General features: G+C 40.2%; 3 protein-coding genes across 9 annotated transcripts in view; 2 read left to right on the forward strand and 1 right to left on the reverse strand.

Annotated features, from left to right (window-relative positions):
* Positions 1-12925: 12925 nt before the first annotated feature.
* Positions 12926-41969, reverse strand: MYL4 (myosin light chain 4). Of its 3 annotated transcripts, none has more exons than XM_059380790.1 (8): positions 41734-41969; positions 25230-25380; positions 22374-22401; positions 16188-16337; positions 14671-14844; positions 14137-14214; positions 13578-13622; positions 12926-13082 (listed from the first exon to the last, which is right to left on the reverse strand). In XM_059380790.1, exons 2-7 carry the CDS (start codon positions 25344-25346, stop codon positions 13594-13596), a joined length of 576 nt encoding a protein of 191 aa, XP_059236773.1. In that variant the 5' UTR covers positions 25347-25380; positions 41734-41969; the 3' UTR covers positions 12926-13082; positions 13578-13593. The 3 variants fall into 3 exon arrangements, with proteins under 3 accessions (XP_059236773.1, XP_059236772.1, XP_059236774.1); XM_059380789.1 differs by lacking the exon at positions 41734-41969 and adding an exon at positions 41039-41510; XM_059380791.1 differs by lacking the exon at positions 41734-41969 and adding an exon at positions 36106-36135.
* On the forward strand, positions 41466-112629 carry CDC27 (cell division cycle 27). Of its 5 annotated transcripts, none has more exons than XM_059380783.1 (19): positions 41466-41555; positions 56703-56778; positions 66315-66462; positions 68059-68184; positions 71192-71289; positions 72034-72188; positions 72288-72499; positions 73470-73584; positions 76452-76585; positions 83784-83883; positions 84866-85073; positions 85277-85449; positions 88606-88758; positions 90322-90530; positions 92684-92801; positions 101990-102118; positions 107874-107948; positions 108754-108910; positions 110766-112629. In XM_059380783.1, the coding sequence occupies exons 1-19, from the start codon at positions 41529-41531 to the stop codon at positions 110846-110848; spliced, it is 2496 nt and encodes an 831-aa protein (XP_059236766.1). In that variant the 5' UTR covers positions 41466-41528; the 3' UTR covers positions 110849-112629. The 5 variants fall into 5 exon arrangements, with proteins under 5 accessions (XP_059236766.1, XP_059236767.1, XP_059236769.1 ...); XM_059380784.1 differs by having other exon boundaries at positions 85280-85449; XM_059380786.1 differs by having other exon boundaries at positions 76470-76585.
* Positions 112630-135515: 22886 nt separating this feature from the next.
* Positions 135516-144179, forward strand: part of KANSL1 (KAT8 regulatory NSL complex subunit 1) — a 178520-nt gene continuing 169856 nt past the window's right edge. Inside the window, exons 1-2 of the mRNA XM_059380824.1 lie at positions 135516-135719; positions 136772-136909. The gene's annotated coding sequence lies outside the window, so the exon portion shown is untranslated. The remainder of the gene's footprint in view (positions 135720-136771; positions 136910-144179) is intronic.

The raw sequence follows: 144179 nt of genomic DNA on the forward strand, positions 1-144179 counted from the left end.
AACTTATTTAACGTCACTAAGCCTCCATTTCTCCATCTGTAAAATGGGTGTGGGATGTGAAAAAGCTCATGTACGTCACTTAGCACAGTCATTGGCATGTAAGTAAGTATTCACTAAATGTGAGCTCATCTTTCCACCTTAGGATCAACTCACTTCTGTCGGTTCCTCCGTCAATCCTCAGATTCTGCCTACAAGTCAAGACACCCATGGCTTCTTTGTCACTGCCTGTCACAAGAGCCCTGAGCCCAAATTGAGGCGGGAGGGCAGTATAGGCTCTGGGCGGGTCCTTGCTGGTCTGACCAGCTTCTGCAACTCCTGAGTGAAGTTCTCTGCCCTATTCTAATCCATGCAGACCTTGGGCATATATATAATGTATAGTATAAAACATATATACCCTCCTCTTTTATATAGCTCCTTCTTTAATTGATCATCTTCCTTAATCTCATAATAACTCCTTTTACAGAGGCAGACACTAAGGTTTGGAGGGGTAAAGAGGCAGTTATTATTACTATTATTATTATTACTATTATTATTTCAGCTGCCATTTATTTTGTGGTTGTTATAAGTAAAATACTATGCTAAGAATTTTTTGTACTTTATTTAGTCAGCAGGAGATAGGCATGGAAAACCTGATTTTACCAGTTAAAAAATGGAGGCTCAGAGAGAAGGAGGAATTTATCCAAAAGCACCCAGTTAAGTGGCAAAGCTGGATTGAAAAACAGGTTGATCTTATTCTACAACCCGTTGTCTGCCTTCCTTAAGTGTGGGTATAGAATGGCAAACACGCCCAAAATGTTTCAAGTGGGCATTGTTATGTTAATGGAATAAATTCCTATTGGAATAAAACATATTGCCCATTTCTGAAATAAAATTGGGAAGTCCACAAAGAAAAAGTTATCCATAGGGTCCCTGCAGTCCAGATCAAGTTCAGGAAGTCTATGCAAATGAATTAGGGCCCAAGAAGGCACACAAAGCCTTCCCCTACCCCCAAGAAAAAGCCCTTTTCCTACCCTCCAGGGCCTAGAGCTGCTCTATTTCCAGGTCCTGACCACTTCCTGTCTTGACTATTATAAGAAGTCCCCAGCCATGCCCGGCTGACTTCTGAGATACGGCAGCCACACCGGAAAAACCTGGGCACTAGACCAAGGTCTGGGCCTAACAGAGGGCCCCTGGGAGTCAAGTTTTCCCTGAAAGGATGACAAAGAGCGGGATGACTGTGAGCTGATCAGCAGTACAGCTCACTTCCCCGTGGCTCTGGCTATTTTCAGCTCAGTAAGACCTGCAGTCTTCAGCCCTGGCCTGGAAGCCAGGAGGCCTAAGGAAGGTGGAAAAGAGGAGACCCACGCCTCCTTCACTCACACGGAGGACCCCGGGGCAGGAGCTCTCCAGGACCACTCTGGCCCTCTCTCCCTGCACCCACCTCACCGCCACTCTTGCTGCATTTTCTCCCCTCTCGGGCCCGCACCTGTGACCACCCCATGGGTTGTGTTTCCCTATCCCTGCCTAGTTTCTTCCAACCACCATTCACCTGTCCTCCTGATCCTGTTTCTTTGGTCTTTCCCGGGGGACTCTGCACCCTCCCCCCACCCTCTAAATGCTCTGGGGATTTTGTATGTGGTGACACCTTCACCTGGGACCATCCTACTGAATGAATGCCCTGTGTCTCTGGAGCCTTCCATTTCCCAGATCACAAAATGCAATGTGTTTCCTATTGCCTTTGAGTTCTTACTGGTCAATCCACTGAAGAAGTGGAGATGACGGAGTGCCGACGACTTCGTAGCTGAGATGGTGGAGTGGTGACAACTTCGTAGCTTACAGTAACTGACGGGTTCTTATGGGACAGCCACCGCGCTAAATGCTGCATGCTTATGACCTTGTAAAATCCTCACAGAACCCCGTAAGAGATGGGGATTGTTTTGAATCCCCATTTTTCAGATGAGGACACTGAGATACAGAAAGGGACAGTCACTTGCCTGAGGCCACTCACGGATAAACCGTAATCCTCAACTCCAAAACCTGCCATTCTGACTTTAGTGCCCAAACGTCCCATTAACAAACCATCCCCAGAACCATTCAATGTCTACCCCCATAGAAAGGTGATTGCTAATGGACATTTGGGACACTCTGGCCAGGGACCCTGGATGTCCTTTGAGGCAAGGGGACAGAACTCTCAAAGTCCCTCAGAAACTAACTGTAGCATGGCAGAAAATAAGAGAGGAGCTTGTGATGAAATTGTCAAAGGCACGTGAACTAAGCTACACAGGTTGTAAGACATTTAGCCCAGTTAATCTGTGGCAATTTTTTAATTGTATTTTTGAATCAGTATAGGAAAAAAAAAGCAAATAAAAAATGCTGGAGTGATTATGTATCGAGACGACTCCAAAAATACCAAATCTGGGGGTGCCTGGGTGGCTCAGTGGTTTGGGCTGCTGCCTTCGGCTCGGGTCATGATCTCAGGGTCCTGGGATCGAGCCTCACATCAGGCTCTCTGCTCCGCAGGAAGCCTGCTTCCCTCTCTCTCTCTCTCTCTCTCTCTCTCTCTCTGCCTGCCTCTGTGCCTACTTGTGATCTCTGTCTGTCAAATAAATAAATAAAATCTTTAAAAAGAAAAACCAAATCTGCAGGAAAAAAGAAATTTAGTAACCTATCCACCGAAGCAGCAAATCACATCACATAGTGACTCCCTGCCTCCCCCATCTCCCCTGGAATGCTCTTCTCATGTTCCGCCTCTCCCCCAGCAGCCTTCAAGACTCAACCAGATGTCCCAGATGCCACAGAGGAAGGACCAGAGGGACAGGGTCACAAGGGAGGCGTCCCCTGATTCCACTTTCCCCAATGGAGCCTCAAGTAGCATGCCCCATTTCTCCTGAGGTCTGCTCCCTGGAATGGGTCTCCAGTCACTTCTATACTCCAAATCCCCTTGGTATTTTGGATTTTGTCGCATGCTGGTTTGTTGTTGTTTTTTTTTTTAACCGCCTGGCAGAAAATAAATAAATAATTAATTAATTAATTAAAAAAAAATTTAAACGTCTGGCAGGTTTGTATATATGTCAGGGGTGGGAAGGAGGGATCCAAGGAAGGGGAGGCGGGGGAGGGGGGGCGGCTAGGGCTGGAAACTCAACCCAGGCTTCACCCAGGTTTAACAAGTGGATGTGGGTCCAATTCCTTAAGCTTCTGGTGGTTCACTATGTGCCCTTATGGGAGTTGGTCTCTGCCAGTCTCCGTCTCCTTGTTTGTAAAGTGGGGATCATCACACCTGCCCCCGGAAGAGTGCTGGAGAGAGTAAGTGAGCATGGCATGCAAAGCACAGAAGAGCGTTAGCACAAGGTAGGTGTGCAACAAAGGCAGTTGCGATTATAATGGGCAGTGTCTCCTCTCCATTCGTTTGCCGAGTATTTTTATTCCTCGGGGGTTTCCCGTAAGAATAATAGTTTCTGAGTACACTTGTGATGAGTACTGGGTGCTGTATGGAGGTGAAGCATTACATCACTACATCAGACACCAGAACCTAATATGACACCGTATGTTAACTATGCTGGAATTAAAGTTTTAAAGAAGAAAAATAGTTCTTTCATTTTCCTTCTTTTGCTAGAGCTATTCCCTCTGCCTAGACTATCCTTCTCCCCTACAGAATTAATAGTTACTGAGTCCTTAGTATGTGACAGATACTGTTTTAAGGGCTTTATACGTATTCATTCATTAATTCATCTCCTAATAAACATTCATTAATTCATCTCCTAATAAAACAAACATGTCCATTAATTCATCTCCAAATAAACAAATGAGGTCAGCACTACTATTATCTCCATTTTGTAAATTGGGAAATTGAGGCTCAGAGAGGATGAGAAACTTGCCAGAGGTCACACAGCTCCTGAGACCCTGAGACCCTGAGACAATATTACAACCACTGCTCTACTGCTTCCAAGTATGAATCAAAATCACCCCCAGCCTCTATGCTTTCCATGCCAGCTCCCCCTCCCAAGAGCCTTCTCTGATCTCCTAAACGGAAATCAGCCTGTGTCTCCTTTTCAAATTCCCCCACCTCTTTGCTAGTATCTCTTTCTCTTATAAGCCTTTGACTTCTGCTTGATATTTTTTTATTTGTGCACAACACATGTCTTAGTTTACCTATCAGTCTTGATATTCCTCGAGGGCAAGGACCAGATTCTATTCCATTTCTTTTTTTTGTTTTTTTTTAAGATTTTATTTATTTATTTGACAGAGAGGGAGAGCACAAGCAAGGGGAGCAGCAGAGGGAGAAGCAGGCTCTCCAATGAGCAGGGAATCTGACGCGGGGCTCCATCCCAGAACCCTGGGATCATGACCTGAGCTGAAGGCAGGTGTTTCCCCAACTGAGCCACCCAGGTGCCCCTATTCTATTTCATTTCATAAACCCCAAAGGCCTAGCAAAATGCCAGCTGCCATTATAAGAAAGGAGATGCTGGCAAACCATCACAAAGACAAGATCCTAAGTCAAATGGAAAGTGGCAGTACCAGCAATAAAATGCATTAAGTAAATGTTTGTGAAACTCTTCACATTCCAACTGGTACCAGGCTTTTAACACTGGGTATTTGACCCTGGCTTCTTCACAACATGTCAGGCACAGCGGAGCTGAGTGCAGAGCAGAGTGTGGGTGGGGAGGGAATGGGAGAAGGGGCAGGGCCCAGGGGGTCCTCCTTCTAATCTCCTTTGAAGCCCTGAGGGCTGGAAGACTGAGGCAGCCCTGAGCCCAGCCCAGCCCAGCCACAGATGCTGTTTCCATCCTCAGGTGCTAGGACCCAAGTCTCCAGTGCCACCAAGAAAACTAGACACCGACAGCCCCAACCCCCTTTGCCTACACTGACTGTGGCCCTGGGTTGCCAGACGCACCATATAAGATTTATATAAATGCAAAAGGACTATGTTTTTGTAGAAAGTGCACACCACGCTCTTGGGGAGGACCAGAAATTGATGAGCTGGGTGGGATTCACCGTCCTTTGTCAACAGAAGCTGTGATACAGGAAGGGAGAGGTGACTGCAGAAATTCAATGAGCTCCAGCTGGGGGTGGGGTGGGGAGTGGGGGGTGGGCACACTCATGCAGATCCAGCTTAGAATGTTAGGAACATTTATTCAGCTACAAGTGGGGCTGCAGAGGAAGTAAAAGGTGGAATGGGCTCTCTAAATCCAAGATGGCTCAGGGTTGTCAGGGAGAGAGGCGGACGTGAAGAGAGTCCTGTGAGAAGGGGATGAGCTATCCTGCGGGGTCATGGTAGCCCCAGAGGAACTGTGGCCACACCAGAAGCAATGTCAAAACATTCAGGAGACAGATAAACAAAATCCCACGAAGGCTCTGAAACAGCGGTCCTTAACCTCTGGTGGGTCTCTGACCCCTTTGACCATGTGATGTAAAGCACAAATCTTCTTCCTGGAAAAAGAACATGAGTGTGCCCACAGGGGTCCTTATGGTTAAGAATCTCTGTTCCGGTGAGCCTGGGTGGCTCAGTGGGTTAAGCCACTGCCTTCGGCTCAGGTCATGATCTCGGGGTCCTGGGATCGAGTCCCACAGCAGGCTCTCTGCTCAGCAGGGTGCCTGCTTCCTCCTCTCTCTCTGCCTGCCTCTCTGCCTACTTGTGATCTCTCTCTGTCAAATAAATAAATAAAATCTTTAAAAAAAAAAAAAAAGAATCTCTCTTCCTATCGCCAGAGGAAGGGAAGGTGTTCCAAAGCAAATCGCAAACAACTAACTAAGGAAACAGATGGGGAAGGGGCTCCGGAGAGACTGTTGGAGATGAGGAAAGGTTAATTCTGCAAGGTTCTTATCCAGAAAGGTGGAAAGGGGGACAGCCAGGGGTTGGTTGTGAATGTCAAGTTGTGGCGTGGGGCTGTGAGAGCAAAGCCAAGAAGATGTAAGTCCAAAAAGAAGTGAAATTGTTTGAATGTTAGAATTAATGAAAATATGCTGTTTATGTTCCGAGCAAGAAGAACAGGAAGCGCACAGTCCTTTGTGCTGTCAATTTTGACCTCGGTTCCATCTTTTCTGGGAGATTAACTTTCAGACTCTAAAGTGTGAAAGTACATTGCTAAGAGAGAGCTGAGCCCTCAGTAGAACAAGTCAGACATCTACTGGTCACGTTAAACAGATCTAAGAATCTGGACCTGGAACAAAGCACCTGCTGGCAGGTATTCAGTTGAGGAAAGAAGAAATGGCAAATTGTATCAAGAGGAATGTTCTTACATATTTTCTGGGTTACTTTGGAAGACGAATCCAGGACCACTCGATGGAAATCTCAGGAATGTAAATACCAGATTCCTATTATGAAGAATATCAGCTAGAGTTTATCTCATATGGAGTGAGTTACTCTGGGAGGTGGTGAGTCTCATTTCATGGCAGGTATTCAAGTGAACAATGGGCAATCATTTCATTTTTAAATTCTTTTTATTTTTACTTTTTTAGAGGGGGCTGGGGCAGAGGCAGAGAGAGAATTTGTAAGTAGGCTCCAGGCCTAGTGAGGACCCTCCCTTGGGGCTCGATCTCACAACTCTGAAATCATGACTTGAGCCAAAATCAAGAGTCAGATACTTCAACAACTAAGCCATCCAGGAGCTCCTGGGCAATCATTTTATAAGGGTTTTATGAAGAGTTTGGACTAGAGTTCCCTTCCAACCCTAAACATACATAATTCTGTGCTTCTACCAGAAAAAAAGTACATTCCCAGCTTACCTTAGGTTGTTTTAATGTCTCTTCTCTACCTCTGAAATGGTGTGCTTTGCTCCGGAGTGTGGTCACTGTTCACCCTTCCATCCTCTGTCTGTCTTCCCTTCTCCTTGCCTCTCATCCCGCTCTCTCCAGTTCTTTTTCTCACTCTCCTCTTATCCTTTTTTTTTTCCTTAATATGCCAAATCCTAAAAGACAAGAGACTGTAGTTCTAGTTGGTGCAGGAGACATCTGGCACCTCTTGTCTAGCATCTTTCTCTGGGTTCTTACCTATTTCTATCCCATCCAAGCTTGCCACACCTCTTCTATGAAACCCTCCCTGACTATTTCTCCCCGCGAACTCCCGAGCGCTCTGGTCCCAGGTCTCTCCCTGATAGACTTACACTGCCTGGTGTCCTTTCTTCTAGTTTGTCTTTTGACATGGTTTAACTTTTTCACACGTAGTTCGTTTGTCCTCCAGGAGAGTGTAAACTTATGGAGTGGAAGACCATGGTAACTTTATTCCTTTTTTTTTTTTTTTTTTTTTTTAATCTCCCAAGCACCTACTACTGTGCACTCCATAGGTTTTCTGAGTGAATCCTTTCTACCAGCAAGGGTTCTAAAAGTGTATGCACAATAGCAGTGAAAAACAGAGCAAGTGGACAAAAGCTGAAAATAGCAAGAAAGCGGTCGAGTTCTAGACGACCGGAAGCAGAGAACTGGAGGGGATTAAAGATGAGCTCATCGTCCTCATTTTGCAGCCTGTGGAGCTGAAGGCGCTGAGCATGGAGGTGACTTGGGAGCTTGCTGAACGGGTCCAGAACAGTGCCCTCTCTTTGATCCCTCATTGCAAAACTTTGTGGGGTTACTAAAGCAAGCTAATAGTTGGGGGCCTTTGAAAGTGAATAAAACCTTCGTTTTCCTGAAGGCACGGATGGACCAAGTGACCTCGGCAGGTTCCTTCCAGCCCAGGCTGGGAATCCCTCTCCGTCCAGAGGCATGCCGCTGCAATTCTGCCATCTAGCGGTGGGAGGCGGGTATTGCACCGCCGGCGATCTCCACCAATGCACATTGTACCTTAAAACCCTAGCAACCAAAGAGGTTTTAGAGGATGCCAACCTAACACGGGATGGCTCTATGCCCAAGACTGCTCTCAGGTGATTACACTCCACTAGAAGTCTCTACGGTCTCCTCTAGCTCTGATAGCTTCGGCTCCAATTTGGCAGTTGTGTTAAGGAGACTAAATTGTGGCCGTGGATAATTAGCACAGAGACTTCTCGCTGCCAGTGGAGAAAGCTTGCGGGGGTGGGAGTGGGTCAGGGGCAGCCTGACCTTTGTCTTGAAGGGTGAGAATCATTTAGGCAGAAAGAAGAGCACACACCAGAAGGAAGGAATGAAATGGATCAGGAGGTCGTGGGGGCAGGGTGGGAGAGGAGGAGGAAGCAAAAGGAGCTAGGGAGCCAACAGGGAAAGAGATCAGTGGGCTACAGCGAGTCTTAGGAGTGGGGGGCCAAAGAGAGGAAGGCCTTAGACACTGGCAGAAAGGTTTGGGAATGACCAGTAGCTTCTGGGAGGCTTTTTAAGCCCTAATTGAGGAAGCAATTTGATGAAAATGACAACCTATGAATAATATCATATCATGCTACAGACTTCGACCAGAGGGGGGAATTAAGAGTCAAGTTTGTTGTTGTTATTCTATGTCATGTTTTAAAATTTTTAAATGGGGATATTATCTCTTATCTCCTAGGTTGCTATGAGAAAATGTGATGTGGGGGCACCTGGGTGGCTCCGTGGGTTAAGCCTCTGCCTTCGGCTCAGGTCATGATATCAGGGTCCTGGGATAGAGCCCCGAGTGGGGCTCCCTGCTCAGCGGGGAGCCTGCTTTCCCCTTCTCTCTCTGCCTACTGCTCTGCCTACTTGTGATCTCTCTCTGTCAAACAAATAAATAATTTTTTTAAAATGTGAGGTGAAGTGCTTAGCACAATGCCCAGCACATAGCAGGTGTTCGTTAAGTTGATAATGCTCATTAGTATCATCTCTCTAAAATTTGCCTTTGACAACAACAGATCCCATTCCATAATCACCTTCGATCTCGTGCCTAGTCGCCTTACCCATTTTCTCCCCAGGGAGGTAGGACAGGCTCCCTGTACCTTTAGATGAGAAGTAGGAATGGGGCAGAGCAGGGAGGGTGTAAGCAAGAGCTTTCCCTACATCTCCTCCCTGTTCCCTGCCTCGGTTCACCCCCTTTCAGTGAGGCCACTCATCCTCTCTGATGTCCTCTGCAGCACTCTCCACAGCCTTGGGGTGGTGAGGACCCTGCACCGGGATCTGTGTTTACCCTTCCGGTCTCCAGGACACAGGAAGCCTGGCCTGTGGGCACATACAGTCATCTTCTCCCTTCCGCAAAAGCAGCTGTCCCGTGTCCCAGCACTGGCCATCACCCCATCAGGATGGCACCATTGCTGACTCCAAGTGGCACCGCTCTTTCCATGTGCTCAGGATCTGGGACACACACCCCTTCCTCTCTTCCCGCCAATCCTCATTCGACCTCCTGAGGGGCCACCCTCCACAGCCGGCCACCCCTCAGGGTGGTGGAAGCAACTTCAGTGGGCTCAGTTCTATTCCCATTGAGTCTGTTAAGGGGTAGAATTGTGACCCCCCCACCCCCAAATTCATAAGTTGAAGTCCCAGCCTCCCACCCTCAAAGTGAAGGCATTTGGAGGTGGGGCCTTTGATAATTATCTTTTGGTAAAGTCGTGACTGTGGAGCACTCTGTGTCTCTTTCTCGCCCTGCTTTTTCTCCTCTGTGAGGGTACAGCAGGAAGACAGGAAGAGAGTTCTCACCAGAACCCAGTCATGCTGGCACCCTGATCTCAGACTTCCATCCTACGAGACATTGATAAATAAATATCTATCATTGAAGTCACTGGCCTATGGTATTTTGTCATAGCAACCCAAACAGACAAATACATGGGCCAAGTCCTGGTTTGAAATACTGGAAGTCAGTCCAGTCAAAGAAAAATGTGGAAATAGGTTACCTTTTGCCCATACTTCTACCCAGGAGGGGCAAGGACTTAGCCTGACTGAAGGCCCCCACAGGCATGAGGCAGAGTAGGGAAAGAGTCACCAAGAGGACAGGCGTTCCTTGTCTCTTCAGATAGACAAGCCCAACACCACAGAGGCCATGCAGGCTCCTGAGAACGCTCAGAAGTGCTTCCAAAACTATTCCTTCAGAAGTGGTGGCAGAGACAGAGCAGCCATCTTAGACCATGAGCAGAGGTCACGTGCTGCAATCCCACCAGATAAACGGAAGCTGGGGTCCTGGGCACTTGGTGCAGAATGGCTGTCACACAAGCCCTGGACTGTGGCCTCCGAAACTCTGTGGGAGGGAAAATGTACTTCTGTTTCCTTTAAGCCACTGTCTTTTAGCCTTTGTAACTCACAGCCCAATAGCACTATAACTGATACTAGTTTCAGAAAAAGTTGGAGGTTATCTGTCACATGATTACCACAATCTAATGTCTCTGTCTTCCCACTAAATTGTAAGCTCCATGAGGACAGGGACCATGGCTGTCTGGTCAGTAAATCCCCAAGGCCCAAGCCAGGCCATACACAAAGCAGGCACACAGTCAGTGTCTGTTGAATGAGTTGGTGATCCCGGTTCACGACCTTCCTCTCCCGGGGCCTGAGCATCAGACCTGGGTCTCACTTAAAGCCCATCTCCCGAGGAAAATCTTCCCTGTCACACCTCATTTCCTTCTAGTTCCTCTTCCTGCAGGTCCCTGGGAACTCAATACTTTGTGAGTCACCAACTTAGGCTCTTTGACAGTCGTTCTCTGCTTAGTCCTTGGATGCCTGTTTTGTTGTTTAACTGGACCATGAGCTCCTTGGGCAAGCAAAACACTTTTTCAGGTTTTTTGTAGGTTTTTTTTTAGATTTATTTATTTATTTGACAGAGAGAGATCACAAGTAGGGAGAGAGGCAGGCAGAGAGAAGGAGGAAGCAGGCTCCCTGCTGAGCAGAGAGCCCGATGCGGGATTCGATCCCAGGACCCTGAGATCATGACCTGAGCCGAAGGCAGTGGCTTAACCCACTGAACCACCCAGGCGCCCACTTTTTCAGTTTTTTAATCATTGGGAGCCTTAATCCCAAATCCTCATAAATGCATATAGTAGACAATAAACATTTCATGAAGAAAGGAAGAGAGGGAGGAAAACTTGACAAAGGCTCCAACACTGAAGAACACTAGATTTCAAGTTGGGAAGGTTGATTTTCAAAAAGGAGAAAAAAGTAAGGTCAAAAAAGAACAGAAAGAAGCCTAAGCAGAAAGAAGCAAAAAAGAGCCTAACTTGGAAAAAATTTCAAAGGCAGGTTATTGTGTTAAAAATGGGAAAAATATGGGATGCTGGGTTTCCTTTAGCTGTGACCTTGGATAAGTCACTTCATTGCTAACAATCCATTTCTTCATTTTGACAGTTAGGTCTGGCTCCATCATGGGTCCTCTGGTTGTGTTCCAAGCAACACAAGTTAGAGACCCTGAGAAGCTGGAATCCAGCCCACGGCCCCCACCAGAGCTCTGCTCCCTTCGGCTCCGTGCATTGGCTCCCCCATAAGAGCCAAAGACTTTGGAGCTAAAACAGTTTCAAAACCACTAGAGGCAATGACCCCCTTCCACAACTACATAAAGATCTCTGGTTTTATGATTCAATCAGTTGATTCCCAAAGCTGGAACCCTCTTCAAAGAAGAAAGGCTACACAAGGGCCTTGGTCTCATCTTCCCAGCCAGACTGTAAATTTCTGAGAAGGGTGAATTTGGGTTCGTGGGTTCTCAGCCTCCCATGACAAGCTTCCCTTCTGGGTTCGTGGAATCTCAGCGATGGCTGGATTTATAGATGTTCCACAGAGTTCTGTGGCTGGATACCCCGACAGGGCAGCAGACCAGTGATGAGAAGGAGAATCTGCTCCACCCTGCCAAGTTCCCAGGGATAGAGGGACCCCCATACGGGGGTAACCGGGCCTCTGAACTCCAATATAAATGTGTCTGCTCAAGGGAGTGGGTCTTGAACTTCACCACATTTCTGGGCCACCTGGGTGCCTCAGTCCATAAGCATCTGCTTTCTGCTCAAGACATGATCCCAGAGTCTTGGGATGGAGACTGCTTTTCCCTCTGCCCCGCGCCCCCCATTCGTGCTCGCTTTCTCTCAAATAAATAAAATCTTAAAACAAAAAACCTGCATCACATTTCTATTTTCTTCTTCCCAATCCTGGTCTTCTCATCCCTCCCATTTTCCCACTTGCCTTTCCTGGCTCCCCTGCCCTCCCAGTTCTGAGGTCTGTGCTCTCTCTGACCCTGACACTTTCTAGAGCCCTGAGTTGGAGTCCTGGGTGTGGACCTGGGGTTTGAGCAGTGAGTCAGTGAGATGTCCAGGACGAGCAGGACTGAACCAGGCACCAGGGAATTTGTACTCAGGGTAAGAGGTGCCTAAATGGGCCCACATCAAGAAACAAGGACCAAAACCAAAATGTGATACCTACATACAGTGGAATACTATTCATCGCTAAGAAACAAGGAGATTCTGATCCAGGCTGCAACGTGGATGAAACTTGAGGACAATATACTAAGTGAAAAAAACCAGACCCAAAAAAACAAATACTGTATGATTCCACTTATATGAGATATCTACAGGAGTCAAATTCAAAGACAGAAAGTAGAATGGTGGTTGCTGGGGGCTGGCGAGTTAGTATGTAATGGATATGGGGTTTCAGTTTTGTAAAACGAAAAGGTTGGAGATGGGGTGCCCAACAATGTGAATATACCGAACACTATAGTCCTGTCCCCTAAAAATGGTTAAGATGGAAATTTTATGTTATATTTATTTTGCCACAATTTTTTACAAACAAAGAAGAACCATTTGAGGGGACCCTGGCAGCCTCAGTATTCCTTTACCCCCTTCCTGTTCACCACCTGGAGGTGAGACAAGGTGGGGAGTGAGCCTTGGAAGGAAACGAAACTCTGGATTACAGCTCCACGAACTGCAGCCCCCTACCCCGTGGCGCTTTCCACTCATGGGTCTAACCTCATTATTTCCAGATCCCTGGGCTTCAGCCCTTGTCTCCCAGCTCCCAGATACCACTCATTTCCCTGAGGAATATGTGTGGACCCTCACATCACACACACAAACACACACACACACACTCTCAATTAATTCATTTTTAAAAAATAATTCAAAGACTGGCTGGACTCAGAGTATTTAGCCCAGGCTTGCCAGAACCATTTATTTACAGGGAGGGCTCGGGGCCCAAGGAGTCATGTTGTGTCGGGTAAGTCCAGGACCCCAGCTCCAGCTCAGTCTCTCTGGGCCTCTGGCTTAATTCACTCCAGAAAGGCTAAGGCCCAGAACAGGCACCTGAAAGAAAGTGCTAGATGGACCCCAGCCCCTTATTACAAACCCCATACCCCAGCTGGGATGGCCCTCAGCCCAAGGGGAGTCCAGGGAAGGGAGTGAGGAACAGAGTCAAGGGCACAGGCCAGGGCGCTCTTCCCCCCAGGACCCAGCTTTTGCACATGCAGGAGCCAGTACAGGAGGCTCCAGTCCAGAGGGAATGGTCTCGCCTTGAGAGACCTTAATAGAAAGGCTATCAGGTGTCATTGATGAGGGTCAAGACAGGGTACAAAGAGCAGGGAGAAAGCAAGGCCAGGCTGGAAGGGACCGAGGGCAGGAGGCAGGAGCGCAGAGAGAGCAGGGAATGGTGGGCAGGCCAGGCTGCTCGCCCATGATGGCCCTTCTGGTTTCCCCTTACGGGGTCTGAATAGGACTGAAAAGCTCTAGGGCATGTGTTGGTGTTTGGGAGCCCCCTGGCAGGCCCCAGAAGGGACTAGGGGTGGGGGACGCTGCACTCACCGGCGAGGGGTCTGCTTTATCCAGACATGATGTGTTTGACAAAGGCTGGGAAGGGAGACAGAAATCAGTTACCACACTTGGCCCCTCTCAGCCCCTGACTTCTAAACTTCCCACCACCCTTTCTACTGGCGGTGATTCTTTCTCTCCTTTGGGGTTGATGGGGGAGAAGCAGGAAGAAGAGACCCAACCTCTGCTCTGTGTCTTCTCAGCTGACACCGGACAGAGATGAAAGGAGCTACATTTTCTCTGCTAATCCCCCCAACCTTGAGAAAGGAGCCAGCATCACCCCATTGCTCAGATGAGAAGACGGACACTAAGAGAAGGTAAGTGATTTGATCCAGGTCACAGAGCTGGTCTATCACAGAGCTATCTCCAGAAGCCATGCTCTTTCCATCACACTATGCTGTTCAGTCCAAGGATGGAAGAGAACATCCATCGGGAGCTCGCCAACATCCATCTAGCCTCTAATTCCTGGATCTGTCCTGTTCTGCAGACCGGTCCGGCCCAAACTGTGCCCGCCCTCTCCAGAGGTCCATGGAAGTGAGGCATGATGGGATACCTTCGTAATTGATACAGCCATTGGCATCCTCTTGCCCCGCCAACAGCTGCTCCACCTCAGCCTCGGTCATCTTCTCTCCTGGGGTGGGGGCAGGAGGCTCTGAATTACACACGGCAAAGGAGGGACAGGCCAAACCCAAGCACCCCCTTAAGTCTCAAGTCCCAAGTCTCCCCGGATCTGGGACCTGGACATCCAAGCTCTGCAGGGAGAGCCAAGGTTTTAGATCTTTCCTACTCCCCAAGGCCTCTTCCTCTGCCCTACAGCCAGCACTGAGGGGAGTGGGGGACCAGGGCCCCCGTGATTGAGGCAATGATAAGGATGGGAGCCCTGGGTCCCACCAACCAGGTCTCCTCCTTCCAGCCCAGCTGAGCAGACCCAGTTGGGGGAAGGTTGTTCCTGCAGAGCCTGGGGAGACAGGGCCTGAATCAGGACATGATCCTCAGGAAGCAGGGACCCCCGTCTACCCCCTACCTACGCCACCTGGGCACTCCCACCCCTCCGTTCCACCCCCTCGGGCACCACAAGCCTGCGTACCCAGGGTGGCGAGGACATGGCGGAGCTCAGCACCCATGACCGTGCCATTGCTCTCCTTGTCGAAAACACGCAGCCCCTCCACGAAGTCCTCATAGGTGCCCTGCTCCTTGTTGCGGGAGATGTGCTGCAGGATGGGCAGGAACGTCTCGAAGTCCAGCATCTTGGCATTCATCTCTTCAGGCGGTTAGGAGAGAGGATGTGATGTGACAAGGGGCTCAAGGGGAGCAGCAGGTCCTCAGGGGGCCTCGCCCCGGCTCTGCCAGGCCAGACCAGGGCGGAAGGGGAAAGCCACGGCGACTCCACCCAGACCTCTAAGCCCCACGTGGCCAGCCAGGTGCCGGGAGCCGGGGCAGCCGTGGCAGGATTTGAGGGGCCCGAAGGCTCACAGAACCAGGCCTCACATTCATAGTTTAGACTTTTGACATGGGATGGACACGTCCCAGAGGTAAACTGATAGGATTGCAAAAAGGGAATTTTGCATCATTTCTCCTTTGGGTATCATCCCTAGACCACATTAAATGGAACAAGGCTGAATCAATCATTTTTACAAATTTGCAATTCTTTCCTGATGAGCCAGCCCATCTCTCCCACACGATAGTGTGTTGAAAGCTTTCATTTTTAAATACCACAGATGTTGGCAATTCTGTCTTCTCTAACAGCACAAGGACTTTCAAATATGGAAGCACCCAGACACCTTTGACCTCTAACAAGCCCTGCTGGTCCTCTGGCCCTTTCCTCCCCACATCCTTCCCCCACCCTGGGGTTTTCACCAGCAAGAGGAGGAGGGGAGGGGCCAGAACCAAGGAAAGGGGAAGGGAGCTATATGGGGCCCAGGAAGCCTGTAGAGAAGCCTGGGGGGCTCCCCCCCAGGTCTGCCTGTCCCCACCGGGTGTGACACCTCTTAGAAGGACATATGTGTCGGAGCAGCTGTTAACTCTACTACTATGCATGACAGATGACATTCACAAATGGGACACATTCCCCTGCATTCCTTTTGAAACTCATTCACCAAAACCTAGTGAAGGCAAATGAGCAAAAGAGGCATCGTTACGAAGCTCATCTTGAGTCTGCTTTGACTTAAATGAATCATTTGCCATCTTCAGTGCTCTCACCATCATAGGAAACAAAGTCACAAAGTCTTCGTGATACAATTCATAGTGGCCACAGGACATTTCAGTGCATTAACACTGCAACTAGCATACTGGGCGTGGGGGCGGGGGCAGGTGGTGAGTGGTGAGACCCCCAGCTCACCTCCCTGTACCCTGGGGTGTCAGAGGAACACCCTGAAGCAGGTCCTTCCTGCTCTCCAGGAGCTCCAACCTCGCAGGGAAAACAAGATCAAGCCCTGGCCACATTCTTCAAGAATCCACTGTCGGAGACTTCCATAACTCTAGCAAGGGGAGAAGGGTCACCTGGAGAGGGGGGTCTGGTCTTGAAGGGCTAATACGGGAGAAGAAAAGGAGCCCCAGGGACCTTTGGGCAGACACCAGGAGGTGGAGGCCCAGGCCCACGCTGACCTTCAGGCTTGGGTTTGCCCAGGACACGCAGCACCTCGGCGTTGGTGGGGTTCTGGCCCAGGGCCCGCAGCACGTCCCCGCACTGCCCGTAGGTGATCTTCATCTCTCCAGTCGGCGTCCGGTCAAACAACGAGAAAGCCTCTTTGAACTCTGCAGAGAGAAGATCTGACTGCAGCCTCCCCGGGGCAGAGGGAGGACCGTGGCCAAGGGCCATCAGCCTCCACCCAGGCTGAGAGCCGGTCAGTGCGGCTGATAAAACATTTCAGTGTTTGCCCTTGGCCGTCATTCCAGCCCCTCCCTGGAAGCCACACCACGCCATCTTCTGACAACCAAAGGGGCATCCGGGAGCCTCCACGATCTGTTCCAGCTGGGACCTGGGATGCCTTCTCTCAGTTCTGTCATGTCACCTGAATATTGCCCCAGCGGGGCTCCTACCTCCCACGCTCCCAGCCCTGCTGCAGGGGAGGGGCCTGACTGTCAAAATGGCAGGGAAGTGAAAACAGCCCCTGCTCAGAAGTCTGGATTGCCAGCTTCTCAGCGAAGTGCAAACATAGAGAGTAAGGCTTCACCCTCCCCTCCCTTCCCCGTTAACCGGGTCAAAGGAGGTGGTTGTGCACAGAGGCCCTTTCCAAAATGTTAAGACCTGTTCAAGAGTCGGCTATCGGTGCTGCCTGTTCCAGGCCAGTCGGACCACCCCAGCTCTGCCACTGACCTGGATGCGGCCTTGAGCAAACTGCTCACCTCGGCAAGGGCCCCCCTTTGTTTTAGCTCTAAGTGCGGACATCATGTCCACCAGAGTGGGTTGCCGGGGGGATTATGAAATGTGCAAGCGGCTGTCTAGCACATGGTAAGGAAATCAACAAAGGGTGGCTATTATTGTTTCCCTAGTTCTGAAGCCGGCTGGGAGCTCTAGGGGCTACAATGCCCCGAAGTTACCAGGGCAGGTCTCCAAGCAGCAAGGTCAAATTAAGGCACCTCTGGGCCCTTTGGAAAGAACCTTAATTCTCATGAATGTGGATTCAACCAGTTCATTACTGGGGATAATTTGGACTGGGACTGGCAGAGAAATGGTTTGACTAAATGGATTAACAGTATAAACCAAAGACTGTATGAACCACTTAGGAAAAAAGCTGCTTTTAATCCTCACCAAGTACTCTAGAAACACTTATCCCTTAGAGGCTGCCTACGGATTATTTACAAATCATTCCACATATCAAAGCCATTCCCCAAGATGTTTATTTGCAAGCCTTTATTAGCCTTTGTAAGAATTTAAAAGCTACAAAACCACATGTCTTTCAATTACTGAATAATTAAGTTCAAATTCCATTTCCATTGCTTACTAGCTGTGAGACGTTGGGCAAGTGAATATTTAACCTCCATAAACCTCTTCTCCTCTATAAATGGCACCTACCTCATAGGATTCTTGTATTACATTCAAATCAGATACAATAATGTATATTTAAAAATCTTAACAAAATGTCCTGTGTATAGTCAATGTTCAGACAATGCTGCTAGTCTTATCTTATTGCATTAATCTCGATTTTACCACTTAACTATGTGATTCTGGCCAGGTTAAACCTCACTTAACCTTTAAACCTTAAACCTCACTGACCTTCATTTCCTCCTTTGTCAAAAGGAAATAATCCCTTCCTCACAGTTTTGTTAGAAGAATCTAATTTTTTTCTTAACGTTTAAAGAAATGAGCATGGCTTCTGGCACAAATTCATTGCTCAATAAATATGTGAGTTGAAACTAACTCAGAACTTTTCTTTAAAAAAAAATTTACTTATTAAACAAAGAGAGAGAGCATGAGTGGCAGGGAGGAGCAGAGGGAGAGGGAGAAGCAGGTCTCCCACTGAGCAAGGAGCCCAATGCAGGGCTCCATCCCAGGACCCTGGGATCATGACCTGAGCCAAAGGCAGACACTTAACCAACTGAGCCACACCGGTACCCCTGAACTCAGACTTTTTGATCTCCTAGTTCATGCGGAAGAATGAGGTCAGATTTAATAGGAGAAGAAGCGTCCTCATAGAAGAATATAATGATCTTTTTTTTTTTTTAAAGATTTATTTATTTGACAGAGAGAAATCACAAGTAGACAGAGAGGCAGCCAGAGAGAGAGAGAGAGAGGGAAGCAGGCTCCCTGCTGAGCAGAGAGCCCAGTGCGGGACTCGATCCCAGGACCCCGAGATCATGACCTGAGCCGAAGGCAGCGGCTTAACCCACTGAGCCACCCAGGCGCCCCAAGAATATAATGATCTTTAACAGGACAGTGGAACATGAGAAGGAAAGCAGAAGAACTGTGACCTATGATTTGACCAAGCTCTGAGCTGATAACATCTAAATCTTTTTTCTTTTTATTTTATTTTGTGTTTTTTAATTAACATATAATGTATTATCCGTTTCGGGGGTTCAGGTCTGTGATTCATCAGTCTTACACAATTCACAGCACTCACCATAGTACATACCCTCCCCAGTGTCCACCACCCAGTCACCGCATCCCTCCCACCCGCGAAACGTAGTCTAATCTTTCAAAAACCTTATGCTATAGGTATAATTATCATCATTTCTAGACCAATGCACACGTGACTTCTGGTCAACTATTCAGAACACCAAGAAAATAGTGAGGAGGGAGTAGGTGGAGGGAGGGATCTCCTGTACCCGCTAATGCTCCAGCCCTCTGCAAAACCTGGTATACACATAAACCCCAAACACTCAAGCTTAGGGCTGCTACTAGATTGAAGACAAAGCCAGTGTGATCTTGGGGTATATGAGAGGCGATATTCATGGGCTCAGAAGAAACCTCTTCTCAACAGTCTGTAGTAGTCGGGTCCTTGCTAGAGCAATGACCAAAGGTGATAATCCCTGCCTATAAGAATATGGAAATAGGGGCGCCTGGGTGGCTCAGCTATTTGAGCATCCAGCTCCTGGTTTCCATGAAGGTCATGATCTCACTGTCATGATATCAAGCCCTGCCTCCTAGCTCTGTGTTCAGCGGGGAGTCTGCTTCTCTCCTTCTCCCTTTCCCTCTCTCCCCCCGCTCCCCTCAGATGTTCCCTCATTCTCAAGAGAATAAATAAATCTTTAAAAGAGAGAGAGAGAGAGAATATGGAAATCTGGAGAGGAACCAGTAAGTCAGTCAAGAGTTAAAAACGAGTTTCTATAAGGAAAAAAAAAAGCATTGAAATAAAATGGGGCCATAAAGCTAAGACTGGATTTGATAACTACAAATAAATAGAGGATATTCTAAAGGAAGCTGAATAGAGTCACAGAATTTCTGAATTGAAACGAACCAAATATTCTTACTTTGCAGATAAGAAAATTAAGGTTCAAAAAAGTGACTTGCCAAAGTCTCGTGGCCAATAGTGGCAGAATTAGGGGCCAATAATAAAATCTCCTGATTCCAAGTAACATTCTTTCTAGCATAAAATGAGAATAACATCTTCAGCTTCATCAAAGAGCAAATGAAGAGACAGCAGGAGTAAAATACAAATAGAAACTACTCCGATCCAAAAAAAGGGACATCTTCCAGATCAGAGGAATAATGACAGACTGAAATGAGTTAGACCACAGCCCTGAAAATCTTCATGGAGAAAGGAGGCAACCAGCTGCCCCAGTTGGCTTTGACCATGATTCCCATTTGGGAAACGAAAAATTTTTTATCATTAGTTGACTCTCTAGTCCTCACGGGTACCACCATGCTTGTATCTACAAACAAGTGTATATTTAACTAAAATGCATTTAAATCAACTTTAAGTATTTTACAGCACACCAAACTATTGACTGAAAGTGAATGTCCACAGGGCATTGCAAAAGCCAGATTAAATTCACTAGTTTCAAAATGCATCTGCTAGTTCTCATGCCCTATTTATGAATAAACTGGTATCACTTTTGGGGAAGGCAATTTCACAATAACTATTACAATTTAAAGTTTAAGTATCCTTTGACCCACTTCTAGAAAGTTCCCCTGGGGAAGGCATGCTGGTAGCTCCCAACTGGAAACAATCTGAATGAAGGTCTATCATTATCAGCCTGATTCAATCAAAAGGTACATCTGCCTGTGAGAAGCTATGTAATTCTTTAAAAAATAAAGTAGAACTGTTTGTTAACTATAAAAAAACACCAAGGTATATTGGGATGCATGGGTGGCTCAGTAGATTAAGCCTTTGGCTCAGGTCATGATCCCGGAGTCCCAGAATCAAATCCCACATCGGGCTCCCTGCTCAGTGGGGAGTCTGCTTCTCCCTCAGCCCCTCAGCCCACTCATACTCTCGCTCTCTCTCTTTCTCTAAGAAAATCTTTAAAATAAATAAATACATAAATACATAAATAAATGATACCAAGGTATCTTGTTAAATAATATATACTAAATACAATAATTCCTACTATGTATTAAATAAAAGATACAGGAAAGTCTCTATCACATGACTCAGTTTGTGTAAATTTTCTACATACATACTTGCATACCACTATATATTTAGGAACACATAGGCCTATTAACAGTGGTTATCTTCGGAAGCGGGATCAACATGACAGGAAAGCGAGAGGAAAATATTTTTATTTTTTATTTACTTTTAAATAGTATATGAGTTTTTGCTTTTGTTTTACCACACACTGGTATTGGCTTACTTTTTTTTTTTTTAAGATTTTATTTATTTATTTGACAGAGAGAGACAGAGTGAGAGAGGGAACACAAACAGGGGGAGTAGGAGAGGGAGAAGCAGGCTTCCCACGGAGCAGGGAGCCCAACGTGGGGCTTGATCCCAGCATCCTGGGATCAGGACCTGAGCTGAAGGCAGATGCTTAACAACTGAGCCACCCAGGCATCCCATACTTTTTAAAATACAGTAAGTGCTGGGTGTCTGGGTGGCTCAGTTGGTTAAGCATTTGCTTTCAGCGAATATCATGATCCCAGGGATCAAGCCCCAATTAAGCCCCACATCCAGCTCAGCAGGGAGTCTCCTTCTCCCTCTCCCTCTGCTCCTCCCTGCTTGTGCTCTCTCTCTCTCATGCTCTCTCTCTTTCTCTTTCAAATAAACTAATTAAAAAAATAAAAAGTAAGAGTGCCTGGGTGGTTCATGGCTGGGTCTTTGGCTCAGCTCATGATTCCAGGGTCCTGGGATTGTCAAACCTGCTTCTCCCTCTCCCCCTGTCGTGCTCCCCTCTGCCACTTTCTCTGTCAAATGAATAAATAATACCTTTTTATAAAAAACATAAGGCTAAAGGAAAGCCATTATTATTAATAAATAAATAATAAAATTGCACATCTTTAAAAAAAGAACTAAACAAACAAATATACAGTTATGTGCTTAAAATCAAGGGGTTGGAGCAGATGACCTTTCAAGGTCCCTTCTAACTCCTATGATTTTATGCCCTAGAGGCATGTGGTGGAGAAAAGAGAGGGGGAAGTTGCAATGGTAAGGAGCCCCAGCTATAAAGCACACAGAACACGATGAAACGTTCTATTCTCAAAACACCAGACTCCTGCTGGAAAAGGGGCAGCAATCAGGTGGGAGATCTGGAGGCTTGTCTTGAAGCTGCACGTAACAGCACTTCATAGAACATTGCGAAAACAAATTGTCTTCCTCAAAGATGGGGATGGGTTGGTGATGGGGATTACAGGTGAACTAGACACCCGAAAGTCACCACTAGCCCTGTCGCCATGAGCAGGTGATAGTCTCAGCAGGCTACAGGATGACGGGAGAGGATGCCAGTGACCTGAGGAGGGCTTTCCTATCACAGGAACAGACATGAAGGTTCTAATTATCTTGAAGAGCGGGTTTTGCTGGTGGCGGGGAATAAAGACCTGTTTGCTGTGCATCTACTAGGTGCCAGGCAGTCTGGCAGAATAGTTGAGAACCACCAGGTCTGCAACCAGCTTGCCTGAGTTTGAGTCCTGGCTGTACCACCAGCTGGCTGTGTGAGAAGGGCAAGCTACCAAACTTGTCTGTGCCTCCGGTTTTCGCAGTAAAATGGGCGCAACAATAGTTCCTACCTCCTGGGAGTGTGGTGACAATGAAGTGAGTTAATCCACATAAAGGGCTTAAGTCATCACATATCCTGGGTGAAAATGAGCAAGTATGGGTGCGTGATGATGAGAACGGGGTTGACTATGACCCCGTCCTCCTCCTCCAGGGAAGGGCGACAGAGGGTGTCCTGGGGGAAGGCGCAGCTGTTAGTACTCACCTTCAATCTGGTCGGCCGTGAAGTCTATCTGTGGGGAAGGAAACACAGGAATGAGGCCTGAGAGTGCCAAAGGCTTCCAGAGGGAAGCAGAAGTGGCTTCTACCACGGTGGGGGGGAGGGACCTCCTGCAGGTCACCAGTGTGGGGGGCGGGGGAGGCAAAGGGCAGAACCCCAGTCTCCTGACGAATGAACTACAATCAGCCAGCAAATAATGCAGCCATCGGAGCTCCCTACCACGCATGAATGATGGCTCTGAACGAGAGGGAAAGAGAGAGAAATACTCCAGAGAACTCTAGAACCTACGCTGACTCCCCATGGTGATCTCTTGCGGTCAGATGGAAATTGCTCATGCTAACTGGCCAGAAACTGCCCTCACATTCAATCCAACTCCACCATCTGCCCACCCTTTTCCTCGGGACATGTCCCTCTTGGGCATCCAGACAGCAAGCCTCACTTGGGGGCACCCTCAAAGTTTCCTAACTATTCCTCAGTCCTGCCTCTAGGGGTGCCCAGGCCTCCCAAATCCAGGGTTCCCCCGAACCGGGGCGGGGATTTTGTTACTGTTCACAGGGATGCCTGGCACAGAGCACTCAAAAAATATTGGTTGAGCGAAGGAATAAATTTTGGATTCGCCCCCACAAGACATAATAATTCACTGCTGAGTACAGAAGAGGCAGGTGGGAAGTTCTGAAAATGAATGACAATGAACAAGCATGAGTCATCATTGTAATGTGGGATTTTGTGTATTATTTCATTGTCCTTAATCGGCCACCACCCACCTTCCCCCCCCATCCCGCATCCCCTCTTGGGGGGTTGGTAAACCAGCCCTGGTGCCTCTTTTTCACAAAGGGGCATTTCTAGTCCTAACTCTGCAGCTTGTGCTCTGCCCCCTCAGGCAAACACACCCCCCCCCCCTTAATGAGGACCTCCAGGGTGGCTGGAATGAGCTAGAAGGAGCTAGGAGAGTGGAGGGGTTACACAGGGTTGAGAAGGAAACTAGCTGTGACCAGGACCAGGCTTGGCCATAAAGATACCCCTGAAATAGGGTAAAGCATGCTTTGCACGAACTCTCTGAGGGAACGGTGCGGTTGCCTTGCCTTGTAACGCAGTAAGCCCCAGGAGTAAATGTGTAAGAGAAATGAATATAAAAACATAAAATCAGAATCCTGATCGTAACCACCCATATTGAGCTTAAGTTTACTTTTTTTGTTCTTTTTGAGCAGAGTTTTCAAAGCAAAGGAACCAGAGAAGCACAATAATAAGAAATCATATCCTTCCAATCATGAAGGACACCTCTTTTTTTTTTTCATTAGTTTAGTTTAAAGCAATTTCAACAACCCTCAGGATTGGGAGATCCAGATGTGAGAAAGAAGACTGCAGCCAGGAGAGAGAGGGAAGTGATGGGTCAAAGAGAAAGCTCTGATCTGAGACCACTAGGCAGCTGTCCCCTGGGCCAGGCTGCCCCATAGGAGGAATGCATTATCAGACCAAATCAGAATAAGGGCATCCTGATGGAGGCAGGGGAGAGTCAGTTTTTCTTGGGAGGCTCCACCCACAGTGGGAATAATAAGTGAACCGGTACTTTCAAGGTCTTACACGATTGCCTCCACGTGTACCATAATCAAGCCCAGGGACGTGCAACTGCCTCCATCTCTTGGCCAAGCCAGTGATGCTTGACCCTGGCCTTTGTTGGGATTACTATAGATCAACCCCAGGGTCCTCGGCACAAGGGCAGAGTCTCCTGGGTCTGTGGGTGCAGGGAGGAATCCTGAGAGGGCTACAGAGGGTCACCCAAAAATTGGAGCCCAGAGGTTCGGTTTCCCTAACTTCTTGTCACAGAACCGGGTCCTGAGCTCTTACTTTGATCTGATCCCTCACCACCCCCAGCCCTGCCCTCATGGCTATCCCCAGGGGCCCACCACTCCCAACCTGTTATTAATAGCTCCTCATACCAGTAGCACTTGACCTCTTACATTCTGGTGCCAAGGCTTAGAACTGCTTCACTCTCCAGAGGCTTCTGACCCCTCCTTCCCGGCCCCTCCCAGTTCCATTCCTTCAGCAGCTGGGCCAGAGAGCTGGGAGGCCTGAAGTGACTGAGTCAGCTGGCAGGCAGGGCTCCTAGACCAGCCGCAGGAAGAGGAACCTTCCAGGGTGAGGGGAGCAGGGTCGGCAGAGAGAACCAGACCCCATTCCCTCCCCGGGTTAGAGGCAGGGTCTCAGCCTGGGATGGGCCTATCCACTGCATACCCCAGGCAGGAGCCCTGGCTGAGGCCACAGAAGGAGGGAACCACTTTGGTAGGGGAGAAAGGGAAGCAGGCTCCTCTCGCCTTATCCAGAGCCTCTCTGCCCCCAAGACCTACCCACTGCAAGGGTCTTCTCGAACAAAGCCTCGCCCAGACCTCCCGCTCCCTCGCTGCCTTACATCACTTACTCCAAGTTGCACTGGTGACTATCGTTATGTGTCTTTTCTCCAGAAAGACAGCGTACTACCTCTGAGGAAAGGGTCAGTCACTTTCTCTTCACTATGATGGCTCCCACAGCGCCTTAAAATTTAAGGCTGAGTAATTGGTTGGTTGTACCTCCCTGCCATCCCCGACTCTGCTGGGTCAATCTGGGGTGACAGAGCAGAGCTTCCTCAGAGCAGAAACCCGTTCCTGAGGGGAAAGGCCTACAACCCCCAAAACCCCTCACCAGCCCCAACGCCAGCTCCACCACCTCCGGCACCATGATGGGGGGCATGGACCACCACAGCCGTCAGCCCAGTCCAGCCTCCAGGAAACAGAGCTCTACGGTCCAGGACAGTCAGAATCCTGAACGTCATCCCCACCTCCATCCCAGTGTCTAAGCTTCACTCACCTTGACACTCTTGGGGTCAAAGGCAGGTTCCTTGGGGGGCTCAGGAGCTGGGGCCGGGGCAGGGGCTGGGGCGGCCTTGGCCGCTTCCTTCTTAGGCTCAGGCTTCTTGGGAGGCATGTCGTCTCGTTGGGATCTTCGGTGGAGATGGGAGCTAGGAAGGAATCGAGATGTGGCGCCTGGGAGATGAGACAGGAGACTGGGCTGCCTCCCTCCCCTTTTATCCTGGGCAGCAGCCCCCACAGAGGGGCTGGGTGAGAGCAACAGCAACTGGTCTGACTATAAAAGGAAGAAACACCAGCAGGGTACAGCTGACAACTGTGTATTGTCACCAGGTTTGGGACGACGAGCCTCCCCTCCCTCCACACCTCACACTTCTCCTGGCCTCCACCTCTGGGACCGGCTGACCTCTTCCTGCCAACGGCTGGAAACCCAGAGGGGCCAGGAAAACAGACCCTCTCAAAAAATGCCAGAGAGTCCAGCCAGAGAGATGAGCTGACTTGAGCAGTTGATAACCCTCACACAAAGCCCAGGGGAGGGTAAGGCTTTTTTTAGCCCCTCCTGAGCAGAGGCAACCCACTGCACATTCCTTTTAAGCCAGGCTCCTCTAAGCTGAGAGCCACTCTGGGGCCTCCGCTCTGCCCTGAGGCTCAGCTCTCGGGCCTGGAGCCCCAAAGCAACAGCTGGTCCGGCCAACCCACACCATCCCCACACCCTCCCAATCCACAGGGGGAAGCCCTCCATCCTCCAGAGCCGGCATCCCAGGAGCGCCACAGACCTCAGATTCCTGCGCTGACCCCCTGCCACCAGCAACCTCAATCATCCATTCAACAAGTACTGGGCACTGAACCTGTGCCTGGGGGGCTGGGGTGAGAGGCAGGGAGAGGTGGCTAAGAGTCGGTGTGACTGGAGGTCAGAAAACTTGGGTCTTGTCGTCGCTATACCTCTAACTCACTCTGTGCCCCCTGGACTCTGTGTGTGGGCGTGGGCGTGCATGTATATAAGTGCGTGTGTGTACGTGTAGGGCCCACTGTGTACCAGGCACTGTTAAGTGCTAGAATATAAAGTCTCATTACACCTTCACCACAATCCTATGAAGTAGATATCATTATTACTCCCATTTTACACTTGGAGAGATTGAAACTAAAAGTGGTCAGGTAACAAGGTCACTCAGTTAATTAGCTATCAGCTGGATCAAAACCCAGGTGTGTCTGATTTTAAAGTTTTTGCTTAAATCGTTGAGATCAGAATTCCATTGACGGGGGTGGGGGGGAGGGTAGTGCGTACATGGTATGTTTGTGTGTTCATCCAAAAGGTCAGGACGAATACATACTAAAGGGCTAGAAAGAAACACCCCTGGGACCTGGGGGCGGTAAGGAAGGGGCGATCACGGCAATTTGTAATTTTGTACTTTTTTTCACTTCCTCTATTAATGGAAATTTTAAAAACAAGCATATATTGTTTTTACGAGACCAGTGCTCTAACCCCTGAGTTACGGAGCCAAGCATATACTGTTTTTAAACAGTAAAAACTGTAACTTTTAAACAGTAAAACTTTTAAACAGTAAAAACTGCTGAAAGCCTATAAAATGTTCAGAAAACAACAACAAAAAAGCTTATCCACTGCACAGAATTGCTTGGAGCTGAACTTTAAGACTCTCCAGTTCAGAGGAAAAAAGTCTAAGCTGAGAGAAGCCGAAAAGTCATTCTGCCTCTCTGGGCCCAGTTTCCTTCCTGTGAAACAAGATGGCTGTGCGATGGACACCTGATCCCCGCTAGTGCCTAAGTCCAGTTCCAGGTGCCTGGGGCCCACATCTGCTCTTCCCCAGGCTCCATTTCCCACATCTTTCCGAGCTAAAAGGGCCTTTAGAGTTGGTCTCATTCTACCTGCTTTTTTAGGTGAGGAATCTAATGTCCAGAGAGAGACTTTACAGTGGCCTGGAGACATTCAGCCATTTAGAGGCAGAGCTGAGCTGGCTAATTCTGGCTCCCTGTGCGGTGTGTGGAGCTCTGCCCCCGCCCTGCCGCTCCTAGAGCCTAGGTGTGCTCTCACCACTGGTAAGCAGAGAGGCCTTCAAAGGAAACTGAGGCAGGAAAAGAAGCCAGGACTTGACCGAGGAGATACTAGAGAGAGCAAGACCCGAACCCCAGACAGCACTGGCCCTGGCTGGGACAGCAGCCATTGGCCCCTTCACCTCACCCCACTTCACCCCTCTTCTTCCTCACCTTCTCTGTGCCTTCTGACTTGGTGTCCCCTGCTTCTAGAGGCCTCGGCTTGCACCCTTCCAGTTTCCCTATCTTTCCCTTCCCTGACTTCTTCATTCCCCCCAGGGGTTGGGAACTCAAGTTACTGCTGGTGGTGAGGAAGGAGGAAAAAGGAAGCCCAGCCTCTCCTCTCCTCTCCCCCACCACACCCCCTTCCCAGACTAGGTGTGCTGTGGGGTTTGCAAAGATACACAAACTGGTGTTTGGTGGAAAGCTGCAAGCCGGAAGCTGGAAGATCCAAACACCAGTCATGACCTTGCCAGCCACTCCCCCTCTCTGGACCTCAGCTTGTTTATCTCTAAAATGAAAGATCATGAGGAGCTTTCAGGGTTCAGCAGACACCCTAGGCTCCCTTAACTTGCTTGTGGCTATAACGGACGCACAGAGGCCAGGTTGGGAGCTCCCCTTTCCATTTCAATCAGCACCACTCCTGTGTTTTCCTACACCTGCATCCCACAATCATCAAAGAAATGAGTCTGCGATTTCGCGAGATGCTCTTGTATATCCCCTTCCAGTTAAGAAACAAATTATTCTAACCATTCTAGTAAGAAGTTCGATCCTCAAAAGGCAGAGTCAGGAGTTCCCTTTTCCTTCATTTATCTTTCTCTTTTTTCCTTTTTTCTTTCTTTCTGTTTTAATTCTCAGGAGGATCAAAATACCCAGTCTGCTCAGGAACAGAGCTCTGAGGTTAGAGAGCTGGTTGAGCATTTGCAGACATGATAGGGTGTGGGCGTCAGGGACAGGGGGGCATAGGGCTGATTCCTGCATTTGCCATTTCCTAATCTCAGGCCCAGTACCTTAAGGACCCTCAACAGTAAACATTTCCTTATTGTGAGATCTGTATGAAACGATGACGTAAGCAGAGCCCCACAAGCCATCCCTGGCACATTAGAAACACTTAGAGCTGTTAATTTCATTCGCTTTCCTAGATGAAGCCAGTTGTGTGCTGGGGTGTCTCGAACTTCCTGGAAGGAACTCCAGGAGAAGGGAGCCCATGGGGTAGGGACAGGTAAGGTGGCAGCAGCTACTGGGATTGTGAGCTGTGGCTTCAGGAGTGAGGATGAGGTGGAGAGGGGTGGGGGAGGAGAGGCGGCGGCTGGGGACCCATGGTGTGACATATTTGTGGCTCAGAAAGCATGTAGCAGGTCCCTGGGGCCAGGCAGCCTGTCCATCAGCCACACTCACACAAGGAGCCAGCCTGCCTGAAACCTTAGGTGACAAGCACCCCGGCAGGGGAGGAGACACTACTCAAATCGGTTTCTGATTCTCTTTCATCAATATCAGCTAAAAGATTCTGGCACTTCAGAAGCAACTAGAGGGGGGTGTGGTTTTCCAGAAAGATCCATGCCTCAAGAGTCAAGCTCCCTGTCTCTGGCCTTGCTCTTGCCACAAGTCAGGATGCTCACAGGTCAGAAGAGCCCAGGAACTGAAGTCAGAGTTCTCACTCCCACGACCCCATTGTGCTTCAAGGGCACTGACTTTTACCTTCTTGTCCCTTTAGAGTAGCTGGTGCCAGGTCTTTGTCATAGGCCTCCTCCTCCAACATTTGCTGACCAAGCAGAGTAAAGGAAAGAAAGGGAAGGACCGAAGCACAGTGTGAAAGGGCAAGTACAGTAGCGAGTACTGGCAGCCTAACCCTTGTCTCTGAGGCCTCTCATGGTTCCCGAGCCAGAGGGGCTCCAGCCCACTGCAACACTCCGGCTGGAAGGACTTCAGACCCAGCAGATGGAAAATGCAGGACGAAATTTTACACAACCCATTTACAGCCCACGTCAAACCCAGGGACAGACACACAGAGAACTGACATCAGCCCTCGTTTGGGCTGGGCTGACACTCGCTCACTCTTCTCCCTTCCCCTCCAACCACGCGCATCCTGTGTCCTGTCCTGAAAGAGATCCATCAGAGTCTCCTGCCTGGGATCAAATGCTGCTGACAGCAGGCCTGGCTCTTAATGCCTTGTCTCTGTCACCCTCCCTCCTCTCCTCTGGCCAGCGTCTCATAAGCTAGACACCACGGGGCAATGCCCTGGCCAACATGAAGCTGTCCCCAGAGAGGGCACTGGGTAAATCGGGCTCTACTGCAAGTCAGGGGGTAAGAAGGCCCACTTAGGAGCCAGACCGTCCCGGTTGGAGCCCTGACTCAGTGGGCTAGGCAAGCTAGTTCACTTTTTTTTTTAAAGATTTATTTATTTGAGAGATAAAGCACACATGTGCGTTGGGGCTGTGGGGGGAGGCGGGGTGCAGAAGGAAAAAATCCCAAGCAGACCATTCCCCGCTGAGTTCACAGCCTCGATCTCATGACCCTGAGTTGAAATCAAGAGTCAGACAATTAAATGACTGAGCAACTCAGGCACCCCTCAAGTTAACTTTTTTTTTTTTTAATTTTATTTATTTATTTGAGAGAAGGAGGGAGAGCAGAGAGAGAGAGAAAGAAGGAGAAGCCAACTCCCTCCTGAGCAGAGTCTTGACGTGGGGCACGATACCAGGACCCTGAGATCATGACCTGAGCCAAAGGCAGATGCTTAATGACTGAGCCACCCAGGCACCCCTTGAGATAACTTCTTTACGTCTCACTTTTCTTATCTGTAAAATGGGACTGCTAATATAACCTCATAGATTCGTCATGAGGATTATGTGAATTGGAGGAGAGAGAAAGTAGGGGCCAGGAGTACAGCAAAGATGCTGCTAGGAAGTCGAGGCAAATCTAAATTTCCATTGTTCTTGGATCCTAGCTGATTGGGATACAGGATTGTTGAGCCCAAGAGTCCAGAAAGAATTCTTGAGACATTTTATGGTGCAAAAAGGTGTTGGGTGACATGCCTAGAACAGTGCCTTGGACAGAGAAAGTACCAAAATAGCTGAACCTGGGTCCTGATTGAAATAGTGTGGTGGCTACTACCTCTCCCAAGATCAACAGTGGAGGAATTATACAGAGAAAACACCAAGAAATTAAAAGAACTGTGAGAAACCCCTTGAATGAAGGGTAGCCCTGTTTTGAACTGGTGTGTGTGTGTGTGTGTGTGTGTGTGTGTGTGTGTGTGTGTTGGAAGAGTGGCTTTGGTTTGGGGCAAGATGTAGCCAGGCGTGGCTGTGGAATGACCCCCCCCCCCCAAAAAAAGGAGTGCTGGGGTTCTGATTTTTTCTCCACTACTGCCCTTGAACATACAGCGATGTCCCATCGCCTGTGATTCAGGTGCTGGTTAGGGTAACATCAGGGCCCCTGAAGACGCACTGTGCTTGTGAAGAGCTAGTAAAAAATTAGGTAGGGAGCAACTGAACATCGGACAGTGTTTTCTCCCTCCTACCCTAACCTCTCAGGGCTGGTGAATTGCAATAAATCTCCCCTATTAAATATTAATATTTAGTATTAATAAGTACTAATAAAAGCATTTATACTAAAATTTATACTAAAAGTATTCAGTATTAATAAATACTAATAAAAACATCTCCCCTACTAAAGCTGCTCCACTCTGATGGGGGTAAAGGGGACTGTTCTCAGTACCAGGGCTCATTCACCTCCAACCCTTACCCCATGAGCTCAGAGGCACTGGCTTGCTCTGTTGGACAACCAACCTATGTACCCTTAGGTAAAATGACAAGACAGATGAGGAGCACAACTAATCCAAAAGGATACAGCCCACTTGATTACAGATGGTACCTGAAATAGAAATATGACAACAGACAGGCCAAGATTTTAAACGAAGATTAGTAAACATGGCCAAAAGAGATGGAAGGAAATATTACCAAAATGATTCAGAACAAGAAGACATAAAGAAGAACCAAACGGAAATATCAGATATGAGAAGTATAATAGTCGAAATAAGAAAAAAAAAAACTTTCATAAAACAAATGATATGTTAGTTCTAAAAAAATTAATCATTAAAATAGAAAACACAATAGATTTGAAAAGTAGCCATGATGGACACAGCTGGGAAAAATAGTAGGGTATTGAAAGGCAAAAGAAAGAATATCTTCCAGGGGCGCCTTGGGTGGCTCAGTGCATTAAAAGCCTCTGCCTTTGGCTTGGGTCATGATCCCAGGGGCCTAGGATCGAGCCCCGCATCGGTCTCTCTGCTCCGCAGGGAGCCTGCTTCCTCCTCTCTCTGCCTGCTTCTCTGCCTACTTGTGATATCTCTGTCAAATAAATAAATAAAATATTAAAAAAAAAAAAAAAGAATATCTTCCAGAAGAAAAAAAAAAAAAAGAAAGGTAAAGGAATAGAAGAGCTAAGAAATAGGGGGGATAGAAGTTGAAGGGCTTTGTGACTTAGAAGCGCAATCAGGCTAAGTATACATCAGACAGAAATCCCACTCAAGTTCAGAAGAGGCGTGAATAAGGACGTTCTTGCTGCAGCATGACTTGTAGCTGGACGCAGAAGCAATGTGGGTCTCCATCACTATATCCAGAAGACATAGTGATGAGTAAGAAGCTGAATAAGATATAAACCACAATTACAGTTCTATAAATTTAAAATACCTGCATATAATCTCACTGATATCATATTGCATATGAATGAGCTCAAATGGAAGGTCCAAGGAAAGAAAATGCTTATTCGCCACTTAGCTAGAGAGGTACAAGAATTTATGCTAAAATTGAAGCCCCTCACAATGCAAATTAGAACACACTTTTCTAATTTCAATCAACAGCCTTATGTAAACCGGCTGCAAAAATGACAAGAAAAGTTAACATGTTTTGTGGATATTAATACATTTAGTTGCTTTTCCATTTATGCAGTATCTCCTTGAATTTCGTGTTAGCAATACTGAGTTGACACAGAGTTAGTGAGTTTACTTGACTTGGACATACTTTTTTTTTTTTTTTAAGTTTTTTTTTTTTTATTTACAGAAAGAGATAGGAGGTGGGGAGGGGGGGGGGGGGGGGGGGGGGGGGGGGGTGCGGTGTGGCGTGGAAGCAGGCTCCCCGCTGAGCAGAGAGCTGGATATGGGACTCGATTCCAGGACCCTGAGATCATGACCTGAACCAGAGGCAGAGGGTTTAACCCACTGAGCCACCCAGACACCCCAGACATACTTTTGATACTGAAATAATTCTTTTAAAATAGAGGAAGCGGGGGCGCCTGGGTGGCTCAGTGGGTTAAGACGCTGCCTTCGGCTCAGGTCATGATCTCAGGGTCCTGGGATCGAGTCCCACATCAGGCTCTCTGCTCAGCAGGGAGCCTGCTTCCCTCTCTCTCTCTGCCTGCCTCTCTGTGTACTGTGATCTCTCTCTGTCAAATAAATAAATAAAATCTTTAAAAAAATAAAATAAAATAAAATAGAGTAAGCAATTTTGTCCATTTGGATGCAAATGTTAAAGGAAAATGGGGGGTTTTTGATACTTGATTTGGTCACTGGAAAATTTTCAAGTATGCCTGGAAAACTTAGGTATGTGAATCTTCTTCTTCAACTGTGCAATTATGAAATCTAAATACAGATCAAGTATTTGTGATGGAAGTATAGCATCCAAATTGAGACATGCTATAAGAAAAAACACATACTGGGTTTTGAAGACTTAGGACAAAAAAAAAAGAATAATACATATCTCAATAATTTTTATATTATTTACATGTTGAAATAACACATTGGCTATATTGGGAAAATAAGATATATCATTAAATTTTATTAAGTACACACATACTAGAAGCCTCACTCATTATTCAAGAACACATACACCAAAAAAAATACACACTGAAAATATCTGAAGGTCACTTATGGTGAATATTGTTTGGATGGGATGGAGCAATGAGTTAAAAAGGAATAAATAACTAATTAAACAAGAAGCTTGGTATGGTCCAGTGATGAAAGAAGGCTATATAACTCAAGGAGAATGATTAATTCAGTCTCCTGTAGCGAAGATTCCTTATGACCAAAGATAAAAGAAAAAAGCAATGAAAACCTAAAATCTTAGTGACCCTGAAAACTCAGAGAACCAAAGGTAAAGGCAGAGAAGGAGTGGAAGGGTCTAAAATCAAAATTTTAAGGGCCATGATAGCACTGGCCCTCTGAGCACTTTAAATCATCCCATCCAACTTCATTTCCTCAGCTGTTTAGCATAAGTGGTGAATGCTACACGTTTGGCCCAATCACTCAACAGTCCATCTAAATGGCTGAAACTCATGTCTGTGCTGTGATCAAGGCAGTGCAGCCTAGTGATGGATCTGAGAGCTGACCCGTGGGAGGAAGACATTGGGAGCGCCCCAATAGCAGGTGGGTCTTGGAGCCCGCCAGAGAATCCAAAGCAGAGGGCAGGACAGCTGGTGTCTGGCAAAGTGATTTATAGTTGAAAAGCAACAGAGAGCAAGTCAGAATCCTCACCAGTCATCCCAACTGCATTCCCCCAGACATCCTGTCAGCTGCAAGGGACTTTAGAGGCACAAACAGAAGGGGACGACTTGCCCAAGGTCACACTATGAGTCATGGCAGATCTGAGACTAGAACCCAGGACACTAAGGGGACAGTGGGAGCTGGTAGAGCCAATGCAATTCCCTCATGGAGAGTCCTGGCCCCAAAGAGGACAAGGAAACAAGAAAGCATCCATGACAGCTAGCCTTGTCACCCACAGCGTGGATGGCTCTTAGTAAGGAAAAAGAGACAACACCTTAGCAAGCACTTTTTCTCAGCATCTGGGGACATGTTTTTAGAGCTAAAAATAATTCTCTTTTCTTGGTTTCCCTTTCCACCAACTTCTTCTTTTACTTTTCAAATTCTGACTTCCTCCCTAGCACCCCCACCAGTGACTTCTCTGGCTAGATCTAATGCTCTTGTCTCTGGGCCTTCTCTGCTGTACTTATCACACCAGAATTCTGTCACTCACCCTGCTCTCCTGTATCTCCTTTACCCAGATTACTCTCATCATTCATTCATTCATTCATCCATTCAGCTAACGCTTATGACACCTACAGTATGCACATGCTTTTACTAAAATGAGTTAGAGCCCATCCTACCCCCAAGAAGCTTACTGTCTGGTCTGGAGGATGCGGATAAATAAATAGTTTGAAGGTAATGATAAATACTCTCACAAAGGTTTTATAGGGCATCACATAACCAAAATAGAATGCATTTCGTTCTACCTGGAAAATCTCGATTTTTTTTTTAAGATTTTATTTATTTATGAGAGAGAGAGAGCACGAGCAAGGGGGAGGGACAGAGGAAGAAGCAGACCCCTGCTGAGCAAGGAGCCTGACTCGGGGCTCGATCCCATGACCATAAGATCATGACCTGAGCTGAAGACAGACATTTAACTGACTGAGCCACCCAGGAGCCCCTGGAAAATCTCTACCTCCAGCCCCAACTTCTTTCTTAAATTGTTCAAGCTTCACATTTTCTTTTTTTTTAAGATTTTATTTATTTATTTCACAGAAAGAGAGAGAGATCACAAGTAGGCAGAGAGGCAGGCTCAGAGAGAGAGGAGGAAACAGGCTACCTGCTGAGCAGAGAGCCTGATGCAGGGCTCGATCCCAGGACCCTGGGATCATGACCTGAGCTGAAGGCAGAGGCTAAACCCACTGAGCCACCCAGGTGCCCCAAGCTTCATATTTTCAATTAACATTCGTTCTCTTCTCACCAGAGGCCACTTCAAACTCAGTATATTTTGAACCTAGTTCATCACCTACCTCTCAAATCATACACGTGTGACACACAAAACAAAGTAACAGCAACAACAGGGTCTACTCGAGACAGCTATAGTGTAGACTCAAGACTGGCACATAATCACATCTGCGTTGAATTCACTGCTGTGCAATTTATGCAGAGAAAAATGAAAGCGTGCCTAGGACCTAAAAAGGAGAAAAACAGAGAATCTACTATTCGGTGAACATCCTTCCCAAAGAAGAAAAATATTTTTTATCTAGCAGTCAGTCATATATGTCCCTTCAGGTCCCTTGGAGGTAATAGACAGGAGGTAATAGAGGTAGGTAATAGACTGGTAGGTAATAGACAGCAAGGAGGTAATAGACAGCAAGATCATTCGATTCACTCGTATGGTCTGCCTGCGCTCAGTAAGCAGCCTTCTGCTTGGAATCTAAATGTCCTAAAGAGAAGGAACTGGAGAAAAATATTCCTCACTGTAAAACAGTAACATGGAACTATTTTCATTTTGCATCTTTTTTTCGGATTCAGCTGATGAGAGAGCAAGCTAAGGGCAAAACACAAGAGCTGACATCCAGCAAGCCACCCGCCTCCAAGGCCCCATAAGGTGGGATATACAAATAACATTCCTGAGGCACCAGGAACGGGAGGAAGAACAAAGGCAGGGGAAAACAAATGGTCAACTGATAAAGATCACAGTCCTGTAGAACATGAAACTTCACTATAGTTTGTAACTGTCTTCATGAACACAATCTTATTAAGAGCCAGACCTCCAGGAACCTATAGACTCAATTTCCTGGAGTCCTAGTATCACCTTCACCTCTGTAAGACAGACAGAAAACCCTCTATGATCAGTCACTCCACACAATCACAATGCAACTCTTTCTGCCTACAGTCCTGGCCCCCTGCTATAATAAAAACATCTTTTTGCACCGTAAAATGTTTCAAGAACTCGTTCTTGCCCACCAGGCTCAAGGATCCTGTAACCCAACCAGCTAGGATCCAAGAATAATGGAAATTTAAGAGTTACCTCGATTCCTAGCAGCCTCTTTGCTGCACTCCTGGCCCCTATTCTCTCTCCTCCAATTCACATAATCCTCAGCTGTTAGCATAATCATTCTCAAATTCCATTCTCGTGAAGTCACTCCCCAGCTCAATCACCACCAGCAGCTCCCTAGGTCTATTTTATCAACCTAAAGTCATCAGTTTGGAACCCAAAACTTATCAACTGTTCCCTACACTACCATTTCAACCAAGCTTATGCGGACTCCCCTCCAGGCAAGCCAATTTGTTTATCTTCTTCTCTGTGCTTTTGAAGTCTGCCTACCCCTCCCTGCCATAGGCCAAGTAGCCCATCTCAGAGCGCACCTCAACCAGGATGCATTTCTGATTAGCCTCAACACTTCAGACTGCTTTGATTTGAAATCCCTTCGGGCCTTATGTACAAAACCAGCATGCTCTCTGGATCCAGAAAGGGAGAGTCAGAAGAGCATCAACTTATGACCAATAAGAGAAAACACTGAGTGGTCATGTCTTTTCGTCATCGGATACATTTATAATATCTTAATGACTTTATATTTGTGCAGGGCACTCTACTAGATAATGGGGACATCAAGGTAAGCCAAAGTCCCTGCCTTCATGGAATTTCTATTAAACAAATGTAATTAAAATTACCATACATACTACGAAGGGAAAGAACAAAGATGCTGTAAGAGAGAATCATAGGACAGAGCTAATAATTTTGGTTTAGATGGACACGGAATATTCTGAGGATATAATATCAAGGCTGAGGCCTGAAGGATGAGTTCGATTTAGCCAAAGAGCAAGGGCAAAGTATTTCAGGAAGAAGAAGTAATATGTGTAAAGGCTTCCACTTTAATCAGTCAATATTTTTTAAGCATATACTAAATATATAATGCTTTCCAAAGAGCAATATAGGGAAATATAACACAGTCTTCCCTTAGGGAGATCAGACATAAATCATCTTGATTACATCGGAATGCTCAGGATCCTAGACCAAACACTGCAGTCTGGGTGGATTAAACAACAGAAATGTGTTTTCTCACAGTTTTGGAGGCTAGAAGTCCATGATCAAGGTGCTAGCCACTTCGGTTTCTGGTGAGAGCTTTCCTCACAACTTGTAGATGGCCACTTTCTTGCTATTTGCCTCATGTGGCCTTCCTTCCACCCTCTGAGGTTTGTAGCATGGGCCCTGTGAATTAAACTGACAAAAGACAGATTAACAGAATTTTTAAAACAAGAGTTTAAAAACAAGAGGTGGTTAGGACTTGGGGCTTATCTGCTGTCTTAGCAAACAGCAATCAATTTGTGGAGAAGTGACAAAATAGAGGGGAAAAGTTTTGGCCTCTGGGGTGGTAAGTTATGGAAAGGTAAATATATGGGGAAACTAATGGAAGAAAAGGGTTATTTCGGCAAGTTTGTTTGTGCAGACCCAAATCAGTGCCAACTCCTTGTCTCTAGTGATAATGGTTGTTTTCCTCCTGCTGGTACAGGAGAAGGGTGAGGAAGCACCTTCACAAAAGGAAATTTACGTCCTGCTTTTAGGCAGATAGTGGGAAAGCAAAGAGCTCTTTTTGTGTTTGCTGCTTCCTCATTGATTTCAGGTCAAAATAATCCTTATGCCAAAGTGACGTATTCTGTCTGGTCCCCTTCGTGGGAATGTAGAGTATAAACAGGGAGATAAGACAAAACTGAATAAGGAGGCAGGGACTAGACCTTGGAAGGCCTTATAAGAGAAGTTAGGGGCGCTTGGGTGGCTCCGTTGGTTAAGTGTCTGACTCTTGATTTTGGCTCCGGTCATGTTCTCAGTGTCAGGGGATCAAGCCCCTTGTCAGTGGGGTTCTGTGCTGGACATGCAGCCTGCTTAAGACTCTTTATCTTCTTCTCCCTCTGCCCCTCCCCACTTGTGCACTCACTCATGCTCTCTCTCTCAAAAAAAAAGAGTAGTGAACAGGTTTGAGCAATATCGTGAGAGCAATGGGAAATCCTGAGTTGGGTGGGAAGATTTAGGAGGGAGTCCTAACATGATCAGACTTGGTTTTGAGGACAGGTAAGACTAGAGACAGGACGAGACATGAAGGTACATCCAGGGTAAAATTTAGTAGGGCTTTTGTCATTAGGTGCTAGGGTCAAAGAGAGAGAGAGAGAGAGAGAGTGGTTTCAGGTTTGGGCAACAGAAAGGGTGCTAGTACCTTAAATTGGGGTAGGAATGCTTCAAGTATGAGGACGGGGGATGTCATTCTGACCAAGCCCTTGTGAGAGGTCCAGTTGACAGCTAGGCATTTGAATCTGGAATTCTAAGAAACAGTCTGGCTAGAGATAGAGATTTTAGAACAATTTTACTTTTTTTTTTTTTTTTAGAGGGAAATGGGGGCAGGGGACAGAGGGAGGACGGAGAGAGAGACTCTTAAGCAGGCTTCAAGTCCAGATTGGAGCCCGACTTGATCTCACAACCCTGAGATCATGACTGGAACCCAAATCAAGAGTCAGATTCTTAATCAACTGAGCTACCAAGGTGCCCCTGGAATAATTTTAGATGAAAGTGGAGGTGAAGAGAATGGATGGGTTTGCAAAGAAAGAAAGTGTAGGGTGAGGAGAAAGCCTAGAACGAGCCCCTGAACCATTCCAATGTTGGGGGCAGGGGGACAAAGGGAACTGATGAAAACAGAGCAGTAGAAGGAAAACTAGGAGACTGTGGTCAGAGATGCCAAAAGAAGGGGATGATTTGACCAAGATGGAGGAGGAAACACAGGGGTAAAAACCTCAAGATCAAGTAACAGAAGAATAAGACTGCAGCCTCAACAGGGACAAAAGAAGGGTACAGACAAGCGGTACTGAAGGCATTCAGAATGGTAAACTTGCTGGGGACCATATTTTAGTGCGACCTGCATCTTGGCACTGATATCAAGTCTAGCTTCTTGAGCAGTTCTCTAAAATCTGCCTCCAAATCTGACTGAACATGAAACAGACCAACAGGCAGGCTAAGGAGAAGAGCTAATTTACCATGTTTGGAATAATGCTTATTGCAACCCAGATCTGCTCACCAGCTAAACATATGTGGATAATGGATGACAGACAGCAGGACGCCCAAGTGGTTGCTGGATGGCAAGTTTAAGTAGGTCAATCAGGAACACAGAAGGAAGTAAAAATGCTTTAAAAGATCCCACCAAAGCACAACTTCAAACAATGTGGCCTTGCTGTGGATGAGCAGAAAACCACAATTGTTGTATTAGCCCAGTGAAGAACACTTAGAAAAGAGATGCTTTTTTGGGGGGGTAGGGGAGGAAGAAGGGGCGCATTAAGCAAATTCTAAGCTTTAGAGCCAGAACGCCAAGCATCACGGTCTCTTTATTTTTTTTTAAAGACTCTATTTATTTATTTATTTATTTATTTATTTATTATTTACAGCAAGAGAGATCACAAGTAAGCAGAGAGGCAGACAGAGAGCAAAGGGGAAGCAGGCTCCCCACTGAGCAGAGAGCCTGATGTGGGTATCGATCCCAGGACCCCGAGACCCTGAGACCCTGACCTGAGCCAAAGGCAGAGGCTTAACCCACTGAGCCACCCAGGCGACCCATCATGGTCTCTTTAAATGTTGACTCTAGATAAACATTTTCACACACCAAAAAGGTCATCATTATGTATGCTGTGTTTTAAGTTCCTACATTCAAGTTTACAAGAATCTCTTGCACAAGTACTTTTCATGCAGCATGTTGTGTCAAAAAGAGCTGTGTATGTGAAATGACCACAAGCTTAGCATGATCAATGTCATGTGACAATTTAAAATGCAAATACAACTTTAGTCTACTTTAAGAGAAGTCATCCAGATAGTAAAAGCAATAGTCTCATTGTTCTCTGCATTTATCAGAATAAATGTGGAGTGTTGCATTCAGTTCAAAGCATCACATTTTAAGGGCGGTATCTCTTTCTTTGCATTACCATTACTAGATTCTCATCTCCTATCTGGTAGGTTGTTTCCAAAGATGGTCCAGAAATCAATCGCTCAGGGGCACAAGCCTTTTGCAGCGTCACTTTGCTCTCCTCCCATCTAGAGGTGGAATCTATTTCTCTCCCTTGAATTCAGGTTGGCCCTGTGTCTTGCTTTAATCAACCAGAAGTGATGGGGTGTGACTTACATACCTAAGCGCAAGACAAGTTAATTTTCAAAAACCGTTTTCATCCACCAAACCCCAAAATTTCAGTGGTTCCCTGGCTCACACATTTTGGCGGGAGAGGGAATAGGAAAGAAATTTGCGAGAGCCTATGATGTGTGTTAGACATACCAACACACATCAATGCATTTAATTTTTAGTCTTTTTTTTTTTTTTTTTAAGACTAAGGAAATACAAGTTCAGAGATGTGACTTGCTTAAGGACCTAAAACTAGTTAGCGCCAGAGGTAAAATCCAAAATCAAGCCTCCGGATTTCCCAACACACCACAAACACACCTCCAGATCTCACAACACACAAATTTCTGCCTGCTTTCTGAGATTTTCAATGATATGGTCACCTAAGTAATTATTTTCCAGTTAATGCCTTAACTCTTATCAGACTGATCTGTTTCCCTTCACTTACCAGTTTTCTCTTCTAATTCTACCCATACCTTAGAGTCCAGTTTAAGTCTCCCTTTCTACCTCCATGAAACCTTCCTCATCTTAATTCCAATTTATTTCCCTCTCCTCTTAATTTTGACATCATTTATAATGGGCACCACATAACGCTGCACTCCGCTCCACTGCTTTTCCTTTAAAGAGACCGTAACGTCTCCAGTGTAGACAGCCCCGGATCCAAACTAAACCTTTGAAGCGTGGCAATCCCTCCAAATTTTCCTATTTCCCTTTGAGCTACGATAGGTACTTCTACAATGATAAATGAACTCAACTGAACAAATACTTCTTAAGGTCAGCCCCAAACTCTCGTGTTTTACCCTCTGCTTAACCCACCGCGCATCAACCGATCCACAGAGGTTGAGCGGCGAATGGAGACGATCAATAGTCCGGCCACGTAACGCTCCCCGCCAGCTACAGCAAGCCACGCCCATCCGGCGGGCCGCCCATTGGGCGTGGCCCAGCCTAGGGTGGCCGGTTGGGCGTGGCGTGCGTGACTGAAGGCGTGGCCGAGAGGAGAAAACTACGCTCTGGATCGGACTCGGTAGTCTCCGGGAAACCTCGACAGTTTCCGGCAACGGTCTCCTCCTCCGCCGACCGGCCTCGGGCGTTTCCGGCCTCCTTCGGGCTTTTCCGTCTAGCTCCCGCGCGGATCTCTCCACTTCGGGTATTTCCGTGTCCCGCTCGGAGGTACTCGGCAATCGCTCGGCCTCCCCCATCCCCCGGTAACGGTCGCTGGTGAGTTTAAATGAGCCGGGGCTGGCCGGGCCGGAGCCGCTACGGGGGGGGCCTGAGGCACTGCAGAAAGTGGGCCTGAGCCTCAAGGATGACGGTGCTGCAGGAACCCGTCCAGGTAATGATAACCCCGCTCGCTGAGGCTTGGCTCGCAGCCTCGGCCGGGAAGCCGAGTATGGCCACTCCGCGGCCTGCTGCGGCCTAGGCCCGGCTGCTTCTCCCGCCTCCCCTGCTGCCGGGTCCTGCCTGTCTTCTCGTCGGCTCCGAGGCCTCGCCCGCAGCCCGAGCCGTGTTACCTCAGGTCCCGCGTTGCTTCCGCCCGCGGTGTGAGCGCGGTTCGGCGGCAATGCAGCCTTCCCCGGGCGGGCCAGCGTCAGGCCAGCCCCTCCTGTCAGTCCAGGGGCCTGGTCCCGGCCGGGGTGAGAGACGAGGGACGGGGGGCGGGGGCCGGAGACTCGCCCCAGGTGCTCTCTCGCCCAGAAGATGATTGGGAGGCACCTTTGATCAGAGCTTGGGCCACCTTCGTAACGGTGGGGCAAGTTGGCGGGGGGTGTTTGGTTTTGTTTTTGTGCTCCGGGAGCGGGCGGAGGGACGATAGGATCGGTATTTTTGATCCCGATTTCTGTTTTGTAACAGACTTCCTAGCCCCGGTTGCTTTCCTTGGTCGGTGAATTCGCCCCCACCCCCCGACGGTGATCTGGGAAGAGAAAACTCCAAGGCCCAGTGCTGAGGGGCAAGCACCTCTACGGGGGGAAGGGTGGGGGGGCCGGAGGGGTGGCAGCGGCAACTCTAGGGGCTCTCCCCGTGACCTGTGATGGGAATCAGGAGTGTTTTATTGTGCATGTTGATAAGGCGTTCAGGAAATGAAAGACAAGGGTTTTTACATCCATTTCACTGTCCTTACGACACCAAGGTATGCTTTGACGCACAGTGCTCGGTTGGCATGGGAGAAACCCGATTGGATTTGAAGTGTGATGCAGTGCCAAGTCTTCCCCGCCCCCCCCCCCCCCCCCGCCATCTCAAGAAACTGAAATCTTTTGTCCCTTCCTGACGGACCAGGTCTGGGAGACTTTCAACTCACCGTAGGATCTTTGCCTCAATAGAAGAGTTGACCTCTACCAACTGCTGTCATTGAGTTATAGGCTCGCTTTACTTGGAAGTTACAAAGCAAATCGATTTTAGAAATTACTTCATATAACCCTTCATAGGCCTGTGATGTCAAATGATAAATATTTTAATGCGTCACCACTTCCATATTTCCTTAATTTTTCTCCCAGTTGGTTTCTTTTTTACATACAGCTCTTTACATAGAACAGCTATTAGTATTGGGATTCTGTCTTGGGAAGTTTACCTGTTTGTAAATTGTATCAATGCTTCCAATGCTATTTCTTGCCATCCAAATCCCTCTTACTGGTAGAGTCCCTTTTAAGATTTTTCTTTATTTTTTTTTTTTTGAGGCCTAATGTGAAATTAGTAGTTATCTGTACCTTCTTAAATGGATAAGCAGATCACTCAAGTTGTTTAATTTCTGTTTCATATTCTTGTAATTTTGTCTTATCTAATGTTACAGTTGCTTTCTCTGACCCCAGAAGGCTTCTCAAATGATAAACTAGTTTCATTCTTAGCCTATAAACATTATTTAATAACAATTTCAACTTGAACATAAACCTGGAAAAGAAAAGAAATGTGTAGCCTACGCCTATAGAGGACCCATCAGGTTTACTCTTTTTCCTTACTCATAGCAGTAATGCACTTCAGGATTTTTTAGGCTTAAAAGTCAAATATGTCGCCACCCCCCATACTACCTTTGTCCATTAGATTTGGGGACTGTGGTAAGAAGTTTTACAATATGGCTACGTGAGAATTTTGGTTGTAAATTTGTGGTAGAAGAATCCATTCAAGACCGGGTGGAGTAAACAACTTTAGCTTCAGTGATGAACAACTGATTAGGGATAGGGCTGAAAATGGGAAGAATTGGTAAGGAGAAAATAAAAATAGGACAAATAGAATTAAAAAGAAAAAAACTATGGTAAGTAATTGTACTTATAATGGAATGAAAGTTGGAAAATTGTTTAAGGCATCGTGAAATTACTAGGCATAGGAAAAAGTTGAGAGGAAAGATGAGCAACTGTTTTCTGTGTTTTTTTTTCTTTAAAGTTTTTTTCTTTACCATGGAATAGCCAATCTGATAAACCAACTAAGCCTAAATATTAGCTCCTCCTCCAAATTGTCTCTCATAGAAAAGCATTACTTTATATATGCATCTTTACAAACATCTCTCCTATTATGAGGCAGAAATTCTCAGTTATTTTTAATATAACTGCTTACGAAAGACACACTAGCCTAAATGACTTCAATCATTGTTAATTTGGATATTTATAAAATTCACCTGATGAAATTGATTTTAAAAAAGCAAAGACATTTTTAATGGATTTATCAATTATTCCTGGGGATAGAACTTCACAGAAGTGTTGGATGAAATTAAACAAGGCTTGTAAAAATCACCTTAATAAGCAGTATAGTAAATGGGTACTATACACATAGTATTGGTTCAAACAGATTATTTAGCTAGTAAAGGAATACTTTTGGCTTGGAATAAGATGTACAAGGACAGCATCCTTTTTTTTTTTTTTTTTCTTTAAGATTTATTTGAGAGGACGGAGGTCAGAGGGGGCAGACTTCATGCAGAGCTTGGAGCCTGACATAGGGCTTGATCCCACCACCCTGAGATCACAACCTGACCTGAAACCAAGCCTCAGATGCCTGACTATGCCACCCAGGCGCCCCTACAGTTAAAGCATTCTAACATGGATTCAAAGGGTTCCATATTTCAAATAACTTAAAATTGAAGGTGTTGTAGTCAGGAAAATTATGTTAGATGACCCCTCCCCCCACCAAAATGGCTTTGTTGATATCTAAGATAGATGTGAATAGTTTTAGTGAAATTATTCTGTTCAATGGAACTAGAAAAAAATTTCTAAATATTTTATGATTTTTAAAATATATATGTGTAACTAAATTGATAATAGACATTTGACTATTTGGTCTTTATTCAAAAGACTTATATACTTGAGTTTGCTGAACTCATTTGTTTATGAAATTTTCTTTTAGAAAATAGATTGCCTTATATTTAGGTACAGTGTAATATCTTGAAGACGGTGCTGTATAGTTGTGAACTGAGAGAATCAGCTTTGGGGAGTGGGGGTGAAGGAGGAGATCATTGCAATATATGATAACTTAATTCCTTTACGGACTAGTGTCCTAATGTAGCCCTTTTTATGCTTATGACCTGTAGAGAAAGCATTAGACAAATAATCACAAATTAATAATCTGTGAAAAGGGCACTATAAAGAGGGTGTTAGGAGAGAGAGACCTAAAAGGGGGGATTGACCTACACCCAGGTGTCCGGTTTGCAACTGAACCACCAAAAGAGGTACTGCAAAACAGCAAAAGTTAAGAAGCCGTCTCGGGGCAAAAATCAAATTGGAAAGAATGTTACGCACCAGTTATGTACCAAGCACAGAAGAATATAAAAGACATTTAAAAATCTCTCTAAAAATGGTGTCAGGAAAGTCCTTTTTGAGCAAATAACATTGAAGCTGAGATCTGAAGGTTGAGAAGAAAACAGTAATTTGAAGAGCATTACAGGAAGAGTAAAAGGGACTTTGCACATGCCCTAGACATAGCAGAACTTGGCGTTGAAATAATTGAAAGGAGGCCAGTGTGGCTGGAGTTGCATATTAATGGGGGGCGGCATTATAAAGAGTTCACTTTTCATTCTAAGTATATGGGGGTTCCTTGAAAGATTTTCAGAAGAGGATTGACTTGATCTGATGTAGATGTTAGATCTCTTGGTTACTATATATAAAATGTAATGAGAGGAAGGAGGCAAGAGTAAAAACAGTCTTAGGATGAAAATAACAGACTGAGTGGTAGTAGTGGAGTAGAAAAAAGGTTGATATTCATGAGCTGTTTGGAGGTAGAACCAAGGAGATGTGCAAATTGATTGAATGGGAGAGGATGGGGATCAAGAACATCTGCCTGGATTTCATCTGGGTGGTACTGTTTAATAAAGGAAGAATCCTTTGAGAGGGAGACAAATCGGAAGAAGGACAATCTGCTCTGAACAAAATAAGTTAAGAGATGTTTGTGAAGCCAACCAGTGGAAACGTGGAGACATAACCTCTGATCTTTTGAGGGGTCTAGTCCTATTGGGAAGATAAGAATGTTTAGCAGGAACAATTGGATAATGTTATAAGTCAAAATGTATTTGATTGCACAGATACTAATAAATTCAGGAAATAGATCCTTTTAGACTGGAAAAATAGGAATGGTTGTTTGATGAAGTAGAACTTAAAGCTTTAGAAGATAGGAAGGGTTTGAATTGGTAAAGAAGAGAAAGAGTGTTTTTGGCATGGAATAGCATGAGCAAAAGCCCAAATTTGAGAATGGTGTTTAGGAACCAAAAACAAAACAAAACAAAACGGTAAAATATCATAGCCTTGGTTAGAACGGGAATTGAGAGTAGGAAGACGAGGTTTTGCTAGCCAGGGAGAATCAGATTTCACAGGACTTAACCCAGGTTGAGGGGTTTAAGGTATTGGTAATAAATAGCCATTGAAGGTTTTGAACAGAAGGATTTGTAATGAAAGCACTGCTTTGGGAAGGTTAATCTGGTACTGTTGGGAAGAAGGGACAAGATAAGAGTTAGACATATAGGCTAGTAAAATAATCCAATTACATGGTAATGTACACCAGGGTTTCTCATTCTTGGCATTATTGATGTTTGGGGCAAGCTAACTCTTCGTTGTGGGGAACTCTGTCGGATGTATTGTGGAGTGTCGTGCAACATCCCTGGCCTCTACCAACTAGGTGCCCCCTTTATTTGTGACTACCAAACACCGTCCCCTGCCAGGCATTACTAAATATCCCTTAGGGGGGCAAAATCACCCAGATGGAGAACCACTGATATAGACCTAAGCTAAATTAGAGTTCTAGAAATTAGATCGTAATGTATAACAGGAAAATTCCACAGTGATTTTTTATCCCCCTTACACCTTCTTATCTTGTCCAAAGCTTTTATTATCCATTTTTTATGGTCCAAAAAACGACAGCTATTTTCTTTTGACAAAAACAAGAATAAAACAGAGTAATTTATATGGTCATATTTAAGTCTGAATTAGTTGTACAATTTATAGAGGTTTGTTTACATTTTAAATAATAGTACATGTTTAAGAAGAGCAAGCAAGGAGGGAACTTTGCCATTTCATTTTACGTTGATTCATCTTTTAAATTATTGCAACCTAGGACTAACCCATTCATTTAATCATTAGGAAATCTCTTTTTAAAAGAAAAAAAATTTTTTTTTTTTGAGGATAGGGACTGTGTTGCTCTGTTTTTCTTCATAACTTTAGTAGCATTTCATCCCTCTGGCTTTAATGTGTAGAACTTCTGAGGTGAGGCACTGAATAATATACTTTTAGGGGCAAGTCCCTACCAACAGTTGAGCAGTATATAACTAGCCAAGGAGCAAATCTTAGCCCTGCTCTTTATAAGCTACCAGTCTGTAGTACCTTAGAAAATAGTCCATTTCCCTCCCAAAGAGATACCATCGCTGAGGATCTCTGAGGTGCCTGAGCAGAGTAGTGATGGAAGCTGTTTGTGGGGCTTTCCAAGCTGCAGTATGTCTGGGGTATATGAGAGTTTGAGTTGGCTGCTTTTACTATCGCCTTCTGACCCTCCTAAGAATTAATTGGTAATAAAGGAATGATGTTCTTCTGAACAAAGCTTGCTTTAAAAAAAAAAAAAAAAAAAGATTTTATTTATTTATTTATTTGACAGAGATCACAAGTAGGTGGAGAGGCAGGTGGCGGGAGAGGCAGCTGAGCAGGGAGCCCGATGCAGGGCTCGACCCCAAGACCCTGAGATCATGACCTCAGCCAAAAGCAGAGAGGCCCAACCCACTGAGCCACCCAGGTGCCCCAAAGCTTGATTGCTATATCAGAAATGGATAGGACCTTTGATTATAATACTTTTTCATTTCTTTAATTTTAATAGGACAGGAACAAATTCAAAGTTCTAGGACTTTATGGCCATTGTATATAAATGTGTCACATCTTCCTGGTGATCTGTAGTACTAAGTTAGCTGCTGAATCATTTTGGGGTCTTTTGTGGCTTATATGTTAACAGAATAAACAATTGTGGCAGATATGCTGGGAGATATTCTAATAATGGAAACTGTAGATGTATTGAATTTGTTTATATTGGGAGACAGGAAAGGATAAGGTTTTAAGTGTCTTCTATGTGCTAAGAACACCAAATCTGTATCGTCATTTAATCCATGTCCAAGAAATAGAACTCTATTTTCCAGATGAGAAAATTGAGGCTGAAAAAAGTTAAATAATTCCCCTAAAGTCACACTCTTGGAAGTGCTGGCCCACAGACCTCCAAAATTAAATCCTGGGTATAGTCTTTCTATTCAGTGGGTTCTTTTCTTTACAACAAAATTAAACAAGTAGATTCTTAGGAAGTCCCTGTATTTTATAAAGGAGTATTAGGTGATAACTATTCTCATTACAAAAGAGTAATTTTGTGTGCCACAGAGTTTCTTTAAGTGGAGATTTCCAGGGATCCTTAACTATCGGACATACTGTTGACTCTTAAGCAAAGCGGGGAGTTAGGGGCACTGACCCCCATGCAGTTAAAAATTAGTGTAACTTTTGACTCCTCAAACGCTTAACTACTAATAGATTGCTGTTGCCTGGAAGTCTTGCCAATAACATGAACAGTCAATTAACACATATTTTATTCATGTGTTATATGCTGTATTATAATAAACGTAGAGGAAAGAAAATGCTATTTAAAAATCATAAGGGAGAGAAGGTACATTTACGGTAGTATGTATCAAAAAAGATCCACATGTAATTGAACCTGTGTAGTTCAAACACATGTTGTCCAAGGGTCAGTCACATAATAATACCGAGAAACTTAAGCCTAAGACTAACCTAACATGCTAAGAGTGGGAGGGCTAGCAGAAATCAAAGATCAGCTTGTTATTCATTCAACATATATTAAGCCTTTGCTTACGAAGTACATAACAGATGCTGGGAATCTAATAATGAGCAAAACCAAATGTAGTACCTAGCTTTCTGAAGTTTGTATTATCGTGAGGAAGACATTACTCAACTACTCTCCTCCTGTAGTATTACAAAGGAAAGGTACTTGATGCTGTTCGAGTGTGTAATAAGGATACCTGACCTCATCAGAGGTCCCCCCAAAAAGCATTACCTGAGAAAGAAGTCCAAAGAATGAATCAAATCCACACAAATCAAGTTTGTGTGGAGGAAAAAAGGAACGTACCAGGTAGAGTGAACTATGTGTGTATTTAAAGGACCTGTGGCAGGAAGCTAACCTGGTAAGTTTGAGGAGTTGAAAGAAAGTTGTCCTGACACAAAGCACAAAAGAGAACATGATACAAAGTGAACTGGTGAGGTAAACATGGACTATACTACCCTCCCTGGTTTTGTGCTTTAGATTTTTATTATTAAGGACAAGGAGAAGCTGGTGAAAGATCTCAAGTAAAGGGATAATATGATGAGATCTGATTTGTGAAAAGCTCATAGAAAGAGAATGGATCATAGGGTGGAACAGAATTCAGAATTCAGAGAAGTCAATTAAGATACTAATCCAGGGGGGGAAATGATCTGCCTTAGAAAGTAAATGTTTTTCGAGTTTCTTCGTTTCATATTTATTGTAGTTACCTAACTTAAATGAGTATCATTTTGAAAGATACCTATATGCATGGTTCCGGAAGCTTAGGTCACGTGTGGTCTGGTGAAACACCACAGGGACAGATACAATTTTATGTGGGTTTAGAATTCAGCCAAGTACTGTACTAGGTTTATCTCAGAGATATTGTTTTTATCCTATTTTACAGATGATTAAAATGAAGCTCTCGGTCATCTTGGTTATTAGTAAGTGTTAGAGAGTTAGGGTTAGGGTTCATCTGCTGTGAGTTGGTAGTTGGGAGAATATATTAAACATTCAAGAAATTATTGAGTCAAATTAGATTTGAACACCCTTTAACCTGTTTTCTGAATGACTTTTTTTTTGCATTATTCTTAATGCAAATGTTGAAATTCTCTCAGGAAAACACTCATAGTTTATCACATTACTTTTTATTTATGTCTTTTCTGTGTCATAGTACAGAGGGTCAGATAGCAGAAATTTTGTAGTCTAGTTGACCTACTGTTACGTGCACTCCTTCCCAGCATCACACATTTTTGTTCTAAGGTTCATCTTCCTAACTGTTTGATAAAGGAACAAAAACAAAGGGTTACTTGGCTGGTTCAGTCGGTAGAGCATGTGACTCTTGATCTGGGGATGTGAGTTTAAACCTCATATTGTGTGTAGAGACTACTTAAATAAATAAACTTCAAACAAAACAAAAGCACAGTGGCCACAATGACAGTGACCAAATAGGGTCCTGTGTAATAATGCCTGGGTTATTCATAATTTTGAATTCATAATTCAAAATAAATAATTTATGTTGGGCAGAGATTTGAAAATCCAGTATATTAGCTTTCTACAGCCCACCTGAAGAATTTGATTCTCTCAAGTTGGTTGTCTTTTATTTGTTTTGGCTTTTTTCAAAGATTTATTTATTTGAGAGGGAGAGAGAATGAGTGAGCACGGGGTGGGCATATTGAGTAAGATGACAAGACAAATGATCTGGTAGTATGAAGGGAAGTATATGGCATGATCTAGGTTGCTATTAACCAGAAAAATCTTAATATCTTTCAGGTATTAATAAATTGCTTCCTTAAGAAATTTCGTTGCCCCCAAATCTGATCTATTCCCCCTTTGTCAGACTAACTGGTATTTCCTCATTAGATTTTTGATCCTTGCTTTTTAATGTTTAGGTTGTTGTGTCAAGGAAGGGACAGCTAGATGTTATTTTGTATTGTTTTGTATTGTCAACATTAATGTTCCCTTTTATTTATATTAGTAAAAGCTAATTATATTAAGATCCCTTACCTTGTATTTTAACTCCAGATTAGATTTCTAAAAATTTGTAGTTCAGTAAGTGGAAAATAGATTCAGAGTTCCAAAACAAATACTCATTCTATAAACATTTATTGAGCATGCACTATGTTTAAAGGCAGTTATCTAGGATAACGAGGGAAATAACAAGTTAGGTTGTATAATCAAGAGATTATAGGAAAAATAGTATCTGGCTTTTTTTTCCTCAAGAAGCTGCAACCTAGTTAAGTAATATAATCAAATCTAATCAATAGTCTGATCATTTATTTATTTTTTGAAGGAAAGCATGCATGTGCACATGAGCGGGTGGGGTGGGGGAAGGCAAAAGGACAGGGAGAGAGAATTTTAAGCAGGCTCTCCCAGTGCGAGGCTCGATCTCACAACCCTGAGATCATGACCAGAGCCAAAATCAAGAGTCAGATGCTTTACATCTGACTTTACTGGCTTTACTGAGCCACACAGGCACTCACAGCCTGATATTTTTAAAAGCATAAACAAAATTGTCTAGGACCTCAAAGGATTGAGTAATTAATATTGCAAGGAATAGATCAGTAAAGGCAGAGGAACATGTAAGCTGAATTTTGAAGAAAGGATGACTAAAATTTCAGGAGATAGAGAAGTTAAAGGATAACCCAAGTAGGCAAAGACTATAGTATGAAAATATAGTGACTGTTCAGTGACTGATGGAGGCTTTTTCTGGTTCTAAACCACAGGCAGCTTTGGTGAGATGTGAGAACAGAGCTGAAAAAGGGACATTAAAGCCAGATGGGATTTGAATAGTTTCCTAAGGAGTTTGTACTTTATTCTGTAGATATTTTGTAAACTTTGTGGAGCTATCCAAGAAGAATCATTAGAAGGTTTTGATCAGGGAGGAAAACATGATGATGATGATGATGATGGCACAACTGAAATGTATTGGGTAATTACTAGGTATGTGCTAGGAAACATTATGTACTTTACTGGACTCTTACATTTTAAATGAAGAGACTAGGACTTGAGACATTGTTACTTGCCCAAGACACCGAACTGTTAAGTCGTGGAACATGGATTTAAACCCAGGCCTTTCACTGTCATCTTCTGTTTAGCATTGATGATGTTTATGTTTGAGGAATGTAATTCTGGGACAGGGTGGATTACCTTACAGCTTGTAGGCAGGAAGACCATTTAGGAGGCCGAGTTTAAAGGGAAGAAGGTTGTTATGGAATAGAACCAGAAATGTGGGGATAGATTCTAGATACGATTCTTTAGGTGCAGTTCTGTAAGTGATTGTTAGACAGTAGACCATTTGAACCATTTAAATACGTAATATACCCAAACTGATTTACCAGTACATTCATTATTTCATGTATACTTACCAAGCCTCTGTGACCTTATGTGGTAAAAGATGTTTTGAGTTTCAAACAAGGAGAACCTCTCCTAATCCTGGCAGCAGCAGTGTTCCTCCAGGCCCTAGTACTGTAGTAGTCTCCTATATGCAAAAGACAAAGTACTTTTTTAGGTCAGTAACTTGTCTCTTCTCCTTTCTTTCAAAATCTAAATTCAATCCTACAAATATTTATTGCAACCTGTTATGAATCAGGATCTAATACTGTGTCCCTTTAGCTAGACCAGTGATACTTAATGAACCAAAATATCTGTGAACACCTAACGCTGTACACAGATTTTCCTGTATATATATATTTGTACATGTGCTTTTTTTCTGGAAAGAAGGGCCATAGCTTCTACAAGTTTTCACAAAAGAGTGTGCTGTAAAAGGACAGGGAACTACTTATTTAGAAGAGTAAAAGAATGATTCTGAGGGGCACCTAGGTGGCTCAGTTGGTTAAGTGTCTGCCTTTGGCTCTGGTCATGATTCCAGGGTCCTGGGATTGAGCCCCACATTGGGCTCTCTGCTCAGTGGGGAGCCTGTTTCTCCCTCGCCCCTTGCCCCCGTTCATGTTCTCTTGTGCGATCTCTCTCTCTCAAATAAAATCTTAAAAAAAAAAAAAGATTCTGAGATCTGAATGCTTAACAATGAAATGGTTTAAAAATAAAGGCATCTAATCTCCGTCCCAGCTTCCAGGGATTGTGATGCAGTGGATTTGAGGTAGAGTAGGGGTGTTGGGATCATCAGGCTTTGGGATAACAAATATCTTTAGTATGGAGTTTTTAAGTATCTGAAAATTCCTGGATTTCTCTTCTCTCTCTCTCTCTCTTTTTTTTTTTTTTTAAAGATTTTATTTATTTATTTGAGAGAGAGTGAGAGAGAGCATGAAAGGGAAGAGGGTCAGAGGGAGAAGCAGACTCCCCACTGAGCTGGGAGCCTGATGTGGGACTTACTCCCCGGACTCCAGGATCATGACCTGAGCCAAAGGCAGTTACTGAGCCACCCAGGCACCTGTCTAGGTTTTCTCTTATTTAAATTAAGTAAGTCATATTTTTTGTGTATACTGTTGGAATCATCCTGTAGGTTATGCCAACTATTTCTGAAGATATCAGGGTGTGGGGGGAGAGCAAGATGGTACATTTTAGACCAAAGGGGGATTTCTTTGTAGCCCAACTAATTTGGGTGGATTGTGAAAAGAGATGGTATTGTGATTCATTTCTATTTGTATGTAGGATGTTTTATTAGGTGTAAGAAATGAATTGGGGCCACGAAAGAACATGAAGTCCTGCAAACAAGAGGCTTTGGAATTTGAGTAATTCAGGCCTTTCTTTTAAAGCTAAGGGATAAGGCCTAAAGGATTAGAAATTATTTTATTTATAACATCTCAAATTAACATTAGATGAGACAATCTCTTTGGCTTTGGGGAGTCTGTTGAGGAGGGATGTTTTTCATTGGAATAAGCCTTTTTTAGATCAGTCCTTTTCAAACTTTAATATGCATATAAATGTTAAAATGCTGATTCTCATTTAGTAGGTGGGGTCTGAGATACCGCACTCCCAGAAAACTCTCAGAAGGTACTAATGTTGCTACTGCAAGGACCACACTTGGAATAGCAGTTTTAGATAGTTCTTGAAGTAGTAGGAAATGACTGGATTAAGAACACTAACATTAGGGATGCCCGGGTGGCTCAGTAGTTAAGTGTCTACCTTTGTCTCAGGTCATGATCCCAGAGTACTGGGATCGAGCCCTGCATGGGGCTGCTTGCTCAGCGGGAGGCCTGCTTCTCCCATTCCCACGCCCGTTGCCTGTGTTCCCTCTCTCCGTGTGTCTTTCTCTGTCAAATAAATAAAGTCTTTAAAAAAAAAAAATTTATTCATTTAAAAAAAAAAAACACTAACATTAGAGGGATAAAAATGCTCTCTGGGTTAGTATAGATGATTAAAAATTAAATTTAAATTCCTTCCTTCCTTTCCCTTGTGTCTGTCTGGAGGTGGCCAAATTAGAACATCTCTGAGACTTTAAAAAATTTAGACCGTATAGACAGTAAGTTTTAAACAGGAGGATCTAGAAACCCCAAATGAAAGTCATTTACCATTTTTTCTTGAGGAAATAGAAAAATACACCCTTGGGCTAAATAAGTCATCAATTACTATGAGGATTTTAATATAAAAAATTATAATTAATAATACCCATAGAAATGTTATTAAACATTTGCTTATTCATTCAAATATTTGAGCTTTTACTATATCCAAGGCATATTAATCACTTGTTATAATGTAATCTAGTTTTACTGTTACTGTTAGCTAGTGGTCTTCATTAGGTAATCCCATCTTGCTGGTTTTATTGTAGGTCCGTTAAATTATTCAATAAATTATGAGCTGGTATACATGCTAGAAATAAAAAATGCTGTTGTATCATGATCAGTATTGTAAGATATCTCCGTTTATAAGTTTATGAATTTTTAAAAATTAATTGATGACTTTTATATCTTGTGATACACTACAAATTAAAAGAAACCCAGAAAAGTCAAAAGAAACTCCTGTGGTTTAGTGCTCCTAAAAATGCTAGGCAAAACATAAACATATATAAACACATAATTTATATATACATAATTTATATGACAGACTAAAAATTAGTGTTATATGACACATGGGAACTTAAAAGAAACCTCTCTGGTTTAGTGCTTCCAAAAATGCTGGATAAAATAGTAAAGAAAGGTAAATCACCCAACAGAAAAATGTATGACACATAAACAGGCATTTGCCAGAAGACCAATAAACACGAAATAAATTGGGACGCCTGGGTGGCTCAGCTGGTTAAGCGGCTGCCTCCAGCTCAGGTCATGATCCCAGCATCCTGGGATCGAGTCCCACATCGGGCTCCTTGCTCAGCTGGGAGCCTGCTTCTCCCTCTGCCTCTGCCTACCACTCTGTCTGCTTGTGCTCACTCTCTCTCCTGTCTCTGACAAATAAATAAATAAAATCTTTAAAAAAAAAAAACATGAAATAAATTACCAGTGAACACAGCCTTATTTTAATATTCAGAGAAATGTTAATTAAAGGGACAAGATAAACATTTTATATCTATCAGACTAGTAAAAACTAAAAATTTAGGGGCACCTGGTTGGCTCAGTCACTAGAGCATGTGACTCTTGATTTCAGGTCATGAGTCCGAGCCACACATTAGGTGCAGAAATTACTAAAAGTATATAAATAAATAAACTTAAAAGTTTTTTTGATTGTATGTAGCGTAGACAAGGATGTGAAATAATGGGAACTCATTCATTTTTGGTAAGAGTGTAAATTAAACCAACAATTTGGAAATAATTTTCATAACCTATTAAAGATGGAACATGTATATGAACATAAACTCAGCAGCCCCGTAATTTCATTCTTAAATATATATCCTAATTAGAAGAGATTCTTAAACAGATACCCCAAGAAACAAATACAAGAATGTTCTATGCAGCATTATTATAACCAGGGGGAAAAACCAACTAGAAATAACCCAAATGTTCATATGTCATAAATAGATAAAATACATTTTGGTATATATACAATGGAAATATTATTTATCCAGCAATCAAAATGAATGAACTCCAGCTACACAGATTAAGAATGAATTTTTAAAGTGTAATACTGGATTACAAAAGCAAATCATAGCAGAATATATACAATATGATTGTACTTATATTTATTTAAAATTCAAAAACAGAAAACCTAAATGTTGTGTTGCTTAAAGATGATACATGCATATGTATACAAATTGTAAAGAAAACGTAAAGATTAACAAAATTCAGGGTGGTGGTTTTAGAAAGAGGTTATGTAACTGATGAGCACAGAGAAAGAGGGCTTCAAGTATATTGATAATATTTTATTTCTTAAGCTAGATAGTGAGTGCATGGGTCTAAATATTTTCATTTGTTATTAAAATATTCTTTTGATATATACTTTATAGATATGTTTCCTAACTCTAAAAAAGAAAAATACAGGGTGTCTGGGTGGCTCAATCTGTTAAGCACTCTGACTCTTGATTTCAACTCAGGTCATGATCTCAGGGTCTTTGGGATAAAGCCCCCATCAGTCTCCCTGCTCAGCATGGAGTCTGCTTGAAATTCTCTCTCTTTCTCTCTCTTTCTCAAAATAAATAAAATCTTTTATAAAGTAAAATAATAGAAGAATATATTCAAATAGATTAAAGGTTATTCCTATAACAACTCTGCTTATATGCTAATATATTATTTTCCTAATAATATTTTCCTAATATATTTCTAATATGCTTCCTTGAGTGGATTAGAACAGGATAGCATTAAAGGTAATAGGTGAGGAAGTTTTTGTAGAGGATGACATACATTTCATGTATATCATGAAAAATTGTTTAAACCACTGTTGTAAGTTTAGAGCAGTATAGTTTAGTGGTGCGGGCAGACCTATAAACAATAACTATAACAAAATATGAGTGCTTCACTAGAAGACATATGTTTACCAAGAAAATAGCTAGGAATCAGCCAGGAAACCTTTATGAAATAGATATTAATTTAGCTGGGTCTTTAGGGATGAGCAATTTGTAAAAGGAGGTAGGTGAGGGAGCCCACATTCCTCTCTGGGGGGAAAGGAAGTACAAAGGCACAGAGGCCTAAATGTCCACGGAGAGTTGAATGAGTAAATTCAGGTATGTTAGGAGCCATACTATGAAGAGCCTTTTCTAGGAAACTATGGAGTTTGCATGATGGGCATTGAGTTTTATTACTTAAACGAAGGTTGTTGACTGGTTTGCTGTTATATGCAAGGCTCTGCTAGGACTTATTTTGAAATTCTGTATGTTTATATATTTATGTTTTTTTCCCTCTACTTCCAGGCTGCTATATGGCAAGCTCTAAACCACTATGCTTACCGAGATGCAGTTTTCCTTGCAGAACGACTGTATGCTGAAGGTTTGTAATTTCTTCATCTCTATAGAACCATAAGTGAATAAAATATATGGAATTCTGTCATTTCTTAGGACATATAAGATTCTGGTGATCACTTTTATTTTTCCTTTATGATTGGCACTAATTCATAAGAACTTCTGAAAGTATCTTACATGATACTTTTAATCACTGTAGAGTTGTTCCAGGTTTTACACTATGGCGTACTTAATCATTTTCCAATCTTTAGATACGTTTTTCCAGGTTTTTTCTTAGAAAAGTCTGTATCCTGTGGCTAAGAGCAAGAGTTTAGTCTGTAGCCTTGGTACAAACCCTTAACCCTGTCACTTAAATATGAAGTTGTATACCTTGGGCAAGTTACTCAGTGTCTGAGTATTTCAGATTTTTTCATCTAGCAAATAAAGATAGTAATAATTGCTTCTTAACATTGAAGAATGAAATGAGATAATGTATTTAAAGCATTTGGGACAGCCTTCTGGCATGGTAATAAATGTTTAGTAAACATCTGGTAATATATGTTTTGTTTCTGTCACTAATTATTGTAATTCTCTTTTTAAGATGCTAATATAGATAATTAGGTACAGCTTTTTGTTCTTTTAAGTCCTTTCTTTGTGTTATATATTCTAGAATAGAATTTACAACTTAAACAGTGTGATCAATTCTACAACAAATTACTTTTTGCCCAATAATAATAATTTGGGGTGTTACCAACAGCATAAGGTTTCCTTCATAATCCTGTAAATATCAGAATTGATCAATTTAATATACTTTTGCTTACTTGAGAATTGTGGGGTATTTTGTCTTGCATTTTTATTACTATAAGGGATCCTGGATATTTTCTCAGGTGTTTGTTTTAAATTTATTCCTATTTCTGTGAGCTATGTCTTTATTATATAGTTGCCCCAGATTGTTGCTTTTTAATGTTAATTTGGTTGGTTTTTATTATTTTAATATTTAAGATTTTTACATAGTTGAACTCACTAGCTTTGTCATTTACACTTTATCCTATTGCTTTAGTAGCTGGAAAATTGCCATCTTTCTACCACTACAGTGAATGTATGGTTATTGGTGCTTTAAAAAAATTTAAAGAATTTATCATGGTATTGTTAAACATTTATTCAATATTACATATTAAGCAATGTCTTTTTCCCTCCCACATGGTATTTTACTTGGTTTTATATTAAATTTTAAAATAACATTTTTTTCTATCTCCAGAATTTCTCTCCTCTTCCATTTATTACCTATCTTTAACCCAATATCATACCATTTTTAGTTAACACTTTATATTGTATTTCAATATTTCATAAGGCCTATCTCCCATCAATTTTTTCTTTCCAATTTGTTCTCTGATAAGTCTTTGCCCTTTTTTATCCTTCATTTTTCTATGTGTATCTTATTATTGCTTTGAAATTTCACAAAGATTTTGATCAGTCCTGACCTGTAACCATATAATTCTGTAAATTAATTTAAGAAGTATTGACATCTTATTATAGATTAGCTTTCCCAATCAGAAACAGTGCTGCCTTCTTTTTACTCAGGTGTGTTTGCTTAACTCAATTTTTCTACTTTTTGTGACATTCCCATTGGATTACTTGCCAAGAAGTTTAATTTTTTTATGGTTATAGATGAGCTTTATTTTTATGTATTTTGTGTGTTCTTGTATGAATTGCTAGTGGAACCTTTCTACTCAGTTGTATGATTTTACTGTAGTAATCAGTCCTTAGTAACCAAACTGTAAGCATAAGAAGGTAGATATTAGGGGTTTGCCAGGCATGTGTCACAAGAAAGCACAAGGGATAAGAACATTACGAACATAAGCAAGATCTGGAACCAGGAAACAGAAACTGTATAGGAGAGTTAACCCAGAAGGGGATTAGTAAATAAGATACAGAGAAGTGCCAGCAGTCCCAGTGAGGCTGAATTGGGAAATGTATGTGAATAACATGGGAGCAGAAGACCATGAGCCAGTTGTAAAATTCTTCCATTAATGAAGCATAATGTCCTGAATTTCGTAGCTGAGAGTTATGAGAAGGTATGTACTCAGGAGCAGGGAATATCACAAACAGGCAAAGAGTAATGCTTGCAAATAGTTTTAAGAAGCAAAGAGGAGGGGCACCTGGGTGGCTTAGTCGGTTAAGCATCTATCTGCCTTCAGCTTAGGTCATGGTCCTGGGGTCCTGGGATCAAGCCCTGTATTATCATCAGCCTCCCTGCTCAGCAGGGAATCTGGTTCTCCCTCTCCTTTTCTCCTCCCCCCCACGGCCCCCGCTCATGCTTGCTTTCTCTCTCTCTCAAATCAATAAGTAAAATCTTTAAAAAAAACAAAAACGAAGAGGAAACCTTACCCTAACTTTGATATAAGTGATTTATGAGGGAAATAACATCTCTTTGAGAGTGCTGTCAGGTCCTTCAAGGGAGAACAGATGTTCAGAGAGGACAGTGGGGAACATCTGTGCAACAGGAGTCTGAGATCCCAATTAAAAGATTTAGAAGAGTGGGAGGCTTAAAAGATAATGCAATAGATTACCCTACTCTGCTCAATTATATAAAAGCAAGGTTTATCATGCATAACCTACTTACGTTATATTTTCATTGATACATGCACAGCCCTCATGTTTTGCTGTCTTACACTTTCTTTTTTGATTTTGTTTATTAAAGGATTGGCAGTTTCTAGTTTATTATAGTTCTGCTTCAAAAGATTGTGAATTGTGGTTTCAAATTAAGATGATTAGATTTTCCCATAGAATTGAGGCAGGATTCCAGATGAATCTGCATAAAGCTGTTCAATTCGCTTTCTATGTTTGATACAGCACTTGACACTTGGAAAGTTGCTCAGTAAGTCTTAGTGTCTCTCAATATACAGTTGACCCTTGAATAACATGGATTTGAACTGTGTGTAGGTCTTCTTATATGCAAATTTACTCAGGACTGTACTGTAAATGCATTTTCTTTTCCTTATGTTTTTTGTTTGTTTGTTTTGTTTTTGTTTTTGTCTCTCTTAAGCGGGGGCAGGGAGGAAGGGGAGGGGAGAGAGAGAGAAAATCTCAAGCAGGCTCCATACCCAAGCCCAGAGCCCAATGTGGGACTTGATCCCACAACCCTGAGATCATGACCTGAGCCTAAATCAAGAGTCAGACATTTAACTGACTGAGCCACCCGGGCACCCCACCCTTCTGAATACCCTTCTTAATAGCTTTTTCTTATCTCTTCATCTTTATTGTAGGAGTACAGTATATAACATACAGAATATGTATTAATCGACTGTTTATGTTATCAGTAAGGCTTCTGGTCAGCGGTAGGCTTTTAGTAGTTAAGTTTTGGGGGAGTCAAAAGTTACTTGCGGATTTTTGACTGCAGGATAGGTGCTCCTAACCCCCTCATTGTTTGGGAGTTAACTGTAGAGCCTAATCACTTAACTCCAGTTTCTGTGAGGGAAGATTTTAGAATTTAAGTGCAACAGGAGCAGATACTATCCTCATTCAAAAATAATGACAAGCATAACTTCTACCACTTATTGATTTCTTACTATGTACTAGGTTCTCTACATAATATTAATTCCTTATTTAATCTTCAATAATTCTATAAAGTCGACATTGTTATCGCCATTTTAGAAATGAAGAAACTGAGACCAGTGTTCACAGGCAATAAGTAGTAAATCTTTCTGATTCCATTTTATGAAGGGTAGCAAATACATGCCACTCTGATTTATGGTAGACATCACTAATCTATCATACTACTTATTCCCATTGAACCTTGGAATTGTCATTGATGTGGTGTTGCTGGCTGACAGTATTAGTTGATTAGAGTTGGTATTCTAGATGTAACCTGATTGCCCTTTTGCTCACTGGCCTCCCGTGCCACTAGTGGTAGCTGCTGTGTTTTAGGTAAAGGGCATGGGGCTAAAGAAGTAGATGGATAGGAACCTCTGAAAGCCAAATTCTTGAGTTTCACTAGTTCCTTGTCATACATTTTTGTTTGCATAGTTAGTCCACCTAAGACCGTGGTATAAGCAAAGTGGTGTAAGAAAGAATGTCAACTCATATGTTCATTAGCCTCTTGATCTCAAGTAAGAAGTTATTCTAAGCCTAATTTTCCTCATCTTTAAAACAGGAAAAGAAATATCTATTTAACAAGATAGTTTTCAGCACTAATTCTAATCTGCTATGGTTTCTGGTACGTAGGAAGTCCTTGACAAGTTCCTGTCCCCTAGCATACTCTAATACAGTGGCTTTTAAGATTTTTTTTTTACTCATCTTATATAGGATGCCCTCTGATATTTTTCTATTTGAGTGTTTTTTGTTGTTGTTTTAATGCAGGTTGATATCCTCTAAATTGATTTCACAATCCACAGTGAATTGAGACTTGCTGTTTGGAAAAACTGTCCTAATCTTATCATCTTCCCCCCATATCCCCTTTTGCCATTGTAAGCACCTATTTTTCCTTCCTGCTGCCAATGCCTGATCTCCTTGACCAGGGTTTTTCTCCATTGCTAATTGATTAACTGTGGGACAGAATATAGATTCAGCTTTTCCCCTTGTCCTAATAGACAGCATGTAGTATTTCTAAAATTTTCTAAGGTTTTAAATTGTAATTATATATATATTTATCTGTTGGGAATGAAGAGAAATGGGTGGTTAGGAAAAAATAGAAACAGTCTTAGACTATATAGGTAAAGAATACATTAATACGATTAATATGATAGGTCCTTGGAGAGAGATGAGTTATTTGTGTTCAGAAAACAAACCAGATACAAGTTTTGTGTGCATTTTGTTTTATAAGGAAATGCCCAAGATCTCTGGGGAAGAATGAAAAATTGCTTCTATGAGACCATATAGGACTGATGATTGTAACTGATGTAAAGCAAGGAAAAAGTAGCTAAAGACCTTGTGTCAAGGTTCCCTGTGTTCCCTCAGTTATTTTGAGGGTCCTCTTGAAAACTTGGAAATCTAGTATTCTATCTTGATGTAGAGTTTGCATCCTCTACTATAAAATGTTTATTTTTAAGTATGAAAACATTTTATATTACCATAAAATTGTTCACCAGTTTCTCCCTGTTTTAATGAGTAATGGACCAGATGTAGAAATTGCACTGGGTATATTGATTTCAGTAAATTGGGCTCAGTCGAAGAGAGGTGAACCAGAGTAAAAGGTTCAGCATCTGTTTCGTTTCTCTTAGCTATGATACTGAGAGCCTAAACTCACAGAAATATGTGACTACAAATGGCAACATTTTTTAAAAAATTATTTGCCAATTTATGTTAAGGTCATCATTGAGGGGAAATGTCCAGAATGCTACTAATGATGTGGCATAATGTTTCATTTTTAGGTCATTATTGGAAAATTTAATATATATATCTAGTCTAAAAATTCAGGTCATTTTGTTCTATGGTGGGGGCGGAGTGGGGTTGGAGCTCCAAAAGGATGTCTGGCCCATTGCCCTAAACTTTTACTGTCATTGTTAAATGCCTGCCGGTGAAAAAGATGATGCTGTTTGATTGTCATAGCTTTTATTTTTATAATGTGTTAGTGATTAAGACTCAACTCTTTCCAACAACCTTTTTTAATTCAAAATTCAACTGTTTTATTGCATTATCTTAGCTGTTCCACACAACATCACACACACCAAACTCAGTGCATGCAAAGCTGGATTTATGTTACCACGCTAATCTAAGACATCTCTTCTAAAAAAGCTTCCTGACTGGTTTTCCCATATTTACTCTTGCCTGCCTCTTCCCTTTCCACTTCCCAAATCAACCCATTCTCTTCATGTTTCTTCTTAAAATGCTTTAGAGGTGTCTAGTTGCTAGAAGGATTTATCCCTATAGACAGCTTGCAAAGCCCCTGCACAGTCTGGCCATCTGCTTTCTCATTATGTATGGCCACTTCCTCCTCCCTGTCAACCCAACTCTAAAGAGCCTTTCTGAAATTTCCTCCACTCCTCTCACCTGTGGTATATTTACTCTGAGCATGATTTCAAAGTATCTTAAACCATTATTAACCCTATCATATACAATAAATATAAAACCAGTTAGTATTGAAATTTAGGATATAAACAACTGTAGAGAAAATAAAAAGTGAGAACAGTATTAAAATACTGAAGTTGTATATGTAAATGAGGTATTCAACAAAAGAAATTACTCTAAAGGATGGAGTGAATCATGTAGCATCTGAAAAGCACAACACCCAGGCAATTGAAATCTTTCAGCCAAAGAAAAGTTAGTAATTAAATGGAATTATTTGAGCTTGTGGCTCAGTGCCATGTATGTATAACCAACATTACTATCAAATGACTATTCAGGTACTGTAAATGTAGGAGAAAGCAAATGGTAATAATAGCACATATACCTCTTTATGTATCAGGTGCTATCCTCAGTACTGTCCTTTGATTAACTCATTTGCTCCTAGAGGAACCCATAGAGATCAATGTCTCTTATGTCCTTATTTTGCAGATGAAAAAATTGAGGGACAGAGACGTTAACTTGCCATAAGTCATGAAGCTAGTAAGTGGTAGTGCTGGAATCTGACCCTAAGCTGTTTAGCTCTGGAGTCCATAGTTCTGATGCATGTGCTGTACTGCCCATCCTTGATTTAAGAACTTAAAAGATAATCAAGATGAAACGTGTGTCACATATCATAGATGATTTCACAGTTCTATGCCCTCTGAATACTCACTCACAATGTCCAGTTCATGACAAGGCAGCAAGCAGAGTACTCTAACCTCTAAGCAGTTCTCTGTGATAATCATAGACTTTATCAAGGCTAGAGAACCTTCACCTCAGACTTCTAAGTCTTGCCAAAACTGGTCCACTTTGGATAAAGGCTGCTCATTCACGTTGTAAGTCAACATCCAGAAGAGGTGTCTTAACTGATTTGAAAGCTGTGAGGGACTGACTCACCTTCCTATTTGATGGAAATGTATCTGGAGGATGCAGTACTGAACCCCTGTTAATTGTTTTGGACTTACATGAAACCTTTCCGTTTTTGAAGCCTAATCTGTAAGAAGAGGAGCTCCAGTGTAGTTCCACTTCTTTTTTGTTTCTGCTTTTTTCACTTAAACAGTGCATTCTGGAAATTGTTCTATGTCTTTCTTTTTCTTTAACAATTCCAGAGTGTTCCATCATATGGATGTACCATAATTTAACTAGTACATGATTGAGTTCTCAATATTACAGTAAGTGTGTGGAGTCAATGTTCACTTTATTTCTGATTATAAAGTATAATATGGATCTTATAATTCCCAATCACCTATTGAATTAAGGCTCTAAGTAAAGGATGGTAAATAAGTGTCATGCAGACATCTGTAACCATTTCTAGGTCCGTTTACTTTCATATCTGCACACTTACTAGTTAAGTTGTGGTCAGCCTTAGAATTTTTCTGAATTTTGCACTCGAGGCAGCCACTGTCAATCAGTTGGAGTTACTGTTCCAGATGAAATCCATTTGTTAATAGTCTATGCTTTTTAGCTTTATTATAACTCCTTACTACTGATTCAGTGTTCGGGACTGGCAGGTTATTTCTGGGGAGCCTCAAAAACCACCCAGGTCTCTCCATGTCTTTCACAACCCTTCAAGTTGTTCTGGATTTACTTCAATATCTTATTCTTTCATTAACCTTAAGGTGTGCTTAAACTTCCAATCCATATTCCCATCTGAACTGGTATATTTTAAGTTATTACATTTCAAAAAGCTAACTGCAGTATGACACCACACAGAATATTTGGTGTCTTTATGTTATTAGGGAATTTTTCTGCAGTGAAAATGTACCTAAACATAATAAAGTATTTGAGACAAAACATTTGATGAAGCATTGTTATGGTTGAAAGTTAAACTAGTTTAGGGGAGCCCTTGTTTATTGGTGCAATCAATAGTTTTGAAAAACGTATAAGGGGAATCTAGGCCTTTGCAAAATCAGGAAGAAATCACGCTTTCTAATGTATATGAATTAGCACTTAGAGTTCAGTAAAATTAACATTTTGTTGCAGTAGAGCTCCCTATTCATTTTTTTGCTTCTGATGCACTAATACTAGGTACATCCCGTTAACATGTTGCCAGAATTTTTTATCATTTGCTACATATCATTCATTGCTTTTTTATTTTTATTTTTTTTATTTTTTTTGTAGTAAGGTTTCATGAAAAATCGTAAGGTGTACCAGAGTGGAAGGGTTCTGTTAGTTTTTGCTTGCATCTATATATGACTCCCAAAAAACCTTTGTAGGAATAAACTTAAAAATTACCGACTTTTTTATCTCCAGCTTTAAGTGAACTTAACTACTTTTTTAAGCCCAAACTTTGAGTGAAGTTAACTTTTAAGAGGATGTGGCAAATTTACCTGTACTTCAGAGCAGTGATCCTCAAACCTCAGCATGCATAAGAATCACCTGAAGGGTTTGTTACAACACAGGTTGCTGCTGGTCTCCACTCCCAGAATTACCGACTTAGCGTGTCTGAGATAAAGCTAAGAATTTCTCTTTTAACAAGCTCCCAAATCATGCTGATGCTGGTAGAGGGACCACACTTCTGAACCACTGCTTTAGAAGAACATCCTTCAGCCCACTGAGATTATTACATAACCCATTTTCAGAAGCACAGATTTGTGATTTTTCCCTCTATCTCCTTTGTGTGCTTCTGTAGACTCTCACCTGCATTGGTTGGTAGCTTGCAAGGATAGAAGTGAGGTGATGGTTTGGGAGACAGGAAGTGAGGAAAAAATGCCATATTTCATTAAGCAAGAAGGGGCATTTCCTAATACTAAGACTAGCGGACAGACTGAATAATTCCACTCTTGCCATTGCAGGGCAATATAATTATTGCTATAGAAGTGTTAAGTCTGTCAATTGTATGTTTAAACATTGTGGGTATTCACAATTTAGAATTTTTCTTTTGTCTTAAATTATCTTGTATAATTTAGCTTGTCTTTGGTGTTAGAATTAAGCATGCGTGTTTTAAATCTTACCCTTTTCTTTTTTTATAAACATATATTTTTATCCCCAGGGGTACAGGTCTGTGAATCACCAGGTTTACACACTTCACAGCACTCACCAAAGCACATACCCTCCCCAATGTCCATAATCCCACAATCTTATCCTTTTTTAATGTAGAAAATCTCAGATTGATAATTAGCTTTATAACCCTGAGTTACCTTCTCATGAAATTTAACTTCTGTTCTCTCAAAGAGTCTATTAGAAAAATATTACCAAAAAAAAAGACAGTTTACTGGTAGTCTGTTTAAAGGTAGGTGTGGGTGTGTGCGTGTGTGGGTGTGTGTGCACAAGTGCACAATTTTCTTAAGGATTTATTGAAAATACCGTGACTGCCCTCATTGTATTATTTCCTTGGTTCTTTGTAAGAAGGTAATCAGGACTTGGGGAACTAAGATTTCTATCAATAAAGTATTTCTCAGTTCAAATTTGGATTAACAAGATTGTTTTATATTAAATAACATGACTAATTTTTTGTTGCTAAACTTGTTTATTGCCAGATAAACAGTGATTACCATTCAACATACTGAATAATAGCCATTTTTTTTTCATATGTGCTCTTAGTACACTCAGAGGAAGCCTTGTTTTTATTGGCAACCTGTTATTACCGCTCAGGAAAGGCATATAAAGCATATAGACTCTTGAAAGGACACAGTTGTACTACACCGCAGTGTAAATACCTGCTTGCAAAATGTTGTGTTGATCTCAGCAAGTAAGTTTTTAAATCTTTTCTATCTAATTTTGTTTACTTACACTGTAGATTTTGGATAAAATCCTTTTGATAGATTAAACTCTGACTCCCTTTCTCCTCTTTTTTGGTAGTAAAGATTTGTCTATTTCAGTAACTTAAAATGTTTATACTCTTGACTGTGGCATTATCATTTTTGTTACGGAGAGATTTCATTGTTATGGTAATAAATAATAGAACTCAACTCTGGAGAAATTTAAGTTATAACTAATTCCTGTCATTTTCTAAAATTATCTGAAGTGTTAATTTCCATTCCTTTGCTTTTAATTGGAATAAGCCTGAAAATCTCCTTACCTGTTCACCTGAAATTAACGCTTCATTGTGTCTGGGGTAGTTGCATAATTATTTGCCTTTTTAGATCATTCTATTTGGGAACCACTGCTCTTGCCTCTTTGAAGCAAGGGGGCAGATTCAGGAGAACACTTCATTTGAACATTACAATTAAGTCAGCTGTCCCTGTTCTGAATCTGGAGGCAGCTATAGATATAGGTAGTTATCTTCTTTTAAACTCTTTTCTGTTCTGGAAGAGTTGGAATAATGCTAAAAGTGACTAAATAGATAACTGTAAAAGCCTATATGTGAATTTAGTTTGTAAGTTTATAGTGGGGGACACAACTAAGCCTCATGAAGTCTCCATAGACTAATAATAATTTGTCTACTGTCTTACTGATGACTTTTGAATTAAAGCTAGCTAAACTATTTATAAAATTTCTGAAGCACTTGTTATTGAATTATTTTTACTTCAAAGATTCTAATATTAAATTCTTAAAAATTTATTTAACTTGCAGTTTCTTAAGCCAGTTCTTACCTTAGACATTTTTATTCCATTTACAAGAATTCATGGTTTCTTAAAAGCCCCACTGACAATAAAAGAACTATAGATATCATTTATGTTTAGGATATGCTATGCAAACTTACTTGAGAGTTTTCCCCATGATGTTTGGAAAAAACTTTAAAACAGAAACAATTACAAACTCTAATGTGCTAAAAATAAATAGTGAAGTCAGGTCTTTTTTTTTTTTTCCTTTGGGGAACACTTAGGATTTTCTATATCAAGAAAACATAATTGACAAAAAGAGATGACGTGCTATTCAGGTTTCTTTTGTAAACCTAAAAGTGACTGAGACCATTAAGTATTCAGTTTTTAGTTAAGATCTGTTGGTCTTGTTTAATTTGCTTGCTGATTCCTATTTCAAGGAATTATAGAACTAAAAAGGATCACTACATCTGTTAGTGAAGAACCGTTCACATTTTCCCCCAGTATAATGGCCTTCCATTTCTTTTGACATGAGTAATGTGTATGTTGCTCAGACTACATTTGTACATACAGAAACTAAATTTAACAGTTTCTGTTTTTAAAGGCAAGACTGGAATTTTAAGATCATAAATTCCCAGTCTTCCAAATGATTCTAAACACGTGGTTATTGCTGTTCTAAAGGTTCCATGGACTTCTTACTTTATCTATCTCCATATAAGGAATTACATTGGTAGTGAAGAATGTCTTTACACACAGTACTTTTTATACTGACTTTTGTTAATCTGTAAATTTGTGTTTTAAAGGCTTGCAGAAGGGGAACAGATCTTATCTGGTGGAGTGTTTAATAAGCAGAAAAGCCATGATGATATTGTTACTGAGTTTGGTGATTCAGCTTGCTTTACTCTTTCTTTGTTGGGACACGTATATTGGTAAGTATGAATGATTCAAGTTACCAGAAGATACTTTTTCCAGTGCTAGAAGTCTTTGTGACTTAGAAAAAACTTACATTATCTATGTTTATCAGATAGCACTTGGCTGAAGAGTACACACAGTCTTCTAGTTCTATGACCTTGTTAATAAACCTATAACATAATAGGGATGTTGATCCCATTTTTGAATATCCACCTTGCCTTAATAATAGTAGCTACAGCAACACTACCTAATAATTGAGTGCACATTATGGGGGTTTTTTACCTTGGGTGAGGAGAATATCTTCACCTTGGGTGAAGAAAAAGAAATGAGTGAAGTTCTTTCTCTAGTATTAAATATCACTTTTGCTCCTTAGAACAAGGCTTGAAGGCAAACTTCAGTAATAAAGAATAGTAATTTCCATCTGGTTTGCCATACTAATCTTGAGGCATGTCATAGGAAACTTCCTACAATGATAGTTGAAATAATAGTGATTTGCAAAGAATTTTAAATGTATTTAAAATTTCTTTACATTTATTTAAATTTAGTCTTTTGAAAGCAAGTGAGAATGAATTAAAAGTCATCACTATAATAATACTGTTCGCACTGATTTTTATTCTGAAATATTCTGAGTTGGGGAGTAGAGGGTGGAGATATAATTAGATAACAGGAATTGTTCAACTGCCCATGGGAGTGCATCATCACATGTATAAGTGTCACCTGTTACATATTGTAGAAGAAATGGTTGAGAATTGCTTGTCTAAAGAGTTAGGAAAGCATCTGTTTTAAGATAAATTGAGGCTAGTTTGAATAGTAGTTTTTTAAAAACCTTGAAAATGTCTTTTTGAACAGAATAAATTATTTGGCTGAATTTGGGGGCTCATTTTCAGATGACACCACTCTTTTGAGAACAGGAGTAAGTAAAGATATAATATCAATATCTTCATTTATCTTAGTAAAAGGACTTGGCGTAATGAATTTTAGTTCATGCAACTATGATTATTCTTGTCATTTCTTCAAAATATTTTGAGGTCTATCCTCCATTTATGGCTAGACACAGTACTTGACACTGGAATGTAAAGATAAGTAACTCACAGTCCTTGCCCTCAAAGGTTTATAATAGAGAAGCTGTAAACAAAGTTTGTAAGTTTTTATCACAATAAAAATGCCATGTTAAACCTTGAGCAGTATTTTGTCTGAAGGAGGAAGTAATGAGTTCTACTTGGTTAAGAAGGAAGGGTAAGATGGTAAGTAGGAAAGATTTGGTAGAAACAGTTTGTTTCTTGAATTCTCCATAATAAGAAAATTAGAAATTAGGAAACTAATTTGAATGTGGGTGAAGTATTTGAATGGACATTTCACCAAGGAGGATATACAGATGGTAAGTAATCACATGAAAAAATGTGCCAAATCATTAGCTGTTGAGGAAAGGCAGATAAAAAACACCATTAGAAACCACTACACACCTGTTAGAATGGTTAAAATAAGAATTGACAATACCAAGTGCTGGTGAGGATGCAGAGCAACAGAATTTCTCATAAAACGTAGATATGATAGAATTATAATGATAGAGACAGATCAGTAGTTGTCAGATCAGAAGGTAGTTTTGAAGCAAGAATATGGCTGTGCAGAGGCAGGTGTGGAGTTTCTCTGGGCTGTTGGGACAGTTCTGTATTCTGATCGTGGTGGTGGTTACACAAATCTTTATATGCGATAAAATTCCATAAAACTATTCATAAACAAATGCGTGCACGTAAGAACTGCTAAAATCCAAATAAAGTCTGTGGTTTAGTTTATGCTGTTGTTAATTTCCCAGTTTTGGTAACTGTGCTATTGTTATGTCCAGTGTTGTCATTGAGGGACCTGGGTGTAGGGTACATAAAAACTCTGTGTTATTTTTGTAACTTGGATATGAGTCTAACATTATTTCAAAATAAAGTTTAATGAAACAAAATGAAATGTTTAAATCACAAAAATACTATATGTGTTTTACTAATTATTTTTAAGCAAGATTATTAAAAGTTTTGAAGGTACAGTTGAATCAGGCCCTAACCACAAAGAAGGGTTCCCCCCACCCTTGTTTAAAGAATAAGGATGGGTTCCTTTTATTCATCATATATATTAAAAGATTTAATATCCAGTGGGGGAAAATTCTGTTCAAAAAAGTGGCTTTTCATTTCAGCCATTATATGTCTTATGACCAAAATTGGATACAGTAATCTAGATACATACCTGTTGTTGTTTTGTAGCTATAGCTTGTTAGGATATCTTTTTTATCTCTTTATTGGTCTTTTTGTCTACAATAGCTCGTGGGACTTCTATGTTTAGGACACAGTAATAAGTCTGATTCTTAGATTAACTGGTTTCTTCCCAGTACCATCTAAATAATCTTTTACCTCAATTCTTTGAGAAACTTTTCATTAAGAGTTGCCACCTTGGGGCACCTGGCTGGCTTAGTCAGTAGATCATGCAACTCTTGATCTCAGAGTTGTGAGTTCAAGCCCCATTTTGGGTGTAGAGATTACTTAAAAATAAAATCTTTAAAAAAAAAACAAACAAAAAAAGCCACTACCTCTACTTCATTAGAAGATCTGATCATTTAAAACATTTAAGTCGCTTTCAAAATTACAAATGAGATATTACATTAAAAACTAAGAATAGGACAGATATTTGGATATTGTTCATCTCTCCTCAGTAATTCTAGTATCTGACAGGAAATTAAAAGCAATTATAATATTCAAGAATCAATGATAGTTTATTAGGCTAGCACTCCTTTCAATTCATGTTCTGTGCTTGCTTTCACTGGCCTTTTGATTTGAACTGCCTTAAATAATAGAGATTGGAGAATGGTAAGAAGGGGAAATTGGTAATTTAGGGAAGCGTCAAGAAGAGTACTTGCAGAACTTAGATATGTATTACGTATATGTATGTAATATATATATGAGTACCTAATTTTTTTGTACGACAAATTTCTTTATAATGTTTTGGGTTGTATAGCTTGTCTAATCTATTTGTTTGTCTTTACAGCAAGACAGATCGGCTTGCCAAAGGATCAGAATGTTACCAAAAGAGCCTTAGTTTAAATCCTTTCCTCTGGTCCCCCTTTGAATCATTATGTGAAATAGGTAGGTTTGTAGAGGTAGCTAGGGGAGGGTTCCCCTACTTACTCTTTTTTTTCTCCTTCTCAGTTTTTGGAAAGTGATACAAATTATTCACAAGAAAAATATTTTTCAAAGCTAAAAGCTGTTAAAATTGAGAATAAGAAATAAGGTAATAGAATATGTTTAAGGAATGATTTGGCCTTGTGTCCTCTAGAATGAGTCATATTGTGACTATGAGTATACCACTAGCTTTCTAGTTAAGGACAGAAATTAATAGAATGCCTGGAGCAGAAACTGTTAATGTAAATAAGACCTGGACAGTATGGGGAAAGAGTGCCTTAGTATATTGTGCTCTAGGACGCATCAACGATCATTTTAAAAGCATTGTGTATGTATACACGAAAGTGCTTGAAACTTTACTGTCTATCAGGTTTCAGCTCTTGACCATCACTCCTTACTTTGAGTAAAATGAGATCTACTTGCTTTCTGCTTTAAAAGAAACACAGAAGTCTGCATTTTTCAGTGATTTATTATATTTAAAAATCAGTGCTTTTTTAGTTCCATTTAATTTCTAAATTTATAGCTTTATCTGAGGGGTAAATTTTTATAATAAATTGATAGATGGACTTTGGGGAGGTAAATTTGATTAGCTGAAACAGGAGAACTTAAAACACTGGATAAGGCCTTATTTCCACTAATTTATGCATTCTTGAAAAAAGATATTAATCCCAATTTCCTCAGAGGCATGTATTTTTTTTCCCTTCACAGGTGAAAAGCCAGATCCTGACCAAACGTTTAAATTAACATCTTTACAGAACTTTAGCAACTGTCTGCCCAGCTCGTGTACAACACTAGTATCTAATCATAGTCTATCTCACAGACAGCCTGAGACCGTTCTTACGGAAACACCCCAGGACACCATTGTAAGTGTGTCATATGCTGGTGTTCAAATATTATGAAAACAGGAAAGAGTGAACTAAATAATGTATCATAAATGACATGGTAGAAATTTTCTGTTTCAGGAATTAAACAGACTGAATTTAGAATCTTCCAATTCAAAGTACTCCTTGAATACAGATTCCTCAGTGTCTTATATTGATTCAGCTGTAATTTCACCAGATACTGTCCCTCTTGGAACAGGAACTTCCATATTATCTAAACAGGTTCAAAATAAACCAAAAACTGGTCGAAGCTTATTAGGAGGACCAGCTGCTCTTAGCCCATTAACCCCAAGGTAAGACAGACAAATCATGCTTTAAAATGTGCTATAATATTAAATGATCTGTAATAATTCATATTATTAATATTAATTAATATGAACAGCAACTTCTAAATCATTATGGAAATAGAAGCATTTAGTAAGTCGGTAATGGGCCTATTCTATTTTCAGAAAATGGAGTAAAAGAAATATAATACCTGTGATAAAAATTTAATATTAACTATTAAAGAAAAATGTAAAACTCTTAAATATGCCTTCTTCAACTAGTATATGTGTTAAAAGATACTGTCCTTTTGGCTGTATGTCGGTGAATATCCGCGAACCTTTTGAAATGTTGGAATGCTTATATAATCAGAGTGACAGCAGTGACTATTGTTAAAGGAGTTTTCCAAACCATGAAAGAAGGATTGACACCTATCAATAGGAAATACTTTGTCAAAATTATTAGAAATATATATATATGTATAAATACAGGAACCCAGCCCAGAGAATACCTATCCAAAAGTGTCAAAATAAAAGATTCTGTGCTAGAACAGATGCTATGAATTGGGTCCCAGGGCCAGAGAGTTACTAAAACATCATGGCCATGAGATGACAACTCCCTGAATCCACAGATGGATCCAGTGGTCTCTAGAGATAGTCTCTCTGTAACAGTGGCTAAATCCTGTAAATTCCAAGAATTTGAAATAATTTGATCATTTGGATCTTTGCTTTTACAAAGCCATTCTTCTTTATTTCCAGTAAATCTCCTGATATCAGTAGTTGTTGCTCAATTTAATTCCTTGTTTGATTTTTTTTTTTAATTTAGTTATGGTGGGTGGAAAAGTCTACATTCACAGCTTATTTTAAATCTGCCCCTCAGATCCTCACTGCCCCCAAGACTGATTTGCCATTCTCTTCCTTTTAGACCTTCTAATTTAAGTATACTGCTGCTTTATATATGCCTTGATGACTTTTTGACACCTTGATTTCAACCTCTTCTCAGTTTTGGGATTTTGCCATTAGAAACCCCAAGTCCTGGAGATGGATCCTATTTACAAAACTACACTAATACATCTTCTGTAATTGACGTGCCATCTACTGGAGCCCCTTCAAAAAAGGTATTTCCCATGTAAAATTCAGTTTTGATGTTTGTAAAAGAAATTTATTTAAAATTCCAATCTGTTAAAGGCAATTTCAGAGAGAATCTAATTTTATATAATGACCATTGCCTTAGAGTTGTTGATCTAAATGTAAAAGAAGGTCATCATTGTCATAAGCTGCTGGTCATAGTAGGAGACGTAAAGGTGGTTGCTCTTTGGCCATGTAAAATTGTAACTCACAAGTATAGCTGATTTTAGCCTGTAGCCAAATAAACATTCAGATTTTTACTTTTGAATTCCCCTTTTTTAAGTGAAATTAGGTTGGTTTCTATCACTTTGAATATAAATAGCAAAAATTATACCTGCCATTTTTTTACTTGTCTCCACCGACTGTATTTGTCTTTTAAGTGTACTAATTAACATGAAAAAAACATTGACTTGCATAAAGCCAGCTATTTCTGATAATAAAGTTTTTTTTTTATGGCAGATTCTTATAGATGCATAGTAACCTTATAGTAAATGTGTAGTAAAATAAAAAATATTTGACAGTATCCTTATAATAAATACTGCAGCAAGTCTTGAGACTTTTTAAATAATGTACTTTTTTATAGGTCTATGGCATTAGAGGTCAAAGTGCCATTTGCTTCAAATAGTTCTGTGGTAAAGGGTTACCTTCTGTGGAAATAAGTTAAGTTGTATATTTAAAATGCATATTGCCATCCTTAATAGGTGTTTAAGAAATGGAAGCTAAGTAAGTCATACTGGTAAATGACTGATATAAACCCTTAACCCTCCTAGAGATGTTTTGTTCTTGTTCTTTTTACTCCAAAAATTCCTTAGAGTCTGTGAAGCTTTGTTTCTATAATAGCTTCTTAATGAGTAATAATAGAAACTCTGAGACTAGGAAAAAAGGGGGGGTGCTGCAAAGTACTTGATGTGTGGATTACTTTAAATCCTGTTTATAGGAGTTGGCAGCTACCTGAAGTATAATTGTAGTAAAATCAGTTTATTACAATTACAAGAAGGCATAGTAGGATACTATTCAACATGGCAGGTGAAGTAAGCCAAAACAAGGCAAGCCATAGCAATCAAGGACAGGTTAGTCAGTGCTGGGTAGGTGATTTCAGTGCCCAAACAACAAAGCCACTTGCTTTCTCCTCCTCTTCTGCTCCTGTTCTCTACTTCCCCTGCTATAATACATTCATAGGAAAGTTCTACTTGTAGGTCTGCTGTCGTATCAACTAAAAATATCAAACTGAGTATTGTGTACAGTACACAGATCTTGGTTAAATAAGGAAGGGCCAGAAATGACTTTAAATTTTGTCCCTTGGGTGAATGTAGAGGTTCCATCTTGGGGAAGAGGAAAAGGAAGGATTATAAAGTTTTATTTTGAGGTGGTGGTAAATTAGATAAAACTATTTCATGGATAGTCATAGGGGAGAGAATATGGCCTGGTGATAGAAATAATAAGGTTGTCAAAGTAGCCAGGCTGACCTAGGAAAAGAGAGTAGCAAAAGAACACAGAGCATACTTAATTTAAAACAGTGGCAGGAAGAAGATCCTGCAGATAAAGTCCTAGGACAAATAATCAAGATACCATACTATTTTGGAAGTTATATACAGTTTCAAAAAGGAGGACATGATCATTCATATTGAATACAGGAAAGGCCAAAATAAGGCTTTCATATCTGATGAGAAAGTTATTATTATTAATTATCATTATAAAGTTTGAGAATTATGTACAGTGAGTGTCAAAGTAATAAGTTTTGAAGAAAATTATCTGGTATTGAAAAAAACAAAAATAACCATTGATACAACAGTCACAGATCATTTTATAAAGAAGCCAAGTGATGGAAATGAATAGAAGTAAGTTGATAAATTAGAGAGGGCCAGGAGGTCTTTTTACTCCTCCACGGGAACAGAGAGCAGTTAATGGGAAATTGAACACACTACAAAGAAGTGTTAATTCCAAGAGCAGAATGCTTGGAATATGGAAAATAATCGGGTAGATTTTAAAAATGTATTCCTCTGAACTACTATAGAATATCTTCTAAGTGTCAAAGAAGGGATGTTAAATCTTACTTATTATTATTTTTATATTAGATCATAAATCTGAGTTAGATTATAAATCTAAAGAGTAGTAGCTGTCTTAAAATTCTTGTAACACTTAGCCCCACCTGGAAAATGTGTAATAATGGCCTTTTTAGGAATTTTTAGGAAGTTTGAGCCTTTCCTTAAAAACTAAATTAAAGGGCACCTGGGTGGCTCAGTGGGTTAAGCCACTGCCTTCGGCTCAGGTCATGATCTCGGGGTCCTGGGATCGAGTCCCGCGTCGGGCTGTCTGCTCAGCGGGGAGCCTGCTTCCTTCTCTCTCTCTCTGCCTGCCTCTCAGTGTACTTGTGGTTTTTCTCTGTCAAATAAATAAATAAAATCTTTAAAAAAAAAAACTAAATTAAAAAATGGAAGGCTAGTATAAAGATAAAAATACTGAAGTTAAGCGGGCACCTGGGTGGCTCAGTTGGTTAAGTATCTGTCTTCAGCTCAGGTCATAAGCCCAGGGTCCTAGGATAGAGTCCCACATCAGGCTCCCTGCTTAGCAGGGGTCTGCACCTCCCTCACCCTCTCCCTCTGCCACTTCTCCAGCTTGTGCTCTCTCTCACTAACTGTCTCTCAAATAAATAAATCTTAAAAAAAAATACTGAAGTTAAAAGAATGAAATAGTTTGATGTTGATCCTAACATATTAATTAACATTAATAATAACAATAATTTGTGTTTACAGATAACAAGTATGTATTATGAAATCTTGCATTGAGAAAATGTAGATGAGAGCATCATGGTGTCTTTTTACCATTTTCAGTGCAATTTATAATTCACAAACCTTAGACTTTTTGTGTTTTACAGTCTGTTGCCAGAATCGGCCAAACTGGAACAAAGTCTGTCTTCTCACAGAGTGGAAATAGTCGAGAGGTAACCCCAATTCTTGTTGCACAAACACAAAGTTCTGGCCCGCAAACAAGGTATTTATTATGGTGTCATTATTTGATATTGTTGGCTTTTCTTGCTATAAAACATTTTATTCACTTTAGGCAGGTTTTTGCTCTCTCAAGAATTCTAGAATGACTATTGTAAATTTTAAATATGTCAAATTAGAAATTTCTAGGGGTGTCTGGCTGGCTCAGTCAGAAGAGCATGCGACTCTTGATCTTGGGGTTGTAATTTTGAGTCCCACACCTGGTATAGAGATTACTTAAATATAAAATATTGGGGGGGGGAAGGCATTTCAACTTAACTGAAAAACTAGTGTAATTTTTAGTTGAGTATTTTAATACAAATCAAGACAAAAGTAATCAAAATTTCTTTTTATTTTACTCTGATTCCCTCATGAATTTGTTTAAACTAGATGTTCTGAACACTTCTCCAAAATAATTTTCTTATTACATGACCTTCATTGGTCAAATACAGATAGGTTTCATTCTCCCCTTCCCCTATTATGCACTTCTATATACAGATCATAAAATTAATCTTCTGGCTAATCTTTAAATAATGAATCCACTGCCACACAGAAATGGTATTAAATAGGGTTTCTCTTTTCTGTTGCAGTATTCAAAAACAAACCATAGCTAATATTTTAGAAGAATGATACATGTACCAGAAGTTTTAAAATAGATACACATGTACATAAACCTTGACTATGTAAAAGGCCTCTATTTCTGAAATGCCAGGATGGCAAGTCTCAAAAGTGCCAGCTCACAGACACATGACAGGGATTGCCTGAGAAGGAGCCTGAGGCCTCCTGCAGAACAATATTATATAGGCTGAGTAAATGCTAATCCTAAAGAATACATAAACATAATTTACGGAATTATATATTTCACTTAAGCTAAACAGTTATACTAACTAATAAACATCAACTATTGATGATTTTATGTGGGGTTTGGGGGTATTTTTTATTCCATTTTTATCTCCTTTATTGCCTATCTTAGTTTCCTACAGTTGCTGTAACAAAGTTCTTGCAAACTGGATGGCTTAAAACAACAGAAGTGTATTCATTCACAGTTGTAGAAGCTAGAACCCAAAGTCAGGGTGTTGACAGGGCCATTCTCCCTCTGAAGCCTCCAAGGGAAGACCCTTCCTTGTCTCTTCCAGCTTTTGGTAGTCCCAGGCATCTTTAGTGGATGGGAGCATGACTGAGTATGTGCCTCTGTCTTCACACGGCCATCCTCCCTGTGTGTCTCTATATCCAAATTTCCTTCTTACAAGGACATCAGTCATACTGAATTAGAACTCACCCTAATGACCTCTTCTTAACTTGATTACATCGACAAAGAGTCTGAATCCAAACAAGTCACATTCACAGGTACAGGAGGTTAGGGCTTCAGCATATTTTGGGGGGAAACACAGTTCAGCCTAACACTGCCTCATTAACAGTTACTCTGTTTTGTCTTTTTAGAGGCCATTTTAGTGTTTATAGTATATATTTTAACTTACCAAAGTCTATCTTCAAGTAATGTTGTACCACATCATATATAGTATAAAACCTTATAACAGTGTGCTTTATGCTCCTCTCCCTATCTTTATGCTATTGTGGCCAGAGATTTTACTCCTACATGTGTGTAAACCCCATTTACATTGTTATAGTTTTTCTCTTAAATAGTCGGTTATCTTCTAGGGAGATTTTTTTAAATAAGAAAAATCTATTTTGTATTTACCCACGTATTTACTATTTCCGGTGCTTTTTATTTCTTTCTATAGGTTCACATTTCAATTTGGTATCCTTTTCCTTCATCTTGAAAGACTTAAAATTTCTTATAGTCCAAGTCTGCTGGTAATGAATTTTTTCAGCTATTGTATGTCTGAAAGAGATTTTTATTTTACCTTTGTTTTTGTTTTTGAAAGATATTTTCACTAGATATAGAATTCTTGTTCATGGTTTTTTCTTTTAAGATGTTGTTCTACTGTCTTCTAGCTTGTTTTGTTTCTGACAAGAAGTTTGTCATTCTTATTTTTTGTTCCTCCATATGTAATGTATTTCTTTTCTGATGGTTTTACAATTTTCTTTTTATCTCTGATCTTAAGTCATTTGATCACGATATGCTATCATGTAGTTTTCCTCTTTCTTGACCTTCAAATTGATTGAGCTTCTTGGATCTGTAATTTTGTAGTTTTTATTAAATTTAGCTAATTTTTGTCCATTATTTCTTCAAGTATTTTTTTCAAATCATGTCCCCTCTCCCCTCCTGGGACACTGAGTATGTGTTTTTAGACTGTGAAGTTGCCCCTCACAGCTCAGTACTGTGTTCATTTTTGTTTCCAGTCTTTTTCCTCTGTTTCATTTTGGGTAGTGTTTATCGTTATGTCTTCAAGTTCATTAATCTTTTCTTCTGCAGTGTCTAATATGTTATTAACCCCAGCCAGGATATAGATTGACTTTTAATCTCAGATGCTCTATTTTTCATCTCCAGAAGTTTGATTTGGTTTTCTCCTTTAACATGCTCATTCTTTCTTCTACATTTTTGAGTGTATGGAATATATCTATAATTATTTTTATAATGATTTTTAATGATTTTGTCTGCTGTCTTACTGTGTTATTTCTGGGTTTGTTTTTTATTGATTTTTTTTTTCTTTTCACTATAGGTTATATTTTCCTGCTTCTCTGTATGCCTAGTTCTGCTGTTGTTGTTTTTTTTTATGGCAGTTATTAGAAATTCTACATTGTTGAGTGCTGGACTATTTTATCTTCTTCTAAGTATTTCTGTTTTATTCTGGGAGGCAGTTACTTGTTAAGACTTTATTCCTGTTAGGTCTTGATTTTTAAGTTTTGTGGGTAGGACAAGAGTGGCCTGTAGTCTAGACTAATTTTGCCCGACTATTGAGGCAGTGTCCTTTGAGTACTCAATGACCTGATGAGTATGAGGTTTCTTCATTCTGGCTATTGAAAATCTGAGCTATTCCCAGTCCAGGGTGAGCCCCAAGAATTGTTCTGCCAGCTCCTTTCCAGTATTTTTTTCTCTAGATTCAGGTAGTTTTCCTCACTGTAATACTATAGTAAGTTCTGATACTAATTACCCAGACATAGCATAGACTCTTCAGGCTAAAATGATAGTCCCAGCAAGACTTAACAAATCTTGTTGATTTGGCAGCTACAATTTCAGGGTTTCCCTGGTCCACCTTCATTTCTGACCAACTACCTACAAATTTGAGGGTTCTTGCTATTTCCTGAGGTTTAATATGTTAGAACAATTCATAGAATCTAGGTAAGTTCTGTACTTAAAGTTTTATTATAAGGTATACCAGTCAGGACCAGACCAGGACCCAAGGCAAGACCCCACAGGATGAGGTCTGGGAGGGTCCTGAACACAGAGCTTCTGTGTCTTTTCCCTTAGGTAGGACGTGTCACCTCAACAGTGCATCAGTGTATTTGCCAACCGGGAAGCACTACTGAGTTTTGGTAGTGAAAGTTTTTACTGGAGTTATATTACATAGGCATGATAGCTTGTGTCATTGGTCATGTGATTTAACTCATTCTACAGTCACGCTCCCCTTCCTGGAGAAGGTCAGGCTGTTAACAGCCAGCTCAAAGCTTCAGCCTTCTAGTCACTGGTTGGTCTTTCTGGGAAGGCCAGCCCAGTATCCTGAAACTGTCTGGGGCCCCACCACAAGTCATTTCATTAGCATAACTCAGGTGTGGTCTCAGGGGCCCACCTTGAAGAACAAAGACACTCGTATCACTTGAGAAATTCTGAGCATTGGGGCACCTGGGTGCTCAGTCGTTAAGCATCTGCCTTCGGCTCAGGTCATGGTCCCAGGGTCCTGGGATGGAGCCCCTCTCCCATTCCCCCTGTTTATGTTCCCTCTCTTGCTCTCTCTCTTTCTGTCATATAAGTAAATAAAATCTTTAAAAAGAGAGAAATTCTGAGCATTTAGAAGCTGCTTCTCAAGAATTCAGGACAAAGACCAGGTGAGTTTTTTTATTCTAACATGCTTAAACGGTTGCACTACTCAGTTTCAACTGCAGATTCTAGGAAAACTTCCAGCAGATCTTTGAAGCTCTCCCTCTTTGTAGCTACCCTTTCTAGTACTCTGACCTTCCTATTCTAGCTGCCTTCACTTCCTGGAAGTCTCAACCTTTTCTCAACACAGGAAGACCACTGACTTCTATTCCCCTTCCCTGCAGTGTGTCCTCAGAATTCTCTTCAGGCATATGTGCTTTCTGTCCGATATCTGAATAGCATTGTTTGTTTGTTTGTTTGTTTGTTTTCAGTGTTATTGGTTGTTAAAGACGGGGTAGTAAATGTGGTCCATTTTACTCCATTTACCATTGGCAGTGGAAGTCTGTTCTTTTTTTAAAGATGATTAGAATAGCATAGTTCTCTTAGCTAAATTTCCCCCCAAAATTTTGTATGTCATTATTTTCTCTACATGTATTAACCTCTAAAAATCATTTTTATATTCTTTCCAAAGCATCTTCTTTATAACTAGCATTCATATTTTATTATGAAACCATAAAATATTATGTACAAAATTTCTTTAAATTTTTTTCAAGTTTTTTTTAATTTATTTGAGATTGAGAGAGAGTGAGAACAAGTATGAGCAGGGGGCAGAGGGAGAGGCATAAGCAGACTTCCTGCTGAGCAGGGAGTGGCCTCAGGGCTTGATCCCAGGACCCTGAGATCACCGCCTGAGCCGAAGGCAGACACTCAAATGACTGAACCACCCAGGTGCCCCTGCAAAACTTTTTTTTTTTAACTGTTTTATATAATTGGCACATAATCACATAGGTAATAAGTGATAGAACTGATTTCAAACCTCAACAGTCTGATTCTAGAGCACATTCCTTTCATTCTCAAGTTGCTAGTTAAACAGATGTAAGTTATAAAGAAATTAGTACATTTCATGTGCTACAACCAATGTTTCAAACTCACTCAATATCCTGATTCATTTTCCTGATGCCTGTCAGACTTCGGACATTTTTTTCTTTTATTGGCCTTTGGAGCTACACAGAACCATAATGAAAATTATGATATAGGAAGACGTCATCTTCTTCATCCTCCTAGCTTCCAAATTATCTTACTATTATTTTCGCTTCTACCCCCACAAGATTGATGTTATACTTACGCAACTTTTTGTGGCTTTTAAGAAGTCTCAACATTTTTCTTAGGCTTGTCCTCCCTATAAACTGCTCCGTAGATGAAATTATTCCCTCCCACTTCCCAGACAAACTGTTTTCTATAATGAGGTAACATTATTGACAACATATAATTCACATTTATAACATAAATTACATCGTTCAAATAAAGGATATTGTACTTAAAAATGAATCAGCTTCTGGAAAAGGCAAAATTATGAAAACAATAAGAAAGGTCAGTAGTTGCCAGGGGTTGGAGGGGGAGGGATAAGTAGGCAAAGCACAGAGGATTAGGGCCATAAAAATATTCTTTGTGACACCACAATGGATACATGTCATTATATATATTCACACATACCTATAGAATGAATAAAACCCAACGGTAAACTCTGTCGTAAACTGTAGACTTTATAATACATCAGTGTAGGCTCATCACCTGTAACATGTCCCATTCTGGTAGGGCATGTTGATAAGGGGGGATGCTGCAGGGGAGGGGGGTTATATGGCACATCTCTCTGTACCTTACTCTCAATTTTGCTGTGACCCTAATCTTCTCTAAAAAAAGAAATCCTAGGGGAACACCTGGGTGGCTCAGTTGGATAAGCGTCTGCCTTCAACTCAGGTCATGATCTCAGGGTCCTCGGGTTGAGTTCTGCATCAGACTCCTTACTTGGTGGGGAGCCTACCTCTCCCTCAGCCTGCCACTCCCCCTGCTTGTGCTCTCTCTCTCTCTGTCTTGCTCTTTCTCTCTCTCTGACAAATAAATAAATAAAATCTTTTTTAAAACAATTTAAAACAGAGGCACCTGGGTGGCTCAGTGGGTTGAGGCCTCTACCTTCGGCTCGGGTCATGATCTCGGTCCTGGGATCGGGCCCCGCGTTGGGCTCTCTGCTTAGTGGGGAGCCTGCTTCCTCCTCTCTCTCTCTCTGCCTGCTGCTCTGCCTACTTGTGATCTCTTGTCTGTCAAATAAATAAATAAAATCTTTAGAAAAAATTTAATAAAAATTTAAAATAATAAGAGTAAAATCCTAATTTAAAAAAATATATATCAATCCCCCTGGGTGGTGCAGTTAAGCATCTGACTCTTGGTTTCAGTTCAGGTCATGATCTCAGGGTTATGAGATCACGCTCTGTATAGGGCTCTGCACTCAATAAAGAGTTTGCTTAAGACGATCTCCTTCCGCCCCTCCCTCTGCCCTCTGTCTCTAAAATAAATCTTTTTTAAAAATATAAAAATTATAAATGAGTCTTTAAAAATGAATTGTAAAATAAAATTGATTCATCAGTCTAAGTGACCTCACTTGCTATAATCCCTATACTGAGATTCTGTCTTTTGAAAAGGTAAGAGCAGCCTGGGCTTTCTGTACTCACTGATCAGTGTCTTTTATTCTCAGAAGCCTTAGACTCAAATTTAGATAACTAGTGGGATTTCACATAAACTATAAACCATTTAGTCCATAGACTTATCCTCTTTCAGGTAACTTGTGATTTTTAAGTTGGCTTACTTTCTAAAAATGGAATCCTTGTGTCTTAGGGTTTGCCTTTTAAAGTTAAAAACAAAAAAGTACGTAGGCAATCATTAGATTCCTTTGGCTTTAAACAGAATAAACCTTGATGTGGTTGTTTGAATTGATAAAGAAATAATAATTGTTCTAATGGTATTTATTTGCTGGCAAATATCCCACTTTTAAGCTATCCATGTCCAGCTGTCTTTTTTTTCTCTAACTTGCTATGGTTGCAAATGAGGGCTAGAGAGAATTAGTTTATAGATGTGTTTATCACTCTTTGATCCACAGTGTTTATGTGGATTGTTTTAAGTTCAAGTTAGCAATTTCAGATGGAGTGAAGCTCTGAGCTGTAATCTTTATTATTTTATGATAACACAGATAGCTTCTAAATTCTGAGTTTTCATAGAGAGATGACAGAGGACCAACCAAACTCATCAACTTTAGAGTACAAACATGATGAATGTGGGGTTTTTTTAATGTATCTCAATTGAAACAAAAGGTAATGGTCATAAGCTGGATTTTGTTTCTTTGGTTTTTTGGTTTGTTTTTTGTTTTTGACATCTGCTTTTGTCATTTTTTTAGTACAACACCTCAGGTATTGAGCCCCACTATCACATCTCCCCCAAACGCACTGCCTCGAAGAAGTTCACGACTTTTTACTAGTGACAGCTCTACAACCAAGGTAATTTAAAGATTTCCATATGTCACATTTACTTAATGCTTCCCTCTCCATCTCTAATAAGTAAATTCAGAGACTATTTTAATTTTTCTAATTTTTTTATTTTATAAAGCTTTCTATAACATTTATAAATTTACTTGGTTCTTTAATAAATATTATAAAACATTGTTCAAAAGACAAAATTATTGTGATGTGAAACAGATCAGTGGCTATTAGGAGTTAGAACTTGGAGGGGAAGCTACCACTACTAGAGCATAGCACAAAGGAATTTTTTTATGTAGTGGTCAGACAGTCCTATATCCTTATTGTGGCACGAATCATGCATGTGATAAAATTTCATAGAACTATCATATCAAAAAAAAAAGTATTTGTAAAAACTGATGAAATCCAAATAAGATACATCATTTAGTTGATAGTATTGAACCAATTCCAGTCTCCTGGATTTGATGGTGGCCTGTGGTTATGTCAGATATTCTCCCTAGGAAAATTAGGGGAAGGATATATGGAAATTTCCAGTGTGTTCTTTGCCCACTTCTTTGTGCAATTGAAGGACCTCATTATGCCTTTGGTAAATTTTTTTGGCTCCTTGACAAATGTTATGGTTAATCTTTAACTTTGATATGAACAAATCAACAATTTTATAACTTACTAGTTATAATGCTCTCAGACAATCAGGTAATATTGCATCCATTTACTTTCTCATTTTTAAATAATAAAGTTATATACTTTCAGAAAAGAGCAGCAAATCATACTGATACAGCTTACGCACTAATTCATTAATACAACTTATTTTCAGGATTGTTGCATTTAAAATTAAATGACTTTGAAAATTTTTGTTATACATTTTTTTCTGAGAAAAATTTAGACCAGTCAATTTAATTTTTTTTTTTTTTAATATTTATTTTGTGACTAACACTTGAGAAAGGATTGGGAGGTCTTAAAATATATGAGTTTAACAAGTATGGAATTTTCCTCCTTTTTACAGGAGAATAGCAAAAAGTTAAAAATGAAGTTTCCACCTAAAATCCCAAACAGAAAAACTAAAAGTAAAACTAATAAAGGAGGAATAACTCAACCTAACATAAATGATAGCCTGGAAATTACAAAATTGGACTCTTCCATCATTTCAGAAGGGAAAATCTCCACAATCACACCTCAGATCCAGGCATTTAATCTACAGAAAGCAGCAGCAGGTCTGTTTTAAATGCTTAATATCTTCTTTGTGTTTTATTTTATTCACTTATTTAAGTAAGTTTTTTTAGTGTTCATTAAAGTACCTTCCATTTTTTTCTAGATAAATGTTGGAATTTTTAATTATTTTGTAATTAGCCTTTCTAGAAAACCAAACTGTTTTATTGTGTTTTTCTCCTTTGTTTACTATATTGTTTTCTCCTAGAAGGTTTGATGAGCCTTCTTCGTGAAATGGGGAAAGGCTATTTAGCTTTGTGTTCATACAACTGCAAAGAAGCTATAAATATCTTGAGCCACCTACCTTCTCACCACTACAATACTGGTTGGGTACTGTGCCAAATTGGAAGGGCCTATTTTGAACTTTCAGAGTACATGCAAGTAAGTATAGAAAACTGTTATACATGTTTTTTAGAGATAATTTAAATTTAATTAAAATGCCTGTGATTGAGACAGCTAGATCTTAAAGGCCAATATTTAGGGGCACCTGAGAAGCTTCATCAGTTAAACATCCAACTCTTGATCTCAGCTCAGGTCTTGATCTCAGGGTCATGAGTTCAAGTCCCACGTTGGGCTCCACACTGGATTTGCAGCTGCTTGAAATTAAAAAAAACAAAAACAAAAACAAAAAGGTCAATATTTATTATGTAACCCTTTATATTTATTTTCTGAGCATTTTAATTTATAAATAGATAATTTTTTCTTGTGTTAAGGGTTGAATAATTTAAATTTGAGAAGATTGCTTGAGATAGATTTGTAGAGAATCCAATACCTATATTGTTTTTTGGTTTTTGGTTTTTTTAAAGATTTTATTTATTTTAGAACAAGAAAGCTCAAGTGTGGTGGTTGGGGGGTGGGGACAGAAGGAGAGGGAGAGAGAGAATCTAAAGCAGACTCAGTGCTGAGCTTGGAGCTCTACACAGGGCTCAATCTCAAGATGCTGAGATCATGGGGCACCTGGGTGGCTCAGTCATTAAGTGTCTGCCTTCAGTTCTGGGTCACGATTCTGGGGTCCTAGGATCGAGCCTCACATCAGGCTCCCTGCTTGGCAGAAAGCCTGCTTCTCCCTCTCTTCTGCCCCTGCTTATGTTCCCTCTTTCACTGTCTTTCTGTCAAATAAATGAATAAAATCTTAAAAAAAAAAAAAAAAAAGGCCCTGAGATCATGACCTGAGCCGAAATCAAGAGTTGGATGCTTAACCGACTAAGCCATCCAGGCACCAACATCCATATATTCCTATGTGAAATATTTGTACCCTACTCAGTTGGATCTGAAAATATATATTACCATGTAATAGGTGTTTATAATAATTTTTCTACTATATGCGAGTTTCCACTGGGATAAGTTTTTGGCATTTAGTATGTTTTATAAACTTCAAAAATGCTATGAAGAAAACTGTATATAATGGAGGACATAATGTCCTTCTCAAACCTTTTATCCTTTTAATTTTATTTACATTTGTTGCTTAAGTTATCTGTTTATACCAGAAAAGGAGACGATTATTAACACAAAGCCAAAGAAAATTCTAATTTCCAATTTAAATTTCCTACCCAGTTTACCTTCTGAGCATTTTTTCTCCCCAGCCATAAACTTTAAAAAATTATTTAAAAGTTCAAGAAATCTATATATCATAAAATTTCTCTAAATTATGAGGTTTATAACAAAGTTATGTTTTTTTCCCTGTTTACTTTCAGCTCCTCATTTATTCAGTGCATGTTATGTCTTAGATTCTCTTCTAGACTCTGTAACAGAGCTAGACAGATAATTGCTTGCCTTTATAGAGGTTGCATTCTAGTAAGAGAGATAGATTGTAAGCCAATACATGTATAAGGACAGATTGCAATAGGTCATAGGAAGAAAAAAATGAAGCATGGTAAGGGGATTACAGGACAATGATATATGGTGCTATTTACTAAAGTGTGCTCAGAGAAAAGAGGTGACTCCTTCATGAGCCATGCAAAGATCTGGGGGTGAAGTGTTCCTCTAGGTAGAGAATAAATAAAGAAGATACCAATTCATGTATTGTTGTATGGTAAAGAAGTGTTGGGGTTGCTCAGTCGTTAAGCGGCTGCCTTTGGCTCAGATTGTGATCCCGGGGTCCTGGAATCAAGCCCCGCATCGGGCTCCCTGCTTGGTGAGAAGCTTGCTTTCCCTCTCCCACTCTCCCTGCTTGTGTTCCCTCTCTTTCTGTGTCTCTCTCTGTCAAATAAATAAATAGATCTTTAAAAAAAAAAAGTGCTGCTGTAGACAGATCAGCCTTATTCATTGCTAGAAGTTCCATATTTGGATAATGAGCCTTTACTGATACATAGGCAAAAGCTGTGTTTGGCAAGCGCCTTTGAAAATTATTTCTAATTTATTATTTCACTAGTACTTTAAAATACATAATTTTTATTATTTACCTCTAATTATAGAGCAGCATCCCAGATATTTAACTAAACAGAAGCCTTTGTTTCAGCTTAATTTCATGAGTTTTTTTTCTTTTTGTCTATCCACAATCACTTTTCAGAGGAAACAATAGATCCTGAATAATTTGAAACCAAAAGATTTCCAAAAACTACATTTGCCTTCTAGTTCAGTCTGTCTTCTTACAACCAGTGCCTGTTAGAAAAACTTACCTGTAACTTTTAAGGGATTGCAGGGAAGTTACAAATCATTAAGCTAATCCTAGATAGTATATGGCCATTTCTTGGGAGTTCCTGGTTTTATAAATGCTGTTTCTGTATTTTCTGCCATCTTCATTTTATTAAGAACAATCCCAATATTTTTTTTTCCTAAACTAAACTTGACTTTTAGAATTCTGAACTTTTGAATGATAAACTAGGGAACTACTAATTGGTTTCATATAACCCAAAGCCTCAAACTTCAAGGTGAGAGAAACCGTTCTGGGAGCTGTGAGTGTGGGGAGGAAAAAAGTAGCTGAGGAGGGACCCTAAAGCCAGTTTAGTGCTGCAGAGGAAAAGGGAATCACTAGCCTGGAGCTACAGTCAGTCCCCCTGCAGGTATGACATTGGTGGGTCTGCTCAGTGCTCAACATGCCACAGCATTGGTGGCCAACTGAACCTGACTTCCCCTAAAGTTTTTAAACTCAACCTCTTAATAAAAGTCAGAGCACAAGTAGTTTTATGTTACAGAAATCATTCTTCTCTCACTTTTCCTGCGATTGTTATTCTATAAAGCCATTATTAAAACTTGAAAATGTGTTTTTTGAGAATAAAATAATTGACTTGTCCTTTATGAGTTATAACTTTGTATAGATTTCTCCTCTGTCATTTTGGTGGAAACGTAGGTTTTCTTTTCACAGTTAATGTATTTATCATGAGTTGTGTATACCTAGGTTAAGTGTGAGTATGATTACATCAATATTTGACCTATTGTGGAACATTATTCATTGCGACCCTGTGTTGTTACTAATTCACATAAACACTATAAAGCAAAGCAGCATTTAGTTCCTATGAGAATAGTGCCCAGTGTTCTCCCTGTATATATGTAAATTGTGTCAACTTATTTTCCCATTAACTAGTTTTTTTATTTTAGGCTGAAAGAATATTCTCAGAGGTTAGAAGGATTGAGAATTACAGAGTTGAAGGCATGGAGATCTACTCTACAACACTTTGGCATCTTCAAAAGGATGTTGCTCTTTCAGTTCTTTCAAAAGACTTAACCGACATGGATAAAAATTCACCAGAGGTATGATAACTGAAATTACTTCCCTTACGCAGTTGTCTTCCAATCACCCCGGCCTAGTGGGAATGAAGCAAATAATTCAAACACCATTTAGCATCATCCACACTTACTTTTGCACCCTTCTGTACAGGCAGAGAGGGACTCAGAGAAGAGAAACTCCTAGAACATGTGCAGATTCATAAGCATATATTAAAATAAATTCAAGATTAATCAAGATTTGGCTATATTAAAACTGCTGTTGAGGCATCTGGGTGGTGTGGTCGGTTCAGCATCCAACTCTTGGTTTCAGATCAGGTTTGATCCCAAGGTCATGAGATCGAGCCCTGCGTCAGGCTCTGCACTCAGTGCAGAATCTGCCTGAGTTTCTCTCCCTCTCCTTCTGCCTCTACCCATGGCATGTGCATGCATGCATGCACTGTCTCTCTCTCACTGAAATAAAGAAATCTTCAAAAAAAAAAAAAATTGCTGTTGTCAGCAGCATTAGTGTTCATTAACCAGAAATAAATGTAAATTGGAAAAAATGCTAATTTTGAATTAAAATAGTGTTTTTTTATTGTCATTGTAAGACATAGGCACAATTTATTTACATGCTCCAGTCCTATAAGAATTGTATTTCATTGCATCTCAAGAATAGTTAGGGTACTTTTATAATATACCTAATCTTAGAATTAAATTAAAAATAGTTAATTCTCACTATCCTTAGTAGTTATGATCAGTAGTTTCTGTAAACACTGAATTAACAAAGACTGGATCATTGCTCCTGGGGGAAATAGACACACACACACACACACACCTCTCACAGATTATAATCTTAAATCCTAAAAAGCAACACATTCTGGTAGATTTTATTATCTTTATTTTATATAAAAGAGAACACAAGGTTCAGAAGTGTTAAGGTGATTTGCCTGAGGCCACCCTATGACAGGTGCCAGGTTTAGGGTTCAGTCTCTGTCCTGCTGGCCTCAGAGCCAGAGCTTCTTGCCCTGCCCTGCCCTGCCCTGCCCTGCCCCCTACACTCTATACTCTGGTCAGCTCTATATGAGAGATGAAAGAGGTATAGAATCGCCTTTCTTGACCTCAACTGAGAGTGTGCCTGGTGGACAACTCATATGTTGGGTGACCACTAAGGCGCTCCCAAGTGTAGAGTCCAGTTTTACAAACCCTATAAATTTTTATGAGTAGACAAATTCACCAATATGAAATCATGAACAATGAGGATCAACTGTATCCATTAAAACTTTAGGGGGTGCCTGAGTGGCGTAGTCAGTTGAACAGCTAACTCTTGGTTTCAGCTCAGGTCCTGATCTCAGGGCTCCCCCTCCAGGCTCCAGGCTCAGTGCTAAGTCTGCTCCAGATTCCCTCTCCCTCTTCCTCTGCCCCTTCCTCATGTGCTCACGCTCCCTTTCTCTCTCAAATGAATTTTTTTTAAAAAGATAACTTCAGTTTTTGTTTTTCTGTTCTCATTGAGGTCTCAGTCTTGATTTTAGTCGTAAATTTGGTTTTGTTAGAAAAATTGAAACAAAATTTTAATTATATATTTGGTTTTTGTTTCCATCTTTTTTTAAGGCCTGGTGTGCTGCCGGAAACTGTTTCAGTTTGCAACGGGAACATGATATTGCAATTAAATTCTTCCAGAGAGCTATCCAGGTTGATCCAAATTATGCTTATGCCTATACTCTATTAGGGCATGAGTTTGTATTAACTGAAGAATTAGACAAAGCATTAGCTTGTTTTCGAAATGCTATCAGAGTCAATCCGCGACATTATAACGCGTGGTAAGTGCTAATGAAGTGCAAAGACTATGTCTTACTGATGGGACTGGTACTCAGGAAGTTTTCTTGTTAGACATCTCTTTATTGTCATGAGTCTGGTTACCAGTACTTCAGAATAGTATGTACTGGTTGATAAGTTGCAACCCCAGTTGTTTTTTTTATGTATGTATGTATGTTTTATTTATGTATGTATATATGTGAAATGTATACCTTTAACAAACTCTTAACTAATGATCAAATACTAGATCCTTTTCTCCTACCAAACTTTTGAAATAATTGATTTTGTTATTTGATTCATTTCTTTTTCTTAGAACACTGAAACAGTGATTCAGATAGAACATGGTTTGGAAAGTGGTGGGAACTAGTATAATCAACTATGGGCTGGTAGAAGATAAACATTGAGAACTGTCCACTAGTTGCTGCTCTTTACAGTGTTCTGGCTTATTAAATACTGGTCTAGTTCATTAGCTTTATTTAGAGCTCAGTGCTTCAGTTTATTAAGTAATGTCTCTATTGAGGAAGTTACCTGGCTCTTACATAGTTCACAAACGAAGAAGGCATTAAAAAGTTTATTCTTACTTCTGCCTCAACATTGTATCCACTGCTGACATTTTATTGTATTTTTCTTGACTGAATAGTTTTACCTATCAAGAAGTGTAATTCTGACATCATAACTCTGCCACAGTTTTTATGTTGGATATGGTGGGTTGTTTTTTTTTTTTAATCTTTTGAGGTAATCATTATAGCAGTTGAATTTTTATTCTGTCACTAAATCTGAATCACTATATTATTAAAACATATTTTTTGACCTGTGTATATACATTTTTTAATGAATTATATCTCATTTCTAAGTAGTTACATTATCTAAAAGATGGCCTGACAAGAAGTGCTAGCTAGCTTCTGCTGATATAGTGAACAGTCAAGCTTACTGATACTGCTGCCTTCTCTTCACATAAAGTACTCCGTAATATTTTAAGAACTCAGTTCTCAATAGGGACTTGTGTTTTTTAAATGTTTGGGTATGTCCTATAGTATAATAGTTGCATTCTTAAAAAAACCTTGCCATATCAAAAATTGTTGTAAAAATAATTACTTCAATTAGGAAAAACAAAAAGATTCAGATTGGCAGGCTTTTACAGGAAGAATTTAAATGTTGAGATATTTAGGTAACTTTAAGTACCTAATTAAACACTAAGTTAATTTATTTTATTATTCCAGCTCCGGGGTAAATAGTCTTTCTTTTGTTGTTCCACCATCGCCATTATTAGCACAGAACTTTTTATACCTTTTCTTCACCCCAAATATAAGAAGATATATTGTGCTTTCTTCTTACTCATTCATTTGGTGTTTATTCCCCCTTGTCATTACCTAGTTATAGCCAAGAGAGGTCTCCTTAATATAAATCAGTCACATTATGTTCATTTGATGTTTTGAAAATTCAGAAGAAATACCTGTATATTCAGTTAGTATGTTATTACATAGCCTTTAAAATTTATAATTTTTAAGTCCATAGGGAGTATGTTTTGATATAGTGAAGACAAGGGAAGCAGAACATGACACCATGCATATGTAATTATAATGATATCTATGCATTTACACCAGTAATATGGAAATAGCATTGTTAAGAGTTTAGGGTTTAGAATCCTTATTAGTTGTATAACTTTGGGCATGTTATTTAACTTCTCTAAACTCATTTCCCTTGTTTGGAATGTAAGAGATAACAATATGTATCTCCTTGTTTCCTTCTAGGATTAAATGAGATAATTCACATAAAGAGTTTAGCAAAGTTATTGGCACACACATAATTAGCCACTCAGTGAAAATGAGCTGTTAAGTCTAGATTGTAATGATAGATTTAAGGATGTAGTTTCTTTTTTCCCCATTGTCAAAGTTCTATTTGATTGATTTGATTTATTTTTTTCACTTATAAAAGTGATTTGTCTAAAATGCTTTGATGAAAAAAGTTTCTAAAAAATAAAATGCTTTGATGATATTTTTTATCATGATTGATAGTTTTTTGCCTTCTCTGAGGCCACTAGTATTTCTCTTTAGTTTATTAAAATGCCAGATTCCATAACATACCCTTTTATTAGTTGAACTAAATTACCAGCCAAAAGTTCATATCCCTAAAATTATACTTTATTTTATACTTTCAGGTATGGTTTAGGAATGATTTATTACAAGCAAGAAAAATTCAGCCTTGCAGAAATGCATTTCCAGAAAGCACTTGATATCAACCCTCAAAGTTCAGTTTTACTTTGCCACATTGGAGTAGTAAGTAGTTTTCTAAATATTTTTCAGTGAATCTCCCTTTCAAAATGTGTTTGTTACTGACTTAATTGCTGTGGTGAAAATTAGGGCTTTTTGTCTGTTAATTTGTTTATATTCTAAGAAAAATACCATGGATTATTTTATAGCCAAAAATATCACGTTTTTCCTTGGCATAAAGAGAAATCACTGGAGTACCCTCATTCCTTGGGCAAGTCCATTTCTCTGAGCTTTCATTTTATAAATGACAAGTAATACCATCTTATCTAATAGGCCTGTTGTAAGACTCAGATGAGATACTTCATATTTCGAAAGCACTTTTTTTCATGTTAATATTTAGCTCCTAAATTGAGTAATTGTTATTTCAAGACAAATGCTTCCCAATGTTTTAGCTGCTGAGTGATATAGGTATGTCAAAAATTAATTAAAATTCTTTTTATTTTATTTTTTATTTAAATTTAATTAATTAACATATAGTGTATTATTAGCTTCAGAGGTAGAGTTTAGTGATTCATCAGTCTCATGATACCTAGTGCTCATTGTATCATATTCCCTCCTTAATGTACATCACCCAGTTACACCATCCCCTGAAACCCCTCCCCTCCAACTACACTCAGTTTGTTCCCTATGGTTAAGAGTCTCTTTGGTTTGTCTCCCTCTGTGATTTCATCTTATTTTATTTTTTCCCTCCCTTCCCCTATGATACTCTGCTTTGTTTCTTAAATTCCACATATCATTGAGATCATATCTTTCTCTGATTAGTTTATTTCACTTAGCATAATACTCAAGTTCCATCCATGTCACTGCAAATGGCAAGACTTTTTTTGGTGGCTGAGTATAGTATATTCCATTGATCTGTCTATGGACATCTGGGCTCTTTCCATAGTTCAGCTTGTGGACATTGCTGGTATAAACACTGGGGTGCAGGTGCCCCTTAAGGCCACTGCATTTTTATCCTTAGGATACTACTGCAGTTGCTGGGTCATAGGGTAACTCTATTTTCAACTTTTTGAGGCACCTCCATACTGCCTTCCAGAGTGGCGGCACCAACTTGCATTCCCATCAGCAGTGTAAGGGGTTTCCCCTTTCTCCACATCCTTGCCAACAACATCTGTTGTTTCCTGACTTGATTAATTTTAGCCATTCTAACCAGTGTGAGGTGGTATCTCATTGTGGTTTTGATTTGTATTTCCCCAATGCCAAGTGATGTTGAGCATTTTTTCATGTGTCTGTTGGCCATTTGAATGTCTTCTTTGCCAAAATGTCTATTCATGTCTTCTGCCCATTTCTTAATTGGATTATTTGTTCTTTGGGTATTGAGTTTGATAAGTTCTTTATATATTTTGGATACTAGCCCTTTATCTGATATGTCATTTGCACATATCTTCTCCCATTCTGTCTGTTGTCTTTTGGTTTTGTTGACTGTTTCCTTTGCTGTGCCAAAGCTTTTTATCTTGATGAACTCCCAGTAGTTGATTTTTGCCTTTGTTTCCCTTGACTTTTGAGATGTGTCTACCAAGAAGTTACTGGGGCCAAGGTCTAAGAGGTTGCCGCCTATGTTCTCCTCTAGGATTTTGATGGATTCCTGTCCTCACATGTAGGTCTTTCATCCATTTTGAGCCTATTTTTATATGATATAAGGAAATGGTCCAGTTTCATTGTTCTCCATGTAGCTGTCTAGTTTTCCCAACACCATTTGTTGAAGAGAATATCTTATTTCCATTGGATATTATTTCTTGCTTTGTCAAAGATCAGTTAACCATAGAGTTGGGGGTCCATTTCTGGGTTCTCTATTCTGTTCCATTGATCTATGTGTCTGTTTTTGTGCCAGTACCATACCGTCTTGATGTTTACACCTTTGTAGCAGAGCTTGATGTCCAGAATTGCGATGCTACCAGCTTTGGTTTTCTTTTCAATATTCCTTTAGCTATTTGAGGTCTTTTTCGGTTCCATACAAATTTTAGCATTCTTTGTTCTAGCTCCGTGAAAAAAGTTGGTGGCATTTTGATAGGGATTGCACTAAATGTAAAGATTGCTCTAACCATATTTGTTCTCTTAATCCATAAGCATGGAACATTTTTCCATTTCTTTGTGTCTTCCTCAATTTCTTTCATGAGTGTTCTGTAGTTTTCTGAGCACAGATCCTATGCCTCCTTGGTTAGGTTTATTCCTATGTATCTTATGGTTCGGGGTGCAGTTTTAAATGGGATTGACTCCTTAATTTCTCTTTCTTCTGCCTCATTGTTAGTATATAGAAATGCAGCTGATTTCTCTGCATTGGTTTTATATCCTGCCACTGTGCTGAATCCCCGAATGAGTTCTAACAATTTGGGGGTGGATGGAGTCTTTTGTGTTTTCCACATGTCATCTTCGAAGAGTGAGAGTTTGACTTCTTTGCTGATTTGGATGCCTTTTATTTCTTTTTGATTTCTTATTATTTCTGTTTACTTTGATACCTTTGATTTCTTTTATTTCTTCTGATTTCTGAGAGTAGGACTTTTAGTACTATGTTGAACAACAGTGGTGAGAGTGGACATCCCTGTCATGTTCTTGACCTTAGGGGGAAAGCTCTCAATTTTTCCCCATTGATGGGCTTTTCATAGATGGCTTTTATGATATTTTGAGGTATGTTTTCTCTATCCCTACACTGTGAAGAGTTTTAATCAAGAAAGGATGCTGTACTTTGTCAGCTGGCCTTTCTGATTCTATTGGGAGGATTATATGGTTCTTGTCCTTTCTTTTATTTATGTAGTATAATCATATTGATTGATTTGTGGATGTTGAACCACCCTTGCAGCCCAGGAATAAATCCCACGTGGTCATGGTAAATAATCCTTTTAATGTACTGTTGGAAACCTTTCACTAGTATCTAGGTGAGAATTTTTTCATCCATGTTCATCAGAGATATTGGTCTGTAATTCTTTAGTGGAGTCTTTGACTTGGGGATAGAGGTAATGCTGGTCTTACAGGAAGAGTTTGGAAGTTTTCCTTCCATTCTTTTTTTTTTTCTTTTTTTTTTTTTTTAATTGAAGTATAGTTGACACACAGTGTGACACTATTACATTAGTTTCAGGTGTACAACTCAGTGATTCAGTAGCTCCGTACATTATTCGGTCCATTTCTTTTTTTCAAACAGCTGCAGAAGAATAAGCATTAAATCTTTAAATGTTTGGTAGAATTCCCCTGGGAAGCTGTCAGGCCCTGGACTCTTGTTTGTTGGGAGATTTTTCATTATTACTTCAATTTCCTTGCTCGTTACGGGTCTGTTCAGGTTTTCTATTTTTGCCTGTTTCAGCTTTGACAGTTTATACATCTCTAGGAATACATCTACTTCTTCCAGGTTGCCTAATTTGTTGGCATATAGTTGCTCATATTATATTCTTATAATTGTCTGTATTTTTTTTTGGTGTTCGTTATGATCTCTCCTCTTTCATTCATGATTTTATTTATTTGGGTCCTTTCTCTTTTTTGATAAGTCTGGCCAGGGGGTTATCAATTTCATTAATTCTTTTGAAGAACCATTTTCTAGTTTATTGATCTGTTCTACTGTTCTTTGTTTTCTATTTCATTGATTTCTGCTCTAATCTTTATTATTTCTGTTCTCCTACTGGGTTTTGACTTTATTTGCTGTTCTTTCTCCACCTCTTTTAGGTGTAAGGTTAGGTTGCGTATGTGAGAACTTTCTTGTTTTTTGAGAAAGCCTTGTATTGCTATATACTTACCTCTTAGGACTGCCTTGACTGCATTGCAAAAGTTTTGGACAGTTGTGTTTTCATTTCCATTTGTTTCCATGAATATTTTTAATTCTTCTTTAATTTCCTGGTTGACACATTCATTCCTTAGTAGAATGCTCTCTAACCTCCAAATATTTGAGTTCCTTCCAAATTTCCACTTGTGGTTGAGTTCAACTTTCAGAGCATTGTGATCTGAAAATATGAAGGGAATGATCCCAGTCTTTTAGTTCTGGTTGAGACCTGATTTGTGACCCAGTATGTGATCTGTTCTGGAGAATGTTCCATGTGTATTCAAGAAGACTGTATTCTTTTAGTTTAGGATGGAATGTTCTGAATATATCCGTGAAGTCCATCTGGTCCAGTGTGTCATTCAAAGGTCTTGTTTCCTTACTGATCTTCTGCTTAGATAATCTGTCTGTTGCAGTGAGTAGGGTGTTAAAGTCTTCTACTATTATTGTATTGTTATCAGTGTGTTTCTTTAATTTTTTCATTTATTGGTTTATGTAATTGGTTCCTCCCATGTTAGGGGCATAAATATTTACAATTGTTAGATCTTCTTTTGGATTGACCCTTTAATTATGATATAGTGTCCTTCCTCATCTCTTACTAGAGTCTTTGGTTTAAAATCTAATTTGTCTGATATGAGGATTACTACCCCAGCTTTCTTTTGATGTCCATTAGCATGATAAATGATTTTCTGCCCCCTCACTTTCAATCTAGAAGTATCTGTAGGTCTTAAATGAGTCTCTTGCAGATAGTGTATGGATAGGTCTTGCTTTTTTATCCAATCTGATACCCTGTGTCTTTTGATTGGGTTATGTAGCCTATTTACATTTTGAGTAACTATTGAAAGATATGAACTTAGTGCTATTGTTATTACCTGTGAAGTCACTGTTTCTGTAGATTGTCTCTATTCCTTTCTGGCCTATGTTACTTTAGATCCCTTTTGATATTTCTTGTAGGGCTGGTTTGGTGGTCACAAATTCTTTTAGCTTCTGTTTGTCTTGGAAGCATTTTATCACTCCTTCTATTTTGAAAGACATCCTAGCTGGATAAAGTATTCTTGGCTGCATATTTCCTCATTTAGCACCCTGAATATATCATGGCAGTCCTTTCTGACCTGCCAGGTCTCTGTGGATAAGTCTGCTGCCAGGCTCATGTTTCTACCTGTGTAGGTTATGGACCTCTTTTCCTGAGCTCCTTTCAGGATTTTCTCTTTTGTCTTAGATTTGCAAGGTTCACTATTACATGTTGAGGTGTTGATCTATTTTTATTGATTTTGAGGGGGTTCTCTGTGCCTCCTGGACGTGAATGGCTGCTTCCTTCCCCAGATTAGGGAAGTTCTCAGCTATAATTTGCTTCAGTATACCGTCTGCCCTCCCTCTCTCTTTCTTTGTCTGGGATCCCAGTTATTCTAATACTGTTTTGCTTTATGGTATCACTTATCTGTTGATTTTCCCCTCATGATCCAGTGGTTGTTTATCTCTTTTACTCAGCTTCTTTATTATCCATTAATTCTCTCTTCTGCATCCTTTATCCTAGCAGTTAGAGCCTCCGTTTTTTATTGCATCTCATTAATAGCCTTTAAAGTCTAGCTTTGTAATTGTTATTCTGAGCTCTAGTTCTAGCATCTTTCTTATATCCATACTGGTTAGGTCCCTGGCAGTCAGTACTGCCTCTTGTTCTTTCTTGAGGTGAGTTTTTCTGTCTTTCATTCTTGCAGAAAGTGGTTGCTCTTCTATTTGTAGAATTGTAGCAGTTCTTTTCTTAGATCTTCAGTTGAGTTGTGTTTAAAATGATTTGATAGCTATCCAGCTAATTTCCTGGGGCCAGACAAAACTAAGATCTCCTACTCCTCTGTTGTCTTGGATATTCTCCCAAAACTAATTAAAATTCTAAAAGGTGATGTGAATCACCATTTTGCTTTTTAAAGAAACTGGGTTTTTTCCATGTAAAATAAAGGTTATCAGTTCAAATCTTGGTACATTTTATAAAAACAAAACGTAATGTTGTAATAAAGCAGCAGTAGCTTTGTTAGGCAACATACTATTTTTTTTTTACTCTGTGCAATAAAATACTTTGTTCATACTAGACTTATTCAACATGACTAACAGTCACTATGGACATTTCATGAATCTTCATGAGTCTCCCATAGACTTTACTGTTGAGGTGGGGAGACATTTACAGTCATAATGTGCCATGAAAACTTGAAAACATTATTTCTAGTAGGAGATAATGTTCATATTATTTGAATTGCTTTTAAGTTCTAAACAACTGAGTTACAAGAACTGAAAATGGAAAGCATTCTAAAAGCCCGTGAACACTGTTGTTCACACCCTTCTTCAGAACACACTAAACTTTAAACTTGTTTGACACATTTCTTTTACACAGCAAACAACAGCAAGCAATAAAAGCCTGACAAGTAATGCTGCTGTGTAAACATTGCAACTATTTCTGAAAAAAGCACAGGATATATACTCAAACCTGCCCAGTTCCATAATCTGTATCACAAAGATCACGTAATCACACACATAGCTATATACATATGTACGCAAGAATGTAGTAGAATGACAGTAAAGTCTAGTCACAGTAATTTACAGGCTCGGTATATATTTTACACTTGAAGGAAAATTTCAGTATTTTAGAATCATTTAATAGGTGTTATATATACTACACTTTATGAAATCTGAAAGATAATGAAATAAAATTTTTCCAATAATTTGATAATATAACAGACACTGTTTCCCCAAATACTTGTGCTGTCTGTCAATATGATCTGTTTGATCTTAGAACCATTAATCATAAAGACTGAGTGGAATAACTAGAAGAATGATGAGGGCAAAGATGATTACCAATTTGATTAACTCAACACAGATTTTGCATAAATTAACAGATCAGGAGTTGCAACTCAGTCATTAAAAAAACTCCATTACCGGTTATTTTGGTGCTGTAGGTAGAGTAGCACATGGTAAAAAATATGAAGTATCGTCTCATCAGTTAACACTTAATGAAAAGGTGCAGTATCTGGTAGAATGGAAAGGAGCAACTGCATCCTGATTGTTGGACTAAATATTATGTTCACTGCACTCTCATTTTCTTTTGTTCTCTCTCTTTTTTTTTTTTTAAGATTTTATTTATTTGAGAGAGAGAGCACACGCACACAGGAGTAGTAGAGAGGGACAGAGGGAGAGGGAGGTACTCCCCACTGGGCAGGGAGCCTAAGAACGTGGGGCTTGATCCCAGGACCCTGAGGTCATGATCTGAGCTGAAGGCACATGCTTAACTTACCAAGCCACCCAGGCACTGATGCCCTTTTTTTTTTTTTTTTAAATAAATTTTATTTTTTTGAAAGCAAGAGAGAGTGCACTCTCGTTTTCTGTATACACAGTTCAAAGCTTTAATGGAGTTTGGCTCTTACTTTTTTTTTTAAGAAAGGAAAAGTTAAAAAAAAAAGTCAAAAGGAGATGATAACTAGCCCTAATATGTACGTGTCAATATTATGAATATTGTCGTAAAAATCTGTTTTTTAAAAATCAGAACAGAAACTTAATTTTTTTAATCTTAAGATGTATAGAATGTTTCCAGGATAGGATATTAAAAATTATTCAAATCCATGCATGGTGTAAGATCATTTTTCTAATTGGGTTGAGTCACTTGAGTCAGTGTTTGGATCACCATTTTTTTTTTTTTAAGTGTTTGATAATAAGTTGTACCTCAATCAAAGAAGAAGTATGTTTGCTTTTTGAAATCTCATTTATTAGTTTCTCTGTAAACACGGTACCAGTAGTTCTTGTTCTTGCCTCTTACCCATGTCTTCCCTCCCTCCCTCCCCTCCCCTTCACTTCTCTCAGCGAGCTTGTGGGACTGGGCATACAATGTGAGGAAATTATGTGAGTTGGGAATTTCACTGTTCATTTTGGGAGAAGAATTACAGTTCTTTATAACATTTTCTAATTGTCATGGTAACTTTTTTCATAGTCAGATACTATGCAAAATATATCAACAAAGAATTTTTCTGATCACTTAAACAAATCAAACTTAAGTACCATTTGATACCCTTTAGTGAAGTTGGACATCTTTAAAGTAGGCTTTCTTTTAAAGTTATTGTGGAATAGACAATTTAAAAATTTTGTGTGGTTTGTTTGAAGATGTTTTCAAGTAATAGAATATGCTTTTCTCTGTTAGAGAACTAATGTTTAGGATTTCAATTTGGTGGGCAGAATATTTGGCCACATGTAGCAATAACCTTCTACAAAGATCATCGTGTATGGGCGCTTGGGTGGCTCAGTGGTTAAGCCGCTGCCTTCGGCTCAGGTCATGATCTCAGGGTCCTGGGATCGAGTCCCGCATCGGGCTCCCTGCTCAGCAGGGAGCCTGCTTCCTCCTCTCTCTCTCTCTCTGCCTGCCTCTCTGCCTACTTGTGATTTCTCTCTGTCAAATAAATAAATAAAATCTTTAAAAAAAAAATTCTTCTGTTTTACAAATCTGAAAATCATTGATCTGGAATACGGTGAAGTAAATATTTTAAATAGCATTAAAAAATCCCACACAGTATTTACCCTAAAGATACAAACGTAGTGATCCAAAGGGGCACGTGCACCCGAATGTTTATAGCAGCAATGTCCACAATAGCCAAACTATGGAAAGAACCTAGATGTCCATCAACAGATGAATGGATCAAGAAGATGTGGTATATATACACAATGGAATATTATGCAGCCATCAAAAGAAATGAAATCTTGCCATTTGCGACAACAAGAATTATTTTTAAAATAAATTCCTAAAATAAGTAGAGATGTAATTGTTCTGAGTGAAGCAGTGCTGGTGGTAAGGGTTTAGAGCCAAATCCTCTAGTGTTTATTTGAACATAGTTTTGAAAAGCCTAATATTTAATAAACATATTGAAATGTAAGTATTCTCTAACTAAATAGTAAGATTTTCCTGTGAGGGGAAAATCAAGGTTTTTCTTGTCTTTTAGACTTAAAGGTACTAAATATCTGCCATAAAGATAAAATAATCACTGTGGATTATTGCTTGGGATACATAATGGTGGATTGGGTGCCAGAGGACCGAGGTTCTGATCCCGGAGCAAGTTATTTAACGTGATGTCCATATTCTCACCTGGAAAGTTAAGCAGTTGAATTAGAATTAGAAGAGATTTTAGAGATAATCTGTTAATAGTCTGGTAATCAACTATTAAGTCCTCTTAACTCTTAGAAAACCCTCTCACACCATACAACTTTAGTAGATTTAGTATTTTTTTTCTTAAGTAATCTGTATGTCCAAGTGTTACTCAAACTCATGACCCCGAGATCAAGAGTTGTACGCTCTACCAATTGATCCAGCCAGATGTCTCAGTAGTCTTATTATCTTCATGTTGATTTGAGTCACAGTATATGGTTCTTCCCTTTCTTCATAAATGTCAAAAGGAAACATTAATATGATCTTTATTTCTCATAGGTTCAGCATGCACTGAAAAAATCCGAGAAGGCTTTGGATACCCTAAACAAAGCCATTGTCATTGATCCCAAGAACCCTCTATGCAAATTTCACAGAGCCTCAGTTTTATTTGCAAATGAAAAATATAAGGTAAGATATGTATCTCAATGGTTTTCTGCATTTTATTGCTTAAGTTTTGCCCCTTCTTTTAATAGACCAAAAGTTATTTATACTTTTCATCTCTAATAGTTTATTTTTGCCATTTTCAGAATCTTCATTTTCTTTTGTGATTTTCTTTATGAAATACTGATAGGTAGGATGGATTGTATGGATATTTAGGAATATGTGTTATCCCTCGTAAGAATTCCATATATAGAAAGACAGTTTTTCCATCAGGGAGTTATCTTAAAGGGAAGACCTAAACCATTCTCTTAGGACCCAAATATCTGAGCAGGTGGCAAATGAATGTGTGTGCATTATTCAGCGGATGTTTACTGAGTACCTGTTACATGTCAGTGACTAGGAATATAGTGGCAAGCAAAGCAATCACATTTCCTGCGTTTGAAGAACTCACCAGATGGTACCCTTTTAGAGGGGCAACAGACATTAATCAAATAATGACAAAAATAATGCATTTTGAGTACATAAAGGAAAAGTAATAGTGAGTTATGAAAGCTTATGATAGAGATACTTGGTCTAGCATGATGTGTTTATCTCTTTACTTCTCACACTGTTTTCCAAATTGTGAAGCTCTAGCATGGGGAAAAAAAAAAGAAGATAAGGAAAATTGAGAAAGGAAAAAGAGACACAAAGTGACATGGGGTTTTTGTCATCATTTACTAAATCATAAACCGTGAATCCAAAGTTTTGATTTAAAGTTCAGGTTAGTTGTTTAATAAATTTAGGCTCTTCCTAAAAAGAGTAAAAACTTACCGAACAAAAAACAAACAAACAAAAAACTCCCCAAATTTAAATGCACAGAAAATGTTGGGCCAAATAATCCATTTCAGTAGACTCCTTAGAAATCAGTTCTTCCAGGACACATTGACATTTGCTGAAATAGAAAAATACAAAACCAATGATAAACTCTTAATATTTTCAGACTAACAAAGATACATAAAATCAACCATCTAATTTATTCTTTATGAAATACTGATAGGTAGGATGGATTGTCATTTATTCAGTGATTCCCCTATCTCACTGTTTTTCTTCATTAAGAAGTAGGTGTCTAGTCCTACTGTTTTTGTTCTTCTGTAAAAGCTACTTTTAAATCTAAGAAACACTTTTCAACTTTTAACTTGCTCTTCTAGGTACTATAATTGTAATTCACCATTTATTTTCATGTTTCTGCTTCATTGTACCTCTTTACATTTGTGGTCAGTTTCTTCAATTGAAGGATTTTAATCAATTTATTACTCTCAGAGCCATTTTAATGCCATCACCTCTACCCAAGTATGCCATATAAATCAGCCCTGTGCTTGGTTCAAGAAGCCCAAATTCTGATCTGACCCATTGTTGAAGTTATAATGGTCACAGTCATTTTTGACTACCAGCTTAGGGTTTGACTAAATGATAAGGCCTACCTTGATGCACGGGTATACCCAATCTAACGCTACTAAAATAAAAAGGAGTATGGGGAAAAGTTACGGATTACTTGTGAAGTGTCTTGGCTTGAAAAATGGAAAGCAAATGGTGGCAACCTCTCTGTGGCAAAAGCCTTGAGCTGCATTGACATCAGGTAAGTCTTAAGTCTGTCAGGCAGAAATGAGAACTCTGATACTATGTTAGATACTGTTTCTCAGTGAGTCTTTGTAATTAGATTATCAGGGTGGCAGGTATGATAGAGGCATGAAATGTTTATAGCAATTACAACACGCAGTTATAGAAACCCTATCCATTCTGAGCTGTGTGGTGAGCAGTGAAGGACTGGGGTTTGTTGTCCCGATTAATACTTCTTTAAAACAGTGGTTCTCAGTATGGCCTGTGAACTTCTGGGGGTCCCCAAAAGTCCTTTTAAGGAGTCTACAAGGTCAAAACTATTTCCAGAGTAATATTTAGATGTTATTTGCCTTTTTCACTCTTGTTCTCTCACCAATGGACAGTGGAATTTTCCAAAAGCACATGGCGAACAGATTGAATGCAGAAGCAGATAAGCGAGTCCAGCCGTTTTAACCAGAGTTTTGAAAAAATGTTAAGCAGTGCCACTATTCTTACTGACTTACTGTTCTGAAAAGTTATTTTTCATTAAAAAATATTATCTATGTTAACATGTAATGCTTTGGTGTTGTTACTTTTAAATTAATGGATAAATGTTTTTAAAACTTTTCACATTTTAATTTCTGATAATAGTAAGTATTGATAGCTATAATACACATTAACAAAAACTCTTTGGGTTCCTCAATAAGCTTTAAGAGTATAAAGAAGTCTAGAGACCCAACCAGTGTGAAAATTGCTTTTTTGCAATATTAAAATCAGTCTCAGGCTTCTTCATTGTGGTACAGGCTTCATCAGTCCCTGTCAGTAATGTTTGATAGGTCTTAACAGTGATTGTAAGTAAATGATATCTGTGACCACAGATCTTTTATCTTGATTTTTTATTCCATGTATATTTTACAATACTTTGTAGTATGGAAGGACTAGAAAACAGTCTACCTTGTAGAATTATCATGTGTAATAAGTCTTCCATTCCTAGACAAGCAGGTGTGATTCTAAGACCCATTCAGCCCAGCAGTATTTTGAGTTTTTCTGTTAGGTTGCCAGCAGTTAGGAAGACAATGAAGTGTTAAGGATGCTCCAGAGCCCCTTACAGACTTGTGTAAAAAGCAGCACTTTAAAATAAATACGCTAAGAAAGTGCACATGCACGTGTGTGTGTGCCTTTACTCTTCTTTTTTTTTTTTTTTTTTTTAATGATTTTATTTATTTATTTATTTATTTATTTATTTATTTGACACAGAGAGAGAGATCACAAGTAGGCAGACCAGCAGGCAGGGGCCGGGGGCGGGGAAGCAGGCTCCCTGCTGAGCAGAGAGCCTGATGCAGGGCTCCATCCCAGGACCCTGAGATCATGATCTGAGCCAAAGGCAGAGGCGTAACCTACTGAGCAACCCAGGTGTCCCATATTTTTTATTCCTTTTTATTAGAGAAAACTTCAGACATCACTATATTGTGATAATGAGTCCATGGAACCTACCACCCAGCTACTTACATACTACTTCACACAAAAATATTTTTTTTTAATCTTTTATTTTAGATAAAAGTAAAAAATAAAAAATTTATGTAATATTTTTTACATAAAAAATTTGCAAAAGCCAAGAAATTACATTTGGCCTTACGGTAAGAGACGGTCAGGTAAGGATGTATTAAGCTCTCTTAGAACTGTGAAATAAGATTGGTTCCTTATCTTTTATACCCTTCTTGGAGAGAGAATACTAAAGTCTTATACCAATCAATGAATAAATCCCCTAATTTACCCAAATGCCCATATAATCCTCTGCTACCTTTACTAGCCCACTGTCTTTGATCACTACTTTATTCCTTATATCTCTTTGGGGGCTTTTTATGAAAGTAACAGGCTTATTACCCAAAAATTCAAATAATATGAAGATATAAAAAAATACAAAGTTGAATGTGCCTCATAAGGGGACCTTTCAGGGAGAAGCATTGGTAACTCAGAACATACTTCTTTAGATCTTTTTCCTTATTTATGTATTTTTAATTGTACCTAACAAATTGGACTTACCCTCTGGTGGTAGGCAGGGTAATGATCACTTAAGGATGTCCATGCTCTAATCCTGAGCACCTGTGAATGTGTTACCTTGCACAGCAGAAGAAACTTTACAGATGAGATTAAAGATACAGACCTGAGTTGGGGAGAGTATCCTGCCTTATTGAGGCAGTCCTGGTCTAATCACATGAATCTTAAAAGTGGAGTATCTTTCCCAGCTGTAATCAGAACCAGAATGAGAAAGACTCAACCAGACTTTGTTACCTTTGAAGTTGGAGGAAGGAGGCTACAAGCCAAAAACTGTGGGTAGCCTCTAGATGCCAAGAAAGGCAGGGAAACAGATACCCTCCAGAAAGGAAGGCACCTTGATTTTAGCCCAGTGAGACTCATATTAGACTTCTAATGCACAGACTGCAAGATTAAAAAAAATGTGTCTTATTTTAAGCTGTCATAACTGTGGTCATTTTTCACATACTGTTCTATAATTTGCTTTTTTCACTTTAACACTCCTGTGGAGAGATATTTGATACTTACCTTTTTTTTTAATCCTAAATTATATTGGATTTTGTTTTTACTACAAAGAGGCATAGAGAAGAAAAGTATATAACCTCTGTGGACATTAAAGAGAAATAAAATCTATTTATGTTAGAAATTTCAAAAAATAAAGCAAGCTACCAAGGAAAAAATAGAAGGTCTCTTCTCCCCTTTTACCTCAATCACTCCCTCCCCAAGAGTCAGCCATATATATGGGGCATATATGTATTGATTTCTGCCAGAAAAAAGAAAAAAATATATATATGCTCACATAAATATAAAACATGGGAATACCCACATAACTGTTTGTATATGTGTGATATATATTTTGTTACGAAAGAAATAGTATTTTTGCACGTACTCTTTTGCATCTCGCTTTTGGTTTTTTGTTTTTTTAATTCTTTTAACATACGGTTGAGCACCTACAGATATAGTGTCCCATAGAGGATGGACCACAATTTATTTATCTAGGCTATGATTAGACACACCTTGTTGTGATTTGCAGCAGCATGTTGGATTGAATATTCTTACAAAGGTGATTTAGTGAACTTTTTTGAATATACCCCTGAGATAAATGCCTAGCAGTGAGATTGCTGAATCAGTGGTGCAGTTTTTAACTTAATAGATAGTGCTAAACTGTCCTCACAAACAGGTTGCATCAGTTTACAATTCCACCTTCAGTGGTGAGAATGCCTGATTCCTCTTTCTCATGGTAACTTTATGCAACATCAAGTTATTTTTATTTTTGTCCATTTGCTAGGTGAAAAATGGACAATATCTCATTTGGGGAACCAGTTTCATTTTTGATCGTCATGTCTTTTAAATGCAAATCTATTTCTTTATCTTTTCTCTCAATTTCCCCAGCCCTTCAACAATGGTCAAAAGATTTCTAGACAGTTTTTACTTAATTCAGAGGGTTAAATTTTAGACTCTTCATCATTAGTTAAAATGACAGGTTGGTATTCAAAGCTTAGTTGTTTGCATAGGGGAAAAGGTTTATTAACAGAACTTCAAAATTGTTTTATTCTGCAACTTAGTTTTCAAAATGCTTTTACACAGTGTAGTGGAGTATTGTTATTTTAAATAAAATGGTGATGGTGATGCAACATGGTGGCTTAAGTGGGTAGGAGAAGAATAAATGAAACAAGATGGGATTGGGAGGGAGACAAATCATAAGTGACTCTTAATTTCACAAAACAAACTGAGGGTTGCTGGGGGGAGGGGGTTTGAGAGAAGGAGGTGGGATTATGGACATTGGGGAGGGTATGTGCTTTGGTGAGTGCTGTGAAGTGTGTAAACCTGGTGATTCACAGACCTGTACCCCTGGGGATAAAAATATATGTTTATAAAAAATAAAAAATTTTAAAAATAAATAAATAAATAAAATGGTGACAAAAGCAAGCATTGTCACCTGATGTATGTGCTCTCAGTGTACTCTGGTGAATTCCTGCCATTTCTTAGTTCCTGTTCTCATAGTATTTTCATCCGTTTTATTTTCACAACAAGAACTAATGCAATAAGGAAGTGCATTGATTAAGATCTAGTATAAGCTTTAGGTAAGATGACTTGGGAAATCAAATAAAGACACTTGCTTAATTAGAACTTTGTAAAATTTTGCTACTCTGTTTTTCTTTGCTTTTTTCAGTCTGCTTTACAAGAACTTGAAGAATTGAAACAAATTGTTCCCAAAGAATCCCTCGTTTACTTCTTAATAGGAAAGGTAAAGATTGGGGCCATGGTCCTAAATTGTGACTTTGATAACAAGTATTAACTTCTGAAGAAGAAATACAATACATATTGTGCAACATCTGTTGAGCAAATTCAGCTAGAGCTCTGAACTAAATGCTCTGGGAATAAAGAATGAATTAAGTTAAAACATTTAAGACGATGATATCCTGATTAGGAGTAAGAACACACACTCCATAATCCTAAACATACTGTGGTTTTGGGCATGTATTAACACTTAACAGCCAATGGCAGTCCTGAGTTCATAACGGAGATTGTGTCTTAGAAAGCTCTTAGCCTCCAATGATCAACAAAATACATAGGCATCCCCTAAAAGAAGAAAATTAATGGTTCTGTGTTGTCTTAGCGAGAAGAACTGGCTTCCAAGATTTCTAAGACAGACTAGTCAAGACTTTATAGACTTGGCCACTAGATGCCAACTGGTTAAGGTAACTGGGAACAGTGGACAGGTGTTTAGAGTTGATATAACAGCTCTTAAAATCAGTGTAAATAAATGCTGATCAAGCAGCTTATAGTCCATTTCTTTTAGTTGTCATTGATCCAGTCAAAGTATGATTTATTGGAAGCTCACTGTCAGAGGCAAGGAATTCTGAAAATATCTGAATATATTAGAAGGAACTAGGTTAGTCTTGAGTTTTTCTATAGGATGAAAATGGCCTACTTATCAGAATGGGTTTGTAGCATGTAAATCAGAAGCCTATTTAAATTACTAATGTATAGGATTTTATAATTGAAACTCACAACTTAATGAAAAATGTAGTGCTGCTGTTTATTTTTAGGTTTACAAGAAGTTAGGTCAAACGCACCTCGCCCTGATGAATTTCTCTTGGGCTATGGATTTAGATCCTAAAGGAGCCAATAACCAGATTAAAGAGGCAATTGATAAGCGCTACCTTCCAGATGATGAGGAGCCAATAACCCAAGAAGAACAGATCAGTGAGTATCATCCATAAGAACCAGGTTTGTATGTGTATCAAACCAGAGAGCTAATAAAACATCACCTCAGAGTTAGGCAAAGGGGGACAGATTTTTATTTATGACATAAAGTAAACATGGAAGTTTTCTTGAGTATTAAATATTCAGAGAGCTACCTTTGCATAAGGATTTGTAGTCTGCTTTTTATTTTTTTTAACCGTAGTATACTTTTTTATACTAAATGGAATTTTAGAGAAATTAAATAGGGCAATATGTTAACAAGTACATGTGGTATCAGGTAACTAATCATTTTGGATCTAATTTGCTGTGTGACTTTGATAAATCCATTGCAAGTTTTTCCTAGGACCTCAGTTGAGGTTTAAATACGTAACTAATGCCTGCCTTACGCTTCATAGGAATGCGGGGTGGGGTGGGAATGGTAGAGGTGAGAGTATGTTGAAGACATTGTAAGTGCTAAGTGAATGAAAAATAAATCTATGCACATTAGAAAGTATTGACAGATCTGCAGTATGACTATTCAAATTCTCCGAAACTCTAGCAAATTCAAAATCTAAAAATACGGCTAATGTATATAAATTGAAGGGTGAAGAAGAGGAGTGAACAAAGAAGTAGTTTAAAGCAGTAGTAAATACTCTATCCCTAAATTGAGTGCATATCTTTTTTTTAAGATTTTTCTTTAAATTTTTTTATTTGAGAGAGCGTGCAAGTGGGGGAAGGGTAGAAGGAGAGAATCTTCAAGCAGACTCCCTGCTGAGCGTGGAGCCCTGCATGGGGCTCTGTCCCAGGAACCATGAGATCATGACCTGAGCTGAAACCAAGAGTCAGATGCTCAACTGACTGAGGCACTCGTCACTTGAGTGTATATCTTAAAATAACTAGTGAGAACTGAGTCCGTTTTTTTTTTTTTTAAAGATTTTATTTATGTATTTGACAGATCACAAGCAGGCAGAGAGGCAGGCAAAGTGGGGAGGGGGAAGCAGGCTCCCTGCTGAGCACAGAGCCCGATGCAGGGCTCGATCCCAGGACCCTGAGATCATGACCCGAGCCGAAGGCAGAGGCCTAACCCACTGAGCCACCCACGCACTCCCTGAGTCCTTTTTTAAGATTTTTTTTTTTTTCTTTTTAGACTGGGGGGTGAAGGGTGGGGGAGTCGGGGGAAGGGGTAGAGGGAGAGAGAGAATCTTAAGCAAGTCTACACCTAGCATGGAGCTGGATGCAGGGCTTGATCTCACAACCCTGACTGAGATCACGACCTGAACTGAAACCAAGAGTGGGTCACTCAATTGACTGCCATCTAAGACGCCCCTAATAGTATTTTTAATAACAAGAGAATTGAAAAACTGCTGATGAGATGAACTAAGATGCCTTTGTTCCAGAAAACTTGGCAGAAGGCTTTAACTAAAATCATAATTCCTGTAATCCCAATAACCCTTTTTAAACTGAGCGTGTATTTTATATTTCTGTGGACTAGCAGGGACTGTTCCCAAAGTAGAGTCAAGAGTTGGAGAAAATGTCAGTCTTTTTTCAGTGTCTTAAATACGTAATTCCTAGCTAGGGTAGGAATAATTCCTACCCTAATTCTAATTCGTAGCTAGGGTAGGAATAAGGAATTCATTAGGGAGAGGCAGCTTTAATATTTAAAACTCTTAAAGGTTAAATGCAATGAACTGATCTCAGACATGCTGTAAAATAAGGAACCTGAGTTGCATTTTATTGAAGGATATCAGGATTTTTAAGGGCCTTAATTTAAGATCTCCTCTCTCTGCATGGAATAGTTTTCCTTACTTGTTTTCATGAACCAAGAAGAAAGATTTGTCAGATACCTTACTGTAGACTTTTATTTTTATTTTTAAAGTGGGAACAGATGAATCCCAGGAGAGCAGCATGACAGATGCAGACGACACACAACTTCATGCAGCTGAAAGTGATGAATTTTAACTTCTGGAAATCAGACTTTTGCAACTGGATGTGTGACTAGTGCTGACATGTTTCTTGTCCCTCCATATACTGAGTCTTCACTCTTGAGCCGGCAGTGTCATCATCCATCACTTATACCATGAGTGTGCCACTTTCATTGGACCCTGACTGTACACAGAATGAAAGGCAGTGCAATATTTAGCTGCTAACAAGACTGGCTCTTTCACCAGTATGAATGGCAATTTAGGGGGTAGGATGGGGAACTTTATGTGTTTTTTTTTTTGTTTTTGTTTTTGTTTTTCTTTTAATCTCCCTTTGTTGGAAAGCTATCATGGAAGGAAGAGTTATGTTTTATCTTGAAGGAACCATTAGATACGGAAAATAGTGATGAACCAGAATTTCTTGGTCGTTTTTCCAAAAATTTGTTTTTATTTGGTTCTGTTCCTGATTAACAGAGTGACTGACCTTCATTTCTAGGTTCTTCAAGAATGGTGTTAGCAAGTGCCAGATGGAACAATAAAAAGACATTGCCTATAACAGAGTAACTTGATTGCCAAGGAATGTAAATTACCTTAAACTTGCAGTGTCTCCCATAAGCAAATGTAATGGGCACATTGGGACTCATGTGTAGGAATCAAATATCCCTCCATACAGTGTACACTTATTCTTGGCAAGAATGCTTTAATGTCTAACCAAGAATTTTAATTTATTCATCTTGCTTCAAAGTGTTGATCATTGTCTTGGTATTGCAAACTTTAAAGTTGTCCCTTTACCATATTGCCTCTTCTCTTTGAGCTCTGTGGGATCACCTTTAACATTCAGAGATGGTAGAGTGTTTGCCCACTGAAAAGCCAAAACAAGGCCCTTAATAGCCATTTAAGTTCACCATAAGAATCAAAATGAGAACACTAAAGTGGAGAGACTTTAAGAGATCATGATAGTGAAAGCCTTAATACAATCAAAATTGTACCATAACCTTGACTCTATATTTGTTCAAGAAAATATCCCTTTGACTTTTCTAAGTGTGTAAGCAGGGTGCAAGAATGTGTAGTTACCTTTGGTTGAGGTCATTTCCATTCTTTCCGGCTCTCTGCTTCAAATTATTTTCAGTAGCGTGAGTCACCAAAACGTTTACCGAGAGTGATTGGGTTTAGGCTATTAGAAAATTTTAGCTGCAAAAGAAAAACCCCATTCTTATGAAGGAGGTGAGTTCTCTCCTGAGTTTCTCATAAATTGGTGTCTTCGGGGAATGGCCACAATTTTAAAGATCTAATTATGCATAATAAAATGGGAATTATTGGAAATTCACAGTAACAGATTTAAAGTCTTAAATTGTGTATCTCCTTTATTGTAATGTATTGAAATTTTTAGAGAAACTTTAGTTGTTAACTTTTTTTTAAGTGCCAATGTCAGAATATAACAAATTATAGTTTCTTATGAATGACAGGCCTACGGTTATTATTTTGGATTATTTGATGAAGGACAAATTTATCTACTGGTTACCTGTACTTGTTAGTCAAGTTGTAAAAATAAGGTGGATTACAGAAGATGTGAACAAAATTTTAACCTGTAGCTTCAGTAACTTCCTATCATTTACTGTTAATCTGTTCATTTGAATGTGGATTAAATATCGCCATAAATTAATTCAAGTCAGAGTCTTAGATTAGGTATTGGATGCCAGAGAGATATTTAACAAAATTTCCTACCTAAATCCATGTAATATGTGCTGCTTAAAGAAATAATTTATAAGAAAAAGGAAAGGTTGGGAGTAAATGAATATCATTAAAAATTCCCAAAGGCTAGCACTTGGATTCTAACAAATATTCCATTTTATTCATTAGTTCTGTAATATTTAATTTTATATACCTTTATTTTTTTAATTGGCGAATCATAAGCCAGCTATATAACATTATCAAATACAAAATTTCATAAAAACCTTCAACCTGAGCTCTATTACAAAGCCTGGAGAAAGCTGAGCTAGAACATAATTTGCTAATGTATAATTATCTTTTTGTACAAAGTAGGAATTTATGTCCTGTGCCAGAGGTGAGAACCTTTCTGGTACTAATTTTGAGACCAAGGATAAAAGGATAGTTGTGGAAGGCACACCATGGCAATGGCTGGCTATGGGATGCTCAGCCCAAGCTTAGCCTGATTTCATTTTCCTCATACCTACTTTCAAAACGTTTAGGTATTTGAAACCGTATTCCCACCTAGTAACTGTTTCTGGCTTGCTTGCTTGCTTGCCTTTTTTTTTTTTTTTTTTTTTTGCCTGGAATGAGGATCAAATAAACAGAAAAGGACATACATTTTGATCAAGCAAAATGTTTGCTTGAAATTTCAGTAGTTACTTTGAAGGAAATTTAAAATACTACGAATAACATCTTTTTTAGTCTCTAAGCTTTTCATACACATACATATATGTGTACACACACACACACACTTGTTTGGAAGTTATGTTCTGGCATTGGATATTTTTCCCCCTTGGAAATGGTTCTTAACTCTGGGATTTTAGAAGGTTAGAAATATTTTTTCAAGTGAACAATGGTACTCAAAATAATGAAAGGTGGTCCCAACTTTTTCTGTATTTCATTATTTTAAAATTTTTGGTTTTTTCCAAGAACTGCAAGTTACATTTGAACCATGCTGCTGTTGTACCTTAAACAAAAACTCAGTGATAACCAGTATTTAGTCTATTAAAAATGCTCTTTTTGAAGAAAAAAGTTTGGAAGTCTCTGATTAGCCAGAATATAGTATGGGTCTTCACTGAGAAATATGGTGACCCATTTTCTTTGTGAAAATCCAGAAAAATGCAAGTGTGGGTGTGATGTGTGTGTTCTATTTGCATTGAAACAATGTAATTTTGTGTCTTTTTTTTTTTTTTTTGCTTTTCCTGACTTATTTCAGAAATTGTACAGTCCTTGGGGGCGGGGAGAAAGCCTTTTCTGTTAATATATTTGCAATTCATTAAAGGATACGGAAAATCCCAATAAATTACTTTTGAAAGCAATTTATAATCAAGTTGTTGAAGCTACATAACAGCTGTGCTATCTGTATTTTTATAGTAAGGCACAGCAAAATAGTGAAAAATTAACAGTTTTATATGCCACAAAAGTCTAAGGCAGTGTTTCTCTAATTTTTTTTTAAACTTAGACCCTCTCCTAATACATACATACACTTTAAAAAAAAAAAAAAAAAACTCACATCCTTTTTTAGTATTATTTGGAATTTCCAGATAAATATTGTGACAAAAATGTGTTAATTTTTAGAATATATTTTTCTTTAAACTACAGAAGCCTCTTGCCAGCAGCTGCTACTTTGCAAGTCACCTGCTTATTCTTTAATCATATGATTTCTGAAATGTATTTAAAGGTGACACAAAGCTTTTTTGTTCCAATTAGAATCTTTTAAAAATCAAGAAAGAACATTTTTTTTCTTTAGATTTTATTTACTTATTTCTCAGAGAGAGCACGCAAGCAGGAGGAGCAGTAGGCAGAGAGAGAAGCAGGCTCCCTCCTGAGCAAGGAGCCCGACTCTGGACTGGATCCCAGGACTCTGGGATCACGACCAGAGCCAAAGGCAGATGCTTAATCAACTGAGCCACCCAGACATCCCTAGAAAGGATATCCTGAGAGAAGTAGAATGTAGAAACTAAATTTTACCCTGGTCTAGTTATCTTGGATAAAGTATAGAGAGCTGAATGGTTTTGTTCAGACTTGAAGAAGGGGTAGAAATCGAGACGACACATGAAGTGGGATGAGTTGGCAGATCATTGCAAACGACAGGCTTTATAATCTTCCCTAGGACCGGCCATTTACTGTCAGCTGGACAGGGATAACTAGTAGAAGTGTAAACAGGAAGCAATCTTTGGCTTGTTTATCTGCTAATTAATGGTTCAGTGTAAGTTTTCTTTTTATTTATAAGTGCAAACTTGGCTAATGAGCTGCATTTAATGAAATCTTACCATATGTACTGTGTTACTTAATCTGCCCATAGATTTTTCAGTTCTTCAACCCTATAAACTAGGTGATATTCCATTTCACAGAAAAGGAAAAGGCTTCGGGTATTAGGTAATATAGCTGGACACTTGGGCATTAGGGTATTTCAAAGAAGAGGACTTCCTCTGGCAATTTGAAATCATGTCTCATGTTGACTATTCGGTGTCCTCTCCGTTTTTAAGTTATCTGTTATAGCGAAACATAAAAGTTTGGGTTTTACAGAGGAAATTTTAGTATCAACTGTAGGTTCAGATCTAGCATATGCATAGTCCTTTGATGGTGATTTGATCTATATCCTGCCTCTCTGTTTTTCTCCTCACACTAAAATTGAAAGTGTGTTATCCCTCCTTAAATGACTAGAATTTGCTTTAAGTTAGAAAACAAAGTTAAGTTTTTCACTACCAATTTCTTCTCCTATCACAACCATTCTTTTTATATTCAATACCATCAAAATAGAAATTTCAATTTGACGCTAAAACCTACATTTAAGGAATAAATTCAAGTCTTTAAAAATGCATAATGCGGGGCGCCTGGGTGGCTTAGTGGGTTAAAGCCTCTGCCTTCAGCTCAGGTCATGTTCCCGGGGTCCTGGGATTGAGTTCCGCATTGGGCTCCCTACTCAGCAGGGAGCCTGCTTTCTCCTCTCTCTCTGCCTGCCTCTCTGCCTACTTGTGATCTCTGTCTGTCAAATAAATAAATAAAATCTTTTTTTAAAAAAAATCATAATGCTTCACAGGAGTTTGAATAAGAAAAGGATTAACAGTAGAAGCTAAAAACAATGAAGTAGAATTAAGGTTTTTAGTTGTATATTTTTAAAAAGCACTAAACAGATCTCTAGGAAATAGAGATTTTGCCCCTCAGTAGCTCTGTGACCTTAAATAGTTTAAGCCTTTTTCTGATCAATACAAAGAAGATGAGATCTACCCTTCTTAGCTCACAGAAGACTGAGGATCAAATGTGATAAATCACCATGAAAGTGCTTTGGTTGCACTGTGGTAATAATAATAAAATGGTAATAATAGGGTTGAGATGATGTCATGGAAAAATGATTAGGTTGATCCCAAGACATGATCCTGTGAGACAAGTTCACTGTCAAACAATAAACTCTTGAGTCTAGAACAAGGATTGTCTATGGCCTGCAGGCCAAATGGCTCATGGCCTGTTTCCTTTTATTGGAACAGCCATACCTATTTGTTTACATGTCCGTGGCTGCTTTCTCGCTTCAAGGACTATGTGGCCTATAAAGCATCAACAGTTACTATATGTATTTGTGTGTGTGTTTTTTTTAAGATTTTTTTATTTAACAGAGATCACAAGTAGGCAGAGAGGCAGTCAGGGGGTGGGGAAGCAGGATCCCCCTGAGCAGAGAGCCGGACGTGGGGCTTGATCCCAGGATGCTGAGATCATGACCCGAGCCGAAGGCAGAGGCCCAACCCACTGAGCCACCTAGGCACCCCTGTGGGTATATTTTTAAATATATATACATGTAGTATAGATTATACTGTATATATGATCTGACATTTTATATTTTGTAACTCCTGATCTAGAACTTAACAGCTGTAGAGGTGTAACCATCTGCAAATCACATGTTCTCTGTGGTGCTAGATTCTTAGTCTTTTGTGAGTTAAATCACTGGGCCAGGTGCTACATAAAAAATTCATCAATTTTTAGTTTTTTAATAATAACATTGGGTAAAGGGATTTCCTTGTATATAATGGCACTCCTTAAACTTACTGCCAGTCTGTAGCATTTATACCAATGCTACATCTGTGCTCATAATCATTTGACTATCTTGAATAACACTAGCATTTACTTACTTTTTATTTCACATTTATGGATCACTTTGATATGAGAATATCTTACTTCATCTTCACAGTCTTAAAAGGTAAGGCATGTATGATCTGACACAAGAGGAAACCAAGGCTTCAAGAAACCAGAAATTTGCAAAAAGTGGAAACTCCCAGGAACAACTTGGCAGACTTTTGCTCACACATTACTGGCTAGGACTTCGTCATAGAATTCATCCCCAGCTTCAGGGGATGCTGGTAAATTTAGAATCTGGTAAAACAGAATGGGTTTGCTGTGACTGGTTTAGATAAATCATGACTTATCTCCTGATGTCGTACACAAAGAAACAGATTTTGTGAGCAAAGGGGGAATGGCTGTTGGTTAGAGAGCCAAGAGCCCCTGCCACACTGCGGTAAAGAAATTCCTGCTTTGTGGCCATTGATCTTGTATTCAACTTAGTGAACTTTCTTACCTAAGAGTTTGTAGGGTTATAGGTTTGTAAGGTTATACTATCTTCAAATGATACTTATCCCTTTTTAATGCTGTTATAACATACCTCATTTCTTTTTTTCCTTTTTTAACTGCTATGGCCAGGACCACCAATATTACATTGAGCAGTAGCAGCCTTACAGTAGCAAGCACTCACTGTCTTGCCCACAGTCTTAAAGAAAATGCTTAAACTTTCTCAAACTTTCAACTTGATAAAGTCTCAAGCCACTATTACGCGGCGTGTCCCCCTTGCTAATCTTGACGCCAACCCTCTCGACTCCCACTTCAACTACCATTTATAACCACTGATACTCAATGAAGATACATGTATATTGCTGGTTTTCAGTGGCTTTCGTCATGACTAGGTCCTGAAATGTATCCTTCTACTAAGCATGTTGAGACTCCCGGGGCTGAAAAGCAATGGCAGTAGCCTGATTACAGATCTGCCCCTCACTTTGCCAAAACAACTCTCAAATCGACCAGAACAAATAAAGACTACACAGGGCTCATGCCTTCACTACTAGAAGCCTGTAACTTCAAATCCCCTCCAAGTAGTGGTGGGGGGCAGGGGGCAGACAGAGCAGGGGATCCAGTAAGGATCCTGCTACCACCATAAGCCTGTAGGTGTAGAGAGTGAGGAAAGGAGCTGAATCACTCCATGAGACAGCAGAAGGGAGGCGTGCATTTAGAAGAAGCATTAACAATCTACAGGGGGTAAAAAATGGAATAATAAATACAAAATACCGAACACAGTTTGGCACTCAGTAGGTCACAGTCATTGCTTTAGGGAAAGGTTTGAAAATGGATAGAGCCGGGGTAGCAGCCTCAGAAGCCGTGTTCCTGGGGGAGAATGGGTAATGAAGAGGTAATGAAGAGGTAATGAAAGAGAAGGCGGAAATGTATGACTGACAGAAAAGAGAAAGCGCGTCAACCAAGAGGGTGGAATTGAAAGATAAGGGTTCTAAAGCTAACAATTCTGTCCATGAAATTCCTTGGACTAGAGTACAGCCATTCACATTCTAGGAGAAGTCAGAAAATGCCAAAGACTCTGCTGGTGAAAAGTCTCTCCAACAAACAACCACAAAGCTAAAGAAAAGACATATCCTTTCAAAAGCATCTGAGAGGGGGAAAAAAAAAGCATCTGAGAAAGTGAAAAGCCACCCAATATCAGGAAAAAAGAAACATGAACAAAAAATGCTGGATTTGAATACTCTAAAAACCTTTTGCATGACAAAAAAAATACAAATGACAAACTAGGAAGAAATATTTGCCCATATGTCACAAATAAAAAACTAATACTCCTAATGTATAAAAAGGTTTAGTTTTTTTTTTTTTAAAGATTTTATTTATTTATTTGACAGAGAGAAATCACAAGTAGGCAGAGAGGCAGGCAGAGAGAGAGAAAGAGGAGGAAGCAGGCACCCTGCTGAGCAGAGAGCCCGATGCGGGACTCGATCCCAGGACCCTGAGATCATGACCTGAGCCGAAGGCAGCGGCTTAACCACTGAGCCACCCAGGCGCCCCTAAAAAGGTTTAGTTTTGAGAGAGGACATGAATAGACCCAAAAAGATTTTTTTAAAATGGCTCTTAACCATGTAAAGTTGTTCACTTTCACTCAATAAGAGAAATGCAAATTAAAACTACATTGAGAAGCACCTGGCTGGCTCAGTTGGTAGAGCACAGGCTGGATCTCAGGGTCATGAGTTCGAGCTCCACGGTGGGCATAGAGTTTACTTAAAAAAATAAAGATGCCTAGAGATGTCAAGTCACTGTGCTGTACACCTAAAACATGTACTCTTGTGTCAACTATACTCAAAAAGTTAAAAACTACATTGAGATACAATTTTTCACCCAATAAATGGGCAAAAATTCAGAACTTGAATATAAATTCAGTTGGCAAAGCTGTGGGAAAACAAGTCATCTCCTACATTGGTGGCATAATGACACAACCCTCATGAAGAGGAAATCGGCAGTATAGAACACAACTTCATATGCTTCTACTTTCAACCCAGTGATCCCACTTCTAGGAATTTACCCTGAAGATGTACCTCAAAAGAACGAAAATACATATGTATAGTTTTATTTATTTTTTAAAGGGATTCTGCAAGTTGCTTTTTACTTAGTTAAAGTTTTTTAAAAGATTTTATTTATTTGACAGACAGAAATCACAAGTAGGCAGAAAGGCAGGCAGAGAGAGAGGGGGAAGCAGGCTTCCCGCTAAGCAGAGAGCCCAATGTGGGGCTTGATCCCAGGACCCTGGGATCATGACCTGAGCCAAAGGCAGAGGCTTTAACCCACTGAGCAACCCAGGTGCCCCTATAATTTTAACAGGGTTATTTGTCATTGCAAAATATTCGGAACTATCTAAATGCCCAAGCATAAAAGATGGGTTGGATAAACTAGTACACACACAATGGAAAACTCCGGAGCTGTAAAGAATGATGGAGAAAACTGCCCTTCTGGCTCTCCCCACTCCCTAAGTAGCAGTAGCAGCCTAGCAGAGTTCTCATACCCAACAAGTCTTCCAGGAATACAACTACCACCTAAACTGAGAAAACGCTGCTTTGTTTTGTTTGAAACTTTATCAAGAAGCTGGTCACTGTTCAGGAAAATGAGGTCGCCTATAGCAATGCCATCTTCCCACAGTATTGGAGCAGGCAGTACTCACACACCTCTGTCTCACTGCTTTTGAATTTTCAAATGCAACTATGTAATGGAACTGTTTGGGGTCTCCTCTTAACTGCCTTACAACCAAAAACTTATTAAATGATTAGAAAGACATGAATACAAAGATCTAGTTTAATTGCATTCAAAAGAGTCTTCAAAAAAATCGAGGACAATCTCTATGAGCTGTTATGGAATGATTGTCAGATGTTATTAAGTGAAAAGTAAAGTGCAAAAGATCGCATTACTTTTTATGTAAGAAAAAAGGAAATAAAAATATACATCTATCTGCTTATCTTCACAAAAGGAAACACTTGGAAGGACAAACCGGAAAATAGTGAAGTTGGTTACTGATAAGGGGTGAGGGGGAATGTAGTGGAATGATCCGAGGAGAGTGACACCTCTCTGAGTAGACTTTTTTGTAATAGTTTTACTTTTGAGAGCATATTGATTTGTCATACACCCAAAAAACAAGAACGGAAAAGGGGAAATAAAATTGAAATAAAACAAAGGAACCTGGGGCGCCTGGGTGGTTTAGTGGGTTAAGCCACTGCCTTCAGCTCAGGTCATGATCTCAGGGTCCTGGGATCGAGTCCTGCATCGGGCTCTCTGCTCAGCAGGGAGCCTGCTTCCCTCTCTCTCTCTCTCACACACACTCTCTCTCTCTCTCTCCCTGCCTCTCCATCTGCTTGTGATATCTCTCTGTCAAATAAATAAAATCTTAAAAAACAAACAAACAAACAAACAAATGAACCTAACTGTACTGCAAATGAGTACCATAACCATCCTGGGAAGGGAAGTGCAGAGAGGGACTAAGACGAATTAATCAAAGTGACTTATGAACACAGTATTTGACTGTATAACCTCAGTCTGGGATAGGGAAAGGTATGTGTTCAGGGAAGGGGGTAAAAGTACAAACAAGTCCTGAACTCATTAGCAGGTATGCTTTAGTGGTATGGGTGAAGTGATTGGGAGACCATTTTAAATATCTTACAGAGTCAAACAAATGAATAAACACATCAATATCACTAGTGATCAGAATTCTCACTGTAGAAGAAGATACATGTAACTATGGAGAGGAAGAAAGCAAGAAACAATGCTGTGGAGATTAATTGGAATTGAAATTATTGTTTTGAACTCGTGATTTCTAAAATACGTATATGTATATGCATATATACATCTTATGTATACACATGTATGTATCATATGTATATTTGTAGGTATGTGTGCATATTTGTGTATATACAAGCATATATTTTCAATTCTCTCCTCTGAAAGGGCCAAAAAGCAAAGACATCCTAGTAGCAATGAGCACACTTAGTGTCCCTATCTTGGTCTCATAACTTTCCCCACTAAAAGAACCATGGCTCAGAGAAATGGCTGATTCTAGGGTTAGGACAGGGAAAGTACACATTTTGCTATGCCAGAAAGTAAGAAAGAGCTAAAAAATAAAACAAAACTGCCCCCCCCCAAAAAGAGGAAGTTCTATCACAAGGATGCAGGAGCCAACCTGAAAGGTCTCCCACTGGTCAAACCTGAGACATTTGATCCCCAGGTAAGTATAATAACGAATTATAAGCCGTTTGGAGAAAAATAAGGATTCATGAACTCGTGCTAGTAATTAAGAAAGAGGGAAGGAAGGAAGGATGGGTGCACACATGCACGATATCTCTCAAATAATTCTTTTTTTTTTTAAAGATTGACTTATTTATTTGAGAGAGAGTGTGTGTACGTGAACAGGGGAGGGAGAGAATCTCAAGCAGACACCCCACTGAGCCCAGAGCCCAACTCGGGACTCAATCCCATGACCCTGACATCATGACCAGAGCTGAAATCAAGAACTGGACACTGAACCAATCAAGACACCCAGATGCCCAAATAAATAAATACAGGAAGGAAGGAAGGAAGGAAGAAAGGAAAAGTGAAGGAGAGAAGAAATGGAGGGTATTCAGACTACAGTAATAGGAACACCATAGACCAGATGGCTCAGACAACATTCTCACAGTTCTGGAGCTGTGAAGTTCAAGATCAAGGTGCCAGAAGATTCAGTGCCTGATGAGGCTCTGCTTTCTGGTTCATACATGGTGGTCATCTAGATATATCCTCACATGGCTGAAGGAGTGAGGGAGCTCACTGGGACCTCTTTTATAATGGCACTAATCCCATTCATGAGGGCGCCACACTCCTGATCTAATTGCCTCCCAGGGCCCCAACTCCTAAAACCATCACATTGGAGATTAGGATTTCAACATACGAATTTGCGAAGGACATATTCATTCAATCTTTTCCATTCTTTCTCTGGTCCCCCAAATTTATGTCCTGCTGACATCCTTCCTAACAGTGCAAATGTCTTATTTTGTTCCCATATCAACTCTAAAGTCTAAAATTCAAAGTCTCCTCTAAATATCATCTAAATCAGATATGGAGGATACAATTGATCCTGAAGCAAACCTCTCCAGTTGTAAACCTGTGAAACCACACAAGGGGTGTGCTTCCAAAATGTAGAGAGAAGACAGGTATAGACTAGACATACTCATTCTAAGAGGGAGAAATAGGGAGAAAAGCAAAGAATGAATGGTCCCAAGCAAGTCCAGAACCGAATGGGGCAAATTTCCTTAGACATTTGAGGATAAACCATGCAGCTCGATGCTCTGCCTTCCTGACCCACTGGTGACAATATCATCCCCGCAGCCTGGTACACGTAGAGGGAGTGCTAGACTCACCCTGTAACAATGATATTAATGATTGAATGAGGCAAGAACCATCAACGGAAGATGAAGCTAGAGGGGAATTTTGAAGACAAGCACTATATTTGCCCGGCTTTAAATTGTTTCCTCCACACAGTTTATTAATTACAAAGGAGAAAGAAGAATCAACAGTGGAGAAATCAGATAGCTCCTCAACTGAAGAGTCAAAACCACATCCAATGAAGGATAGCTAGATAATGTGTGCCCCAGGTAGAACATCCTGAAAGAGACACATTACCTATACAAATTCTAACCAAGGATGCATAACCTTCATTTAAACAAAGGAAAAGGGGTGCCTGGGTGGCTCAGTGGGTTAAAGCCTCTGCCTTCGGCTCGGGTCATGATCCCAGGATCCTGGGATCTAGCCCCATGTCGGGTGCTCTGCTCAGCAGGGAGCCTGCTTCCTCCTCTCTCTCTGCCTGCCTCTCTGCCTGCTTGTGATCTCTGTCAAATGAATAAATAAAATCTTTTAAAAAATAAATAAAGGAAACATTGGACAAATACAAAATAACACGCTATTTTAAAAAACAAAACCTTTTTTTGGAAGAACCTCTATACTGTTTTCCAGACTGGCTACACTAGTTTGCCTTCCCACCAAAAGTGCAAGAGAATTCCCTTTCTCCATATTCTCCCCAACATCTGTTGTTTCGTGTATTGGTTACAAAACAGAAGAGCATAAAGCATCAGGGGTAGGGGAAGACATCCTTCAAGAATGCTAATGTCATAAAAGATGTCTGTGGAAGTGTCTCAAATGAAAAGTGATTAAAGACATGACAACAGCAAAAGTGGTCCGTAAATACAGAGAAGAGATTGGGGGTTGCCAGAGGGGAGGGGAATGGGGGAGTGGGCGAAATGGGTGAAGGGAAGTGGGAGGTACGGGCTTGTCGTGGGAGAATGGGAGGCAAGAATAAGAGGTACAGGGGCGCCTGGGTGGCTCAGTGGGTTAAGCCGCTGCCTTCGGCTCAGGTCGTGATCTCAGGGCCCTGGGATCGAGTCCCACATCGGGCTCTCTGCTCAGCAGGGAGCCTGCTTCCTCCTTCTCTCTGCCTGCCTCTCTGCCTACTTGTGATATCTCTCTGTCAAATAAATAAATAAAATCTTAAAAAAAAAAAAAAGAATAAGAAGTACAGGAAAGGGGATAGTCGATGGTATTTAAAAAAAACCAACACATGTGACAACTAAATGCAATATCTGATCTTAGACTGGATCCTGTCCTGGAAAGAAAAAAATCTTCTAAAGGACATCATGAGATCAAATGACAAATTTAGAATATCTATGGTAGGGGTGCCTGACCGGCTAATTCCAAGAGTGTACAACTCTTGATCTCAGAATCACGAGTTTGAGCCCCATGTTGGGTAGGGATTACTTAAATAAGATTTTTTTTAAAAGAATATGTATGGTACAATAGGGTATTATTAATTTATAAACTGTTGTTATGTAAGAGAATATCCCTATTTTTAGGAAATAGACCCTGAAGTATTGAGGCATTAAAGGGCCATGATATTTATAATTTATTTATAATTTACATATTTTAAATTTTAAATATTTATAATTTACCTGAAATTCTCAGAAAAAAAGAATATATACATATATATGTACACACACATAATTAAATACGTATATAGACAGATATAACTATTATACATATTAACAATGGTGAATCTGGGTAAAGAGTGTTTTTTGTTATATATATGTATATATATGTTTTTTTTTTCCCTTAAGTAGGCTCCATGCCCAACATGGGTCTTGAACTCACTATCCTGAGATAAAGAGTCACAGGCTCTGCTGACTAAGCCAGCCAGGCACCCGTGTACCATTTGTGTTTTTACAGCTCTTTTTTCTTTTTTTTTTTTAAGATTTCATTTATTTGGGGCGCCTGGGTGGCTCAGTGGGTTAAGCCGCTGCCTTCGGCTCAGGTCATGATCTCAGGGTCCTGGGATCGAGTCCCGAATCGGGCTCTCTGCTCAGCAGGGAGCCTGCTTCTCTCTCTCTCTCTCTCTCTCTGCCTACTTGTTGTCTCTGTCAAATAAATAAATAAAATCTTAAAAATAATTAATTAATTAAAAAAAAAGATTTCATTTATTTATTTGAGAGACAGTGAGCAAGAGAGAGAGTACAAACAGGGGGAACAGGAGAAGAAGACTCCCTGCTGAGCAGGGAACTTGACTAGGGCCAGTCCTAGGATCCCTGAGATCGTCACCCAAGCAGAGGTTCAACAGGAGCCCAAGAGCAAGTTATGTTTATTTAAAAAAAAATTTTTTTTTACTTTATTTTTTAATTTAGTTTATTCTTTTTTTTTTTAAAGATTTTATTTATTTCAGAGAAAGAGTGAGTGAGAGAGAGAGAGAGTACACAAGCAGAGGAAGAGAGAGAGAAGCAGGCTCCCCGCCAAGAAAGGAGCCTGACATGGGGCTCGATCCCGTGACCCTGAGATCATGACCTGATACAAGACAGATGCTTAACTGACTGAGCCACCCAGTCGCCCCTACTTTTTTATTCTTATCAAAGATATACATTTGTATACTTTAAATAGTGAAAAAAATTCACAATTGCCTGTTCCTCAGAAGGAATCACTTTCATCTCTTTAGCCGGTTTCTCTGATTATTTCTCTCAATTCTCCAATTACAGCAACAGACTTTTTAGTGTCAGAAGTTGCCTATTGACTGCCTGTGGAGGAAAAGGCGGGTTTACATTTCCTCCTTTGCTTCCCCCTGAGCACATAAACTTCCCGCTCTCCTTTCAATATAGTCAAAATTGTGGTTGGAATACTATTCAAAGTTTAGAATTTCATAACTTTTTAAACCCTGTTCACAACTGAGCCATAGACAACCCATAATTTCCTTCCCTGTTCAATTTTGTTCTCCCTAGAATTGGTTGCCTCATTTCTCATTTTAAACTTTTAAATATGTATCATTAATTCAACTCCAAACTCTACCACTTGTCCAAATCTCCTCCCCAAATGGTTGACTATTTCAGTGATCCCATCAATTTCATCTTGAAGCTATCTTCTGTAGCTTTCAGAGCTGCTTCTGTCTGGTCTGGTTGCATTCTGTTTGTCAATAGCTGTCCCCGTAAGATCTCTCTTTACCTCCCAGAGATTCCCTTTGCTCTTTCTTTATGATGGTTCTCTTGTTTCCTGAACCCAATACCTTCCACATTCTTCATTTATATCCAGATTTTGTGAAGCTTTTTTTATTAAGGAATGTTCTTGGGATCAACATCTATAGAAGAGAAGCAAAGGAAGCAGGATTGAACAGAGGGAGAGGTTGAGCTAACCATGAAGTCTCAGTGAAGGTTTCAGCTAACTCTGGGCAGTTCCGAAGCTGGATATTTTAGGAGCATTAACTCAAGGTTAAACCCAAGACCCTTAGATTCAGGATGTCAAAGGGTAGGCAATATGAGGGAAGTTACTGAAGACCTATGCTTGTTTAGTGCAGTATTTTCATATTCACTAACGAGTTAAATAGGGAGCAAGTTAATAGAGAGGCACGTGGCTGAAAGGGACACGTAATCTTTTTTTTTTTTTTTTTCAAGATTTTATTTATTTATTTTTCAGCTAGAGGGAGAGCGAGAAAGCAAGCACAGGCAGGCAGAGGCAGAGCGAGAAGCTCGCTCCCTGCTGAGCAAGGAGCCTGATGCGGGACTCCATCCCAGGACACTGGGACCATGACCCGAGCTGAAGGCAGCTGCCTAACCAACGGAGCCACCCAGGCATCCCGGGACACGTAATCTTTTCTGAAGAACTAGCCCAGGGGGTGCCTGGGTGGCTCAGTTATTGAGCATCTGCTTTCAGCTCAGGCCATGATCTCAGTGTCCTGGGATCAAGCCCGCATTGGGCTCCCTGGTTGGTGGGAAGCCTGCTTCTCCCTCTTCCCCTCCTCCTGCTTGTGTTCCCTCTCTCCCTGGGTCTCTCTGTCAAATAAATAAATAAAATCTCTAAAAAAAAATAAAGGTGGGGGAAGAAGATGAAGAAGAACCAGGCCTTCTCCACCTCAGCTGCTGAGGACTCCTAACCAATGTGGAAGTCTCTTCGAGCAGAATTTTCTTCCTCTAATCTGCACGAGAAGACGGAACCCACCTAACAATTTTATCTGGATGTTGCAGTCTGCCGACACTCAATTTGACACTTGCCCTGAGAGAGAATGGGAGACTTCTCGCCTCAATACAGACTCCATGGAGGTCAGGTGTCTATACTAAACATTCACTGGGGGACCTGTGGGGCTTCAGCCGCCAGAGTCTTCACACAGATGCTTAAGAGTAATTCCGCAGGCTTTCCGACAAATACAAACATCTTGTTCACTCAATTTCCAAGTAAAAACATATCTTCCACCTTTTAGAAACTTTTCTCAAAAATATATTAAAAACAGGTTTTACAAAATTAGGCTTATGACATTTTTATTTTTATTTTTTTAAAGATTTTATTTATTTGACAGAGATCCCAAGTAGGCAGAAAGGCAGTAGAGAGAGAGGAGGAAGCAGGCTCCCTGCTGAGCAGAGAGCCCGATGCGGGGCTCGATCCCAGGACCCTGGGATCATGACCTGAGCCAAAGGCAGAGGCTTAACCCACTGAGCCACCCAGGCGCCCCGCTTATGACATATTTAAAGAAAACCGTGTTTGGGGGCACCTGGGTGGCTCAGTGGGTTAAGCCTCTGCCTTTGGCTCAGGTCATGATCCCAGGGTCCTGGGATCGAGCCCCGCATCGGGCTCTCTGCTCAGCAGGGAGCCTGCTTCCTCCTCTCTCTCTACTGCCTTTCTGCCTACTTGGGATCTCTGTCAAATAAAAGAATAAAATAAAGAAAACCGTGTTTACACTTTGACAAAATGGGGGTAGAAACAACTCAAAACAACTTCACTCTTAGGTGGAGGATAAGATATACTTTTAAAATATTTGTAACTGTCATACTAGGTAGCCCTTTAGAATCGTCCTGAGTTGGGGCAAGGGGATAATTCAGGATGTCGGCTTGTTGAGCAGCCCCCGGATGCAGGCTGTCCCAGCAACGGAAAGTGACCTTCAATGAAGCAACTTTCAATAAGGGCTTTGAATCCCTTCTTCAAATAATATTTTAAAAGCACAAAAGAAAAGCACATACACTTAACAAATTTGGACTAGAAGGAAATTTCCTCAATTCAGTAAAGGGTATCTATGAAAATCCCACAGCTGACAGCATACTCAATGGTGAAAGACTAAAACTTTTTCTCCTAAGACCAGGAACAACACAAGCTGCCCACTCTCACCACTTCTGTTCAACACTGTACTGCAGTTTCTGGTCAGGGCAATCAGCAGGAGAGAGAAAGAAAAGGTATCCAAAGTGGGAAGAACGAAGCCAGATTATTTTCATTTGCAGGCAATGTGATCTTGCACATCAAAAAATCTCCAAATTGGGGTTCCTGAGTGGCTCAGTCAGTTAAGCGTATGGCTTTTGATTTCAGCTCAGGTCATGATTTCAGGGTTCTGGGATTGACCCTGAGTTGGGCTCTGTGCTCAGCAGCCTCTCAGTCGACTGAGTCTTGATTTCCGCTCAGGTCAAGATCTCTCCAGATGATGGGATGGAGCCCTGGGGAGGCTCACTCTTTGCTTCCCTAAGATCTGCACCTATGGTCACTGGGACCTCCATTGCCCTGATTCTCAACACAGAGTAGTGTAATCACTTGGTAAGGATGGTATTTGGTTTTCCTGCTCCCTACACTCCCTCCGGCCCCGAACCTGGAAGGGTGAGGCACCCCAATCCAGTACCAAACAAACCAATCTGGGACTAACACCAGCACACCAGCTCTTTAATCTCGTCTGCTCTGCCTGGTCACAAAGATTTTCTTTTAGTGGCTCTGTAAAGTACTATATAGGTTTCTTTGTATGGAAACTTAAAAAAAAAAAAAAAAAAAGGACGGAAAGTCCAAGTTTACTTTAGATAGTGTAGTTTAGAATTTAAATTCCTGTTCTGACTTTGGAATGTCACATTAGATACCTATGTGTATTCCTTTATAATTTTTTTTAAGATTTTATTTATTTATCTGACAGACAGAGATCACAAGTAAGCAGAGAGGCAGGCAGAGAGAGAGGGGGGAGGCAGACTCCTCGCTGAGCAGAGAGCCAGACTCCGGGGTCGATCCCAGGACCCTGGGATCATGACCTGAGCTGAAAGCAGAGGTTTAACCCACTGAGCCATCCAGGCAACCCTAACTTGATTTTTTTTTAAAATAAGCAACACTTTGACATGTTCAAAAGCTTAAAGAGAGAAAAATTCTCCCCTTACCTCATCTTCCAGTGACTTGTTTTTCTCTCCTTGGAAGCAACCAGTGTTCTTGCTACCAGTGTACTTTTCCAGGAACCTGTTTTAAGAGTATACAAAGATATGTGTAGATACATATTTTACCTCTCTTTTCTTCCACAAAAGGAATCATGTCATAAATGTTGTTTGATACTTTTTTTGTTTTCTCCCTTAATATATTTCAGAAATAATTCTCTAGCAGGGCACGTGGGTAGGACTTGTTTTTTTTTTGAATGGCTGGATACTATTCCGTTGTATATTTGCTAATAGAAATACAGCAATAATCATAACATTTAATAACATTTAATACTTAGGTAGTAGCTAAACACTATTCTAATTGTTTTTAATTAGCATGTTTAATCCTCTCAAGAATACTGTAAGATAGATATGATTATTAAACCCTCCCATTTTGCAGAGAGGAAAACATAGTCACCCAGCATTTAAATAACTTGCCCAGGGGCACCTGGGTGGCTGAGTAGTTTAAGCATCTGCCTTCGGAGCAGGTCACCATCCCAGTTTCTTGGGATCGAGGCCTGCATCAGACTCCCTGCACAGTAGAGAGCCTGCTTCTCCCTCTCTCTGCACCTCTCCCTGCTTGTGCTCTCTATCTTTGTCAAATAGATAAATAAAATCTTTTAAAAAAAAAAAGTTAAATAACTTGCCCAATGCCACAAAAAATCTATTTTTAAAGATTTTATTTATTTGACACACAAAGAGAGTGAGAGAGCACAAGCATGGGGAGCGGCAGAGGGAGAGGGAGAGAAACAGGCTCCCCGCTAAGCAGGAAGCCTGATGGGGGGCTGGATCCCAGGACCCTGGAATTTTGACCTGAGCCACACTGGTACCCCCAATGTCACAAAATCAGTAAGCAATGGACAGGACCAGCTACCTAACTTGAGGAGCCCAATGCAAAATAAAAATGTGGACCCATTCATTCAAAAAGCAGGAAAGAGATACCATTAAAGGTACTAAAATGTATAAAGTCTGTTTTCTTTCATCGTCTCTGTCTTAACTGATGGTGTTTTTCATTTGAGATGTCATCTAAGTAAAGAACAATTAAAAATTTAAATGATTAGTATGAATTTTACCATCTGTCTTTATATTGTGCGATGCCATTTTTAAAGACATTTAATTCCTATGTTGAACCACTGACATTATATAATTTGTATTCTGTAGCTTGTACTTGCACATGTATTTTGTTCTTACCAGGACTGTGGGGACTCTGGATAAAGTAACTCAAACATTTTGATTTCTCTTTTTGATACATGCACATCCTACCAGCGCTTCACTTTCCACCTACTGTTGAGAAAGGAAGGACTGAAAGGTTAAGGAACTTTGGGTTGACTTGTCTGCCTTTTCCTTTGTGTCAACATTTTTAAAAGAGCAATGGGCTCATAGGGAGAAGTAACAGGAGTAAGAAAAGATAAGATATGGGTCTTTGGTTTTCCATGTTTCTTAGAATACGTCTTCTTTCTGGATTTGAAGCAAGTTCTAGTTTGAATGGAAAGTATGGCTTCTCAGGGCTTACTCAGTCATCCATGTAACAGGTTTATCTTGCACTCACTCTGAGTTTAGCTGAGCCCCAGTGCATCACGGGCCCTCCAGAATTCTGTGTTCATGGGGGATCACTGATGCTATTCGTGAATGGGGTGGCAAAAAACGGTGACACCTCGTTGTGCTCTTGTCCTCCACTCATGCATTTGCTTCATGCTGCATCAGACTTCACACACAAAAACCAAGTCCAAAAGTAAAATTGTTAAGAGTTTCAAAATGGCAACAGTGGAGTGTGTGTGTGTGTGTGTGTGTGTGTGTGTGTTTGTGTTGGGGGGGGGTCGTTCTGAACGTGGGACCCTGTATGCTTGCACAAGTAACATGCAAATGAAGCAGAGCAGGGTTCAAATCACAATTTATTTAACCAGTCCTATATTGATGGGCACTTAACTTTTATTTTCCTTGTCTTTGGTTATTAGAAATAGTTAAAAACAAATAAACCGATAACTGTGTTTATATAGATTGTCTAAAAATTTGAAAGTAGGGAAACAATTGGTAATACTTTTTTCATTTTATTTAAGGTGCTCAGATCTAATCGGAATTATGTTCTCTGGTTGAGAGTCAAGCCTTCTTCCTCATGAACCACTTCATGATGAGAATGAAATAAATAGCCCCATGTTTCCAGACTTTTCAGAGACTATGTCAGTAAATTAAGTTCTAGAGCATAAAACAGTGCCTGTTATATAGTAGGTACTCAATAACTATTTGGGAAATAAAGGAATACGTGTCCAGAGATAGGATTGCTGGATTAAAGGGTATTTGCCTTAATAATTTTGATGGCTATTGCCTCATAGCCCTCTGTAAATTTTGGAGCAACTTTTATTTTCTCCAGTGATGTATGAAAAGAGCTATTTTCTCCTCCACTGCCAACACAAATTATTAGCAAATGTTTATCTTCGTGACCAGCTAGATGAACATGGTGGAACTTTAAATGCATGTTTTTTTTTTTAATCTTTAGTTTAAGAGCCTTTATTTACTATTTTCTGCTTTGTGAAATTTCTGTCGTATTCTTTGTCGATTTTTCTAAAGAGATGCTGTTCTAAAAAATATTATCATTGTGAAATGTAACATACACACAGAAGAATATATAAAACTTTCTTGTTTTTTTGCATTCTGACAAATAGTTATAGAGCAAACACTTGTGTACCCATTACCTGATCAAAAAGTAGAACATTGCCCGGCCCTGAGAACAACCCACACTCCCAATTAAACAAAACTCCTTCTGTCCCCTACTGGCTTCCTTTACGTTAGAATTTTACCACCTGCATATGCATCCCTCAATAATATGGTTTAGTTTTACCTGCTTCTGAACTTTATATAAATGGAATCAGACTATATATATTTTTTTTGTATTTTTGTGTGTATTCAATATTACCTTTGTAAGAATTTATTCGTGTTGTTGAATAAAACCATTGCTTATCAGTTTTCATTGTACAAAAATACCACATTTTAACCATTTTATGCTTGGTAGACATTTGAAATGTTTCTAGTCTGGGGCATTGAGGAGTAATGCTGCTATGAAGAGCCTTGTACAGCAATTCTAAACCTTAAAATTCTGCATTTCCTTATAACATATATCTAGTAGAGGGATTGCTGGAATAGAGTATGCATATCTTAAATTTTCTTAGATTATATCAGTCTTCCAAAGTGGCATGCTAGTTTACATTCTTACTAGCAGTGTACCAGGATTGTTGGTCTTTACTGATTGGTAGGAAGTCTTTAGATATAGAATTAGGGAAATTAACCCTTTTGTAATATGAGTAGCTAAAATATTTTTCTGAAGTTAAAATCTGCTTAAAGAGGCACTGATGTTTTTTCCCACTACAGGAATGAAAATATAGCTGGTGGAAGTGGAGTCTTCTAATTTTGAGGCATTAAATGAAAAACAAGTGTTCTGGGTTAACCCCTTTTGCTTTTCATTTGCTATTATATATGTCATTAATACAATAATCATACCACCAGTTTTCACAGAATAACCTGGATTACATGATGCCAAATATAATAATAATAATAATACTATTAGTAGTAGTTAAAAATTGAGTGTTTAGGGGCACCTGGGTGGCTCAGCGGGTTAAGCCTCTGCCTTCAGCTCAGGTCATGATCTCAGAGTCCTGGTATCGAGCCCCACATCGGGCTCTCTGCTCAGCATGGAACCTGCTTCCCCCTTCTCTCTCTGTCTCTCTGCCTACTTGTGATGTCTCTCTCTGTCAAATAAATAAATAAAATCTTTAAAAAAAAATTGAGTGTTTAGCCAAGGCAGGTATTATTTTACATCCATTATATGTATTGACTAATTTAAAACCCTAGGAAATAAGTACTATTTTTCCCCCATTTTGCAGATATATGAAATAAGGAGCTGAATTGAAGATGTTTTCTAGGGCTGGTTTAAACAAAATCAATTCAGAGAAAACATTTTTTCTTAGCGGATACAGACTTTTTTTTCAGATTAAAAAAAAAGATTTTATTTATTTATTTATTATTTATTTTAGAGAGAGAGAAAGAGAGTGCGCGTGTGCGTGAGAAGGGTCGGGGGTGGAGTGGGGCGTCAGGAAGGACCTCAAGCAGACACCTTGTTGAGCGTGGAACCTGATACAGCTGGATCCTGAGTTCATGACCTCATATGAAGGGAAACGCTTCACGGACTGGGCCCCCTCAGGTGCCCTAGCGTACAGTTTTTAAACCTGTGATCCACAGATTAGGAAATTCATGAACTTAGATCAGGAAACGTAATGGGCCTTTATTTGTGCTAAAGTGTAATGAAAATTAGCATTATCATCAGTTCCAAGTGGAGAAATAAAACAAGTATTATTAGCATTAACTGTGATCTTGTCACTAATAGAAATCACGAATATTTTCCTGTTATATGACAGTTGTTACAAGTATCTTGAAATATTATTTATGCTCATCTACTGCCTCAAAATTATGGTGATTAGCCCTGCTTTTGGATTTTATTATTCAACACATTAATGTAAAGCACATATATTACTGTATCACACTTATAAAATATTTTGAAAATTGTCTTTTTTTTTTAAATACATTTTTTAAAAGATTTTATTTATTTATTTGACAGAGGGAGATCACAAGTAGGCAGAGAGGCAGGCAGAGAGAGAGAGGAGAAAGCAGGCTCCCTGCTGAGCAGAGAGCCGGCTGTGGGACTCGATCCCAGGACCCCGAGATCATGACCCGAGCTGAAGGCAGCGGCTTAACCCACTGAACCACCCAGGCACCCAAAAATTGTCTTTGATATAATTGGTTTCCTTTGAATTTGTAGGTATGTTTCTTTTTTGTTTTCAAACAATTTTTTTTTTAGATTTTATTTGTTTATTTGACAGAGATCACAAGTAGGCAGAGAGGCAAGCAGAGAGAGAGAGGAGGAAGCAGGCTCCCTGCAGAGATAGCCCAATATGGGGCTCCATCCCAGGACCCTGGAATCATGACCTGAGCGGAAGGCAGAGGCTTTAACCCACTGAGCCACCCAGGCGCCCCGTAGGTATGTTTCTTAATGCATTTAAAATATTCTGAGAAGGGGTCCATATGCTTCACCAGAATGCCAAGTGTCCATGGAAAACCTTAAGAACTCTGCCTTACCAGTATTTTCTTGGCTTGCTTTCTTATTGAATGAGGCTAAAGAGGGTTCCTGGGGGGAACTTCAAGGACTGTGAGGCTCTCATGGTTTTATTAGTCTATTTTTTCCAGGTATCCTCCCTCCCTTAATTTTCATGCCTCTTCAACATGTATTGCTGTTCTTACACTACTCACCATGTTTCTGTTTTATTAATTGACTCTGACTGTGGTTGTGTTTGTATACTTCTATGGGGAGTTTATCCTTTAGCATGTCATAGACCACCATATTGCATAGAGAAGTGGAAATCTCCCCTAGTTCAGATTGCCCACTCTTTCCCCAATTCCATAACCTCGGCTGCCTCTGGGACACGTCCACTTGCTTTTATCCCTGACATTTTAAAGGAACAAATTAAAAAACTGAGATTCCTCCCCACATCTGCATTTTGTCCCAATTTGCCTGGATGATCTTCTTGCCTGTTTCCCTGGTTTTGTGGCCTTGTAATGATTTAAAAAGTATAAATCAATTAATTTAAAAAAAACTGGAATCTTTGAGAATGGTACAAAATTCAAAAGATACAAAAGGATGTGCAGGGGAACGCAAGCAAGTCTTCCTCTCCTCTGTTCTCCTAGGCACTCAGTTCCCCTCCCAGGAGGAAACCACTGTTACTAGCTCTTAGAGTGATTTTTGATTCTTTCTTATTTTTGGCTTTATCTCAAGTCCTTCCCTGTCAGTAAGATGAGTGCTCTTTCCTCTCCAGGCCCTCATGATCATGTATGTTTGACTTTATATATAAGTATGGGTATGTGTATATTTTATGTACATACATAAAATCTCCCCCTGTGGCCTTCCGGCCTAGAGTTTTCATCACGTCGCTTCCTGGATGAGGAACCTACAGGGGTGAGGGGCCGGGGTTGGGGGTGATGGAGAAGAGGATCTACAGGGCACTTAGGTAGGGGGGCTTTGAGTGGTAGATTGGTGGGAAGCTCTGACGGGGTTCCTCTTTCTATTCCTTCCGCCTGGGGCCCCCTTCCCTTCGTCTTGTCCAAATGCCTCTCGTTTCCAAGAGCCGAGACAGAGACAGAGACAGCGAGATACACAGAGACTGAGACGCCGAGGCACCAGCATCCTTCTGCCCCCCCTCTGTCCCGCCCCAGCGCTCTGACGGACATCCCTTGTCAACCAATGGCACTCACGATGTGCCCCGGAAGGGCCAATGGGAGACAGAGGAGGGCGGAAGATTCCCCGCCCCCACTTCTAGGCTTGGTTGAGCCGTGCAGGTAGGTCCGGGGCCGGGGGAGCCGCCGTTGGCACTGGTGCCCGGGGGGGTGGGGGCACGAGTCGGTAGGGATGATGGTGGGGAAGGGGAGGCGGCCCCGACTGCGGGAGCCTGAGGGGGTGGCCCGGCGGGGAGGCTGGGGGCCGAAGGGCCCGGGGAGCGGGCGCCGCCGAGGGCCCTGGAAGCGGCTGGGCTGGGGGAGCGGGGACGCGTGTGTGGGGCACCGGGACCCCCGCCCGGCGCCCACCAGAAGGCCTGGGCCGAGGGCTGCGGGCCGAGGGGCCGGGGGGCCTGGCTGCCCGGGGGCGGGCCGGGGCCGGGCCCGGGGCCGGGGGCGCCGAGCAGAGCCCGGGGCGCCAGGCCGAGCCGAGGTGGGACGGACCGACGCGGGGAGGAAGGGAAGCTGCATCCCGCGGGCCGCCCCTCCCGAAGCAAGCCGGGGCAACGGCCGCAGGCGCTCTGCCCTGAGCCCACTCCCCCACTCGCCCCCGTCCTAACAATGGGGATGGGGCAGAGGGAGTCGCCCCACAGCAGGAAGGAGCCGGGGGTAGGTTTGGGACTAGGGTCCAAGGCGGGGGGAGGGGTGGGAACTCGGGCTCTCCCCTTTCTCTTCTCTCCCTGGCTTTTGCGGTGGGGATCATGGAGGGGATATTAAACCTCCTGAGACTTAGGTCAAGAGTCAAACTCCTCCCCCCCTGGAACCCCCAATCCCCCCAAAAATCCGATGAGCGGTAAGGAAAGTGATGCCAAGTCTTCGAAGCAGAAGTGACAAGCGCATAGCAAGAACAAATCCACTCCAGAGGTTTTTATTTTTTAATTTTTCTTAAAAACGAGGGCATTGTAGTCTTTGGTTTTTCAAAATTTATTTTACGGGGCGGGGGGGGGGGGTGCTGTTATTTTTGTCTCTACTCGGGCAAGCCTCCATTTTAAGCGAAGCAGTAACTGGTTAAGCTGGAATTTTCATTCTGGCCTAGGACTTGAACAAGGATCCTACAGGAGGTCATTTAATCGATCCTCCTTCCTCCACGCAAACATACCTCCCTCCCAAACTCAAAATCAAGTTGTTTGGTCTGCTTTTAAATATCTTTAGGAAAGGAGGGTCTTTTATTTGCTTGTGGGGTATCAAACAAGAATAGATTTTCTTTTTCATGTAGAATGGATTCTGAAACTTAAATTTCATAAAATTTAGGACAATTAGAATGATCAGAGAGTTTTTTATTAAGTAAAATTAAATGTGGCAAGGGTCTTTTTAGATGGTCAATTAACAGATCAGTTTCAGTAGTGTTTTTGAAGTACCCTGAACAGTCATTTTTTTTTTTTTTTTTTTTTGTTTGGGAGTTTGGTTTTCTGATGATTTGATAAGCAATTTTATGTTATCTAAAACATGTGTTAGACATTTAATCCACATTTTATGTAAAATATGTTTCTACATATATGGAGATATACCTAGACACATTTGCCCTTTTCTAAGGGGACTGTGATCTGTACCTCTTTTTAGGATGGTGATGCAAATAGTACTTTGAATTTCTGTCCAGTAGCTTAAACTATTTGGTTATCCTTGGTTAGCTTTTTAGTCTAATTGAAAGTCCTCTCTTTCAGATACCTTCTTGAGACCAAAAATTTTCCTACCTGCTCATACTTGGTGACTGAGGGATTACTAAGATTCCCTTATTGCTCATCTCTGAGTATTGTCTAAACTCTTCTGACACTATGAATGCTACTTGGATGCCTCTCAAGGTAGGATGTATTGTTTTTAAAATTCCAGTTCTCATTTTATTTATTTATTTTTTTCTTTGGAATTGAGAATATTTGAGTCCTTGAATTTGCGGTTCTTCAACCCTCTTACCTGACACTCCTTTCCCCTCCAAAAGTACTATTCTGTTTGCTTCCAGGACTGATTGGTTACTCCTTACTTTGTATTGCTCCTGTTCTTGATTATTGGTGTTAAAGTATTAGTGAAGTTCTTCAGTTAACTTCCATTATAATGATGTGTTTACTTTTTAACTTTAAATGATGAGAACCCACATAGTTATAAAATTCTGTTTCAGTCTCAGTAGGATGGATTGGCAATCAGACATCCAGGTCCACTTTCAAGCAGGTGCTTTAAAGTCATAGGTACTAGGGTGTGTCCCACTCTTGCAAATCTGTAGCTGATTCATGTGTTACAAAAGATGTGTCATTAACCATGTGTTTACCTGAGACTTCCTATAGTAGATCAGAGCATTCTAAGACCTGTTGGTTTCTGTGTACAACTCTGTCAGGAGAGTCCTCCTGCTGCCCCCTAGTCCTTTGCACTTGAATTTACACTATTTTTCTCAACAGGTAGCATTTTGTGCCACGTTTCATCTCACAGGATAAACTTTTTGGGCAGTGTGGACAGCTGATCTTTAGATGAAAAAGCCTTCATTGATATGATGGTTCTCCTGTCTGTTGTTTCCTTCCAGTTTCTTGTACAGAGATGGCCAGAGGACTTTTCGTTAGGACCAAACAGAGGGTAAAGCTTTACCGGGAGGGCACAGGTTGCCTTCCTTTGGAGCTAGAGACTAGTGTAGTTAAGACTGTTGTGAGGTAGTCTGTTCTGTGGAATTCCAAGTTAGCGCAATAAATAAATCCGAGAATAAACGCAGTCTGGGTAACTTAAATATAGGACTGTAAGAAATCTTCAGGTAAATGTAGACTGAATTCTCATCTTCATTTATGTTTCAGCTGCTGTTGTTGGAAAGGAGTGCTTATATCAGTGTAAAGGAATCCAAAGTGACACAGTTTCTAGCCATTCTCTTTATAGAGTTGGAGGGGTTGCATGGGGAATTCAGCCAGAAGTCCTGAACCCATAAGAATTGGGACCTTGTTTAAAAGTATCTGTCTTTGGTACCAGGTGTTTTTTTATTTTTTATTTTTCATTTTCATTTATTTATTTATTTATTTTAAAGAAGATTTTATTTATTTATTTGACAGAAAGATAGAGAGCACAAGTAGGCGTAGCAGCAGAGGGAGAGGGAGAAGCAGGCTCTCTGCTGAACAAGGAACCCGATGTGGGACTCGATCACAGGACCCTGGGATTATGACCTGAGCTGAAGGCAGCCACTTAACTGACTGAGCCACCCAGGCGCCCTGGTACCAGGTGTTTAATCCCAGGATCCGGTGGCCCCTCTTATCTTTAAGAAGTAGGCAAGGGGGTCCAAATGGGTACGAGTTCTCTAGAAACCTGAAGAAATTGAGACCAATATATCAGATACTATTTTTTAGTCACCTTAGTTTTAACAAATGTATTAGGTACAAAGAGTCGTGCTATTTAACATGTATATTATATTTAAGATTTTAACTCTAAATCTCTGAATCTGGGATGTTACGATAGGGTTCCACAGTAACCCTGAAGTTGTATGAAAGGCCTTTGGCTTGGCAGGAAAACAGAGTGGAAGTCAGTGTTCCATATGATGCGTTACTTACTTAAGAATTTAGTTATGTGGCTGCCTTAATTTTGTGTTCCCTACCAATCCTTTGACAGTGGGAGACCTCTTCTGAGTCTAAACAAATTTTTTATTTACTGACATTTTCCTATTCCTTTTATTACCTTAAAAAAAAAAAAAAACCTTGAAACTTGTGTTGGAGACCTTTTGGGAGGAAAAGGGCACCTTTTGGGAGGAAGAGGATAGCATTGAATATAAAGGATGGAAAATTAAAAGGGAGAGAGAACTTTATTCTCTTTTTCATTGTGAATATCCTTAAAATGTTTCTTAGATGTATTTTCAGATTACAGGTGCTTATTTTTAAATTTAAAAAAAGGTTAACAAAATGTATATTTTGGAGCCACAGTGCTCATTTTTTATAGCTCTTATCCTTTGTTTCTTATTTTCTTGTTCAGAATGAACTCTAGTTTTGTCAGGCTTTACTTACATGTTAGACCTGAGTGTGTGCTTGTTTCTGTGTGTATAGAAAATAGCGCCATCATGCGCCCTTTTCGCAAACCAAAGTACCAAAGCAAAGATAATTAACTCCAAACAAATACTCCAAACAAAATAACTCCGAACAAATACTCCTCAGTTTAAGGCGCACTTATCAATTACGAATTCCCTTGGAGATTACTTACCCGTCTTCTGTATGTCAGGGATCTACAGCTTTGATCTACAGCCATGACTAAGCACTGTGGATAACGTTTGATGCCCCTAAGTTCAGTTGTCCGGGTTGAGGCATGGGGGAGATGGAAGAGGAAAAGGGAGGAGGAGGAGAAATGGGCATCCTGGAGACAAGAGTGAAGAGAAGTTGAGGTAGCAGAGAAGGGATACATGGGCTCTGGGACGTGCTATGGCACCACCGACGAGTTGCTGGTTGCCTTGTGTGCTGGACTGAACTATGACGGAAGGAGAGTAAAAAAGTATTCTTGACAAAAGGACAGAATTACAATATAATTCAATGTGATGTGGAAAGGTCTCCAAGATACGTAGTTAGGTGATAAAATAAAAGGAAGATATGGAATAGTGTATGTGGTATATTACCCTTTATGCTTTGAGGGGGTGGTGGAAAGGAATAAAGAAAATTCGTATTGGCTTGGTGTATATGCATTTAAAAAAACACTTCAGAAGAATAAACAACATGATACATTATGTTTATAAAAAATTTTTAAAAATTTTTAAAAAATTTTATTAAAACCAATGCATGATTGCCTTGAAAATGGAAATGTAAGTAGAAACACCCGTCATGTGCTCCACTTTCTCCCTTGCAATAAATATGTGACATCAGTTAATTTGATATAAATATATAAATGGTAAAAAAGAAATAAACAAAATGGTGACATTGGTCACCTGATAAGTCTAGGAACTAGGTGGGTCGAGGACAGGGTGGAAAGGAGTCTTCTCTCTGTATTATATTATTTTATACTGTGTGACATTTGTATCAGAATTTATAAACATAGGGGTGCCTGGGTGGCTCAGTGGGTTAAGCTGCTGCCTTCGGCTCAGGTCATGATCTCAGGGTCCTGGGATCGAGTCCTTCGGCTCAGGTCATGATCTCAGGGTCCTGGGATCGAGTCCCGCATCGGGCTCTCTGCTCAGCAGGGAGCCTGCTTCCTCCTCTCTCTCTCTCTGCCTGCCTCTCTGCCTGCTTGTGATTTCTCTCTGTCAAATAAATAAATAAAATCTTTAAAAACAAAAAACAAAAAACAAACAAAAAAAAGAATTTATAAACATATATTTTTATCCGGGTACAGGTCTGTGAATCACCAGGGTGATTCTGTGAATCACAGACCTGTACCCCTGGGGATAAAAATGTATCAGAATTTAAAAATTTAACACAAAATTTAAAAAAACCCTTAAAAAACAGTATTTCGGTCCTTAACATCTCTTCTCCTCCAGTGTCTGGAAGTCAGAGAAATAGCCAGGGCTGCCACTGAGAGAGCAGAGAACCCTTGAACAGTGGCTGAAGGGATACATACATAAAGGATGCTGTCACCTAGGATACATGTTCTCCTGAGATCTTAAAGAATTTTGAACTTATAGATGTGGATTTCTGGGATTGAATTAGGAGGTCAAGCATTTAAAATTTTTACTTGCTCTTTAAGTTTTAGTAAAAAGATTTTCATTGTTTACTCTCTCATGTTGGCAGTTAGATACACTGTCATGTTCTTGGTTGTGTGATCTTGGGCAATTTCTTAATCTCTCTGAGATTCAGAGTTCTCCTTTGTATTGGAAAGAATATTAACATTTACTTCACAGGAGTGTTGCGTATATTATAGCTGTAAGGGACATCATATCTGACTTAGTGAACTACTACAGTTATTATAATCATTGCCATTAATAATAGTTCCTTAGAACTATTAAGAGTAATAGTTAGTAACAGTAAGAGTGAGGGCTCTGGCTGATGTTGGGCAAATTCCTTGACCTCTTAGAACTTTGGTGTCCTCATATATAAAAAGGGCATGATTCTAGTACCTAGATCCCTGGTGGACTTGGGAAGAACTAAAATGAGTTTGTTGCTTGCAAAATGCTTCGACCAACACTTCATATGTGCTCAGTAAACACGGGCTGCTAATTCTCTTCGTGACATCTGTTTGCCAGGGCTTCCATAACAAAGTGCCACAGAGTGAGTGGCTTACACAACAGAAATGGTTATGTCACAGTGCTGGAGGCTAGAGTCTGAGGGCAGGGACCTGCCTCCTCTGAAGGTGCTAGGGCAGGAGCTGCTCAGTCCTCTCTTCCAGCTTCTGGTAGTTCCCGTGGTCCATGGCCACATGCCTTCAGTCTTTAATATAGAGTTCACCCTGGGTGCATGTCTTTGTGTTTAAAATTTCTCCTTTTTAAAAAGGACAACAGCCATACTGGATTAGGACCCACCCCGGTGACCTCATTTTAACTTGATTACTTCTGTAAAGACCGTTTTTGCTCTGCTGGGCATTAGTCCAAATCTTTTTGGGGATACAGTTCAACCCCTAACAACATCCAGTAGCCTTGTTGCTCAACATGGGGACCCTCAACACCTGTATGTAGGAAATGAAAATTTTGGTGCAAATTAGTAACATGATTTAAAGAAGTAGATTAGTTCTTTAGGCTTCTAATGGATTTATCTTTATTTTTTCTTTTTAAGGTTTTATTTATTTATTTATTTGACACGGGGGGGGGGGGAGAGCAAGCACGCAAGCACAAGCAGGGGGAGCAGCAGGCAGAGGCAGAGGGAGAAGCAGGCTTCTCACCAAGCAGGGAACCCGATGCGGGGCTCGATCCCAGGACCCTAGGATCATGACCTGAGCCAAAGGCAGACGCTTCACTGACTGAGCCACCCAGGGACCCCTGGATTTATCTTTATCATGGATAGATTTTTGTTGCCATTGAAATTTTAGATTTATATAAAATCAAAACTTTTTACAAGGTTAGATTCTTTTTTTTTTTAAGGTATTTGTAAAATTCCAAATTGAAAAATTAAGGTCAGGATTATAGTCTTGTTCTCTGTGTCTCATCCTTTGTGGAAATTGGTAGAACTTTGGGATTTCTTTAATCTGTAAGAATAATGCTCAGGTGTCTGTTTCTAGGAGTGTGGGAGCTAAGGCTACCCAATGAGGAATTAACACCCCTCTTCCCTGTGTGTTTTCTATGAAATCAGATGCCATATTTGAAGAAGCGGACATGGTTATCCTCTAACAGTTTGCTTTCAGATTGTCATTTTCGGGGTAGACAGTATGGGTCACCCCCAGAAATAGCAAGACCTTGAGGAAGTTCCTCCTGTGGCCTGACTGATTTGGTCAGCCCTCTGCTTCCATTCCCTTCCTGTGTGCCATTAAAGTAAAGTTCAGACTTTTTAACGTAGTGTATCTACTCCTGATGATCCAGCTGCTGCTGACCTTTCTGTTTTGTTTCTACGCCTTACCTTTCACCACTGGCCTTTATGTACCTTTGTCTGAGAGTTTCCTTGTCCTGAAACTTCAAGTATTAAGACTTAAACAGTTAGTATTTAGGTGAAAGTTTTTCTAAAGGTAGTACATGCTTCTCTGCTGCCTTAAAGAAAGCATCCTGCACGAAATTTTTATCTTTTAATAAGAATCCAAAATTATTAAAGATCCTCACTATGCCCAGTAATTACTGTACTGGGCCGAACTATAATATGCCTTTGGAGACCATAAAATATATTCTATAAACGGACTAGTATGTATGTGTTCTATACTCTTGGTTTATTCTTTTTTTTTTTTTTTTTTAATTTATCTATTTTAAGTAATCTCTACTCCTAATGTGGGGTTCAAATTTAGGACCCTGAGATCAGGAGCCACATGCTTGTCTGAGCCAGTGAGGCGCTCCACTCTTGGGTTATTCTTAATATTCTTGTCTGTTATCATCCACTTGCGTGATCTCCTGCCTTAGTGTCATGAAGTTACTGTCTTCGTTCCAGCCTCCAGCAGCTCTCCCCTCTGTAATACTTTCTTTCTGGAGTAGGCTAGGATACCAGCAAACTAAGCTTATATAAATTATTTGCCACGGAAAAGTAAGTAGATCTTTAGTCATGACTCCTGGAAGGACTTTTGTATGGATAAAATACATAAAGAGTGACAGTTTTCTGGCAGTCTGATACAAAATGATATGGTTTTGTTTGTGTGCATTTTATGGAGAGGAAGGGTCCGTTGCTTTCATCAGATTTTTACCATGGTCTGGGACTGTTTTTAGATAAATACGTGTTGTGAAATTGCTTTGTGAGTTGTCACCAGAGGTCAGTTCCTAAATTCCTTCTCCTAGCTCCCTACCCTGACGTGAAGGAGTTCACAGTGTTGGGTCATTGTTTTGACTATGGGAGGAAGGGCCATTCAGCTAGGCCAGAGAGTGCTGACCAGGCCAAGGCAGAGCAACAGAGGTAGGGGCTGGCACTGGGGAGAGAAGTCAGGTAGAGAGTAGAAGAGCAGCACTGGGCTTTGTTGACTGGTTTGCTCCAGAGGATAAAGGGAGTGGCCATAGTAATTCTGGGAGCTCCAAAAATATATGCACGTACCTGATTTGAAGAAATTGAGAAAAAAAATTTTTTTTTAAGATTGTATTTATTTATTTGACAGAGAGAGAGAGTGCGCGAGTACAGGTAGGCAGAGTAGCAGGTGGAGGGAGAGGGAGAAGCATGCTGTCTGCTGGGCAGGGAGGCTGATGTGGGGCTCGATCCCTGGACCCTGAGATCCTGACCCAAGCCCAAGGCAGCTGCTTAACCAACTGAGCCACCCAGATGCCCTGAGAAAAATATATATTTTTAAAAATATTTTTATTTATTTATTTGTCAGAGAGAGAGAGAGAGAGACAGAGAGAGAGCACAAGTAGGCAGAGGCCGAGAGAAGCAGGCTCCCTGTTGAGCAAGGAACCTGATGTGGGACTCGATCCCAGGACTCTGGGATCATGACCTGAGCCGAAGGCAGCGGCTTAACCCACTGAGCCACCCAGGCGCCCCGAGATTTTTTTTTCCTTTAAAAATCATCTTATAAAACGTTTGCAACCTGGATCATAAATTGTAAGTGAGACAGCCAGATGAGAGTGAAAACAGGGGTAAAGGAATC

Source organism: Mustela nigripes, chromosome 16 (assembly GCF_022355385.1).
Source record: "Mustela nigripes isolate SB6536 chromosome 16, MUSNIG.SB6536, whole genome shotgun sequence".
In the NCBI taxonomy this organism is placed as follows: Eukaryota; Metazoa; Chordata; class Mammalia; order Carnivora; family Mustelidae; genus Mustela; species Mustela nigripes.

Excerpts from the sequence above, each read along its gene's own strand:
- MYL4 (XM_059380789.1), bottom strand. The coding sequence starts at position 41,421 with ATGGGGGAGGCCGAGCGATTGCCGAGTACCTCCGAGCGGGACACGGAA. Across the intron at positions 16,338-22,373 it reads CACGGCCGACCAGATTGAAG|AGTTCAAAGAGGCTTTCTCG; the intron begins GTGAGTACTAAC and ends TTCTCTCTGCAG. Across the intron at positions 14,845-16,187 it reads GGGCAAACCCAAGCCTGAAG|AGATGAATGCCAAGATGCTG; the intron begins GTCAGCGTGGGC and ends AACCGCCTGAAG.
- CDC27 (XM_059380783.1), top strand. The coding sequence starts at position 41,529 with ATGACGGTGCTGCAGGAACCCGTCCAG. Across the intron at positions 68,185-71,191 it reads TTGTTGGGACACGTATATTG|CAAGACAGATCGGCTTGCCA; the intron begins GTAAGTATGAAT and ends TTGTCTTTACAG. Across the intron at positions 88,759-90,321 it reads TGGATAAAAATTCACCAGAG|GCCTGGTGTGCTGCCGGAAA; the intron begins GTATGATAACTG and ends TCTTTTTTTAAG.